Source organism: Theobroma cacao, chromosome 8, assembly GCF_053813885.1.
Source record: "Theobroma cacao isolate CCN51 chromosome 8, ASM5381388v1, whole genome shotgun sequence".
NCBI classification, from domain to species: Eukaryota; Viridiplantae; Streptophyta; class Magnoliopsida; order Malvales; family Malvaceae; genus Theobroma; species Theobroma cacao.
This window is the reverse complement of record NC_142646.1, coordinates 8,028,294-8,170,951: the sequence shown is the minus strand read 5'-3', so window position 1 is coordinate 8,170,951 and position 142,658 is coordinate 8,028,294. Positions and strand designations below refer to the sequence as shown.

The window sequence follows — 142,658 nt, the reverse complement described above, 5'->3', positions numbered from 1 at the left end:
TTTTACTTTGCTGCAGTGCTTGGGTATGGAAATTTAAACCCTCATAATTTGCAGGTGCCTGAGCAAAGAAGATATTCACATTTTGCAGTCATTCATAGTTTCACTTAGTTCCTAAGCTACCACATTAGTTGCCATTTAAAATAAAAATAACAATAGCATACAGAACTATTTTCTAGTTAAGTTCAATTTGCTTAGATCTCTTTCTAAAGGCAAAATATCCTGTAAAACCCTACAACTCATGCACAATACATAAGCGGGACAATGTAACGGTCAAACAGATATACCTCCGTAGCAACATCACGAGGTGAATGTTTAAATTCCATTGAATCAGGAATGAACCTCAAATCAAGCACATTTGATGACCTTTCAAACTCAGCTCCATCACAAGCTTTGTACAAGTAATCTGCTGTTGCACTCGAATCGCATTCTACTACTGCATAGTAGTATCTGGAAGGACAATAAATAATGAATATAAATAAAAAGAAAGGAACAACATCATTTCCAAACATACACATGTTCATTTGAAGAGATATAAATTACCTTGAAGCTAAACAAACCAAAGCAACCAACACCTAACGTAGAAATATAGCTTAAAAAAATATTGTCCAGATTGCACATGTCAATGTTCCAACAATTCATTGGTCAACAAGTGTCACAACAAATAATCAAAAAACGGTAAAAGAAATAAGGAGAGAAAACAGATAACATAGAAACAGTAAAAATGACAATGAAAGGTAATCACCTTAGCCTACTTCTCTCATATGCACGCAATTTCTCATTATCAATTTCATCATCACCAACTTCATCATTTTCCTCATTTTCATCATCAAACAGCCCTACTGGTCCATGAATTTCTTCCTCTTTCATACGCCGAAGTCCAAACTCGGATGGATAAACAGCCACTGACATAATTTGTCCATCTTTAGGGAGAAATGAGCTTAACATTACATACAAGTCAACAGCCTAAGTATCGAAAAGGGCATAAAATAGTCAGAAGTCAAGCTAAATTTTGGTCATTTTTGCTCACAAATTACAACCCTGTATAGCATAACTGATCATAACAAATATGAGAAGATGTAATTCATGGATATGGCTCAGCTCTATAATATCTTATACCATAAAAACTCTACTACAATTTTAAATTTCTAGATTTCACCAACAGTAAAGAATATAGACGTGAGAACTGAGAACCCATATTGAGTTCAGAAAGCAGCATAATCGATTCTTAATACAAAGGTCACAAAAGTTGCAATGCCCAAGATACTTGCATGACAACCAAAGGCTAACATATTGAGCAATCTTTTCCCCATAAAAAGTATTGCGTGCCCTTTGGTTTCGATGTTGACTCAAAAAGAACAAGGAAACACCATAATAGGAAGACAAATTCTTTTGATGGAAGTATCTTAATTGATCTAAGTTCATGGAGTTTTTTTTTTTTAAATTCTCTTTTAGTCAACTTTTTAATTGAATGAAATCAACTGAAACAGGTATCATTCATATCATGAGAAATCATATTTAAATTACAACTAATTGTAGAAAACAATTCAATATAAATATGGCATCCATTGAATGGAAATATGACATATCTTTAATTGGATCTATCCTTTGCTATACAACCTCACCCTCTCCCTCCATTGACTTCAACAATGACATGATGAATTAAATTGACGTACATTGCATATGAATGCAGGTACCATGATATACAAAAACTTATTGCATAAACAGGACAAATTGCCAAGAACATTCTTTCTGTCAGAGAAACTCTAATTTCACATGACGCTTTAGGTTTGTGGCAACCCAAAAATATACTTTTGCATTCAAATAAATAACTTGAAGGCAAAATTTTAATACCTATTAATTGGAATACTATATCAACTCAAAATATTTCATTGGCCATCACCATTTAGAGAACAATTTAAGGGTTTAATAGTGGCTAGAAACATCTATTGATTGGTGTTATATGCACAATTTGACCCATTGCACTATTATTTTGCTTTTAACAAAAAGAAGAGAAATGATATAATTCAATTGTAAACTCCAACAACATACCTTAACATGCCTCCAATCCATATTAACAACAGCAAGCCTGCGGGTTTCCTTTTCAATCATTGGGACATTTTCTTCCTGGGACGTAATCAGTAAAAACAATTTAAAAATTGCAGTAAAATCCATGAACAACAAGCACTAGTAGCGTATGACAAAGCTTTTAGAAGCTTATGAAAGAGTTGAACTTTGCAAAGTAGATATTATAAAGCTCAAAATTCTGCTTCTTCAACTCTTCAGTAACACTTTTTCACTTTTGTCCTTTTAACTAGAAAACACAAACTACTAAGATTAACACTAATATAAAAACTAAAATGAAGGTATTAAAGATCAAATAGATTCAATATCATGATTCATTTCCTTGTACCTATTTCGAAAGCAACCAAATGAACAAATTAAATGCAATAAATCAATCAATTCAAACCAAAATATCATAAACAAAGATTGGAAAACACTACCTGCATTTCTGGCTCTCCATCCTCGTAAATTATATCAATATCTTCCTCTTCAGTAGTGGAACCAGATTCTGATCCCTCCTCCTCTTCTGACTCCCCATCACTGTCCCTTTCCGAAATTTCACTGCTCTCACTCTCCTCATCAACCTCCTCGCTATCATCCCCTCCACTTAAGACATCTTTTTTTCTCTTCTCTTCTTCTTTGTCTTCGAGATGATAATAATGGCGAAGAGAGCTCTGTGAGTTTTCCTTCTTAGGCTTCCCTCGCTTATCCAAAGGAGCTGAAGATGAAGAAAATCTCTTGTCACTGAACATCCGATTAAAACGGGAGTCGATGACAACCTTCGTCTTGTGCTTTGGAACCTTCTGAAACCGAGGGTCAGAGTGCAGGGACGCAAATCGAGCATCCGTGATGATCTTGCCACTGCCACTTCCATTTTTTTTGCTGTTGCTACCTTGCGGCGAGAGTATAGAATCAGGTTTGTTCTTGTTCCTTGTCTTACTCTTGGCCTTCTGGCCTTTGTTTTTAGATCCCATGGATAATTCTATTTCTAGGGTTGCTCCACTCACTGCTGCTCTACAAATAAAGGATTTAAATAAAAACTTTAAAAAAAAAAAAATCAGATATGATTGCCCCCAGACCCAAACATAACATTATATCCATAGCTTAATTCAGAAAAAAGCTTAACATAACTTAATTCCCTTCCAAGTTTCAATCAAGAAAAAGAATCATCAGGTGGCATTTAAGTAGTTGAAGTGGGGAACCAAGACACCTCACCTGAGGAAAATGCAAGACTAGGACCGGAACAAGCCGAAACGAAAAGAAACGAAGAATAAATTCCTCTTCTGAAAATGTAACAGAATTCTGACTTGACTATAAAATTTAAACAAATGCAATCTTCTAATTCACGAAAGAGTATGTCTAGCTCTACCGATATACAATCAACGGCTAACCTTCTGCTTAGTAATTCCCCCACTTCCCTCTTTTCAATCTCTTTAAAACGTTGTCGATATACCCAACAACCGCATGAATACTTTCAGTGCTAAAATTCACACACATGCAACATTAATTCAAACCAAAATCTCAGTTTAGGGTGTTCATAAAGATTGCAGTAAAGCACAACGCGCAAAATGCTGCAGATTTGGCACTTCCTTTCACAATAAATACTGAAAATGCATATTACTGTTTCTAAATTCTTGTACATTAAATTTTTTTGATTAAACTATTTACATTCACTAACAGTATAGTTAGAATTCACAACTGATCAGCCAGCTCAAAACAACCACGCAGTCTTAACCCAAAACTTTTAACTATATCTTAATCTCGTATAACTGATAGAAAATTGTCAAAATGCTCAAAGATCACTAGTTTGCTCTCCTGATATCCCCAAAGAATAACTCTAAACAATCAATCAATCAATCAATTGACAAATGCATTTAATATTGCCTGCGAACAAAAGGAGCAAGAACAACAACTACCCATCTAACATCCGCCTTCGGAAAAGGAATTTTCAAATAAACAACGATTAACTCAATCAGATAACTATCATCAAATTAATTTATAAAGATGAACTTTCCTTTGAACCTTTAAATATAAACGAAAAATACAGAGAAATAATAAGGAGAAAATAAACAAGGGGACCTACCGGATCGGCAACCTTCAATGGCAAAGAAGTTGAACAGAAGAACGGACCGGTCGGCCTCTAGGGCTTTGTTTCTTTACCTTTTTCCTTTTTCTCCGCTGTTGTTCAATGAAAACCGAGTGGGTCGGATCCTGATGCAGCTCAAAGAAAAGGAAGGGGTGGCCACCTATTCGGCCTGTATTCAGCGATATTTAGTTTTCATACGCCCAGGTCTCAAAACAAGAACCACATGGACCTCAAGTGGGTTTGACAAATAAAAATAAATAATTTAATATTAACACAACGTAAAATAAAAATATTACATTACTACACTTGAATATTGTCATGATGATTTTAATAACCAATTGGAACATTTAGAAAATAATGTGTTAAAAAATATTCTACATTATTAAAAAAACTTAAATATTTTATAATTCTATTCAATGAAATTCTTATATTTTTATTTTGAATCAAATTAACTCTTAACTCTAATAGTTGATAGTCAAAATACCGTTTTTCAATTTTTATATTAACGTGGTGCTAACATGAATGATGAAAATATCACATGATCATATCACAGTATCATATTAGTGTATTATATCATTATTTATTATGACATATCAACATGTCGCATCAAACATTACGTGATTTAAAATGAAAACTAATATTTTGACTAATAATAATTAATTAACTATTAATCATAATGATGTATTTAGCTCGAAATAAAAGTATATTGATTGAAAGTAATAAAAAGAATAAGAATCTGTTTGTTTTGGTTAAAAATGTTTTCTAGAAACAATTTTCAGCATTCAATGGTATTTGGTAACCTAAAAACATTTTCACTTTATAAAAGATTTTACGAGTCAATGGAAAAAAGGCATGTTGACCTCGGAAATTGTTTTACATCTTCAAGCAACGTAAAACAATTTCCTCCCAATTGAAAAAATAAAAGCTTCTTGCCCTAAGTCCCTTCTTTACCATTTTTTCCTTCACCCTCGACTTCTTCCATTGGTGATGTGATTAGCAACTTTTTTCTTCTCTCAATAGCCAAGTATGTTCTGTTTTCCTTCCTCCTTCAGTTCTGGAAATAAATCTCTCATTTCTTTACTCTTTTTCTTATATAATCAAATTTATCTATATATCTTTTTCAAAAGCCAATTCATGAAGCGTAAAGTGGTTGGTGCCGGTGGGGTGTGTTGGTGTGGTTCACCTTGAAAAGATGGACAAACAAATTTGAAGTTAAAGCCTGACCGAGTGATGCACTCAACTGAGGACTCCAGGGAAATAGGAAAAATTGGAAAAGGAAAAAGGTCGGCTATTATATTGCCTAATGAAATTTAAAAGAAGAAAAAAAACAAGTGTAATGCAAAATTTGGGTTGTTATCTTTTTGGTGTGACGGCCCGTCTGAGAAATAAAACTTCTAACTGGTTTCATTGAATTTTGGACATATTATGACTCTACCGTCTACGCATATATGTTAATATTATCTAAAAAACTAGGATGATACCCGTAGCTACGCTATGGAAAATGTCATAAGAAATATAGATTATGTTGTATTAGATTTCAATTTGATACATTCAAAAGATAAATTGTTTGTAGAGAAAAAGATAAATTGATATTAACTGCAAATAGTTATTTGTTTTGATTTCAATCATTAGAAAGTTGGTAAAGGATAAATTTATTTTAGTAGCATATATAGTATTAACAGTTTCTTAAGTAAAAAAGACAATAAAATAATCGAAAGGAAACACCATAAACAAATCAAATTGTCAAAAAAAATGTTCCTATTTTTATCAAACAAAATGATCACACTATTAGACGATTGTGAGATATGTTTTTTTCTCATTTGTTTGGTTTTTGTTATTGTGCTACTTCTGCTAGACCTGTTGTATACGAAAAGATAAAATTTGTTTAGCATCTAATTTTGATAGGCTTTTAAGTTGAATTAATAAAAGATTTGTAAAGTAATGTAATTAACATACATGATTTTTTATTTTTCGCTGGTGGTTCTTCTAGCATTAAGTCCTCCGTTGTTAAGATAGAAGTAATATTTCTAATCATACCTTTTTTTGCCACAACAGTAGCAGAATCTGAATCGCTAGGCAAAACAATTAAGGTAGATATCATGTTATGATTTACATCTTTAATTTACTAATTTATGAAAAGTTATACATCTTTAATATTTATAACGCGCAAGAAATCATACTATCCACGCCAACACAACAGCCATAGACTAACACATAAAAATAGCTCAAAATCAAAGAGATGTAATCATCAAAATAACTGCATTCCATCTATGAAGAAAACAAAAGTAAAAAGCAGTTTCTAACTCAAAACTACATCTCTGGCCATCTTTAATTCTAGTATTATAAATTACTTTTTCCTTTTTCTTCTATTTATAAATTATTTCTATTGTTTTATACATGTTAGTACTGCAAGTTTCTTAGTTTCATTCCTTCGCCACTGTTTGCTGAGTTAACAGAGGAAGAACTTAAGAAGGTTGCAAGGGAAGAGATAATCAAAATAGTGGGATCTTTTTTTTTATTATTCTCATTTTATAGTGGTACTAAGAAGTTATTTATTATGAGAGAATACAACCATGTCAAGTGTCTACACAATGTCCAAGATAAGTTGGAATCACATGTATTCTTAACTGTTTCTTTGTTAGTACTTAGAATTTGCAAATTGATAGTATTACTAAAAAGTTCAGAATTATTACTTTTTCAAGTATAATTATAATTTTACCATTAAGTTTTAATTACGAAGGCTCTTCTTTGACATGATTAAGCTGGAAGATTACTATAGACTAACACATAAATATAGCTGAAAATCAAGGAGATCTAATCATCAAAATAACTGCATTCCATCTATGAAGAAAATAAAAGTAAAAGGCCAACGAGGATTGGAAGCTAAGTGATTAAGAATTATACCTACCAAAAACTAAAGGAAGCTATAACAGAAATCAGTTGGGTGAAGGAAAAGCCTGCGAAAAAGAGAGCATTGGCCTTAAAAGTGTAATGTTTTTAAATCTCACATAAAGAATTTATAAGAAAACACAATTTATTCTTGCCAAATGAAGTAATTTTTAAATAAAATCTTTTGAGTAGTAATTTATTCAATCAAGAACTCACAAATTATCATAACAAATTCAAAACATATATTTTATGTGAAAAAAGCTAGGAAGATATCTTTTCATTTAAACATGCATAAAATACCTTAACATTAATATTATATTCTTCATACATAGAGATAAATAAAACGAATAAGGGATTAATTTTTTAGATGCTAACTCAAACCATTTAACTAATTGAAAGTCTTACTATTTATGGTGTATGTCAAAGGCTAGTGTCGAAATCCCATTTTTATATAAATATTAACTTTTTTTTAGAGGTGGAGGTGGGAGGGCATATAATTAAAGAACAATTGACTCTTTACTCAGCTAACAATTACAGGTAATTGCAAAAGAAAAAGTATATAAACTGCAGATAAAGTGAAAGCTAGCTAGCACAAAACATCATCCACACAAAACTATTTTCAATTAAACTAATCTTATTATATAAAATAACAATCAATATTCAAGTTTAACCTAATCAAAACAATAAGATATCAAATAATGTAATGGTCATCCAATAATTGGTCAATTGAAGCCAATCGCAACAACATGAAGAGAGAGCTACTTTTATATATAGTAATATATTTTCTATTGTATAACCTTCAATAAACAATATTAAACAATCTAATCTATCTCGCGTAGTTATCGAAAGTAGCAAAATCATGCATAAAGCAAACAATGAAGCAAAACATCCCATACAAATTTGTGTATAGATAAGAAACAAATAATAAACGATACCCAATTGTAAATATTCAAATAATCTATGCACACAACTAAAAAACCCTTAACAGTAGCTTGAATAACCTGTACAAATAAAAAGAACATTATAACAATGAAACATAAATTTGAAAATATTTACAGTAGCTTTAAGAATAACAAAAACATATAAAATCAAAAAAGAATGCCATATATTAAACATAGAAATGCTAAAAATTGCAAAAGAATTCTAAAACAAATAATATCATAGCTTTTCAAAAAAAAATATCATACAAATAATAAACTGAAAATCCTAAACAAAAAAATATCAAAATGTGCCTCATTTACAACATATGAAAACAAAACATATGAGAACATAAATAAATCAAATCAACCAAATCCTAAACCGAAAATCATAAACAAATAAATACTAACTTAAACCCCATTTTTAACACACACAAAAAAAAAATAAAACAAAAAAAATAAAAATAAAAAACTGTAAACATATCGATACAGATTGTAAACCCAAACCACTAAACCAAGAATAACAAAATAAATCAGAGTAAAAAATAATAATATGACTGTACAATAAAGACAAAAACAAAATAGAGTACTAAAAACTCAGAACCTGAGTACTACTACTATTTCAATAACTATAAACATATCAATACAAATCATAAACCCAAACCACTAAACCAAGAATAACAAAATAAATCAAAGTAAAAAACAAAAATACCATGATCTATACAATAAGTGCAAAGAACAAAACAAAGTACCAAAAAAAATAAAAAAAATAAAAGAATAATGGGTTTCGTGCATGCCCAAAACAGACAAGGCATGTATTTGAGTTTAATTGACAAACTTAAATAAATAAGTGCAACTCCCACCTCATAATTCTTTGCAATTGGTCCTACAAAATTATTGAACTGAATTTCGTAAATAGACTAACAAATAAAAATAGCTTAAAAATAAAAGAGATCTAATTATCACATTACGAACTTTTTATCATCTTGCAATAAGCTCATTTAAGCCCACCCTTAGAACTAATGCTATTCTATATGTGCTCAGCTTTGTGTAAAACGTGATCCTATTTTGAAATTTGAGATTTTCTTTGTTTTATTATAACTATACAATGATAATCCTCAACTTTTATTTTAGTGATAACTTCCTAGAAAGTGTTATGGCTTGCTTGTACTACATTTATTACTTGCAACTAATAATGGGCAATCACATGCCTGACTTACATCAAATCATTTGTGATTCAAGTCAACAGTTTCTGTAAAGCCCGAACTTATAAAATACTATTCATGACATACATGTGATGATAGCATGATTGCATGCTAGGAGAGTCCCGAAAAATTTACAAAAGTCGGTATTGTACCTAGAGGTACAACAAAGTTTATTTAATCCTCGAACTAGATCAAATAGGAATTTTAAGGTGAGATTAAGAGTTTCACAGTTTATGGATGACTTAAAATGGTAATTTGGAGTTTGAGGATCAATTTGGAGTCAAATCGGAATTTTCACTAACTAGGGGCAAAATGGTCATTTGCCACCTGAAGACAAAATGAGAATTTTAGAAAAGATTTTTTTGACCCCATTTGACTTATTGGAGTACAATTTGACTTATTGAAGTATGATTTGAGGTTTAGAAGTGAAAAATTTTAATTTCGGTATAATTTGGAGTATAGGGGTAAAATGGTAATTTTGCCACCTTAGGGGCAAAATTGTAATTTTCCACCACCAGGATATTTTTTCCAGCACATGGTCTTCCTTTGTCTTCATCTTTGACCCTTGACTAAACATGTGGTGGAGATAAAATGTTTAAATTTTTAAAATTTTAAAAACGGGCCAATGACATGATGCCATGTGTCATGCCTTTATTAATTTATTATTTTCCTTTTTAAAAGGCACAAAATCAGCCCATCTTCCACTCCATGGCTGGCCAAACCAGCAAGAAGAGAGAGAAAACAAAAACAAAACCCTAGAGAGAGAAAATCAAAGAAAAAGTGTGAATTTTCAAGGAAATTAAGTGAAAAAGGTGAGTTTTTTCTATTAAGTTTGAGTTTTCTTATTCCCAAGCATTTCTCTTTATTTTCCATGATTAAATTACATGTTTTCATGATGAATTCAATTCTGAAAAAATGGGTTAGGAGAGAGAAAGTTGTTGGATTTATTTGATTTTAATTTATGTTAGTGTTTTTAGTTAGTTTAGCATATTTAGAAACAAAACAACAAGAAAAGAATTTATTTTCTCCCCCAACCATTAATGGCTGAATTTACCATGTAGTGAGTGAGGATGAGTTTGATTTTATTCTAGGAGAATTGGTTAAGGAATGATGAATTATGAGCCTAGAAAAATAATGGAAATTTTCGGAGCAAAAATACGAATTTTTACCCACTAGGGGTATTTTCGTAATTTGCTATTGGGACTGATAATTTGCACCACACTGAGGGACATTAAGTTAATTTGGGTGCAATTGAGGTATAGAAACTGAAAAGAATTAAATTGGAGTTTAAACGGACCCGTTAGGAATTTAATCGGGTGATAAGATGAATTAGGCCAATACCGGGTTTAGATAGTTACCAGTGCATTTTTGTATTCCATATCATGCATTGGTAATCTAAATTAGTTTAATTTTGATTTAGTACCAACTTGGTGAAACTCTCGATTTTGTATTGTGTCAAGGTGGTGAGTCCTCCGATAAAAGCAAGAAAATTGCATCCGAGGACCAGTAGACAGAGTGCTTCGAAAGTCTGCATTCTAGACATAGTGAGTAAACTTACTGTCATTTTAATTATCTAGGGTGGTTTTTAGATGCTTTCATGAATTCTATGGAAAAAGGAATTTAAAAAGATAAATTTTCATGTTTTATGAATAAATGAGTTTCAATGAAATTAAATTATAAATTGTTTTGAAATTAATAGTGATTTTGAAAAATAGAGTACACGGAGACTGTTAATTGTGGCAATTTGATTGTTTAAATTAACTGACTTATGATAAATTGAGCATGATTGGCTAGTTGGCAATTGTATTGAAATGCGAATTGTTTGGTTACCTTGAAAAACTACGAATTAAAAAAATTGCCATATCATGTTATTGAGTTTTATTATATGGTGGATTATATATTAATTAATCACTGCAGTAGGGGGTTTCTGTGGACCAGCTTTTTAGAGGGGTACGGTAAACCCCATTATATTCTTACCTCGAACGGAGAGGCGCGTAGGGTATCTCCTGGGGTAAAGTTTAGGGTTCACTTCACGCTAAACCACCACGTAAGGGGGAACTCAGCTAACGCCAAGGAACGGCTATGTTTTTAAAACAAAAACATGATTTATGTGAAATGTGAATTTTAATAGCCTTGGCGATCTCGGTAGGATGCCTCGGCCAAGGTGTCCCCGAGAATGGATTTATGGCACAAGCCTAGATTTTTATGAGATTCATAAGCCTCTTTACGTGTTTTGAACAAAATGTGTTCTAATGCTATAACCTAGTTTATGATGATTTACTTTATTGTCTCCATGTACTCAACTCTAGATGTTTATGATGATGTTTGTTTACTCATTGGGATTTTATAATCTCACCACCCTCATTTTCACCCATTTCAGGTTCAATATAGACTGTAGATAGCTGATCTCATCGAGGACTACAGTGGGATCTGCATTTTCCAAACCGTAGGTTCACAGTCCTCTTTACTTTTGTTTATTCGGGGGCACTCTTGTTATTGTAAATTAAATTAAATATTTTGGCTTACTGTATTTAAGTATGTATAAATTTATTTAGCTTTTACGTTATAAAAATTATTCACGTATAACTCTATAAATATTGTTTTATAAGAAAATAGAATATTTTACTTAATATTTCTTTTATTTTCTTATTATATTCAAATAACCATAATTTCATTTTAAATGAAGATTTTAGACTTTTAAACTCATTTTGAATATGAATTGTGTGTTTTGTACTTGTATATTACGTTTTAGCCAGTTTTAAAATTTTTGAGAAAAATGACCAAAATACCCTTGTGAGACGAAAAATTAATATTTTATTTGTTTAAAGTTGGAAACAGCTTAAAATATTTTAGAACACGATATTTGACAATGGTTGCTCACAAGGGAACAAAGAAACTGATAGTAAAGCCTTACGGGGTTTCGGGTTGACATTTCGGGCAATAAGTGTCTACCGGGACACCGCGACGATTGTCACGGGCTCGAGGGGAGTACCGGGTCGTGACAATTCGATTGGTATCAGAGCTTTTGGTTTTCAAGATCAAAGTTTTTAGTTTTAAAGTTGTTTTAAAAATTTACAATATCAGTGTGGCCCCGGATTAAGTTAAGTTAGGTTAGATTGAATAGAATGCATGCATTTGCATATAGAGCCTAAGGTTACCTAAACTTGCTCGTATTTTTTTTTTATAGATTATAATGCCTCCTCGACGCGGACGCCCACCTCTCACTAGATCGGTTGGGAGGGGAAGAGGTCGTTCCCAACGTCATCAGCCAGATACAGTAGAGGAGGAATCAGCTGCATCTACCATTCGGGCAGCACCTGCTGCTGAGCAGGCCGATAGTCCTCCACATCCTTCATCTCCTCAGCCACCTACTGGTATTCCCGCCATGCCTACTGAGGCAGCACAGGCATTGGTAGCTTTCTTTGCAGCAATAGCTGGTCAAGCTCAAACTGCTCAAGTTCCACCTGTAGTGCCTCAAGCTACTCCTTTAGTTCCACCACCAATACAGGATGTATCCATTTCCAAGAAGCTGAAGGAGGCTAGGCAATTGGGTTGTGTATCTTTCACTGGTGAGTTGGATGCCACTGTGGCAAAGGACTGGATTAATCAGGTGTCCGAGACTCTCTCTGATATGGGATTAGATGATGACATGAAGCTGATGGTGGCTACGAGATTATTAGAGAAGAGGGCTCGTACTTGGTGGAATTCGGTGAAGTCCCGTTCCGCTACTCCTCAGACATGGTCCGATTTTCTCAGGGAATTCGATGGTCAGTATTTCACTTATTTCCTTCAAAAAGAAAAGAAGAGAGAATTTTTGAGTTTGAAACAGGAAAATCTAACTGTAGAGGAGTACGAGACTCGTTTTAATGAGTTGATGTTATATGTGTCGGATCTGGTGAAATCTGAGCAAGATCAGGCCAGCTATTTCGAGGAAGGGCTCCGTAATGAGATCAGAGAGCGAATGACAGTGATTGGTAGGGAGCCACATAAGGAGGTGGTACAGATGGCTTTACGGGCTGAGAAGCTAGCAACTGAGAATAGAAGGATTCGGACTGAGTTTGCAAAAAGGAGGAATCTTGGTATGTCTTCTAGTCAGTCAATAAAAAGAGGCAAGGACTCAGCGACTTCAGGGAGCACTACTTCTGTTTCCGTGACATCTCCTCGACTTCCATTTCCACCATCACAGCAGAGACCTTCGAGGTTTAGCAGATCTGCTATGACTGGTTCTGGGAAGAGTCTTGGAGGTTCTGACAGATGCAGAAATTGTGAGAATTATCATAGTGGGCTATGTAGAGGGCCAACAAGATGTTTCCAATGTGGACAGACGGGTCACATTAGGAGTAATTGCCCACAGTTAGGACGAGCCACCGTAGCTGCATCATCTCCACCAGCTCGCACAGATATACAGAGGAGAGATTCTTTTGGGTACCACCAAGACAAGGAGTAGCCATACGGTCTGGTGTGGAGAGTAATACCCCGTCACATCCACCTTCGATACCACAGACTCGTACCGCGACAAGAGTTTTTGCTGTGACAGAAGATGAGGCACGAGTCCGACCTGGAGCAGTGACAGGTACTATGTCTTTATTTGATAAAGATGCTTATGTTTTGATAGATTCTGGCTCAGATAGATCTTATGTGAGTACGACATTTGCATCAATTACTGATAGAAACCCGTCACCATTAGAGGAAGAAATTGTAGTGCATACCCCTCTAGGAGAACAGTTGATTAGAAATACTTGTTATAGAGACTGTGGGGTAAGGGTAGGTGAGGAAGAATTTATGGGTGACTTAATTCCTCTAGAGATCTTGGATTTTGATTTAATATTAGGTATGGACTGGTTAACTGCACATCGGGCGAACGTGGATTGTTTCCGAAAAGAAGTTGTTCTTCGGAATTCGGAGGGAGCAGAGATTGTGTTTGTAGGGGAACGTCGAGTATTACCATCTTGTGTAATCTCGGCCATCAAAGCTTCAAAATTAGTGCAAAAAGGGTATCCGACTTATTTGACATACGTGATCGATACTTCAAAGGGGGAACCTAAGTTAGAGGATGTCCCAATAGTAAGTGAGTTTCCTGATGTATTTCCTGATGATTTACCGGGAATACCTCCTAATCGAGAGCTTGAGTTCCCTATTGATTTACTTTCGGGTACCGCACCTATTTCTATTCCTCCATATAGAATGGCTCCAGCAGAGTTGAAGGAACTGAAAGCCCATTTGCAAGATTTGGTGGATAAAGGTTTCATTCGCCCTAGCATTTCTCCTTGGGGAGCACCAGTCCTATTTGTAAAGAAGAAGGATGGCACTCTTCGATTGTGTATCGATTACCGTCAGCTGAACCGAGTGACCATCAAGAATAAATACCCTTTTACCCCGGATAGATGATCTTTTTGATCAATTACGAGGTGCTATGGTATTCTCTAAGATTGATTTGAGATTTGGGTACTATCAGTTGAGGATTAAGGAGCAGGATGTACCTAAGACTGCCTTCAGGACGCGTTATGGGCATTATGAGTTTCTGGTGATGCCGTTTGGTTTGACTAATGCCCCGGCAGTTTTTATGGATCTTATGAACAGGGTGTTCCATCCATACTTGGATAAGTTTGTGATAGTATTCATCGATGACATCTTGGTTTATTCGAAGAATGATGATGAACATGCTGCCCATTTGCGCATTGTGTTGCAAACTTTGCGCGAGAGACAACTCTATGCCAAGTTCTCTAAATGTGAATTCTGGTTGAAGGAAGTGGTTTTCTTAGGACATGTGGTGTCCGGAGCTGGAATTTATGTCGATCCCAAGAAGATTGAGGCAATCTTGCAATGGGAGCAACCGAGAACGGTAACTGAGATTCGTAGTTTCCTTGGCTTAACCGGTTATTACCGGAGATTTGTTCAGGGATTTTCTTTGATAGCAGCTCCTCTGACTCGTTTGACTCGTAAAGGAGTTAAGTATGAGTGTGATGATGTTTGTGAGAATCGATTTCAGGAGCTAAAGAACCGGTTAACCTTCGCTCCCGTTTTAACACTTCCTGTTAGTGGAAAAGAATTTGTGGTATACAGCGATGCATCTAAGTTGGGATTAGGATGTGTGTTGATGCAGGATGAGAAAGTAATAGCTTATGCTTCCCGACAGTTGAAGAAGCACGAGACGAATTACCCTACTCATGACTTGGAGTTAGCAGCAGTAGTATTCGCATTGAAGATTTAGAGACATTATTTATATGGTGAGCGTTGTCGGATTTTTTCTGATCATAAAAGTTTGAAATATTTGCTCACCCAGAAAGAGCTTAACTTGAGACAGAGACGATGGTTGGAGTTGATTAAGGATTATGACTTAGTGATTGATTATCATCCGGGAAAAGCAAATGTTGTAGCGGATGCTTTAAGTCGTAAATCCTCATCGTCGTTAGCAACACTTCGGAGTTCTTATTTTCCGATGTTACTTGAGATGAAATCTCTAGGGATTTAGTTGAATAATGGTGAGGATGGAACCCTACTTGCTAGTTTCGTCGTGAGACCTTCATTGTTGAATCAGATCAGAGAATTGCAGAAATCTGATGATTGGTTGAAACAGGAAGTTCAAAAGCTGCAAGATGGAGAAGCTAGTGAGTTTAGACTCAGCGATGATGGTACTTTGATGCTTAGAGACCGAATTTGTGTCCCTAAGGATGATCAGTTGAGACGAGCTATTTTGGAGGAAGTTCATTCTTCCGCCTACGCTTTACATCCCGGAAGCACCAAGATGTATCGAACTATTAAAGAAAGTTATTGGTGGCCGGGTATGAAACGAGACATAGCAGAGTTTGTAGCGAAATGTCTCACATGGCAACAGATCAAGGCGGAGCATCAAAAACCGTCAGGTACTCTTCAACCTTTACCGATTCCTGAATGGAAGTGGGAACATGTGACTATGGACTTTGTATTGGGTTTGCCGCGGACACAAAGTGGGAAGGATGCTATTTGAGTGATTGTGGATAGATTGACTAAGTCCGCCCATTTCTTGGCTATCCATAGCACGTATTCTATTGAGAGGCTGGCAAGACTTTATATAGATGAGATTGTGAGATTACACGGAGTCCCAATTTCTATTGTGTCAGATTGAGACCCTCGATTTACTTCTCGATTTTGGCCAAAATTTCAGGAAGCTCTTGGAACTAAATTGAGATTTAGTACTGCCTTTCATCCACAGACAGATGGTCAATCTGAGAGAACTATTCAGACCTTGGAGGATATGTTACGGGCTTGTGTCATTGACTTTATCGGGAGTTGGGACAGACACTTGCCATTGGTGGAGTTTGCTTATAATAACAGTTTTCAGTCTAGTATTGGGATGGCACCATACGAGGCTTTGTATGGAAGGAAATGCCGAACTCCGCTCTGTTGGGATGAAGTAGGTGAGAGGAAATTGGTGAATGTGGAATTGATTGATTTGACAAACGATAAGGTCAAAGTTATCCGAGAGCGATTAAAGACAGCTCAAGATAGGCAGAAGAATTATTCGGATAAACGAAGGAAAGATTTGGAGTTTGAAGTCGACGATAAAGTTTTTCTTAAGGTTTCTCCTCGGAAAGGTAATAATTTGAAATTTTCAAGTATTAAATCTTATTTGATTATACTATTGTGATAATTTGTGGTATTTATTTGATGATGAAAGGTGTGATTCGATTCGCGAAGAGGGGAAAGCTCAATCCAAGATACATTGGACCTTTTCGTATCATTGAAAGGATTGGGCCAGTGGCTTACAGACTTGAATTACCCCCAGAGTTAGATCGAATTCATAATGTCTTCCATGTCTCGATGTTGAAAAAGTATGTTCCCGATCCCTCTCATATTTTAGAGACACCTCCCATTGAGTTGCATGAGGATTTGAAGTTCGAGGTGCAGCCTGTTCGTATTCTAGATTGAAAGGATCGAGTGCTAAGGAACAAGAGCATTCCAATGCTGAAAGTATTGTGGAAGAATGCTCGAATGGAGGAGATGACGTGGGAAGTCGAGAGCCAGATGAGAAACCAATATCCACATCTTTTATTCGAATCAGGTAAGTGAAATTTTGAGGTCAAAATTTTATTTTAAGGGGGGTAGTGCTGTAAAGCCCGACCTTATAAAATACTATTCATGACATACATGTGATGATAGCATGATTGCATGCTAGGAGAGTCTCGAAAAATTTACAAAAGTCGATATTGTACCTAGAGGTACAACAAAGTTTATTTAATCCTCGAACTAGATCAAATAGGAATTTTAAGGTGAGATTAAGAGTTTCACAGTTTATGGATGACTTAAAATGGTAATTTGGAGTTTTAAATAACCATAATTTCGTTTTAAATGAAGATTTTAGACTTTTAAACTCATTTCGAATATGAATTGTGTGTTTTGTACTTGTATATTACGTTTTAGCCAGTTTTAAAATTTTTGAGAAAAATGACCAAAATACCTTTATGAGACGAAAAATTAATATTTTATTTGTTTAAAGTTGGAAACAGCTTAAAATATTTTAGAACACGATATTTGACAATGGTTGCTCACAAGGGAACAAAGAAACTGATAGTAAAGCCTTGCGAGGTTTCGGGTTGACATTCCGGGCAATAAGTGTCTAACGGGACACCGCGGCGATTGTCACGGGCTCGAGGGGAGTATCGGGTCGTGACAGTTTCTAACTTAAAACTACATCTCTGGCCATCTTTAATTTTGGTATTAGAAATAGCTTTTTCCTTTTTCTTCTATTTAGAAGTTATTTCCATTGCTTTATGCATAGAAGACCGAATTTCCCCATAACCATTTTAGATTTTTTTCTTGAATCCCCCATTTACAATTACTTTGTGCTAAAAGTTGAACCGATAAAGCTAACAACTTAAGCATCTTGTTATTCTAATTTTCCTACCTCTACATTCAAATGCAATCAGCTATAATAATAATAATAATAATAATAATAATCATAATAATAATAAACAGCTTTAGAGTTTTGAAGAGATCAAAGAAGATTGAACCAAGTTCATTATTCCACCACAACAATAAAACCAACTTAAATTATTGCCCTAATCCAACTCTAGTACCATATCATTATAGCATCACCTCCATTTTTTAGGCTCTGAGGCCGAATAACACTATCAAATATAGTACATTACTACACTAATAAACTCAACCGTTTAGTTCAGAACGATAAACTGCCGATTCACAAACACAATCATCTAGGATAAAACTGACGCATTGTAGAATTGATTTACTACATGCAAATCTTTTTCTTTTTTCAAGAATTTTTGGAATGTGATTTACTAAAATAAGCTTAAACCAACAACAAACAACAAAATCAAATTTCAAATCAAATCCAATAATCAAAATTGAAAAAAAGAGATAAAAATTGAAGTATGTAAAAAAGAATAACAAATAAAATTTACTTGCGGTAGCAGAAGAGATGCCAGTGGATTGTAACTGATCAACAACTTTATTAGCTTCTTTAGCATTCGCTGCTGCACATAGAATTTTGAACAAAAAAATTAATATATAAAAACCAAAAAGATCGGTTTTAACGGTGGTGATTAAAGGGCGTTTACTTTGAAGGAGATCCAGGTAAAGGTCGGGTGTGTTTTGGAACAACCAGGGTTTGCATTTATTGAATTCAGAACTGAATTCGCAATACTCAGCTGACAATCCGCAGACTTGACAGTAAGCCAAGGGTTTTCCCCTTCCAATCTTTTTTTAAGGGTAAGGGCGGAGCTCTGAAAAAGATCTTTGAAGGAAAAGCCTGCGAAAAAGAGAGAATTGGCCTGAGTGAATAAGCCAGACAATGGAAAAAGAGAGAGAAATGAGGTATTATCGGAGGAAAGAGAGTCCCGCACGATAGGGGAGGAAACAAAAGATGACCGGCTGGCAGAAGAGAGGCTAACGATAATTGGGAGGCTGATCGTCAAAAGCAAAGATAACAAAACAACAAAATGAGTAGGGATGTCAACGGGGCACTCTACCCGGTTACACCGGGTAAGGGTACTCCATAAAAGGGTTCGGGTAGAGTTTGGGTAGTGATTTCACTACCCGAATCGGGTTCGGGTATCACCCCTTAGGTCCCTGTTACCCGAACTAGATTACTATTTATAAATATTTTATTATTATTTTAATAATTAAATTAAAAATTTACAATTTCTATCAACTTTACAAGCAATTTTTTTGGTTAAAAACTAACAAATATATGAAAAGTATGGTTACTCTAACTATTAATATGATGACATTAATATATTTAAATTAAAAAATATTAGATTGTTAATTATGTTTAAATAATTTGAATATTATATCATATTATAAAGGAATATAATTACTATTATATATGTACTTTTAATATACATATATTTACTTTCTATTTTGTGTTAACATTACAAAAATTATGACTTATAAAATTATTAATTATAATATATACCATTATTTATATAATCTTGTAATATATATACTTAAAGAAAGCTTTTGATATTAGAATAGTTTTAAAACCTAAATATTTTTTTTTAATTTCATGAAATTAAGAACAAATCCTTATAATTAATTAAATTAATTCATGAAACTATTATTATTAATTAACTTGTAATATCCTTTAATATATATAGTTTATATATTGTGTTAATTTATAAGAAATATAATTACTATTTTATATATGAAAATATTTTTTATGTATGCGTGTGTGTGTGTATATATATATATATATATGTACTTTAAATATAAATATATTTACTTTTTATTTTGTATTAGCATTGCAAAAATTATAACTCATAAAATTATTAATTACAGTATATATACCTTTATTTATATAAACTTATAACATATAAATTTAAAGAGAAGTTATGAGGTTAGAAAAGTTAATTGGGTAATTGGGTACCCATGAAGAAGATTTTAATAATTTTTTTATTTAATCAGGTATTTAAACGGATTAAGGTAATTATAGGGTAGTAGGAATGTATTAGAGTTAGGGTTAGAATAGTAATTTTTAAATTATTCGGGTAGTTAATAGGGTTAGGATAGTTAATTTTTAATAGGGTTAGGGTTCGGCTATCTCGAAATTATAAGGTACCCGACCCGTTGACATTCCTAAAAATGAGAAGCTCAACAATAACAGAGCAACCGATTGAAGGGTAAAAAAAAAAAATATCCTTAGTAGATAATCAGGAATGTAAAAGGTCTAACATCAATACGACGTCGTTTTGAAGAGTAAAAGTCAAAAAAAAAAAAATATTAGGAGGGGCTCTATGTCACGACCCGGAACTCCTATCGGGCCCGTAACAACCGTCGCGATGTTTCGATAAGCACTCATTACCCCGAATACCGATCGAAACCCCGCAAGGCTTAGCATCAACTTCCGCATCTCCCCGGTGAGCGACAGTTATTAAAACTCGCATTTCAAGAAATCATAAGTTATTTCCAACTCAAAACAATAAAATATTATTTTCTAGCTCACAGGGGTATTTTCGTCATTTTTTTTAAATTTCGAAATCCATAAAAATGTAATATGTAAGTGGAAACACATATTTCATGATTTAAATTAAATTTTGAAGTCTAAAACATTCGTTTAAAGTAAAATTATAGCTATTTGAATATAATAAAAATATTAAAAAAATATTCTATTTTCTTAAAATACAATATTTTCAAAGTCTTCATAAAATAACTTTTGTAGCGTAAGAGTAAAATAAATTTATTCATATAGTAATAAAGATAATTAAAGTTTGAAATTTCGTTTACAGTGACACGTGAGCCCCCAACTAACCAAGAAGGTGTAGAGCTACGAACCCTTACTTCCTATGATGCAACTCCGAGATTAATTCTTGTCTTAATCAACTATCAACAAACTGTCCTGAGCTTGTAAAATGGATAGGAAGAGGGGTGAGATTATGATTACATAATTTCAATGAGTAAACAATTACCATCAAAAGCATCTAAAGTCGAGTAGATGGAGACAATATAAAAACGTTATATCTCAATAATGTTCATAACACAAAATTCGTTTCAATCTATACCAAACAATTTCTTTTTATCAAAATTTCCCGACTTATGAATTTCTTAAACTTGGCCCCTACCAGAATCATTCTCGCGGGTACCTTCGTCAAGGTATCCTAGTGAGACCGCCAAGGCTGTTCAATGACCCATACCTATAAACATGTTTTCACATCTGACACACAGCTGTTCCTTGGTATTGGCTGAGTCTCACTCTCACGTGGTGGCCCGAACGTGAGGTGCACTCAAATCATACCTCAAGAGATACTTCACCCAACATTTCCCCCTAGAGGTAAATATATAATTGAGTTACCGTGCTCCTCTCATAGGCAGTTCACGGAAACCCCCACCACTGCAGTGACCGTTTAATATACCATCAGACCCATAAAATTTTCAGTAGTATAATATGGCGAATAAAATTTAATCCAGTCTACCGAGACCAATCCAAAACTGTTCATATATTTCATGCCAACCCCAAAAATTTAGCCATCATACTACCATAGTGTCATAAGCCCCAATTTCAATAACATATAAAATCATAAATTTCAACACAACCTCCATATACTCAATTTTTTCAAAACAATATTTGATTTCAAAACCAGTATAAATCTCATTTTTATTAAAAAAAATATTTTAATTGAAAAACATAATATTTAATAATTTAAGCTCACCATTCAATAAAAGCATCAAACAAGTATAATAACTCTAGATATTTAAGATGATAAGTTGTCCACTCACAGTTCTAGGAGTCGATGTACTCCTAATCCCAGTCTTCAAGCACAATTTTTATACTTTTACCAGTGTAATTTGCTCACCACCTATCCACAATTTACAATACATAATTCACCACATTAATGCTTGACTATTATAAAATCAATTCAGGCTCGGTGTATATGCATGATATGACATGCAACTTATCCGACTGCAGCTTAAATGCGATGCTGACCTAATTCGGCCTATTATCTCCAATTTAACTCCAAATCAATTCTTCTCACTTTCTACACTCCAATTATTCTTAAATTACCTTAGTGATTGTGAATGAGATTCAATTTATCAGTTCCGATAGCAAATTACGAAAATACCCCTAGTGGGTAAAAATTCGTATTTTTGCTCCGAAAATTCTCATTATTTTTCTAGACTCATAATTCATCATTATTCATCATAATTCCTCAAATAAACATCAAGATCATCAGTCAATATTCCCCTAGAAAATTCAGCCAATAATGGTAATGGAGGAAAATAAATTCTTTTCTTATTGTTTTGTTCCTAAATATGCTAAACTAACTTAAAACACTAACATAACTTAAAATGAAATTAATCTAACAACTTTCTCTCTCTAAACCCATATGATCAGATTTGAATCCATCATCAAAACACATAATTTAACCATGGAAAATAAGGAGAAATGTATGGAAATGATAAATCTTAAGCTAAGCTTAAAAAATCATACATTTAAACACTTGATTCCTTGAAAAATCACACTTTTTCTTTGAATTTTCTCACTCTAGGGTTTGTTCTTATTTCTCTCTCTCTCCTGCTGGTTTTGGCTGACCATCCCAATGAAGAATTCTGAAATTTTCAAGTCTTTTAATAGGCTTAATAAAATATTATTATTTTATTTACCTTTTGAATATTTTATTATTTTATTTTTTTCTAGCCATCTTTTTTACTTTCTTTTTCTACCACTCAATCCTCTTCACTTATCCATGTCTTCCATGAAATTTCTAGACTTTTCCAAAGTTTTGGTGGAGTAAATTTTTAAAATTACACTTTTGCCCCCGTAAAGTGAAAAATTACATTTTTACCCCAAAAACTGAAAAATTGCCCATAGACATATTTTTCATCCCTTATACTCATACCATTCTCCAATTTGTCAAATGCGATCTAAATTCTCTTGAAATCTCAAAATTTATCCGCGAGTGAAAAAATTACAAATTTGCCCCTAGATAGTGAAAATTTCGGTTTGACTCCGAATTGAACCTCGAACTCCTAATTACCATTTTGAGTCATCTCTGAACTGTGAAACTCTTAATTTCACCTTAAAATTCCTATTTGAACTAGTTCGAGGCTTAATCGACTTAATGGTACTATTAGGGGCAATATCGTCTTTTAACGATTTCTCGAACTTCCTAAATATACAAACATTCTATCGAGCATGTGAATGACATTATAATTATTTTACAAAGCAGAGTTTGACACTCTAATTGAATGACACTTGTCATTCAATTAAAGACTCAATTGAAAGAAATTGAATAGTAATCAAATCATCTTACTTTTATATATAGTATAGATGTGTGTATATATATATATGTAATTTAAATATAAATATATTACTTTTTATTTTGTATTAACATTGCAAAAATTATAACTCATAAAATTATTAATTACAGTATATATACCTTTATTTATATAAACTTATAACATATAAATTTAAAGAGAAGTTATGAGGTTAGAAAAGTTAATTGAGTAATTGGGTACCCATGAAGAAGATTTTAATAATTTTTTTTATTTAATCGGTTATTTAAACGGGTTAGGATAATTATAGGGTAGTAGGAATGTATTAGAGTTAGGGTTAGAATAGTAATTTTCAAATTATTCAGGTAATTAATAAGGTTAGGATAGTTAATTTTTAATAGGGTTAGGGTTCGACTATCTCGAAATTATAAGGTACCCGACCCGTTGACATCCCTAAAAATGAGAAGCTCAACAATAACAGAGCAATCGATTGAAGGGTAAAAAAAAAATATCCTTAATAGACAATCAGGAATGTAAAAGGTCTAACATCAATACGACGTCGTTTTGAAAAGTAAAAGTCAAAAAAAATATATTAAGAGGGGCTCTAATTGAATGACACTTGTCATTCAATTAGAGACTCAATTGAAAGAAATTGAATAGTAATCAAATCATCTTACTTTTATATATAGTATAGATATTATTAGAATACACATTTGATTCAACAATAAAACTATTTTCTTATTCAATATGTTAAATTCAAATTCTTTTTTTTTAAATAAAAAATGTATCCCCAATATCATGACAAATGCATTATAGTGAATGATATATATATATATAAAGCTAATTTAAGTCATAATCTACCACTTTTTTAAAAGTATTCATATTCTAACAATAATTAACTAACAAATAATATTGTAATATAATTTTAATTAATTATTATAGTTTAATTAGTTAATAATATTGTGTTATAACTCTAATTAGATAATTTGTACAATTATCTTAATAAAAATTATTTCAATCCAAATAGATATTTTTGCAACTAGTAAAAGTCTTCTTTACCAACTTAACAAACCAATGCCGAGTATATGAAAAAAATGAAGTTTTGTTTAAATGACAAGGAAGAGATCTAAAATCATTAGGTCTCAAGTCCAAATCTCGTCGTGTGTAGAGTTGGTCATTAATTTATTTAGTTTATTAACTAGTTTTTTATAGTGAAAGTAATATTAATATTATATTTATTGAAAATAGTATATTTGTAATATAATTTCAAGTATGATTATCATTAAAAAAAATAAGATGAAGGAAGATATTGTTGCAAAAAAAAAAGGGAAGATATTAATGTACAAAAAAAAAAGAGGAAAATGAGGGAAGATTCTAAATGACTTATCACTTTATATAGTGTAATTATTACTAGTATTTACTAGTTTTAAAAAAAATTAGTAGGCAAAAACGATAAAATGAGCAAAAATCTGATCATCTGAAGAAGAGGAAGAAGAAAGGAAGGATGAGCCTCCTCCAGCAACCAGAACACATTCAACATATATTCAGGAGCGCCTAAGGAACAATAACGGATGCATTTCCTTTAAACGCAGGCAGCAATGTAATCAACTTCACCAATCCATCACTAACCCAGTTCGCAAAAGGATTTAACACTGTTAAGAGTTTAATTGATTCTAATAAAAAGATAAAGACTTATATAATAGGTCTACTTAAGTACATGAATTTCTAATTTAACTACTATACTAAGATAAGTTAAGGGTGAAGATTATAAATGCTAATAGTTATACATCGCAAAAACTATAATTTTTCATCACATTTAATTTTGCTTTGAAATTTTAAACCATAAGATTTTAATCGCAAAATTTCAAATTGTAATTTTTCATCATAAATGCAGTGCTAATTTATACCTTAATCAGTAACAACTAGACATGCACATGCTCGGGTTGAGCTTATTGGACCACCCTTTTTAAAGTCAAGTACGAGTCTGGCACGACCTACCCATATAATTATTATTTATATTAAATTAATTAAATATTATTTTATTTGACTATATTTTAAATATTTTAAGTATATTTTAGACTTAAAATTAAATAAAATATATATTATTTATTAATAAAAAATATAATCAAGTAGAGCTGAACCGAGGGACTTGAAAATCTATATTTAAACCCGAACTAAAGTCAAGTTGGGTTTGTTTCCTACTTCTCAATTCAAAAATGGTTTTTGTGTTGGCAAAATAAACATATTTTAAAAACAATTGTTTAGAATAGTGTGTATAATCGTATCTATACAAAAGAGAACAGCACGCTAGAATTGATGCCACTTTTTAGTCATTTATTAAATTTTAATCAATTATGATTTTACTTCTATGGTTTAATTTTATTTTATTTTATAATTACTTTCTAAAATTTACAAAGTAAATAATAAAAATTAATTATTTAACACAAAAATATAATAAATTTATAGTCAAATGAACACATAATAGTTTATTAGTTTACGTTGCATTTGAAATTTAAATTTAGTTTTAAGATTTTTTATTTCGAAATCTTATGTTTGTATGAATTTAGAATTTAATATTCAAATTCCTTTTTCCTTTTTCGCATTTCGTCGCTCCGATAATAGACCATTTTTATTAAAAATAAAACATAATCTTGGCTCTTGGGGATCTCATCGAAGTGTCTGTGTTGTACGGAGCAGGAACAAAACGCAGCGCTTCCAAGCGGAGCGACGTCGTTCAAGTTTAAGCAGTGCCAGCTAGTACAAGTACTTAAGATTATCAATCACGAATGCGAAAGGCAATTGGTTGGTTTTCATTTTATACCTTTTCTCCCCCAATTTTCCAGAAGTGATTTTCGTGTTGGCGAAAATGGAAGCATTGGGCGGTAATGGCGCCTTTTGGGGGTGGAACCTTCCAGATATAAGAAGCAAGAAGAAGCGGTTTCAATCAAAGTCGAAGTCCTCAGATTCAACGGCGGAGGCAACCGGCGCTGGCGGTTATCGTTTACCGTTGAAGCAAGCTGTGACGGCCGCCTCACTCGCTCTAACGGGTGACACTATTGCCCAACTCAGCGACCGCTGGAGAAAACAAAAACAGTCCCTCTCTGGTTCCAGTGATACAAGTAAGGTCAGTTCCTCTCTAAATTTTGGTACTTACGCGTCTGGATTTTTTTCCCTTGGTGGTGAACTTTCATATTTTTTGGATTGGTAGATTTAGCATTTTATGTTATTGAGGCTTGGTGATTGTTAATGTTTCTAGTCATGGTTTTTTGAATTCAAAGTTTTGCTCTGTTTGGCTGCTAAGAAAAATGTTGGGAAGTATTGTCTGGGTTCAATCAACATTTGAAATCAGGGGGAATCGAATTTTCATGCCCATTAAACTTATAATCATTGCAATCTTTGAGGGAAACTGTATCAGTAAAGTTGTTTGAATCGCCTGGTTTGTCATCCATATGTGTGTCGACTAATGAAGTATATCAATGAAATGTAGTTGTTATGATGAGTTTTAGGGAGTGGGTTGGTATTAGTGCCAAAGATATTGGTGACAGAGTATGCTGGCAGCAGCCTAAAGGTGTTTAGAAAGCATGCAGCATGCTGAGGTTCTAATGCCTAAGCCTTAATTGGGCACTTGTCCTTTTGTGGTTAATTTTAAGTATTAAATTTATATTTCTTTACTTTTTGTTTGAAAATTATATTTCTTTATGTTGAAGTTGCAGGTTCTTATTTTATTCTCAGTTTTCTTGAGTTTAATTGTTAGGTATCTTCATAATTTTATAAATTTCTGGAAATTGTAGATTTTGAGTCTAGGATCTTCCTCTGGGTTTTCTTAATGCTACTGGGTTTTGTTTTAAGTTATCTGTAAATATTTGTTAAATTCCTTACTCAACCAGGGATGCTAGGAGTCTATATAAATCAATGGACTTTTTCTATTGAGATATATATTATTATCAAATAATTTCTAGCATTATTGCTCTTGTGATTGTATGATGCAACTTGGATGTGACTTCTAAGGAACCCTAAGTGTGAAGCTTGGAGATTTCTTCTCTTCTTCTTTTTTAGGTTACTTGATTTATTCTGTTTTCCTCAAGAACTCAGATCAGAAAATTGACTTAAACCGTAATTATTAGCTGCCCTACATCAACTGGAGTTGAGACGTTAGCCCATTTGTCTAAACTTAGGTGTTGTTTGATAAAATGAAAAAATTTAATAAAAAGAATCAAATACTGAATTTATAGTTTTGAAAATTTTAAGTATTGAACTTTTAATGTATAAATCGTTTGATCATCTACTGAAAACTTATATATTAAATAGATTTTTTTTTATATTTTTCTAAGCATTTTACATCTGTAAAAGGTAAAATGAAAAATAAATAGTTGAAAAGGAAAAAAAATGATGTTAATGTAATTGAATGACAATTTTTTTCTTAAATAAGAATGGCTGAATACATTAAGTAGATTTAACTACTTAATATTTTCCGCACTTTTTCATTGAAAATTTTCTATTTAAGTTGGTTCTAAAATGAGTTATCAATTGCATTAAAAAAAATTAAATCATTGACAATTTTCATTTTCAATGGTTTATCAAAGACACCCATAGTTTTGGTACTGGTAGGTGACAATGTGTGGCAGTTTAGATGATTAGTTTCAATTTCAATGGAATGACTGGCTTGAGGTATTTAGCAGCCTTGGTGATTTGGACTTTAGATGGCTCAGATTGCTGAAAGTGGATCTACCTACTGTGTTCCAAACTGTTAGGAATGTTGTTTTGGAGCATTGGACTGCATATTCATGTGACATCCTATAATTGGGATGGAGTGGGGGTGGGGGAGTATTGATTGCATTTATCACCAATGAATCATCTTCTCTTTGTGTGTGTGTGTTTGTGTGTGTGTGTGTGTGTGTGTGTGTGTCTGTGTGTGTGTGTGTGTATTTGTGTTTTTTTTTTTTAATTTTCTTATTTTTGACAAAACTCGTGCATCTTGTTAAGATGCTTGTCTATTATAATGACTTGAGTATTGCCAGTGCATTTGACAGTTTTAATTTGTATTTTAACATAATGTCCATCTTAGGATATCATGTCAAGCGTTGTTTCACACCATGATTGGCTTCGTGCCTTGCGTATGACTTCTTATGGGTTTCTTTTCTATGGCCCTGGTTCATATGCATGGTATAAGTGTCTGGATCATTATTTGCCACATCAGACAGCACAAAACCTAATGCTGAAGGTACATTTCTTTCGATTTTATTGTTTAGCTTTCATATGGATTTAAAGGTTAGAAAGCAACTCGATTAGGACAAAACGTTATGATATTTAGTTCTTGCAGGTTTTATTAAACCAGATAGTGCTTGGTCCATGTGTGATTGCTGTTGTCTTTGCATGGAACAATTTATGGCTAGGGAAGCTCTCACAGCTCCCAAATAAATATCAGAAGGATGCTCTCCCAACACTATTTTATGGTAAAACCTCTTTTGAAGCAAAATGCGTATTGGCCTGATAAAAATATCTTGGTTCCGTGTAATTTGATTTTATCTTTGATTCTTATGCAGGATTTAGGTTTTGGATCCCTGTCAGTGTGTTGAACTTTTGGTAAATCTGTCTTTATTAGTATTATCTATTTATTCTGGTTGGCACTGAATCATGATGGGAGAAATTTGTTTAGTATGTGAACAACTCCAATGTCGAAACAAGAAGTTTTGATTTTCATATTTCTTATGCTATTTTATTTTACAATTCGCTTTTAGATCGTGGATTGTTGGGATATTGAGTTATTGGAATTTGATTTTCGCCTTCTTTGTTTTCTCTCTTCTTTTCAACCTCTAATTCTGATTCCCCATTTCTTCCTCTTTTCTGCATATTTCTGTGTTTCTTTCCCTCTAACCTATTTCTTTCTCTTTCATCTTACCTGTGTTCTATTGACTTCTTATTAATCTTATGTTTTCATTGGTTGTTTTGACATTCCATTTTTGATAATATGTCTTTGGCGCAAACCCCAAACATTGTCTGAAAATAGCTAGTGCCTAGTTGTTAATTGATTGGGTGCTTTTGTTGTGTTATTTTAACATGCTTGTGCAATCTATATTTGATGGGTGGACAGGGTGGTCCCTCTTCAAGCCCGTGTAGCTTTCATGTCAACAGGATCCATTTTTTGGAACTTTTTCTTGTCATCAACCATGAGCAAGTAGATTCAACCGCACCAAGGATTGATAAATTATGTGATCAGCTGATGAGATTCAAGCCTGAGGTATTTTTTATTTCTGCTTCCAGTTTACTTGCATTGAGCTTATTGGTATTCCATGGTTTACTTCTATTTTTGTTTATATGATAACTTATTGCTAACCTGAAATCTGGCAGAATTTTAGTCAAACGAGATGTGGGGAATAGAAGTCATAATTTTTGCCATCACTTCGAAATGTGACTTTGTTCACAGATTGCCTTGCATGTCTGAGATATCGAAGTAGTATGAATTTATCTACTTAGCAAATACAAAACTGAAGATACTTAATTTGTTGTGAACACAGAATCATGTGATTTAATGGCAATTTTGTGCCTTTGCTGTTATGCCTCTCTTGTTCTTAATATTATTTTTTTCTTTAAATGTTTCTTGAGAATGGATTACTCTGATTTCAGCATTGAAAATGAAATTTTGTCACTATTCATCTCATAGAACTGGAAATGATTTTAATTGTTTTAGGTATTGTTCAGATTAATCTCATATGTTTTATTTTGCTACATTTGAATGAGTCTTAAGGGGAAGGAGGGATTTGAACTTGTTTCATCGTAAATGTTTTATGACAAATTCTGCTGAAAAGACCAGATTCTGCTGAACAAGGGCATAGGTTTGCAACTAATATTGTTAATGATGTTATACTGTTCTGTTCTGCCTTTCTAATAATTTTAGTTGTTTAAGAATTGACACTGAAATTTCTAAGAATCTTTTCCATACCTACGTGGCTTTATTTATCAAAAATTGCCTTCATCATTGCTTTTTTGCTATCACACGAGAAGAATTCCATATCACCAATGATGCTAACCATACCTCACTTGCCTTACCTGAAGTATGGAAATTAAAATTATACATGCCCCGACATGTATCAGAAACCAATTCAAATCACGCCACTGGATGACTTAAAGATCACGTGCCTATGGATAGGCATATGAATATCTTTCCTTTAGATACTTAATGTATCATTGCTTTATGGAGAACCTGGTTGATTTTTGCGAAGCAAAAGCCATTTCTCTGACTGAGAGGGCATGCTAAAGGTTTGATATAGACCCTGTTCTAAATTTTCACGGTAGAGTTATAATTGGGATATATTAAGATGTTATTTGGATGAGCTTTTTGTTTTTCCTTTATTAATATTCCGCGAACTGTTGATTTATTTAGTGTTTTTTGTACTTCATCATATGTGTCCGACTCTTGAATCTGAGTCAATTAAAATTTGGGAGTAAAAGGTGCCCATGAAAGCTTTGATACCAATTAGCGAAAAAACATTGATTTCTGGTTAGTATTATAGACAAGATTTGGATATCTATACCGCTATATTAAAAGAAGCCCCGAAGGTCTTCTTAGAAGTAGACAAATGGCAGCTTTTATGTTAGACAAGTGGCACCCTTTTATGTATCTTTTATTTGTATGTCTGGAAATTTTCTTGTCATCTCGGCAGGATAGGACAATCAGCAATGCGATCCGGATCATTAGTTTTGGTGCCAAAGAAAACTAATTAACGAGTCTAGAGAGTTGTAATAGACCATGAATTTCCTTCAAAAAATTGAAGGTGGATCATATAAGATTTTGAGGAAAAAAACACTGTAAAAGCTGCAAATGCGTTTTGGGGGACTAGGCAGAAATTGGATAAAACAGTTGGGAATCAAGAATTGTTGAAAGACTTTGGCCTTTTCAGAACTTTCCTTAGGATTAACCCACCCCATTATTTAGGTGAAATAAAGTTCAAAATTAACTAATAAGTACGTGCAGCGCAAATAAAGGCAACTTCTTACATATTCTTACACGTGCATATAATTTCATCTCTCTATGCATAAATGAAGGTAATGTGAAGGACTTCTTAATTACTTGTCCAACCTACCCTCCTAAGATTCGTTCTGTGGGTTAGAATGTTGAAAGCTCATAAAAATACTATTGCATAGTAGAAGATAAGGGGTATATTAATGAGCATAACTAAATGAGTCTATAAATAAACTAACAAATTTTATTGAAAATGGAGAAAAACTACAAGGTTTAATTCTCTTTTCATATGCAGAAAAGCAAATTACATGGAAATTAAACGAAACGAGAAAAAGATGAGCATCAAAGATACATAGTGACTAAGATTTTATGAAAGGCTTACTCACTGGGAGCTTCAGTGAGCAATGAGCTCTCCCAATTCTTTCAAGGAGAATGGCTTGGAAAGTGGAGGCCATCGAGTTGTGAGTGCGGAAGAAATATTTTGCATGGTTGGTCGATACTGTGGATTAGCATGCAAACATGCAAATGCTAGTTGTACAGTAGAGACCACACCTTTTGCAACTCGACTACTTGGAGATCGGAGGCGTTGGTCTACCACATCACTCAGCAATGTATGGCGTGTGATCGGCAATGATGTCGAGGATGACGCCAATGATGATGATGACGATGAAAACAGAGCTGAGATGAGATCACCAGGATGATTGCCTCTCATTATCTCAAGTGTTAGCACGCCAAATCTGTAGACGTCACATTTCTCATTCACTTTCGTTGTGTAAGCTAGCTCTACAAAAACATTGGTCACATATTGTTTTGAAAATATTGGTTAAAACTGTATCATGTAATTACATTTTTAGCTTCTTTTTTATTAGCAAAATAATAACTCTCTTAAACATGAAGATTTTTAAAGAATGATTCTCATTAAAAAAAAATTATGTGTATAAATCAATTATACATATAAAGGGAATTGGAGAGAAAGATGCATACTGGGAGCCATATATCCCAAAGTTCCTGCAACTGCAAGGGAGGTTAAGCTGGAAGAATTAGGCTTTAAAAATTTGGCCGTGCCAAAATTAGAGACATGAGCTTCAAATTTTGAATCCAGGAGAATGTTGTTGCTAGAAATGTCGCAGTGAATTATGGGAGGTGAGCAATCATGGTGCATATAGGACAGAGCATTAGCCACCCCTTACACAACATTCAGCCTCTTGACCCAATCCAATTCCATTGCTTGTTTCTCATCGTTTAATATCACTCTCAAGCTTTCCTTTTCAATGAACTCATAAACCAAGAAAGAGTATTTTGCATGGGGACAAAAACCGTATAGCCTCACAATATTTCGATGTCGTATATTTGTCAGGGCAACAACCTCACTTTCAAAAGCATTCACATTGGTCAACTCACCATCTTCTGAGAGATGAAGCTTTTTCACAGCAACCACCTGACCTGACGACAGTATAGCTTTGTAAACGTGTCCACGTCCCCCTGTCCCAATGCAATAATTGGAATTGAATTCATCCGTTGCCTCGATGATATCTTGATAGAATTTTTTTCCAAAATCGCCTGATATACCAAAAATTTGCTCGCAGTACTTCTCCTCTGATGTCTTATTTTTACTTTTACATCTTTGGCATAGGGCAAAAAGGCCTATGATCAAGATAAGCAACAAAAGTAGGCTACACAAAAGGGGTATTATGATCCAAATGACACCTTTTTCGCTTGAAATAGGAACACATGCCTTCAAACATTTAGTGTTGCCGCACAGCCCTTTATTACTTTGAAGTGTAAAACATGAAGCCTCACGAAAAGCTTTGATGTTTGGAATAGGACCTTCCAATTGATTGAAGGACACATTTACAGTTGTCAAGCCTGACAAACTATTTTCAAAAGTTGATGGAATGGAACCAAAGAGCATGTTGTGCGAAAGATTTATGGTTTCCAACTTTAGCCAGTTCCCAAGTTGTAGTGGTATCTTTCCCGTTAACAAATTTTGACTGAGATCAATATTTTCTAGAGAATGTAAATCACCAATTTCTAAAGGAATGGCTCCAACAAACCTGTTCAGCCTCAGATTCAAGAATTGAAGTTTTAAACAGTTTCCAATCTCCTTCGAAAGTGATCCACTTAAATTATTTGCTGCTAGATTCAACGTTTGATGTTCATGTAACATTCCAATTATTAGAGGGATACTGCTCGATAGTTGGTTACCTTGTAGTGACAGATCCATCAATGATGTCAAACTACCCAACTCTTTTGGAATCTCTCCAGTTAGATAATTGAAAGAAATGTCAAGCCTCTGTAATTGAGTCATCATCCCAAGAGCAACTGGAATCTCACCAGAAATATTATTGTTGGAGATTTTCATGTTTGTCAAATTACGACACTCCCCCCATTTCCATGACAATTCACCATAGAATTGATTATTACTCAAATCAATATAATTCAAGTTGGGGTATATGCCAAAATCTTCAGTTATATTTCCGGTGAATTGATTTCCATCGAGTCTGAATCTGTATAAACCGGTGCAATTCTTTAAAGTTTCGGGGATTCGACTAATGAAATTGTTGTGTGCTACACTGAACTTGGTAAGCAACCCACCTAGGCAGATATTGTGTGGTAAAGAACCAACAAATTTATTGTCTGATAACTGTAGAGATTTCAAATTTCTTAGTTCGTTTAGCTCCTAAGGTATTGTACCCGACAAACTGTTGTTGATAAGAATAAGATAAAACAAATTACTCAAATTTTCTAATGAAGCAGGGATTGGACCTGTGAAACTGTTTTGAGACAAGTCGAGGTCAGAAAGAGATCTTAACAACCCAATTTTTTTAGGAATGGAACCAGAGAGTTTGTTGTTGTAAAGGTAAAGAAAGGATAAGTTTAGCAAATTTTCTATTGGAGTTGGGATTGGACCTATGAAATTGTTGTCAGACAATTCGAGATCAGAAAGAGATCTTAATAACCCAATTTCTTTATGAATGGAACTAGAGAGTTTGTTGTTGTTAAAGTAAAGAATGGATAAGTGTAGACACTATAAAAAAGGAAAATCATAATAAATTTTATTAATTAAAAATAAATGAAAAAAAAACTGGAAAGGAAAGAGAGGTACGATTGGCACCGAGCAAGGGGGAGGAAGCAATCAAAAAAAAAACCAAAAAAAGAGCAATCAAAGAATTCCTAGCTTCCTAACAGCCACAACCACAAGATCCTCAACCAAAAATACCACAAAAATATAGAAAATATATACAAAAACACATAACGCATGAGGGATGAGAGGAGGATTTTGATGGGTTTTGGAGAGCTGGCATTGAGAAGTTGGGTTTTGGGTCTCGCCGCCGGCGAAAGGAAGTAGCGGGGGAGTGGATTTTTTTGGTGGGTCGATCGACGGTGGGCGAAGCAAAGAAGTTTGGGATCCGGGTTGATCGCTAGTGAGCGAAGCAAGGATGTTTGGGAGCTGGGTCCACCGTCGATGAGTGAACCAAGGCAGTAGGAGAAGAGAGAGGGAGGAAGCTGATCTCGGGTGGTGGTTGGTGAAGAAAGAGTGAGAAGAGAAGAGCCGACGTCGGTGAGAGAGAAAAGAGGAGAAAAGTGATTATTTTTAGAGAGAGAAGAGAGAATCCGGCGGGTAAAGAGAGAATGTGAGAGGAGAAAATGAAAAGAAAAGAAAAAAAAGAGATTTAAATAGTTAGGGTTGGTGTATGTGAAACGACGTCATTTTGGGCATTTGGAGGCTACTGGACTAGGAACCAGACAGTGGGCTTTGAAAGGCAGACTAGTTGGGCCAAGCCGATCGTGTTGGGCTACTGTTAACCCACTGAAGGCATACACTTATTTTTTGTTTTGATTTTGTGGTTGTGCTTGGCAATGGAAATTAAAAAAAATTATTAGAAAATAAATTTTTTTTAAAAAAATAGATGAGGATAAAATAGGATGTTTAATGATATAAAAAAAATGAATGATGAATGAATGAATGATGATAAAAAATGAGAGTAGATAAAAAAATATAAGAGTATATATATATATATATATTTGATTATATAATAAATAATAATAAAATCTGGTGAAATAGTTATTTAACTATAAAAATAGGTCCAAGCATAAAATATATAGAGAAATAAATAAACATTTAATTATTAAAAAGATTAATAGATTTATTTAAGTAGTAAGTATAGGAAAAGTAAACATTGAATGGTAGAAATAGATTTATTTAGATTAATAATATATGCACATATTTGGATTTAGAATATTGTTTAGAAAAAATATAAGTGTGGGAAAGGATGAAATGTGGAATATATTCATAAGATACATAGTTATGTCAATGTATATAGAAACCATAGGAATGAGAATAAATTAGGAAGAATTAGAGTTAAAATGTAATGAAACAAAAATATGAAAATATTAAAAAAAGGGGGGCTTTATATAAAATGGAGAGGGATATAGATGAAGAGAGAATGAAATTAGGATAAGTTAAGAATTATCAACAAAATTGTTTAATTTAATACCGATGATGGGATGATTGGTCGGGATGCGAGAAGTCGCAATCCCAAGCCAATTTGCTCTAGGTTCGGAATCCGAATCAAGGCTCTACCAGTACGATAGGAGGGCTTCGATTTCAAGATCTCGAAATTTTTAATAAGTAAAGAATTTGACTATACAAAAATTACTCAATAAAAATAATAAATAAATAATAATAGATAAAAAAATAATAATAATTCGAATATATAGTAAATAATTAATTTGTGAAAATGCAATATGCATGACATTAAATAAATAGAAAAATAAAAAAAATAAATAATAATGAAAATCTAAGACAACAACTAATTTAAAATTAAGCATTAAATGGAATCATAAACAATTTATCTAATTATAAAAGGAAAATATAAGAGTAACCTCGAATAAAAAAAGTAAAGTATAAAAAATAATAATTAGAAATCAAATAGAAAATATGATAATAAAAAATAAAATAATAAAAATAATAATTAAATAATAAAAATGATAAAAAAAAAAGATAATTGCATTAGCGTAGCATATATGTATGTTACATCATCCATATCATTGCATATAAATATTTTTGTTTTCGAGTTTAAGCCTCGATGATGGGATCTTCCGAGGATCTTGCGAAGGCGAGTATTCATCGAAAAGTTCTCTAGGTGAAAAGGTGTCCTCGGGTCCCACCAGTATGATGGGAGGGCTCGAGAAACATCTTTAATAAAAGCTTTTGCCCGAATTAGGTTCATATTCACGAAAATATTATTTTTAAATAAAAACGTACGATAACCCCAATGACGGGATTTATTGTCGAATTTGCGAAGGTGAATTTCTCGAATAATTCCCTAGGTGAGAGAATACCCCAGATCCCACTAGTATGATGGGCGAATCCTGGAGAATATCCTCGATAAAAGGCTATTTGTCCGACATTTTTTTATCTCACTACATGCATTTCATCTTTCCTCACATTTGTATTCCATTTTAGGTTAAATAGGAGATAAAATAGGAGAATAATAACTAAGAAAATATAATGAACTTAAAAATTAAAGCCTAATAGGATAATCCAAGAATGGTACCGTTCATGGAATGGGCGTCTTGGGGGTGCTAATCCTTCCCCAGGCGTAACCGTACTCCCGAGCCTAGATCTAGAAAATCGTAGACCAGTTCAAGGTTCTCTTCGGCGGACTTAAAATTAATTTAAGGCTTTGTCGATTAGAATCGAGTCAATAGGTGGCCAATCGAACCTAATAAAAAAAGATTAGTGGCGACTCCTAGTTTTTAGAGTTTTCACTCGCGTTTGGCAGTCGGGTTTCCGGACCCGCACGTTATGACAGCTGGCAACTCCACTGGGGACTTCTGAGAGTCGAACCATTAAATAATAATAGGTTATCCAAGGCTTTAAATAATTCGATGTTTCCTTAGTGTTGATGATTTGTTCTGCATATTTTGTTTAGTGCATTTGTTTATTTCGCATTTGTTACTTTATTGCTTTTAATAATTGTGGGGATTTAGGATAGAGGGATGTGAGAATGTTACTCCGAACTCGATGTTTTCTTTCACACACACAACATATTTTGCATTCATGCATAAACCCTCCACCCGAGTTATGTTCTTTTTAGGAGGGAGTTTAGTAGCTACGCTCTCGCGAGGTGATAACCTCCGCACGGGCTAGTGAAGACTCCCACTCAAATCGAACCTAGTCCGTTTGAAGCCTGTAATGGGTGAGGATCGGGGTGCTTTACTAGTTCACGTGGACGACAATAAGGAACGATTTGGGAACCTTTAGCTCCGTTTGTAACCCAAACTCAACATATAGAATACCGAGAGCAACTTAACCCTAGGTAAGGCCATATCCGTGAGAGTATACCCTGTAAATAGGTACACATGAAGGAATTTCTTTCACTCCCTCTATTTTAATTTTTGCCACGAGATAATAAAGTATCGTGGAGTAGACAGTAATACCCATGATATTGCTTATTATTCTCTCATTATTTTTAACACTCCATTTTTTTTTTTACCATACTAACTTAAGTTTATTTTGCTTATCATGTGCATGTTACATGTTCATTTGCATGCATCGTAATTGCATATAGGAGAAATATTGGCTACACAACATCCAACCTAAGAGATCCTGGTTACATCCATGGCATCGTCATCAGTAGGTCCACTCAACATATACAAAAATGACTATGAGATAGAGTTACAGATGGGGCAGATTCAACAAGAAAAAGGAGACTGTTTGACCCAAGGACATATCCCAACTTTACCAGAGAGAGTTCACTTGGACCTTCAGCAAAATGACTTCACAGAGATGATAGAAATTTGGGAACAATGGAGATGTGCTCATCGAGATAATTTTCAGAGCAAGTATGGACACATTGCATAGCTTCTATATGTACCTGTTGATGACCAGATGCTTCGAGCCATCGTCCAGTTTTGGGATCCTTCATACAGTTGCTTTGTCTTTAACAAGGTAGACATGACCCCTACCATAGAAGAGTACTCCTCTCTACTCCAGATAGATCACATGCAGCCTGACAAGATCTATTAGAGAACCCAAAAGACGGGACACCGGCGAAAGTTGGCCAAGTTACTAGGAATGACTACGGTAGAAGTAGATCAGCACTTGAAGAAGAAAGGAGACACAAAATGCCTTCCGTGGAGTTTCTTGAACGGATATATTAGAAAACACATGGAGGATGAACAAGGTCTTCTAACTTTCGTGATGGCAATCTATGGATTAATGGTCTTCCCAAAGGTTCTAGGTCATGTGGAGGTATCAGTCATAGACTTCTTCGATCAGGTGACAATGAGCATCAATCCGGCCCCATCCATCTTAGCTGAAACCTTCAAATCCTTGAATTTCTGTCGACGCAAAGGTGAGGGACTATTCATCAGATGTGCCAAACTCTTAACCATATGGATCAAAAGCCATTTCAAATGCAAAGAGAGCAAATTTCGAAAGCTTTATCTGTCTGTGAGTTGCCCTATCCTTGAGTTTTATGAAAGTGAATGGCTCGACTGCAAGTGGAAAGAAGAGTGGGTCGTGAGGTTCCAGAGGTTAATGAGCGTTGAAGTGACTTGAAAAGCTCCATGGATGCCGCAAATGCAAGTAATGTATAAATGCGGGGACAAGCCATGGGTGCCGCTGATGGGACCATGGGGAGCCATTAGCTATGCACGGATAATGGTACGGAGACAGTTCAGATCTGAGCAATTCATGCCCATGACTCACCAGCTCAACCAGTTAGAGTTTACATATAGAGAGCTAGAAACGCTAAAGAAAATTGAGAAAATTGCACAAGATTGGAAGAAAACGTGCCGAGTGGATCAAGGGAGGGTTACCGATGAAGTCACCATAGGATATGATACTTGGCACGACCAAAGGGTGAAAAATGTCGTATGCCCCCTGAGAAATCCATCAAAACATCCCATAAACCCAGAACCTCAAGATATCCTGCTAGAGAGTGAGGTGACAAGAAAGAGACTTGAAAAGGAGATGATGAATATGAAGCGGAGACATGAGGATGAGCTAGAAGAAGTGAAGAAAGAAACGGCAAGAAAGGTATGGATGGCTTTGGAAGAGCAGGATGAGTGGTAAAGTAAGTTTGAGGAAGTGAACGTGGCAAATTCTTCTTTGATAGCCAGAATGCAAGAACTCCAAAGTGTCAACAATGCTTTGCAGCACTAGGTACGAAGACAAGAACAAACTATCCAAGAGTTGAGAAATGATTGCGGCTTGATGAAAACTGCCATGGAGGGCTACAAGGCACAGTATGAAGCAGTAAGGCAAGAGTATTTCCAAATAAGGGAAAGAAATGATTTGCGCACACAAAGCCTTCAAAGGAAAAAAGCTGAAATGCGATGGATACTGAGACAGATGAGAGAAGTGACATTTAGAGCGCGAGTAATGGCAGACAAGACCGAAGAACTCAGGCAAGAGATTCTTTCAAGGGATGAATTGAGTGAGCGGTTGATCGATCACCTCAGGATGGTTAGGGACCAATATGACAAAGTTGGTTTTTCCTTTTGGTAGTTATGTAATGGTTTTAGATAAAGATGTAATCGGATACTTCAATTCTATGGATGTGGATTTTCTTATAGTAAATGTTGGATGGCCAATATTTTTCCTATTCTTTTCAAACACATTTCACTTGCATCATAGTTGCATGATTCATATAAATAATAACAAATGACAATGCATTCATCAACATAAAATTCTAACTTATCCATTTGGCCCATAAAGAATAAAATTCCAGAGAAACGAACTCTACACAAATACAACACAAGAGCTCGCTCTAAGATCATGGGGGACAAACACTCGGAGAGAATGGACAAGATCGAGAAGAAGTAAGAAGAGATTATGGGTCAGTTGTCAAAGATTTTGGAGTTGATGTCGACAAATAAAGGGAAGAGAGTGGCGAGGAGTTTTGGTGCACCAAAAGATATTCAACAGACAGAAGTTGCAATTAGGATAAGATAAATGTTTAATTTAATACCGATGATGGGATGATTGGTCGGGACGCGAGAAGTTGCAATTATGGGCCAATTTACCTTAGGTTCGGAATCCGAATCAAGGCTCCACCAGTACGATGGGAGGGCCTCGATTTCAAGATCCCAAAATTTTTAATAAGTAAAGAATTTGACTATACAAAAATTACTCAAAAAAATAATAAATAAATAATAATAGATAAAAAAATGATGATAAAAATAATAATAATAATAATTCGAATATATAGTAAATAATTAATTTGTGAAAATGCAATATACATGACATTAATAAATAAATAGAAAAATAAAAAAATAAAATAATAATAATAAAAATCTAAGACAACAACTAATTTAAAATTAAGCATTAAATGGAATCATAAACAATTTATCTAATTATTAAAGGAAAATATAAGAGTAACCTCGAATAAAAAACATAAAGTAAAAAAAATAATAATTAGAAATAAAATAGAAAATATGATAATAAAAAATAAAATAAAATGAAAATAATAATTAAATAATAAAAAATGACAAAAAAATAGATAATTGCATTAGCATAGCATATATATATGTTACATCATGCATATCATTACATATAAATATTTTTGTTTTCGAGCTCCGGTGATGGGATCTTCCGAGAATCTTGCGAAGACAGGTATTCCTCGAAAAGTTCTCTAGGTGAAAAGGTATCCCCGAGTCCCACCAGTATGATGGGAGGGCTCGAGAAACATCTTTAATAAAAGGTTTTTGCCCGAATTAGGTTCATATTCACGAAAATATTATTTTTAAATAAAAACGTACGATAACCCGGATGACGAGATTTATACGTCAAATTTGCGAAGGTGAATTTCTCGAATAATTTCCTAGGTGAGAGAATACCCAAGATCCCACCAGTATGATGGACGGATCCTGGAGAATATCCTCAATAAAAGGTTATTTGTCCGACATTTTTTATCTCACGACATGCATTTCATCTTCCCTCACATTTGCATTCCATTTTAGGTTAAATATGAGATAAAATAAGAGAATAATAACTAAGAAAATAAAGTGAACTTAAAAATTAAAGCCTAATAGGATAATCCAAGAATGGTACCGTTCATGGAATGGGCGTCTCGGGGGTGCTGATCCTTCCCCGGGTGTAACCGTACTCCCGAGCCTAGATCTAGAAAATCGTAGACCAGTTCAAGGTTATCTTCGACGGACTTAAAATTAATTTAAGGCTTCGTCGATTAGAATCGAGTCAATAGGTGACCAATCGCACCTAGTAAAAAAAGATTGGTGGTGACTTCTAGTTTTTAGAGTTTTCACTCGCGTCTGGCGGTCGGGTTCCCGGACCCGTACGTTACGATAATAAGTTTATCAAATTTCCTATTGATGTTGGGATTAGACTTGTGAGATTATTATAAGACAATTTAAGATTAGAAAGAAATCTTAACATTCCAATTTCTTCAAGAATTGATCCAGAAAGTATGTTAATGTGAAGGTGAAGAGGGATTAAGTTTACCAAATTTCCTATTGAAGTTGGGATTGGACCAGTAAATTTGTTTTCAGACAAATCAAGGTAAGAAAGAGATCTCAGCAATCCAATTTCTTGGGGAATGGAACTAGAGAGTTTGTTATTGTAAAGGTAAAAAACAGATAAGTTTGTCAAATTTCCCATTGAAGTTGGGATTGGACCTGTGAAATTGTTGTTGGACAATTCAAGGTCAGAAAGAGATCTTAACAACCCAATTTCTTTGGGAATGGAATTAGAGAGTTTGTTGTTGTAAAGGGAAAGAAAGGATAAGTTTAGAAAATTTCCTATTGAAGCTGGGATTGGACCTATAAAATTGTTTTCAGACAATTCGAGGTCAAAAAGAGATCTTAACAACCCAGTTTCTTTGGAAATGGAACCTGAGAGTTTGTTGTTGTTAAGGTAAGGAATGGATAAGTTTATCAAATTTCCTATTGATGTTGGGATTGGACCTATGAAATTGTTGTAAGATAATTTAAGGTTAGAAAGAGATCTTAACATGCCAATTTCTTGAGGAATGGATCTGGAAAGTACGTTAATGTGAAAGTGAAGAAGGGTTAAGTTTACCAAATTTTCTATTGAAGCTGGGATTGGACCTGTAAATTTGTTTTTAGACAAATCAAGGTAAGAAAGAGATCTTAGCAATCCAATTTCTGGGGGAATGGAACTAGAGAGTTTGTTGCTGTAAAGGTAAAAAACAGATAAATTTGTCAAATTTCTTACTGAAGCTGGGATTGGACTTGTGAAATTGTTGTTAGATAGTACAAGCTTAGAAAGAGATATTAAGAACCTAATTTTTTGGGGAATGAGACTAGAGAGTTTGTTGTTGTGAAGGTAAAGAACGGATAAGTTTGTCAAATTTCCTATTGAAGCTGGGATTAGACCTGTGAAATTGTTGTGAGATACTTCGAGGTCAGAAAGAGATTTTAATAACCCGATTTCTTGAGGAATAGAACCAGAGAGTTTATTGTTGTGAAGGTAAAAAATGGATAAGTTTGTCAAATTTCCTATTGAAGCTGGGATTGGACCTGTGAAATTGTTGTGAGATAATTCAAGGTCGGAAAAAGATCTTAATAACCCGATTTCTTGAGGAATGGAACTAGAGAGTTCGTTATTGTGAAGGTAAAGAACGGATAAGCTTATCAAATTTCTTATTGAAGTTGGGATTGGACCTGTGAAACTGTTGTGAGACAAAAAAAGGTCAACAAGAGATCTTAACAATCCAATTTCTCGAAGAATGGAACCAAAGTATTTATTGTTGTAAAGGTAAAGAACAAATAGATTTATCAAATTTCCTATCGAATGAATACTTCCATAAAGTGAGTTATTGCTAAGATCAGTATGAGTAAGGTTGGGAAACACGGAGAAGTTTAAACCTTCAAACTTGCCTTTCAAACCTGAAGAGGAAAGGTTTAGATGAGTGATGCTCCCAAACGAACCACAACGTATCTTTGCCCAAGTGCAAGGCCTGGTTCCAACCCAAGAAGACAAGGTGGATTGACTTTCCTTGTCAAGACTAGCCTTCTATAGTGGAAGTGCCTTTACTTCTGTCACTCTTACAGGAGCTGTAGCAGATATTGAAGAAGCAGTAGAAGCAATGAAGTGGAAAGAAGAAACTAAAACAAGGTTGAGGAAGAACAGGACTTTAAGTGGCAAGGGCATCGTAACTCTTATGAGATTTTGTTGATATGGGCTGTTTATTGGCGGATGAACAATCAAACATTTATAAATAGATTTTTTTTTGGCTGGAAGGCATTGAGAATAATTGATAGAATCTTTAAATTGACATTTTCAAATATGGGCTGTCCATGGAATAGTACGTAGCTACTTCTTTGCACCTACTTTGTAAACCTTTAAATCAAAAACTTTCTACAACGCTTAAAAGTTAGAGATATATTAATGTGTGTTCTTGTTCAATGTTTGGTTAAAACATGTATACATATTCAATTGTTTGTTTTCCACTTTCCCTGAATTTGGTATCATAAAATTGTATGATCCGCTGAAACTATATAATTCTAGGTAAGTTAAAAGACTATTTACTTTTCATTTCCAATTGTCTTTCTCCGCTTTCTTCTAGGAACCGATCATGTTATTCTTTAGTACTGATACACACTTCTTTTTATCAATTTATGGGTTTTGATTTTCAAAATTAATTTTTATTTGATTTTTTTAAAGAGATGACTACAACAAAATTGGGATTTAATTACACTTTTTAGTTAACATATCTTTTTGTGTAATGAAATTTTAAAAATGTAGCTATTTAATTTTATAGTTTCATTTTTTTCCACATTTAGTAACAATGTAAAAATGTGTCGTTTTTACTAGTGTATGCAATCTCTATAATTATATTTTATTTATAATGCTATTAAAAATTTATATAGTATAGTCAAATCTACAAAAGTATTGTAAAAAGTATAAAAAAGTGTTATTAAAAATATTTTTAATGACGCATTTTGAAAATATATTGTCTTAAGTCAAATTTATTGTAGTGAGAGAATCTAACAAACTTAACCTAAAAAAACTTTATCTAAGTTTGTCCATATTTTGAAGATATCACGTGGAAACTTTCTCACTAATTATCTTTTATTTTTGTTTATTTCTTTCCCTGCTAAAACTGCTTTATATTTCATACAATTTGATTTCAACTGCAAAGAAATATTGAACAATTACTTATTTCCTAATAGAAGACTCGACTTAAGGGTCTATTTCTCACTATATATGTTTTTTTTTATCATTTAAGAGACACAAGAAAATGGGACCGTTTCCATGCTTATGAGTTATTTTCGATCATTATCATCAAAAATTAAAATAGGCCAAATGAATTGAAAGAGGTTAATTTTACAAAATCATCTTGACCAGCTGGCTGTTATATATATGTTCAGGATGGATAAGTTACATTTTTTTAATTTTAAATTAAAAGAATTAGAGTTATGTGCACTTTTCTGAACCAATTTCAAGATAAACCAAACCCTTAATTTAAGAAAAAAAGGAGAAGCTAAAATAGTTAGAACTGGTTGACCATATACTATGTGGGTATAGCTGAGGGTAGAATGGAAAAGACCAAAATTGCATAATGAGAAATGGATCAAGTAAAGAAAGAAAAATAAAAAGGAAAACAAAGTTGAAAAAATAGTAAAACTTTTTTACTGCAAAAAGAATTTTGATTTCAGATTTGAATTTTAAATTCCCAAAATTAGAAAAAAAATGTATATACAAATGGAATTCAAATGAAATGCAAATGAAGTGAGAGAGAAAAAAGTTTTAGATTTGTAAGAAAGAGAAGACAAAGGAAGGTATTAATAATTACGGAAAAATGAAGGTCAATTGATGAAAGCATGTATTTACCCAAATATTACATGGAGAAGACTTGGGCTCTAAAGTCTTCGATTGTGATTGTAGTTAGACGACAACCGCATTTATAAGATAATTAATAGGACAAGATAATTTGATGGAACATCATGATCATACGATACATGCATTGTCTAAAATATACATAAATCTCCATCATTGTTATTGACTTATTATTCGTAAACTCATGTATCAAATTAAAGGGATTAACCCCATTCTTGGTACGCATAACTTACTCAATTAATCTCTTTTTCCCGACTAGACTTGGAACCATGGATCCAACAATTGCCCTCACCGTAACATTCTGCATGAGAATTGTGATGTGATCCTCTTTCAAGACCTTAATATATATATATATATATATATATATATATATATATATATATATTGACCAGTTGTTGTTGGAAGAAAGGAGAGTTAAATGCTCATCTGCTCATGTTATTTCATTTTCGCAATTGTCTTCTGTCATTTCCGAAGACTTGACTTTGTCTAATAAAGAACAAGAAGAAATAAAAATTATTAAAAAAATAATAATTTAATTATGATTAATTTTTATGACTTTTTTCTATTTTATAATTTAAACATCCAACTTGTTTTTCCTTTTTTTTCATATTTCCTAATTAATTTGTTTTTTGTAAGAGAATAAGAGAATGGAAGGAATTAAAAAAAAAACAACAGCAATAATTGTATTTGGGAATTTGCTCCATTTCACGCTCAGCAAATTTAAATAAATGCAAAGGAAGCCAAAATAAACATTCATTCAATTAAAATTATGTTATGAATAAATATGTGAATGTCTATTATATTATGACTTAAGAAGTGCATACTAAGTCAAATAGCCTAAAAGGCAAGATACAAGAAATGTAATATGATTTGAACTCTTAGATAGAATTAGATTAAGACTATGATTCAAGGGGTTGTTAGCCTATAAATAGACCCCTTCACTTCATTTGTAAATATACACTTCATTAAGATCTCTTTTCTCCCCTAAATATTTTCTTTCTTCTCTTTAATTATTCTTTCAAGTTATTTTTATTTGTTCTTTTAAGATTTATTTCATAACACGTTATCAACACGATCCTCTCTGATCTCTCAAGTTTTGGAATTATTTTGTTTTCATCATCTTCAAGCTTCAAAAGGATTTCAACGATTCGGTTTTGATTTATAGTTTTAGCAAATCAGGTAAGTGTTGCTATTATTTTGTTTTCATCATCTCCAAGCTTTAAAAGAATTTCAATGGTTGATCTTTAATTGTTTTGGTTGTAATAAATCAAGTAAGTGACTTGATATCTCCTTAATATTTTCATTATCTAAAAATCAACTTCAATATGAATTTTACTATCATATAGTATATATTATATTCTATCCTTTGATTGGAAAGTGAATTTACTATTATATAACTATTAATAAAAAATCATAATGTTCATTCCCTGAAGTGAATGTGACAAATGAGCTAGTAATAACAAAAATTATAAATTTGTCCATTCCCTGAAGTGAATGCGACATCATTTAATAATTATGGTCATGGTCATAAATCTATCTTCATGAATCTATCTATTCTCTGAAGTGAATGCCACATCATTTAATAATTATGATAATGGATATAGAAAAATTTGTTATAATAATTTACACTATCACTATTTTAATTCTAATTATAATTTTACCACCAGAAGTGGATAATAATTTTACCATCAGAATCTAAGAATAATTTTACCATCAGAAGTGGATGGATAATTTTACTATTAGAATCTAAGGATAATTTTGTCACTAGAAGTGGATGGATAATTTTGCCACCAAAAGTAGATGGATAATTTTATCACTAGAAGTGGATGAATACCGTAACCCACTACTCACCAGAAATGAATAACTCATCAAAAAGTAGATGAATACTTTCAACCCACCAAAAGTGGATGAATAATGAAAACACAAAAATGAAAAGAAAAAAAAAAGAGGAATATAGAAAACATATTGTCATTGATGTGGCATAAAAGACCATTGGTTACGTACCTATTGTACATCTTGAATTGTATCAAGCATCACCGAAAACTACAACATCTTGTGATGATTCTAATCATGGCCAAGTTGATATAGCACATCAAGATATTTATCCACCCTGAAAGAGGAATTGATTATATGATTGGTAACGAAAATATTCATGGTTGATTTTCTTGTCCTGTAGAAGGAATTGATCATTTAATTAGTAATGAGAATATCCGAGAATGAACTTAATAGTAATTGGTATGTTTTAGTATAACTATATTATGAAGATGCTTTAATATGTTCTTATTATATTTAAAGGATATGTTCTTATTCTGTGTTTTAATTATATATTTAATGTTATTTCATTTTAACTTGTAAATTTCTTATTGTATATATTTTATTTGAAAAAAAAATATGGATATTCATATTGTTAGATCGAAGATCTATGATGTAAATATATGTCTAGTAGACATTGCTATAACACACACTATATTGAAAGACAAGAAATATTTTTCTTCCTTGACAACAAAAAAAAGTCAATGTCAATTCAATATCTGGTAGTATAAGATTAATTGAAAGCTCCAGAAGAGCTAATATTTTACTACCTTAAGGATGTATTATTTTCTATTAAGTCTCAAAGACATTTATTAAGTTTTAAAGATATTCGTCTGAATAGATATCATATTGAGACAACAAATGAAAGAGACACTTAATACCTCTATATTGTAATTATCTCAAGTAGAAAGTGTGTGCTGAAAAAAAATTACTTGCTTTGCTCTTAGAATTAAACTATACAAATATTAGAATAATTGAAACTCATAGTAAACCAGAAGTTTACTAATGATTTTAATGTTTGGCATGACCAGTTAGACCATCCCGGATCAACAATGATGCAAAAATGATTGAAAATTTATATGATCATTCATTGAAAAATCAGAAGATTTTTCAATCTAATGAATTTTATATGCTGCTTGCTTTGAAGGTAAATAAATTATAAGGCTACCACCAACTAAAATTGGGACTGAATTCCCTACATTTTTGAATAATATTTAAGGTTATATGTGGATTCATACATCCATCTTGTGAACCATTTAGATATTTTATGGTTTTAATCGATGCATCAACTAGATGGTCACATGTGTGCTTATTATAGCTTATAATTTGGCATTTGCAACCATTCATTTGCAAGCACATTTTCTTGGTTATGTAATCAAGATTATTTGTCTTGATAATGTTGGTGGATATACATCTCAAGCCTTTAATATTGCATATTAATTGAAATAACTATTGAACAACTTGCTGCTTATGTTTATACACAAATGGTTTAGCAGAATTATTTAAACACTTTCAACTGATTGCAAGCTTATGAAATTCAAACTTTCAATGTTGACTTGGGGGCATGCCATTTTGGATACAGTAGCATTTGTATGCATCAGGCTAAATGAGTTATTATAAATTCTCCCTATACAATTGGTTTATGGTTAGGAACTAATTATTTCCCATCTAAGAATTTTTCGGATGTGCGGTATATGTTTCATTTGCTCCACCACAACACACAAAGATGGGTCTTCAAAGGAGGTTAGGAATATATGTTGGATACAAATCTCCATTTGTAATTAAATATTTAGAATTATCAATAGGAGATTTGTTCATGACAAAGTTTGTCAATTGTTATTTTGATGAAACAATTTTTCCAACATTAAGGGGAGAAAATAAGCAGCTGAAAGAGGAAATTTCTTAAAGTAAATTATCATTATCTAGTTTGATCTTTACACAAAGCAATATGAACTTGAAGTTCAAAAGATAATTATTTTGTAAAATATTATAAATCAGTTGCCAGACGTATTTATTAACCTAAAGGGAATAACTAAATCTTATATACCAGCTGCAAATGCTCCTATTAGCATTGATGTCCCTGTAGGATAAGGCACACCAGAAGCGTGGAAACCAATCGGCTCCAAAGATAAAATCCTCGAAAAGAAAAGGTGCAAATATTTAAGATGGTCAGAAAGAGGAAGTAGAAGTAGAAACTCTAGAAGAGACCCCTAACATAATTGAGAAAAATCTCAAAAGAAATTCAGGTACCTGAAATCATTGAAAATGAAGAGATCTCAATCAATTATGTCATGATGGGAAAAGATGAACTTGGTAAATAAACGTCGATGATATTTTGTATATAATATAGAACACACTATTATAAAAGAAAAACGAGGATCTTGAACTTATATAAATGATTGGCCAATGTGAAAAGACGCAATCAAAGTGGAATTGAATTCAATTGTAAAACATGAAGTTTTTGGACCTGTAGTCCGTACGCCAAATGGTGTAAAACCAGTAGGATATAAATGGGTGTTTGTGCGAAAACAAAATGAGAAAGATGAGATTATGAGATATAAAGCACGGCTTGTCACACAAGGTTTTCTTTAAAGATCTAGTATTGAAGATGAAGAGATATTCTTTGTGGTGGATACAATTACAATTCTATATTAACTAATCTGGCAATATATGAGAAAATTAAAATGTGGCTAATGAGTGTAGCTACAGCCTATTCATATGATTTATTTGATATCAATATCTATTTGAAAATCTTTGAAGGATTTAAGTTGCCTAAAACATAAAATTTGAATTCTCAAGAAATTTACTCGATTAAATTAAATAAATTTTTATATAAATTAAAACAATCCAGACACATGTGATATAATCGTTTTAATGCATATTTGTTTAGAGAAGGCTGAAGAAATAATCCCAAATGAAAAACCATAAGAATCCTCAACAACCGAACCAAGCCGACTCAAAACAAAATGCAAAAGCTAAAACTAAAATCTTGAAGCCAGACACGAGATGAAAAAAAAATCTAGAAGTGATCGGGAACCTGAAGAAACGCAAGAAGACAATAAGGATATAAGTCGTAAGAATAAAAGAACAAAATTCTAATACACCCTAAACCAATAGCAAATAAAACCCAATCAAAAAAAGAAAAAGAAAAAGAAAAAAGCAAACAAAAACCCAAGACTAAGCCCAGACAAGAGAAAACAAAACCCAACACAATAAAAGCTAAAGTTCCAAAACCAAACAAGAGCTTGAAAGTCCAAACCCCATCGACTCTAAGCTAAACAGTACATGGGTGAAGCATATACACTACGAAAATGTGTCACACACAAATGGCTCGATGTCAAGCTAAGAGCCCTTTGGGGCTTTTTTTAAAATATAAATACAAATGGTCAGGTATCAAGCTAGGAACCCTTTGAACTTTCTTTAAATATAGTTATAGATGGGCTTTTGCTTATAATTTGGTTGGGTCTGTCTTTCCATTCGCTATCCTACTTCTAATTTTTGTATTATTGCAGACAGATTATGTGATATTTCTTTGAAGATTTATCATTGCGAAAAAAAGCAAGAAAAAACCAACACAAAAGCGTGTTGAATGAGTTCGATTCAAACGAGGACTTGCCTATGGAATATTTGGGCTCGGCATGGACGAAACGATGACATAGACAAATACTTTGTCTATATTTTTCTTCATGTCCCAAACGTCTCTATCTTAAAATAAAAAAAAATTGGGAAGTCAATGTCTATGAATTTATTTATTATACATATATACCCATTTAAAAATAATTTTACTAGTATAATTCAGATTAACAACATGACAAATCTTTTATTTAATTGATGAAGTATGTGGCAATGAAATTTTAAAGAAAAATAAAACACAGGAAGCAAAAAAGTAGAATACAATTTTTGCTCAAAAATTGTATGAGATGAAATAATTATAAAATTGTACATCCTTTTAAAGGAAAAGTGTGTATTTGGTTTAAATATTAATATATTGAGAATTTCCAAACCAAAATGGACGGATTCAAAATGTGTACATTGACTCAGTTTAAATTACGAGGAAAGCTGGGGAAAAGTCCAATCCAATTTCCTATATCCTTCTCATCACCAGCCAATCTCTTCCGTCTCTCTGTTTTCTCTTCTCCCTTCTTCATCCTTATCTCCCTCCCTGCAGCTCAAAAAAATCCATAGAAAAAGTAGTGGAAAACTTAAACATCATGGATCGAGAGCAAGAAGAGATGCAATTTCTTGGGTTCGTTGGCATCTACAAGGAATCCTACAACGTCATCTTTGCCTGGAGAAAAGTCTTCAGCAAGATCGCTTTAGCTTTAATCCTTCCTCTAACTTTCATCTACCTAGCTCGTATTGAAGTATCGAACCTCTTCTTCAGGAAAATCATCCACAACGAAATAGAACTCGACCATACCCGATCAGGCACTCCCAAATACAAGAAACTATCTGACGTTATCTCCGACGAATGGGCATACTTTTGGCTTTTCAAGGCGGCCTACTTCACTTTGTTTTTCATCTTTTCCCTTCTTTCAACCGCTGCAGTTGTTTACACCATCGCTTGCATATATACAGGTCGGGAACTCACGTTTAGGAAAGTCATGAGCGTTGTCCCAAAGGTTTGGAAGAGGCTGATGGTTACTTTCTTGTCTATTTTTGTTGCCATGTTTTTCTATCACGTTGTGTTTGTGTTCATCGTTGTTGTTTGGGCACTTTCAATCGGAGCAAGCAACGTGGGTTTTGCGGTGTTTGTTATTTTAATAATCTTGTACTTGGGGGGTCTTTTGTATTTGACCATTATCTGGCACTTGGCTAGCGTTGTCTCTGTTTTGGAAGAGGCCTACGGGTTCCAGGCCATGGTCAAGGGCAAAAACCTGATCGAGGGAAAGCTATGGGTGGCGGTAGTCATTTTTTTCAAGCTCAGTGTCTCCCTCTTCATCATCCAGATTGCCTTCCAGAATCTGGTTGTGCATGGAAGCACGTTTGGCGTGGTTAGCAGGGTTGCCTATGCAATCATTTGTTTCTTGTTGCTTTGCAAGTTGATTCTCTTCGGATTAGTCATCCAGACGGTGATCTACTTCGTCTGCAAATCTTACCACCATGAAAACATCGACAAATCTGCCCTGTCAGATCACCTGGAAGTTTACCTAGGAGAGTATGTTCCTTTGAAGGCCAAGGATGTTCAGCTAGAGCAGTACCATGTTTGATCGACTTGACTTGGAAGTCAATCAATAAATTAGAAATAATGGATGCATGTACTAGTTGTCTTTCAAATCCAGAGTTGTAATTGATCAAATGGTGTTTTTGTACCTAATCAACATGTAGTATGAAAGTAATTAATCAATTTCATGGGTGCTCATTACCTCCCATTCTTGTCTTATTTTTAATTAATTTTCATTGGACTTGAACCCTGTTAAAAGATACGGCAGTTTATTTATTATTTAGGTCACTGGAAAAGACATATCCTTTTCTGGAATTTCTGGTCCAGTGAGAGGACTTTGAGAAGGTTACAACAACAGTAGTCTGTCAAATACATTAACAAACATATAATGGGAGTTTTATTAAAAGGTGCTCGACTGCTCTTACCCCTGCCAATCAATATCAGGCTTTGCGCAAGAGCAACAAATTAATAATAATAAATGAATTACAATTTAATAGCTTGACATCCACATTGGATATTTAATAAAAATATCAAGCATGATGCTATCTGGTATGGTTGAACAAAAGTAGGTCGGACCAATTATATAATTGAATTGAATATAATTTGAGTAAAATAAATTGATCCGATTGATCTATTAAATTTATTGGTTTAAAAAGGTTTAGTTCAATTGATTTATTTAGTCATTTTTCGATTTTAAAATTTTTGAACCAAATCAATTAAAAAAATCAAATTAATATATACAATATTTTATTCATTTATCTTGAATGTTAAAACTTAAAAGTTAAAACTTTAAAATGTTAATTTGATAGCTCATGTGAAAGTACATAATTATGTGAGTGAAAGCACAAATATTATATTTTTTTTATATTTGAATTATTTGTATATATTATAATTATAGATGAATTTTATAAATTTTACTTTTGTAACCAGTTAAATTAATTTGATGGTTATAATTATGAATGGAGTTTATAATTATACATTATTTGATCTAAAATTGAATCGATTGAACCAATTTGATGTTTAATTGATTCAATATAATCAATTTTAATTAATTTTTTAAAATATTTGATTTATTTAGTCCTTAGTTATAGCATAGGGCACTAATCCAACCAATCAATTATTCACCCTTATTACCTAGAAAGAACACCGTATTGTTGTCTTGAACCAAAAGATGTCTGAAACCAAACAGGTCGATTAATGTCTGGACCTTGAGAGATCAATCGAGTTACACGTGGCTATAACTATTACCAACCGAGGCAGCTTAAAAGACGGGAGTAAACAAAAAGAGTACTCCACAGTGCACCGAATCAAATCCGAAACTGCTGGAGCAAGTAATCGGTTCGGTTGGAAGAAAAAGAAACGGCTTATGATATACTAGTTTCTTATTGACCGAAGAGGGAAGAAGACTTTAGACCTTACCTTCTTACACTTTCTCCGCTTTGCTTCTCTCAAAACAATCTCCAGATCCAAATTCAATCTTACTATTATCGTTGAAGAGATTTGAATAGATGGAGTCATCGTCGACGAGTCAACCTGAGTTTGACTACTTGTTTAAGTTGTTATTGATAGGGGATTCGGGTGTGGGGAAGAGTACCTTGCTCTTGAGTTTCACTTCCGATACCTTCGAGGACCTCTCTCCTACCATCGGTAGCCTTATCCATTTCCCTATCTCGTTTTGCCTACAATTTCATTAGAGCTTTTTTTGGGTTAACTTGTTTTGTACACTGAAAATTTCTTGGCAGGGGTGGATTTTAAGGTGAAACACGTCACTCTTGGAGGTAAAAAGCTGAAGCTCGCGATTTGGGACACTGGTAAATACTGTCTTTTTCCAGAATATTTTAACTTAAATCAATTCTAAAATGATGTTTTGGTTTCCTGTTCCATTGTCTGTTTTGGGTTGGTGATGTTAATATCTGAAGAAATGTGTTACTCAAACGTAGTATTGACATTGGAATTGGGTTTCTAGACATATTGTTTGGGACCAAAAAATGCAATACCAATATGAGTGTAGAGCTGTTAGCCCGTAAGTTTTTGATTTAAAACGTTTTAGTTTTTTGAAATTTCATGTTCCCGAAGCCCATTACAATGCCAAACTAAGCTTTAGATAATTACAGTGCAGATAGTAGTAGAAATGGAGTCGAAAAGGTAAAAATTTTCCTTTTATATTGAGTTTATAGAGTAAATTCAATGTTGTTAGATAGTGATATTGCTGGAACTTGCTCAAGTGAAACTTGCTAAAGTGAATATGGTTTCTGCATATTTACAATAACTCTCTGGTCACTGTCGGTTGCAAAATTTGAATCAAATGTACATTTTATGATGAATTATTCATAAAAGAACTCTCTCTCTCTCTCTCTCTCTTCTTGGTTAACACCCGCATTCAAGTGTGAGGATAGGATGTTTGCAAAATTTGGCCTTTTCATGAATGCTAAAAGTTGTTTTGCATAAAATGAGTTGAAAAAATAAATTATTTTATCGTTTCTTCACTTTTTGCAGCTGGACAGGAAAGATTTAGAACACTAACTAGTTCATATTACAGAGGAGCACAAGGGATAATAATGGGTATGACTTCATTCATTTCTTGCTACTTTTATCAACTTCTATGGTTCAGTTATTGTTATATTTTTACCTGTGATGTGAAAACGATAGTTATGTATACATGTTGATCCATCAGATCTTGCCGTAAGAATTTATATTATCCATGAATTTATTTCCTTATTTCTCTTCTTGTGTTTTTTTTTTAATTTTTAATTTGTAATCATGCTTTTGATGTTTGTAGTTCTATTTTGTTTATTAAATCTCATAATAATGAGGCATTCTAGGGTCATACTTTCTGTATCTTACTTGAGAGGACTGATGGAATGAACCTCACAAGCTGTGATAGATTGGGTTACATTTGATGTCAGCCCAAGAGACATTCATTTTAAACAGTGTTCTCAACCTAGAATATTCTGGTCCAGTTCCAAATTTTATTTGCAGGGTTCATTTTTTGTGACATTAGGCTAGGTTGGACTAGATAGGGTTGAAAAGAATATGTTTGACGTTGTTGAGGAAGACATGGTAGATAATGGATGCTGCTTTGAAAAGTCTCAGAATTTGGTGTACATTGATTTTCTCTCCATTTTATTTTTTGCATTTTTCCTACTTTTAGTTCTGCAAAAGACATGTCTTCTTTTATAAATTTTTTGGCCTTTGAAGGATAGAAATAAAATGAAATAGAATTGAATATATAGTGTTAAGAGGTGTGTAGCATTTGGAGTAACAGCTGATAGGTTGTGCTAAAGGATTCCTTGTAGGTATAATCATGACATGCATTTCAATCAATATTATGCTCAAAATATTAGGTTGGTTTAGTTTGGCTTCCCAAAGCTTCCACCAAGTGTTAACTCTTTGCTTTGAAAATTTAGAGCAAGTGTTGCAATGTGCTAGATGGCCTCAGGTTGGGTAAGTTAGGCCTCAAACTTGAGAGGTGCTGGGTGTTCTGATATATTTGAAAAGCTGTGTCAATTTAGCCCAACATTGGCTAAACATTTTGGTAGCAAAGTGAGGGTTATATTGCTTGGTGCAATCAGAAACAGCATCAGTCCATCATTGGTATTTCACAATCGATGTGTAAGTGTAACTGCTGTCTTACATAATCAGAACATAGATGAATTTAACTCCTGAAGAAAATTTACATAAAGTTGTCCTTCTGTTGATTGATTAAGGGAGGGACTCCTTGTTTGGATATACTTGAATACTCATCTGGTTTATTTATCTCTTTTTCTGGGGTCTTAGAGATTCCTTATATGATGCTAGTTATTATGTTCGTATTTGTACAGTGTACGATGTGACACGGCGAGACACATTCACAAATCTTTCTGACATATGGGCTAAAGAAATTGATCTGTACTCAACAAATCAGGACTGCATCAAGATGCTTGTTGGCAATAAAGTTGATAAGGTATAATATGAAAAGTTGTTATGTCCTTTAATTTTATTAAGGTTGTTTGTTTTTTTGTTCAGTATTGCTCTGTCCCATGGGCCTATTGATATAACTGGTGCTGTTCTTGATTGTTTTCTTAATATTTATGCCATATGATCACTTGTCAAAAAATAAGTTTGTCCCCATTTATTTTTTAAACCCATATCTACACCATCATTTACAGGAAAGTGAAAGAGTTGTCAGCAAAAAAGAGGGCATTGACTTTGCTAGGGAATATGGATGCCTTTACATTGAGTGTAGTGCAAAAACGCGAGTCAACGTGGAACAATGCTTTGAGGAGCTTGTCTTAAAGGTGATTGAAATTTTAGTGTCTTACATCTTATTTTGATTGTTGTATTGAGGAAACTACTATGCTATCCAACTAAAATATAACTTTGAGGAAAAAGGCAAGAAGTTAACACTGTGAAGTGTAATCGTTTAAATATTATTCCTCTACAATGTTCTAGTTTTGGTTCCTCAATACTAGTCATTGGTCTTCAGTCACAACTCACAAGCACTATCTCATTAAAATATTAAATATACTGGTATTTTTGAGTAGTTACAGTATTACAGTCGAGCTTTGTGTATTATCCTAGCATTGCTACATATGTAAGTAGCAATATTACTAGAACCTTTTTATCCTAACATGGATGGGAGAATGGTTATGATTTTAAGTGCATGGACAAGCTGGTTATTTATTTGCTTAATTAATTGGTTGTTGGGATGCATTGTCCAGCAGTATTTACAGCCATGGAATTCCATTTTTGTTTGATTTGCTGCAAAATACTATTGCCAACTTGATATTAAACATCAGAAGGCTTCCTTCTGCTTCATTCAGTGAATATATTTGCATGCTTCTGGTCCGATTGACAATTCTGCAATCATGAAGAATCTGCAAAAGTTTTACCATAATTTTGGTATATTATCATGTCCAAACTTGAAAGGCATAATTTCAGGCCTCTAAGTGGATCTTCTCCTCCCAAATATTTAGTTGGTGGCAGGCATTTAAGCATGCTGTTTCCAAATTACTTCAACATCAACTGGGCATTTACAAGCATGCAAATGCATGCTCATACATGTAGACATGCTTGCTTAGTTTGGTTAACATGGTAATTAATGTTGGATTTGCAGATATTGGAAACACCAAGTCTCTTGGCTGAGGGTTCATCTGGAGTGAAAAAGAACATCTTTAAACAGAATCCTCCTCAAAATGGTGCTTCAGCCAGTAGTTGTTGCTCATAGTGATCTATCATTAACATGATGCAACTCTCTTCAGGTTGCAGTTTGTTTCCTTTATAGCTTTACCATGTTAATTTTGGCTTGTTCATGTGGGGTCAGTCTTTGACCATGAACTGTGCATTAATCTTGAATATCTAGTATTGAAAGTGATGATGTTCCTGCTAATATCTTTTTCTCCTGTTTCTGCTTTGCATTTGTTGTGGTTCATATTATACCACCCCGACCCATGGATCTGAAATTTGTGAAAGAGAAAGCAATAAATAAAAGCAAAGAAATCACAGGGATGATAGATTACAAAGTTTCCTCAAAACCATTATTCAGATGTGGGGAAGCATGTTGGACAGTATTCAGGGAAAAGGTGTGTGTTGGACAGCCCTAATTGATTCTAAAGCATACATCAAAATGGGAGGGCTTTAATGAGATGCCAGGGAGAGCACATGCGTGTTGCATATAAAACAAAAGAATGTATGATCCAAGGAACTATATTCTGTAGAGAGGCAAGCAAGGACCCCTGTTTAATCTCCCATTTTACCAGGAAAGGTGGGTTCAAACTACATATGCACGTAGTGTTAAAAGTGAGAGTAAGAAGGGACATTTATTTTCATTTTTCAAAGCATTAAGTCAACAGCTGATAAGACAATTAAGTATGAATGCGCAAGGGGAGGCAATACCAATAGTAAGCAAAACTGCCAATCTCGGTTGTCGCTGCACATTAACTAAGGATCTGATGAAACACTTCGACTTTGTTTCCTCCTCTATTCTAATACCATTTAACAACTCTCCTCTCTAAAGGCCCTTAATAACATATCCAATTAGATCCTCATTCTCAAAATAATAAAATAATACGTCCTATAAGATTGTTTTTAAAACTCGCTTACCCCACACTAAATTTCATGAATATACACGTCAAAAGAAATTACGAACCTTTGCACAAAAATCTATTTTTCATTATTTTACCGATTTGTAAGGAAATTGGAAAAGAGAAGGGAGAAGGCAACATCTGATCCAATTCCCACCCAAGGATGGAAATGCTATTATTGTTGTTGTATGGAAAGTTGGGCCTTAATAGATTTGTTTGTTTTGAAATTAAACATTTTTAAGATTTATGCTTATTTAAAAAATAAAAAATTGATTTTAAATGTAAAATTTTTTTAAGGGTAAGAAGGCGTAAGATATTTTTCAAAGAACAACAAAAATATTTTTATATTCAGTTTATGGGTATAAATTTGATGAGTATTAATAGTTAAGTTAAAATATTAAAAAAATATTAATATTTAATTTTAAAAATTTAATTTAAAATATTATTATTTGAATTATACAACACTATTAAAATTAAAAAATATATTTTTTCAATGAAATCATTTAATGCAATTGAATTTCTTATTTATAAATGTAATAAATCTTACTAATAATAATAATAAAAATATTTCAATGATCATTTGATTAATATATATTTATTATAAGTTTAAATTTTACTAATAATTATAATAAAAAATATTTGTTTTAACACTTAAATAACCCCATCATAATAATAAATATTTTTATCCGAACAATAAAAAAATATTTTTGATAATTTATTTAAATAATAAAAAAATTATTAAAATTTTCTCTAAAATATTTTACATAAAAAAATTTTTATCCTAAGAATTATTTTTCGGTTAATGTGGACCCCAGTATTGCTCACAAAACCAAACTCTTTTCTGTGGGTAAAGTAAAGGCTTAAGGCCATCATCCCCCACCTCTCTCTCTTGCTTTCCTCCCAATACGCGGCACCCTGAGTTTGAAGCTGAAACAGAAATCATAATAATAATAATAATAATAATAAAAGATCGTTTTTGAAAAGGTTGTAAGGAAATTTTGTTACGTGTCTTTTTATCCTAATAGCAACCTGACGGACCCATTCGCCGCCTCTACCTCCTCCTTTTCTCCGCCAGGTGGGGATGCCGAGGCTGAGGCTCTTCCTCTTTCTCCACCAGCTGACGCACCGCAACTCCTACCTTCTACCTTTGAACCACCACCACAGCAACCGCCTCAGTCAGACCTTATGATATCCTCTAGGAACCCCGACGCCCTCTTTAGCGGTGGCGGCATCAGGTTCTCCCATTTCCCTTTTCTTTTTCTTTCTAGTTTCTACTAAGTAATCTTTTAATGTTAGCAGATAGAGGAGTATCACTTACTAAAATAATATATATATATATATATATATTTTTTTTTTTCTTTTGTATTGGATGATCAATTTAGAAGAAAGAAAAAATATTAGACATAATTTGTCTGCAAAAGTGGTGAATTATTCTAATTTTCTTTTTGTTAATTCCAAGATATATACTTATCATATAATTATAATTTTAAGTAACTCATGTTTGGTATAGTCTTTCGTGCTAAGGGTTATAATATTTTTCAATTTGCAGAAATGACTTTTTATCAATTTCAATGTACAAGTACAGTTCAGGGACCTTTATTATTTCAAATGGGGAATTTCTGTTCATATGGCTCTGCAAATGATGCACTTGCTGGCAATAATTTTATGCTAGATACTACTCTCACCAAGCATTTTATCTGAGTTAATTGTGTTATGCACTTTGCCCTTTTAATTGTTAAGTAAAATAGTTATAGCCTTTTTAATACATCAACTGGTTTTAGTTCAGTCAATCTAGCTGTGGTGGGATGTTTCTTAGTGTGTGGGACTTAAGATCCGGGAGGAGTGCATAATGATTTTGTATTTAATCTTGTATCCTAAGAAATAGGATTTAGCTGATTGGCTTTTAATGTGTATGAATATTTTGCAATGTTATTGTATTACTCTTCCAAATTTGATGGATACACCTGTTTCATGTTGATCGAAAATGGGTTTGTATAAGATCTCAAATTCCAAGCATAAATTAAAATAAAAGGAAGATCCAATTGAATTTGACACTTGGTCTCTGTTGTGGCAAGGTTCTTAAATGGTGAATTGTGTGAATGATCAGATTTAAACTTCTGAAATTTTAAGTGCCTGTTAGTTCTGTGAAATCATATAAGTTACATTTTTTTCTTTGAAATTTTGTGGACAAAACTGTATATGAGAGGCTATTTGATCCTTCAAATGGAATGTTACATGGCAACTAAAATGTTATGGTTCTTTTGCCAGCTTTCTCACTGGAAGTCAAAGTGCTAAATTCAGCTATGGATATTCCAGTTTCAAGGGCAAAAGGGCTTCAATGGAGGATTTCTACGAAACAAGGATATCTGAAGTTGATGGTCAGATGGTTGCCTTTTTTGGTGTTTTTGATGGTATGTCCCCACTTCTATGCCATTATTGCTAATGCGTTACATTGTTGTCTTCACATTATTCTTTACAAGCTACTATATTTTATGGTTTCAAATGCTGGTGCATGTGGTGGTTTATTATTGATTTGCTTTCATATTTTTCCCCTCTGATATAGGTCATGGAGGTTCAAGAACTGCCGAGTATCTTAAAAACAACCTTTTCAAGAATTTGAGCACACATCCTGATTTTATGAAGGACACAAAGACAGCTATATGTATGAAGTTGAAGTTTTCACTTTATTATATGCTGGGGAATTCCTTGATCTTGTTTGTTTAGACATGTGGAAACATATATGTATATTTTTGTGTTATGCCAATGGATGTATATTTCTTTGTGGATATTCAGTAGAACAAGCTTTTGATTGCAGTTGAAGCATTTAAACAAACTGATGAGGATTACCTCAATGAAGAGAAAGACCAGCAAAAAGATGCTGGTTCAACCGCGTCAACTGCTGTATTATTGGGTGACCGGCTGCTTGTTGCAAATGTTGGCGATTCTAGAGTGGTTGCCTGTATGGCTGGATCAGGTTGCTGTCTTTTCTGCTAAGGCTGGGACTTGTTAGGATCATTTAGTCTAAGAATTGTTATGGTTAAATATTCAGACTTAAAAGGAATGTAACAAATGAAATGAGAATAAAAATTAATTAGTTCTGTGGCTCATATACCATCAAGTAATAGCTTGATGGTTGTTACATGTTAGAGATGCTATTATCCTGTTAGCTACTGAGACGCTTTGAAGGCTTTGGCTTGAACTATTTCTCCACCATTTGAAAGTACAAATATATGACGTCTGGATTTTACCTTACTGTATAAGCTTGAGAATATATGACAAAAACTTGAATTCTGTGGTTTTTAAACATTGGTTGAGTATATTTGTGCTTTCTGCAGCTGTCCCTCTGTCTACTGATCACAAGCCTGATAGATCTGATGAACGCCAAAGGATTGAAGAGGCTGGAGGTTTCATCATTTGGGCAGGTAAATACACCTTTTTGCAGTCATTCATTCCCACATCTTTTCTATCAGATTGCATTCTCTGTATGCTTGTACTGTCATGCTGATGCATTTTCTTGGTTTCAATGTAGTCCTCTATGGACTAAAGGTTTTCATTGTGTAACTTAAGAATTTTCTTGTTCGGGTTATGAATTTGTTTTGCACTTCATTGCATTAAACTAGTATAGATTTCAGTGAACTGCTTTAGTATTTTCTGCATAATTGGACTGAAATTTGTGTTGAAGATTTTCCTGATGTGATTCAAAACTATTTTAGGGACCTGGCGTGTTGGTGGCGTTCTTGCTGTTTCTCGTGCATTTGGCGATAAACTGCTTAAACCTTATGTAGTTGCTGAGCCTGAAATTCAGGTGGTGTTCAGGTTTACATAATCTGAAAGTTTGTATTTTTCTTTCAGTCAATTAAGTTTGGTGTGAAAAAATGTGGCAACAGGTGCAACTCGAGGCAACTGAACCAATTATTAGTTTTCAACTGCTAAAGTTTCCTTTGTCTGCTGAGAAAGCATTCTCTCTCTCTCTCTCTCTTTTAATTGGAATCATAGCAAACTTTTCATCTAAAAGTACTTAGTATTGTTTACCTTACCAATGCTCAGGAAGAAGAAATTGGTGGTGTAGATTTCATAATCATTGCAAGTGATGGGCTTTGGAATGTCATATCTAATAAGGTGAGCATTTTTACAACATTTATTTCTTTTTCTAAACAAAAGAAACATAGAGAAACTTTGTATTGATTTTTTTGGTTGTATTTAGCATTCCATAGTGCAACATCCATAGAGAGGCCTTATTTCTCAGTAGTTGTAAATTGGTAATTAACTTTTATGGAATCTAATCACCTTGATGTGTTCTCTTACTTGCAGGATGCTGTGGCCTTAGTGCAGGACGTAACAGATGCAGAAGCTGCAGCTAGAAAACTTATAAAAGAAGCTTATGCACGAGGGAGCTCGGACAACATTACCTGTGTTGTTGTCCGGTTTGACAGCTCGTGAACTTATTGAGGTTGTAATTTATCTGTAAATGATCACATCTCTATCTTGCTCTCCAGACGAAGCACTTTTATTATCAGTATTCTTTGTGTCTCAGGCGTTGAAGACTATTGCATGCAACAGAAGCAAGAAAATAGGAGTTTCTATGGATGCAAAATTGAGCTCCCTTCGGACATTGTGGTAGTTGACTAGTGCAAGAGATTCCGAATCATTGGTTATTGAGTGTTGTATGTGTTTGACACTTGGTTTGTTATAATTACCTAGCAATCAGCTCATGTAAAATTACTGATGTAGCTTTGAGACATTTGGAGGCTTCGATACAAGCCCTAGATAATCAAATTGTTTTCTCCATATTTCAATCTTTATTTCTTGCCCCCCCCCCACCTTTTTTTTTTTCAAAGTGCCATATAAGCAACCACATCAAATTTAGGTATAACCATTTTCGCACTTTGCTTTGGTGAAATTGTTAGTGAGAATTTCCAACAGCTTAGTTGAGTTGGATTGGATTTTGAGCATATATAGTGGAATGGATTGTTTGAACAGAGTGAAATTTTTGTGACCAGGTCTGGTTGTGGATCAAGAAGAAGAGGAAGGTTAGGCAGAAAAGTCATTGTTGAGGGAGATTTCAATCAACCTCTCATGAAATGATTACTGTTTGGAATGCCCATTTAGTTGAGACAGTGTCCTATCGATGGAATAAGGGAAACCGGATTAGTTGATTCATTCCTTCGACTAAATATATCATTAATAGTTTTGAAAAAGTAGAGAAAAAGCAGTTTTTTTACACAATTCTTGACACTGAAATCGCCTGTCTTACTTTTACTTTTTGCCAATACTTGTGTTTGTTCTTCAATTTAATAAATGTTATCAATGTACCAAAAAGACAAAGAATTAAATAAATACGACACCAGTGTTAAAATAAAAAATTGTATTGTAATGCTTTTAATCCATTTCTAAGGCCCATGAACCTTTCAGGGCCGACTTTAGACCCAAAATCTGGAGACAGAAAACCCCTCACTGCACGTTTGGTACAGGGAATAGCTAAGCTATTCCCTGTCTATTTTCAAAGGAATAGCTTACCTCTGTTTGGTATGGTAATATCACAAAGAATAACTATTACTTAGTAATAGCTATTCTCTCAAAAGAGGTAAAACTCAGGCTTAGTTAAACCCGAGGCTCCCCATGGTTTTTGCTATTCCGTGACCATGGGAATAGCTTTGAATTATGATATGACTAAAATGCCCCTTACTGTTTATAAATATTACAACCCTAGACCTATATATATATATTTTTTCTCATTTTCTCATTTTCTTTCTCTCTCTTCCCCCATTCTTTCCTCTCTTATTCTCTCTCTAAGTGGCATCAACGCCGGAGATGATGTTAGCGGCGGCGGCGACGGCAGCGAAAGCGGCGGCGGCGACGGCAGCGAAAGCGACGGCGACTGCGACGGAAGCGGCTGTGACGGCGATTTTATGACCGAATATGGTCGGACCAGGTTACGCCGGAGATTTGGCCAGATCTGGCACTCAACGGCCAGATCTGGCAGCGGGAAGCACTGGATCTGGTGCTTCCCGACCAGATCCCACGGTTGGATCTGGCACTCCACAGCCAGATCTAGCCGCGGGGAAGCACCGATCTGGCGCCGTAGTGGCCAGATCTGGCCACAGGGTGCGCCAGATCGGCGTTTTGTTACACCGGTCGCCTTTCCGGCGACCGGCTCATGAAAAAGAAAAAAAGAAAAAGGGAAAAAATAAAATAAAAGAATAAATTATTTATAAAATTTAAAATATTAATATTTTGTATATAATTTAAACATTATTAATATTAATATAATTAAAATATTAAATATTAATATTTAAACTATTAATGTTTTATTTATTAAATTATTAATATATTAAATTTTTAATGAATATAAAAATAAAAATTATTAATATTTTTAATAATAATAATATTAAATTATAAATAAAATATTATTAATTAAAATATTAGTAATTAAATTATATTAAAATATTTATATTTAAATTATTAATTATTAATATTTTAATTAATTATAAATTATTAATATTTAAAAAATAAAATAAAAATAATTAAATATAATAAAGGGTATTTTTGTCTTTTTATTTTCTATTCCTTTCCTATTCTAAAGCTATTGTTACCAACCAAACACTGTAATAAGTCATAATAATTATTCCTACTCTATTCCATTCATCATACCAAATTATATAATACTTATTCTATTCTATTCCCACCTTATTCTATTCCCACGTAATAACTATTCTATTCCATTCCTATCTATTCCACGAACCAAACGTGCCATCAGGGTTTTAGGCCATTGTTAGAAGCAAGTTTTAGTCGGAACTGCCAGCAGAACCAAGAAGCCGACTCTGCCCGTCCGCCGCTTCCTGCTCTTCCTCTCTGTTTGTTACTCCACGAAACATTTTCCTGGAAAAGAAAAACGATAGCAGCAGGCATAGATGGCTGCGCAAAAGGAGCTTCTGGTAAGCTCCAAAGCGGAGCTTAAACGGAAACAAAAAGAAAAGAAAAAGGCCAAATCAGGCGGATTCGAGTCGCTGAACCTAAGCCCTAATGTCTACAGAGGAATCAAGCGGAAGGGGTACAAAGTCCCTACTCCAATTCAGCGCAAGACCATGCCGCTTATTCTCGCTGGAAACGATGTCGTTGCCATGGCACGGACAGGCTCGGGGAAAACGGCGGCTTTTTTGGTGCCGATGCTGGAGAAGCTGAAGCAGCACGTGCCTCAGGGCGGTGTCCGAGCCCTTATTTTGTCTCCAACTAGAGATTTGGCCTTGCAGACATTGAAGTTCACCAAGGAATTAGGAAAATTTACAGGTTTTTTTTTTAATTTAAAATTTTTCATGAAGTGATTTTTTAACGTTAGTTTTGCATTACTCATAATTTATTTGTTAAATTATTGAATAATTAAAAGGTTGGAAAATTTTGTGAATATCTAAATGCATGGTTTTTTTAGCTTTACAGTAGTAAGAGTAATAACCAGACAGAACCTTAGCTTCTTCCCGTTAAAATTGATTAGGTTGCTTTGTGTTGAGTTTGAGAGACTACTAAGGGTTGTAAAACGTAAAGAAAATTCAATAAAATAGCATTAATGATAGAAAAAAAAAATCCTAAGATGACACCCACATTATCTTAAACTGATTGCAATATTGCTAAGTTTTTATAACTGACTAAGAATTTGTTTTTGATTGGCCTGCCATCGTTAATGCCAACTTATCAAAAGCTGTTGTCTTTGTTGTAGATCTTTGTATTAGTTTGCTTGTTGGCGGTGATAGCATGGAAAACCAGTTTGAAGAGTTAGCACAGAACCCTGATATTATTATTGCTACTCCTGGTAGACTGATGCACCATCTAACAGAAGTTGACGATATGTCACTTCGTACAGTGGAATATGTGGTCTTTGATGAAGCAGATTCTCTCTTTGGCATGGGTTTTGCTGAACAATTGAATAAAATCCTTACCCAGCTTAGTGAAAACCGTCAGACCTTGCTCTTTAGTGCAACATTACCGAGTGCCCTTGCTGAGTTTGCTAAGGCTGGTCTGCGAGACCCTCAGCTTGTGCGGCTTGATTTGGAAACCAAGATTAGCCCTGACCTAAAGCTTATGTTTTTCACCTTACGCCAGGAAGAAAAACATGCAGCATTGTTGTATTTGGTAAGGGACCATATCAGTTCTGATCAGCAAACTTTGATATTTGTTTCTACAAAACATCATGTGGAGTTCCTTAATATTTTGTTTAGAGAAGAGGGTATCGAGCCTTCTGTATGTTATGGTGATATGGATCAAGATGCTCGGAAAATTAATATATCAAAATTCAGATCTAGAAAAACTATGTTGCTTGTTGTGACAGATGTTGCAGCTAGGGGTATCGACATACCATTACTTGATAATGTCATCAACTGGGACTTCCCTCCAAAACCCAAAATTTTTGTTCATCGAGTGGGACGAGCAGCAAGGGCAGGTCGGACTGGTACTGCATTTTCCTTCGTGACATCTGAGGATTTTCCATACCTTCTAGATCTGCATCTATTTCTCTCAAGACCAATCAGGGCTGCACCTACTGAGGAGGAGGTTTTGCAGGGTATGGATGGAGTAATGAATAAAATTGATCAAGCAATTGCAAATGGAGAAACTGTTTATGGGCGTTTCCCTCAAAAAATTATTGATCTTGTTTCAGATAGGGTTAGGGAAATGATTGATTCATCTGCAGAACTGAATAATCTGCAAAAAACCTGTACAAATGCTTTTCGCTTGTATTCAAAGACTAAACCTTTACCTGCACGGGAGTCCATTAAAAGAGCAAAGGATTTGCCTCGTGAAGGGTTGCATCCAATCTTCAAAAACATTCTGGAAGGAGGTGAATTGGTGGCACTTGCATTTTCTGAACGCTTGAAGGCTTTCAGGTAATTGATATAACAGCCTTTCATCTGCAATATATTTGTGCTTAATGTTTAAGTTCTCTGTCACTTTGGGCTTTTGTGTGTTTTCCCTTTTCACTTTTAATTTGTAAGATTCTGAAGCTGCAAAATTTTAACTCTACAATTACTGATTTACACCAGACCCAAGCAGACCATTTTGGAAGCTGAAGGTGAAGCTGCTAAATCAAAGCATTCGCAGGTAACTCTGCAATTTTTATTTGTGGCGTTTTCTTTCTATTGTCATTGAGTACTTTCTTAGTACATTAGTTGCCTTTTTTGCTTTTGGCTCCTACCTAGTCTGAGTCCTCTGCCTTTTCTTTCTTTCTTGCATTAGTTCAAGCTAGTGTCCTAGACAATTATGCCGCACTCCTTGTCAATTTTTCACTGACCTGAATGTGCAATCTGTAGTCTGAGATGGGCACTTACATGAATGCATCAAGGCATATAATCAGAGCTTAAAAGATCTTTCCAACCTAAATATTATGAATTTTTGTCCATTCTGTATCTTTTATGCTTTAGTCTCTAAAATGTTGTATTAGATTAATACGCTGAGAATATGGTGAAGCATTCCTGTCCTCTATTTTCTGCACACTATCATGTTGAAAAACCACAATGGTTTGCATTGTGTTTGGTTTAAATTGGTCAAAGTTGACCAATAGCAGATGAGATATGCCAAAACCAGTGAAAAAGACCTGAGGATCATAATGATGAAAATGAAGTAGAATTTGGTGCAAAGTTTATTTGGAAAACTTATACAGGATATTAAGGAGCCAAGTAGCGACAATTGCTTGTTCTTAGTGATTAAAAGAACTTTTGCATGCCAAAAGAGAGGGATCCCTTCAAACCTAAACTGGAAACTTTCTCATTATGTTTAATTGAATTGTTTGCATTCCTATTATTGAATTTCTAGACATCCCCATGAAGGAAAGTCGTAGAATGTTGAGGCAATCCTTTCCCTCATTTGGGGACATGATTTCTTTCTGCCAAGTCTTCCAACCTAATTGCACAATGAATCTCATAAGATTTGGAGTTGGTCATGGCATTGCCATATTTGCAATGTGGTTTTCTACTTGTTCCTCTCCCCGGGCCAAATGTTCTTTCCTCACTTTTATAAAGCAATGCAATAATTTCTTGACGGTCACATGAACTATTTGTGCTATATGATGTGAATTTTTTTCCTTTACCTTTGTGTATATCTTCCAAATATCTTTTTTATTTTTATATGTTTTCTTCATAATATTCAAAATGCTGCTTCTTCCCTCATTTAATATATTACATTGGAATTACGGCTTAATTGTAGGGTTCCTCAAGTCAGTGGGTCGATGTGATGAAGAAGAAGAGAGCTATACATGAGGAGATAATTAATTTGGTTCATAAGCAGCGCTCTAGCAATCATGTGGACAAGGTTAGTTTGGTGTTTGCAAAATGATGGTTGCATAACATTATACTTATTGAGTATTTGCTACCCACCCCACACACAAACTACACTTCTGATACCTTTATAGAATTCGTATCTGGTGTATAATTTTTCTGGCTCATTGCTAGACCTTTTAGTCATTTTTGGAATTATTTCAATAGTATGATCATTTTTGTGATCTATTTTCAAATTTCATGGTTGTTTTAAGAGGTCCTGAATCATGGTTTTGGAGAAAAAGGTTGACTTAGACCTATTGTAGTTACAGACATGGTTGATTATAAATGGTTTGAGCTTTTCTTTCAATGTTTTTATTGGAAATTAATTTTTTCAGTTTTTATTATGTCTCATTTTGTCTGTTCCTTGCTATTTAAGTTCATATTTAATAGTTGCAGGAAGGTCAATCTGAAGTTACTGCTTCGAAGATAAAGGAGATAAAAGGTTTTTTTCCTTTCCAGTTTTTAATTTATTCCTTCTAATTAGAGCTCTCTTTCTCTTTCCAACTGAATACCATGTGTTCATAGAGTGTTTATTTTATTTATTATCTATTTATATGGAGTGGAAGGGTGAAGAGGGTAACAGGAACTACATCTTATGATTGGAATGGTTGAGCTCATAAGAAATATTCTATGATCTTATGACACAGGTTTGTTGGCCAAATGTGAGATCCCTTTTCAAGTGGGGTAAAAGGAAACCAACACTTAACCAATGAGTAAAAGTCAGTAACAAATAGTTAAACAAAAATACATGTAACTAACTGTGTTTGTCCTAACAATTATATTTATAAATTAATAAATGATAGGTCTTCTCAGAGAATTTACTCTTTTCTGTTTCGTTCGAGATAAAAAGTTTTTATTCTCTTTTGTATATTTTAGAAGCTCGCGGTTCTAAAAGAAAGGCAACAAACTTCAAGGATGAGGAGTATTATATAAGTTCTGTGCCAACAAATCATGTACGTTACATTCATATCTTCCAACAGAAATTCTTTTCAATTGTGGTCTCAGATTGCCAATAATATACTATTGCTGGTTGTATTTCTAATGTGAACTTTGAGTTTTGTTTTAACGTGTGAAATCTGCTAACTAGTTTGTGTGCATATTGCTATCACTTTCAGCATATGGAGGCTGGTCTCTCAGTAAGAAGTAATGAAGGGTTTGGATCAAATAGGTAAAGTTCATATCCTGATATTTTCTTAGCTCATTTTGCATGTTGGTTCTTCCCCCTATCCTTGTGAGGAGTTGGTGATGTACAAATTTAAATTTCCTGGAAGAGATTGGATGGATGCAAGTATTTTGATGCTAGAGAATGCTTCATTATAAGTCATTAAGTTTATCATGCCATCTAAATTCCTTGTATAGTTGATGTCTTTTTGAGTCTTATCTGACCTCATTCTGTGTCTCACTTTATATCTGGTAATCACATTTACATTTGCATATGTTGCAGTGGAAGAAGATTCTGCTTTAATCAAGATGTGCATCTATGCTCTTACGCAGTATGAGAAAACAAAAATTAATAAAAAATTACTGTTTAAATTTGAAACATTATGCATGTACTTTGGGACTTAATTCTCCTGTCTGCAATGGTTGCACATATACTAAAATAATTTTTGTATTTGCAGGTTGGATTCTGCTGTCCTGGATCTTGTTGCTGATGATGGTGAAGGTTTGCAGAAACAAAAATCCAGATTTCATTGGGATAAGGTGCTTGGAGCAATTTGAATACTGATCTTTTTTAAGCTATATAAACTACTTTTTTTGGTTTTTAATTCAAGTCATACGAACCTTTTATGTGCAGAGGAGTAAAAAGTATGTCAAATTGAATAACAGTGAACGTGTTACAGCTAGTGGGAAGGTAATTTTTATTGTTGATTCTATTTGTGCCTGTCTTTCTGGATGATCACTTCCCTTTAGTTTCAACTTTCAAGCTTGTTGCTTTAAGATACGTTGGATGCCATCTCAACCATAGCCAGTGAACAATTCTGTTGCTATATTGAGCTAATGGCAATGCTCATTCTGTCATTCAAATACATCCCTGGCATTTTGGCTTCAGTCTCTGATGACTTTATTGACTGCTTTTATACCCATTGGTCATTTTGGTGCATGTGGCAGCAAATTTTTTTCTACCTTTCAATTATAAATAAGTTATTCTTGATGCTATTGATATTGTGTCATATATGTTAAGCAAGGTCTTCCAGGTAGTAAACAATGCTACTTTGATGGCTTAGACCTATAGTTGTAACTGATCTTATCAACTAGCTTTCCAATGAATCTATGCCAGGTCTTTCTCGTCCTTCACAAAAGAACATTGAGAGTTGTGAGATAACTTTATTGGGATTGTCTATAATTATTGTCAGGATGAAGGTGTAGTTTATTGATGAGGGTTTTTAATGATTCATGCAAAGATGGTGGACTAGCTCAGTAACTAACCTGGTGGTTTGGGACCTCTCACATTACTTTCTGTTGTTTGCAGGTTAAGACGGAGAGTGGTGCAAAAGTAAAAGCTCAGAAAACAGGAATATACAAGAAGTGGAAAGAACGATCTCACAGAAAAGTATCTCTCAAAGGAACAAGTAATGGAGAGAATCCTGAGACAGCAAACTCATCAGGTAGGGCCCTGATTCCCCTTTTTTTCCCCTGTTCTTTTTCTTGGATACTGATGTGCTCCAATTTATTACTACTATATGTCCCAGATTAGTTCCTTGTAGCCATATGCAACATACACTTGATAGTGGATTTGATTTTTTCTTTGGTTCTACATCTCTTCTGTTTTTAGCCACGTGCTTAAATCTTTCTATCTGCTCTTTGCAAACTAATTCAGCTTCTGCTCATTTTTAAATTGTTTCTGCATTGGCCATAATGTTTGTGGCACCTTATCCAAGTTTTCTTTTTTTAGCTGCTTAACTGGACTATTACATCATTCTCCCAACATGATACTAGCTGTTAATATGGGACTTTCTCAGTTATCAAATTTGCACTGTAGGTAGAAAAATAAACATGCACAGTGCTTTTACAAACAGTTGGATGGTTGAACAAGTAACATTGTACTTTCTATGGAATGATAATAGTGCCAAATCTGTCATTACATTTATCACTTTCCATTTCTCAAAATTGAATGTTGCCTGTAATGGCAGTTAGCCATCCCTCTTTGTGTTGTCTGCAACTGTGATACTTGTTTATAATGCTGCTAGTCTTGTGATGATAGAATGAATCTATTATTTATTTGGGCAAACAATATCATGCAGGAGACTATCGATTACGAGGTAATGCTAGAAAGTTTAGAGGGAACAAGAAATCACAGCACTCTGTGCCTAATGCTCATGTGCGTTCAGAAATTAAAGATCTTGAACAGGTGCGAAAGGAAAGGCAGAAAAAGGCAAGTAAGATATCATTAATGAAGGGCAAAGGCAACAAGAACAAAGGTAAAAAATCTGGTAGGAGTGGTAAAAGAGGAAAGTCCAAGTAGCAGAAGCTTGTGAGATTCAATTGCCAAGACATCATTGCAGAGTCACTGAGAGCAGATGACATATGATATTGGTGGTCACTAGCAAAAAGTTTTGAGCTTCCAACAATTGTTTTAATGGCACAACGGATGCTCATTCTCTTTTATTATATCCAGTTATATGGGCTGTGTTTATATATATGCCACACAAGGCTTTTTTCCCTCTTCAAGTAAGGGCATGTTCATCCTCTGTACCTTCTTCTCACATAAATGGCATTGTTTGGTTCATTTGTAAGTGCTGGAATGACTATTTTTGGAGAAACTGGGAAATGGTTATTACCGACTATTTCACCAGAGCTCGAATAGCCAAAAAAATTTGGTAGACAAAATTACTTTTAATCATTTTGTAAAATTATTACTTTCATATAATTATTCAACTCTAGCATGTAAAACTCTTTGTTTTACTCGTCTTATTCTCTCTCTAAGTGGTGTAGCTGCACAACTGAATTAACAAGTACTCCTTGTTTTTCGCTCAGAGTTCGTTCCTTCCTAGTAATCTAAGTGGCCAAAACTTGTGGAAAAGCTTTAGCATGATCCAGCAATATGATTTATCTTCGTTCATAAACTGAATCGCTGGCCAACTTCCACATCTTGAAAGAAAGGATGAAGAGATTGAAGTTGGAATTTTAAAATTAATAAATACTTGTATTTGTTTGGGTCTTGAGTAGCCAATCTTTTGTCATCTTAAATTGCCCTCTTTTCTATTTTTTTTTCTTGCTTTTAAAAATATATTGTTGATGGCATGCACATTTGACACAATTTACATTTTTCCTGCTAATAGCAATAGTTTGAGGTCTCTCTATTAAAAAAAAAAAATTCTCTAAACTATTTAGGGAAATTCAAATAAACTTTTATATTTTTTTTTGCGTTTAAATTTGTGTATTTTTATTTTGAATTAAATAAGTTTTTATATTTTTATTTTGAGTTAAATAAGTCTTTATGATTAATTATTGATTTAATTAAAATATCATTTATCATTGTATATCACGTGACGCTGACATAACATATTAACATATAATAATTGATTATAATATGACATGTGGACTGATCATAATTGATAATGATGTGACATGGTAATTTGGCACGATAATATAATCATGTGATATTTTTCACATTACACATTAATGCCATGTTAGTGCCATTTGAATATAAAATGCCATATAGATATAAAATGATAAGTGGTATTTTTACTAATGACAATTAGTCAATCATTAATTATAAAAACTTATTTAATCTTAAATAAAAGTATAGGAGTTTGTTTGAACGCAATGAAAGAATAAAAATTTATTTGAATTTTCTTAAATAGTTTGTGAGTTTTTTGAACATCATGCCTAAATTGAAAATGTTTAATATTTGAAATGCAAATTAGTAAAATTTAGTTTTTGCATAAGAATATTCTTAAAAGGATAAAAAAATCCCTATCATAGCCATTTGAATGCTTTTTTGATTTCAAATTTCAATTGCTTGCGTGCAAAGTTGGCATGAAATTCTAGATGTAGGAATGCTAGGACAATGCCGAAAACACTTGATTCATTTAATGAACATGGTTTATATATGTAACGACCCAAACTCAACCACTGGCCCAACAACTTTTTGGACTTAAACCACATGGCCTTCAAAAGCTTAAGTTCAAGTTGCTAGTAGTGATGAGTTTGGATTGTTATATAGATCTTAACAATCACATTCACATCAGATGTGGGATGTTGGGCATCACAATTTTAAAATACTTTTTTTTTTATAATTGAGGGAGAGGGGATTCGAACGTTACTCTTTAAGCAAGGGGATCATGCACTAACCAATGAGCCAAATGCTCGGATTTGAGTGGGTGAGATTGTGATATCCAAAATCTCACATCTGATGTGAATAAGATTGTTAAGACCTATATAACAATCCAAACCCACAATTACTAGTAACTTGAGCTTAAACTTTGGAGGGCCACATGGTTGGGTTTGGGTCGTTACAATATATATTCTTTTTGGATTCCAAATCCTCTGTCCACATTTTTTGTCCCAACCCTCACAAATTGTCCAATGTTTATATTTTAGGTTAAATTATGTAATTAGTCTCTATATTACACAAAAAGTATAAATTTAGTCTCTATATAATAATTTGTATGAATTGGGACATGACACTTTGATCAAGCTGACATGGCACTAATAGAGATGATGTGCCATAACGTTGACATGGCAAAATGTTTACCTGGTAAAAAAAATGCTAACTCTCCACATGAGTTTAACAAAGAAATTATAAAAAACATCCTACCCCTAAATTAAAAACTAAATGAGATTAACAAAAATACGATTAAGAACTTAAAAAACCGATTAAGAGAGAGAAAAAAAACTTCAGTCGAAAAGAGAGAATCAACTAGTTTTGAATTTGGAATTGAAAGTAGGAAAATAATGGGTTTTCTTTCTTTGTTCTTCTTTGCAGAACAGGCTTCATCTCTCCTTTCTTTCCATACCAATAGAATGAAAGATAAATAAGGTAGAAGTATCGAATGGAGAACTTATTCCACAAGGTAAACTGAAGGACAATGCCAGCAACAAATCTCCAAGGTAATTAAAGTGTCGTGCAATTCCCTAATAACCACAAGCGAGTAGTTTTCCCCCAGTAACCTTTGGAGGCTTACACTATATAAGTGTAAAGTGTCGTGCAATTCCCTAATAACCACAAGCGAGTAGCTTTCCCCCAATAACCTTTGGAGGTTTACACTATATAAGTGCTTCAAGATTCATTTTGAATATATCCTTTTGCTTATTGGCTCCTTTAAATACAATATAATTGATCAGAAATACAAAGTAATTTGCTATTACAGCAGCTATTGTTAGCTACACTTTGTTATTCAAAAGCTACCAAACTTGGATGCTAAATGTGAAAGGAATCCACACTAGATCTCCAAAGACCAACATGAAGCCCACTCTCTCAGCAATTATGTCCCAAGTGGAGGTCATGTACTCCTCATGAACAAAATAGTCTAGGATGTATAACAAAAAAAATTAAATTAAGCATGCCTAAAATTCTGCACCAAAAGAAAAAGAAAGAAAAAAAAGTACTCAAGAACACAAATCTGGATAAAAGAATAAATTAATACATTAAAAAAATTACGTTTTTGGATACTATAAAAGAGAAGCTTTTGAGGCATGGAGTTTTCCTTTGAATTGTTCTTTGCATAGCTTGAGCAAAAATGGCACCTGTATACATGAAGCCCCAAGAACACAAATCCCATACACAAACGTAAACCTAGAGATAATCAGCCAATAGAATACCTTCCAAATTTGCTATAAATGCCAAGAACACATTTATAACCGCAATGCAAATCTTTTGGGTTTCCTTTCTATCAGTATGGATTACTTAGGGAAGGAGTTTGAGATTTATGTTTGAATTACTCATAGAAAGGGAAAACCTGTATGAGATTTCTCCCCAAAAGATGAGCCACGTCAATATTGTGCCATCTCAATATTATGCCACATCATCTCTATTAGTGTCATGTCAACTTGGTTAAAATGTCACGTTATACTTAATGGTCAAATTTAACAATGTTAGAGTTAGGGACTGAAATTAACAAATTGATAAAGTATAAGGACTAAATTCACACAAATTATTATACAGGGACTAAATTTATACTTTTTGTATAATAAAGGGACTAGTTGCATAATTTAATCCTATATTTTATTATTGAGTCTTATTTGAGTTTAATTTTTCCCATCCTTTTCTCTTTTACTCTAAATAATCACCTAAGCTAATTGTCAAATATTGTTCTTGAAAACTTTCAAATGTATAATAAGAAAATTTTTTTAACATGACTTAAACTCAAACTCTCAAAATTTCCAAAATTAATAGTCAATTCCAACATTGTTATGATATATAATTAGATTATCACCTACAATAAGTCAAACTACGTCAAATTAAATTTCATTCAACTTCGTTTCTTACCCATAAAGGCAACTTTCAAACTCCATTCACAACCCAAAACATAAGTTTTAACAAACCATTTGATTAAAAAACTGAACCAAAGAACTTATACAATCTTAAAGCTAAAAGCTTAAATCATTCATAATTGTAATCTCTCCTTTCTTTTCTCTTTTTTAGAAAACTTATCTAAGATTAATTATTCAAGGAATCCAAAATCATATAGAATAACATCTTTTATGGCGACTACGATGGTCCAAACACAACAAGAACAGCAAAAGCAGTGCTAGCAATAGTGGTTGGGTTGTGGGTGTTAGAGAATGTGGAAAGTTTAGTGGTTGGGAAGGAAGGGTTAGTAGTGGTGCTTGGGGTGGCACTGCCATTTGTGGCTACTATGGATGGTGGGTATTGGGTACCCTATTTGTCTTGGTGGGGAGAAAGAAAAGAATGGAGAGACTAGAGAGAAATAGGAAAAAAAATGATAAAAGAGAAAAAAATAGAAACCAATATTAACTTAATAATTGAAAAATAGACGTGGAAATTTGTGAGAATTGGGACTTGAAATGGAGTAGAAAATAGGGACAGAGGATTTGTGGAGAGGTGGAATGGAAATTTCCTATCCCGTCTTTGTGCTCTTTATTTATGCCCTGTCGTTTTTGTCACATAGAAAAATACAAAAAAACCAAAAGAATCACATTTCCTTGATATCTTTATGGTTTGCCTTTTCTCATTTTACTATGTATTTAACAAAAAAAAAAAAAACACAAGTAAAATGCTTGGATTAAGAATAAAAAAATGAACCATTGAATTTTTTTTGAAAAGAAAAATAACAAAAAAGTAACATCAATTGATTAAATGTCAAATTCTCTCTCTCAGGCGACAACTTCCTCTCTCGTACATCTTCAACCCAAGTTTCGGCCAATGGACAGTAGCTGGATCCTCTTGAAAAATCATCGGCAATGATGCCTCCACCTGTTTCCCCTAAGGTGATCAAAAAAATCCTTCTTGGCCACCATTACTAATGAAAAAATGCCAATCATCCCTATCAATCGTGAGCTTGAACGTTATAAAAATAAACCAATAGTTGTTTTCTTTTCTGGAGAAATCGAAGAGTTATCATAACCTTTCAAGTTTTCTATCATTGGGAAGTTTATAAGCATGCCAAAATGGGAGGTTATTCAACAAGTTTTCAAGGGCATTGGTCTTTTTGGTGCGTATAACATTCGGTGGTTTAACTACAAACATATACTTATTAACTTATTGAATGAGTATGAATATGATTTCAAGAGGATCTGGGGCTACCAAGCATGGTTCATAGCCAATCAAAAGATGGAGGTTTTTAAATGGAGCCTTGATTTGAATCCAGAAAAAACGCCATCTATTGTGCTTGTGTGGATCTCTTTCCCAAACCTAAAACTGCATCTGTTTGAGAAGTCGATGCTTTTAGCAATTGCCAAATCAATTGAAAATCTCTTATATGTCAATGAATCTCCAGCCAATGGAACCAAACCGAGCATGGCAAGGGTTTATGTAGAGTATGATTGTTTTAATCCGCTTGTGGACTCCATTTGAATTCGGGATTTATGATAGACAATCGAGCCTTAATACTGGTGGTTATACGCAGAAGGTTGAGTTCTCCAAAATCCCAAAATACGGCACTCATTCCTCTCACATTGGTCATAATATTTCTAGTTGTTTGGTTCTCGGCAAAAAGCCTAATAAATCTAGAAAATCGAAGGTTTCAGGACCTTCCACTGTGCCACAACAGAATCTGGAATCAAGAGTAGTTTATTGAAAATCCTGATGAGAAAAAAAGAAACTGCAACTCGACATGATGAGAAAAAAAAAGAAACACAGGTGATTGTTGATCAAAAGATTGCCATGCAGTGGAAACAAATAGAAAAAGGCAGTAAAAGTGGGGGCAAAAAATTCTAAAGGTGTAGAAATTATTTACAATGATGCACATAAAATTCCTTTGCTGAAAACAACTAATAAATTTCATGCTATTGCCATTGATGTAAGAGATGAGAAAATGAAGAATAAGTAAGTTAACATATAGAAATCATTGAAAGTCAAGAAAGAAAAAATTTAGGATTTTTTCGATGCATCGAGTGATACTAGAATGCATGAAGATGCTGTTAATACCTTCTCTAATATTGTTCATGATTTATCAGTTGAAGAAAAATTAAAATGTGTAGAAAATAATGCACAAAACATGACTGTGGGGAAAATAAAGAAAGGGAAAAGAAAATATGTCGATTCCCAAGAGAAAGATAATATATTAAAATCTAGGATTATGGATTCATTCAACACTTCATCTGATACCAGCTTGTCTTGTTATTTATTTTTCTTGGGTGGTTTTACTAACCTAGAATACAAAGCTATAATCTCCATCGAGTTGCTTGTATAAATACCTAACTTAATCAGTTCACTATATGTCTATAGCAATTAATTAAATTAAGTTCATTAAGTAAGTGTCATAATGTGGCTATGTATGGGAATTGGTGTACGTGTACTCAAATCACAAATCAGATCACCTAAGTAACATGAACATACACTATTCAAGCCTTAGTCCAATCTAAAATCTCTCTGTCGAGTCTCAATTAGATTCATAAATCAGTTAATTATTGGCCAAGCAATCAAAAGCATTAAGAACATATTTGAATAAAGCAAACCTACACCCATTTATGATAAATAAATGAGAAACTAATACTCAAACTACATATAGAAATCTACCACAATCCTAGAAAGATAATTTAGCTCATAATAACTAATAAAAACAACATCTAAAGAAATTTAGCCATAAATCCAAGTCAAAGAAAATAAAAGAAACACAAAAGTAGAAAAAGAAACTAAGTGTTGAAGCTTTGCAATCTCAATTCTCTCTCAATTTCTCTTTGTTTTCTTGCTTTGTTCTTGGCTCCAAATCTCCATAATAGTTTATTGTTGCCTCCCCTTAAAACCTTTGAAAAAAGGTCTTTTAAATAGGCTCCAAGTAATCTAATTTCCAAAATCTCATCAACTTTTTTTTTTGGGAAAATTGCCTAGCACTGTGGCACCATTTCTCTAGTGCTGCAACTTTGAGCTCTCAGAAAAATTGTAGGGTGAGCTTCATTCCACCAACGCTACAGCCTTGTTCTCCCAGCACTATGGCGATCTATCAATTTCAATCGTGATTTTCACCCTGATCTGCTCTGAACTAGGCAAAGTGATAAACATGAAAGTTTTATCCCTATCTTTAAGCTTTCCAATGGATCAAAATCACATCAATTGAACTTCGAAATTGAAAGATAAGCTCCAAATACTGCATCATGTTCAGTCCATGCATACTAGTGCAATGCTTCTAATCAGACAAATATTTTGACCATGATCCAATCTGAACTGGGAAAAGTGGTCAACATAAAACTTGTAGTTCTTTCTCTTACAAGACTAGTGGTCTAAGAATCACTTCATTGGAGTTCTTTATACAGAGATATGATCAAAATATCACAACATATACGAATAAAGTGATCACTATACTTGTATGGATTTTCATCAAATGAGCCTTTTTCATCAAATTTCCTACAAAAGCAATAAGAGAAATTAAAAATACTACTCTTAAAGTAATTTAAAACAAAATAACTGAAATTAACTACTCAACATGTAATCAAACTTAAACTAGAAAAACACCTAAAATGCTACGATTCAAACCTAAAATCTCAAAGATCTAACTATTTAAGCCCTCAAAATGTGTCAAAATAACTCTATATAATAGAGTTATCATAATGTCCTCGACCAACGCCAACAGCCACAGTGTCACCCATCTTCTGTAGTCTTATTCGAATAAATATTATTCACGAGCAAGACAAGAGCCACCTTTGTTGTGTCTCGTGCTTGTTAAAGGTTGCTATCTCGAAACCTATTAAGCATTTGCTGCAGATTCAAATTATCTTCCCCTTTTCGATCTTTATCGTGAATTCCTTTTGGGATAACCTCATAGGGACGTGAGAAAACATCAGTCATAAGGCCAAACTTCAATCTCGTCACAAGGCAGAACTCACGCTTGGAAAAGCGCGCCTTGGATTTGCCTATGAAAAACCATAACTCATGCTCCATTATGCCATTTTTAGTGATTCTATGCACCATGATGTTATGTAGAAGATCGATGTAGAAGAAGCCTTGTGGATATATGTTCAGCAGCATACCGAAGCATGTATCCTTCACTACATTGTACTCCGTTGCTTGGTGGACCGTGTTGATTTTGAACTATAGGTGTGATCATTATAAATGGGTGTTAACAGCATCGTTGAAGGCCCACTTGTCCCTCGAAACAACAAACGACGCTTTAAGGTTCTCGTACTCCATCTACAACAAAAAACATTTATGCACATGTAAGCTACATGCCATGAACAATAAACCCAAAGAAGCAACATGCCATTTACAAAAAAATATGTTGTTACACATTATGTAGAACAACTTAAATGTTATTACACACCATGTGTAATAATTAAGTAAGTTAGTATATGCCAAGCCCAAAAAATCTTTGGTTGCTACAAGCCATGCTTAAAAATTATTAGTTGTTACATGTTATGCCTAGTAACTAAGTTCTTACATGCCATGACTAAAACCTTAAGTTGTTATACGACAAACAATTTAAACAAATAACGAGACGTAAAAAAAGGAATTCAAACAATGACCCCCTATTTAGCCAAACAATCAGAAATGTTGTTTCCAGATCCATGATGAAGCAACAACATCAACAACAACCCATTAAAAACACAAAAAAAAAAAATCACCATTGACTAACTTACCTTTTTACGTAGGTACAAACTTGTTACAGTGATTGATTACTTTGCTTTAAACTTGTTTGAACACTTTGCTAACTTTGAGAATAAGGAATAAATCAAATGATCTTTGCTTGCGCTCTCAATGTACCTGCCGTTTGGGAATGAGGAATGAATCAAATGACGAATAAAATTGATGCCTCTTCCTTAGCCAAGTAATAAAAAATGATGTTTCCAGACCCATGATGAAGAAGCAAAATCAACAACAACCCACTAAAAAACATAAAAAAAAAAATTCACCATTGATTGACTTACCTCTTTACGTAGGTACGAACTTGCTATTGTGATTGATTACTTTGCTCTGAACTTGTTTGAACACTCTGTTAGCTTTTGGAATGAGGAATGAATCAAACAATCTCAACTTTCTACTCTCAGTTTACCTAGCATTTGGGAATGAGGAATAAATCAAATGACAAATAAAATCAACACTATTTAAAATACCTGGCATTGATATATTTGGCATGGAGTATGAAACGATTTCATTAAGGGCATTTTTGTCTCAAAATACATGGCGTGTCACATTTTCTTAACATGACATGTAACAATATTTTTTTTAACATAACGTGTAACAACAATTTATTCAAAATGGCATGTAGTAAAATTTTTTGAACATGGCGTGTAACAACAATATTTTTCTAGTATGGTATGTATCAACATTTTTTAACATGACGTGTAATAATATTTATTTTCCAAAATGGCGTATAATAATATTTTTTGAGCATGACGTGTAACAACAATATTTTTCAACATGATGTGTAACAATATTTTTTCAACATGGAGTATAATAATATTTTTTCCAAAATGACATGTAATAATATTTTTTTTAACATGGTGTGTAAAAATAACATTTTTTTAACATGACGTGAAACAAATTGTTTTCAACATAGCATGTAGCAAAATATAAGTAGTATTAATTAATAGGATGTAGCTAACATAAAGATTTATTCACATTTACGATCAAACCAAGCTTTAAAATGTGAAAGATAAAGGATATCAGACCATTTCAATTTGGCATATCTTTAATTCCCTTGGCACAGTCAGTAATTTATTGTGAATCTCATATTTCTCTCCCACATTCATGGTTATATGTATTCTAAGCTTTTACAAAACTCTTGCATTCTTTAGGCAATACTTATCCGTTTTCATTTGACCACCAAATGAATAAATTTCAATCACCTTGAGGTGAGATAAGAGACAAGAAAGTACCTTTTCAGGTTGATGCCAGAATAGATCTCCAAAATATTCTTGAACCCAAAAAGATAAAGGAAATCGTAAAAGCTTGGAACTTTACAAATGTGTAGAATAACTGTTAGATATATTTTAATTCATTCATTATGAATGATAAGAGTCTCCAAATTAATTGAACATTCAAGCAACTTAATCAGTCCAATGTTATGCCATTAATTCCTCCTTTTAATATCTATATAGACCAAGTTGTGAAACACATGTACTTGTTTCTTGCATAAACCTAAAGCCTAAAAATACGGTAATAATAATAAAAAGGCAATGCTAGATTATAAATTGCAAAAAAATTATAAATTCAAGATATTATACTACTTAAAAACACAAATCCATCAAGCAAAAATTTACAAGCATCCTTTTCAGGTCTATTTTGAAACAATCAATTATGGGATATTTGTACCAACTATATTTTAAAATGTAGTATTAACAAGTAAAACTCAGTGAACTTACCCGCAGTAAACTATCATTGAAATGAAGTGATCAAACATTACTAATTCCATTAAATAAATTACTTGCAACATCAACATTGACCACATTTGGAAATGCATACCTTAGATCACTCATATTATCTTTGACAATAGAATGTAAGTTTACTAATGAATACTTGTTTAATAAAATACCAGCATATTTGAAGTAGAGAAAACTTGGGGCATCAGTGAGAAAATGAAAAGGTTGATATGAAATATCACCACAATGATGTAAATTCAATCACTTGAGAGAAGGTTTACAAATATTTAACTATATTAGACTTTTGTATTGACCATAAAAGCGCATCAATAACTCTTCAAGCACAAAGAAACTAAACAAAAGCCTTCGAATTGAATTATCATTGACAAAGTCTACATCACTAAGATGGAAAGTCTTCAGACTTAGAATGCAAACGTGAGTAAGAATGGTCATAACAATAGTAGTATAAACATGTAGTTTCAATTTCACAAGTGTCTTATTTATAATGAGACTTGGAGGTAGCATACCACTAAAATCATCTCTAATAGACATCAGTAAATAAAGTTCTTGAACATTTCACCGTAAGAAAAAATATATCCACCCAAAAAGTCTATAAGCATCAAGATCTTCATATTATGTATGAAAATTGATATGAAATTTCTTAATACATTCCACATTATGGAACAACAACACTCTGTCCACAAATTTTATGAACCTATTTGGAGGGTGTGCCTTATTAGAAAAATCAAGAATAGAAACTGAGGAAGAAAGAAACCTCCACCTACTTGATAAAATGGAGGTGCAGACTACATCTTTTGTGAAAAGCATGGACAAGATGTCAAATAGATTTGAATTCAGCAAACCATTGAGTTTGTCAATGTTGTTGTTGCCTTCAAGATGTTGAACAGTGGTTTGGGTGCACTTGAGGCTAGTGGCCATTTGAGGACTTCAATTTTTAAGTGTTTTAGATGAAACTCAAGCAGTAGAAATGATCACAGAGGTTTGAAATAGCTTTTAATCAAATCAATTCAGGCCCTCAACTCAAATAAATTCAAGAATTTGAAATTTCTAAACCTAAGGTTTCATAAGAGATTTTCTTCGATTTTTAAACGAAACAGGTGTTATGGATAGGGAAAATTGCATTTTGATTTATGTTGGATGACTTCTACACTTGCATGCCTACATTCATCATAGTTTGGTTTAATTTTTGTTTTCAATATAGCTGTATGATTGGTCACTTGTTAATATAGCTATTTTTGAAATGGGCTTATGAGATTGACCATTTCTCACAATTTCCTCTTAATGTAGCTATAGGTTGAAAAAAAAAATGTTATTGCTACACACAACGCCTACATTACTAAATGTAGCTACCACACACCATACCAACAAATATAGTTTTTACACGCCATACTAAGTTATTGACACTATTATTACATATCGTGTGTAAATATAAATTGTTAACATGACGTGCCTACAAATTGAGTTGTTATGTGTTACGGCTACATTACCAAATGTTGCTACATGTCATGCCAACAAATAAAGTTGTTACACTCTATGCGTAACAACTGACAGATACGTCTGCATGTACATGAGGTTGATTGAAAGCATCATAGCAAGCAGCATTTGTGTTCATTCTTGTATAAATAACTATGTAATTTAACATGTAAATGAAGTAATTTGTAAGTCATTTTAAAAGTACAGCACAATTATATGAATCCCGAAACACTCATATTTTAGTGAATTCTAGTTCTCCCGTATCATTTTTGACATAAAACCTAAACTCTGTTCTCACTTAGCCAATTCCATTAAGATAAAACTAGCAATAGGAGAAATGAAGATAAATCATTAGACATGTGTCCATTTTTGCTACATTGTATTAGTTACTATGTTAATGGCGATGTTGAAGGCTCACTTATCCCTCAGAACAACAAGTGAAGCTTTAAGGTTCTCGTACTATTTGAAATCCATCTACAACAGAAAATAGTAATGCATAAGTAAGTTACACACAATGAACAGTTAACCAAGAAAAGCTACACGCCATTTATAAAAAAATAAATATTGTTACATGCCAAGTTTATAAATTCTTAATTGCTATACGCAATGTCCAATGACTAAGTTGTTCCACGCCATACTTATAATTCCTAAAATGATACATGAAAAGCCTAAAATTCATTAATTGCTACACACCTTATTCATGAACTTAGGGACATCCCCTGAGTTGTTACATGCACCATGCCCATTTTCTCTCAATATGTTACAGGTCATGTTAACGACATTCGACCCAAATGGGCATGGCTTGTAACATTTATGGGGATTTTAACAACTTCAAATAGCACCATGCAACAACATAATCAACAAATATGACTACTATTATAAAAAAAACCCACTCCAAAAACACATAATACTATGAACAAGTTTGAATTAAAAGCAAGCATTGTAACCCCATTTACACAAAAGTAGCATTCAAAAATCAAAACCCACTAAAACACAGAACAAAAAATTCAAGATTCACTGACTAATTACCTCTTTACGCAGTTATGATCTTGTTTGCTATGAGTAATTACTTTGCTCGAAATTTATTCGAACACTTTGCTAGCTTTGAGAATGAAGAATAAATCAGATGATCATTAATATACTATGCGTTTAGGGTTTAGAAAATAAAAGGGGAGAGGAAAAATCTTCTTGTGTAATATGATGAAGTTTTTTTCAAAATGTCACGTAGCAAATTGTGGGAGAATTATTTTCAAAAGCAGGCACGTGAATGAGGAGTGATTTTGTCTCAAAATATTTTCTCTTAACTAAAAACAGTTAAAATTATGGGGATGGTTATTTTAAAAAATTTATTCTCTCTTTCCCACTTTCTCTCCTAGAATCTCCATAAGTTTGGCCAAGTTTACCTGCTTTTCCCAAATAATTTGAAGCCGTTATATGTTGAAAAAGAAAGAAGGGCATAAAGGTTGAGGCATGCGGGTAGAATTTGCTACAAAGAATCTTCGGATGTCAAAAGAGTTGAACACATACATGGATATACTTTTCCCCATCACCCCACATAAGGGCAAATGACACTGCAGCACTGCCCCATGAGTTCGTAATCAACAATGCCTACAAGTTGTTACCTAAAGGTTATTCAGGTTAATCTTGTTTCAAATGTCAAAAGAATTTTAATTCTCGTACTGTACCTATTTATGCTGGTGTATGACAACAGCATGAAAATTCAGAATCTGCAACAATGATGAATCACCATGTTATGGAAATCAATCAACATAGACCTTTTAATCCTAATATTTCCTGCTCATGGTAGTATTCTAATACAGTTGTCATACTCAAGGTCCATCCCGTATACAGTTTCTGAGTCCAATAGCAGATCATCAGAACTCTGATATGTGAGGGGAGATTCACTCATTGGTGGTCCAAGAGAAGCGCAGCACCCTGGGCAGACAAACAATGGCGGCACAGCCTCGGAATCCTCTATACCACAGCAGCGAGTGTGCTGCCACACCTCACAAATGTCACATGATACCATCCTCTCCCCATCATCATCCTGAGCCCCGCATTCACATCTCACTATCCAATTATCGGCACCACCTTCATGCCTAAGATTACTGTCTAAATCTATTCCACTCCCACTGACCAGAATTTTTGCACCTGACTCAAGTGCTCCAAACAGCACATCTCTATCGTCCATTTCGCCCAGGTCCACAATATCTGTCACCACAAGTTTATCCATAATACAATAAGTATCCCTCAGTGCCTTCTCAACTGCTTGTTTTAGGTCTAAGACCGTGGCATGGAGTGGAACCGTGACAAGTTCACCAGCTGGTGATTTCTTTGTTAATATATTCTCTGCACCAAACAAATTGGGCATGACTTGGCAAAAGAATCTCAACAACTGGTCATCTTCATCCCTAAATGGCCGTTCCTTCACAAAATGTTTGCTATCTAGAACTGCCTGAGTTGCTAGTTCCAGAAATTCTGATTCTGGATAATCCAACAGTACATTATTATACAAATACACCACATCATCATAAACATCAGTTCCCGGGACTAGAGCAGGCAACGCATCCGGTAGAGGTTTATGATGTATTTCCAGTTCTGCTTCTGGTGCCTTAAACCCATTGTCTATATCGTCAATCGTGTATTCTAATATCCGAGATGTGTTAATTGCACGGCGGACAATGTGACATCCAACAATTACATTGTTCATTGATTTCAAAACATAATCCAGCAAACCTGTGTCACCAATATGCATCCGAGCTGCATCTCTTAGATCTTGCCTTGTCATCCCACCATGACAGAACTCAGATTTATGTTCCTTCAAAGCATCTACAATGACCTCTGCTGCATATTCTAGCCTTTTTGCAGGCCATCTGCTATCCATATGAGCTATGACACTAGTAAATCTTTTGCACTTCGAGGATTTTTCCTTCGAGGTGGCCTTCTTGGGGAGGGATATTCTGATGAAATTTCTCTGTGAAGAAGCTGAAGGAGCAGTTATAGCTGTAACGGATTTCTTCTGCACAGCACTACGGGATTTGATAGTAAGCATAAACTTGAAAAGATCCCTTATTGTAACCAACTGGCTCTCACTTAGAACTCTATAATGCTGAATTATGCACTTGATTTGTCTGCACTGCTCTCTGTCACTGAAATCTTGATTGATTTTGTCTAGTTCTGAGGAGCTGAGAATTTCAATTGCTCTACCATAGTTTTTCTCTGAAACGCCATAGCTTCCCCGGCAAAACTTGTAACCCCATCTACCAAACCATGTATGTCCATAGGCAACCCCATGGAGCAAACGTAGATCCATACCATGCTTCTTTGACACATCCTCCACTGAGATTTTCCTGAAAAATGAAAGAACGGTGAAGAATTAAAATTTACTAAATGTTTACTGGCTAACTTGAATTAATGAGTTAGGGAGGTTTACCGTGCTCTGAGAATTTCACAAATACGATCCCAAAGATCCATGATTTCTCTGCCACAGAGATACTTAGAACCACCTTCGATTCCATTGATGCACAGCAGATGACCAAATCCATTACAGTGAATCAACCCATGCAAGAGATGGGAATGGATGTTTAATACACCATCCTCTAGAGGCTTATTCCAGTCTCGATCATTTGGTATTACTACGTGATACTTCCTTTTTGAAACAAAATGATTGCTCCAGCCTAAAAGAACACAATATCATGAAAAAAATCAGTTTTATTAATAGGAGGATTAATAATTGGGCAGACAAAAAATTATCATATGCAGGAAGACTGCAACTGATTGAATCAGTAATATTTAGCATCCAAAATTTCTGCTGCAACAACTTCAGCTTCAAGCAAAGCTTGCACTTTGAGCAGTTCTGGGCTATTTACTGTTAAGCAGAGTCTTTTGGTTGGAGGAAAATTTACGAGGCTTAGAGATATTGCCAGAACTCTTATTTAGCATTCCACCGGAGATGGTAAGGATACTTTCTTATGGCATGACAACTGGCGTCCACATGGTCCCTTGAATTTATAACACTCTAAAGTTGCAGGAGCAATACAAAATGGAGATTGGCATTGGCCCCAAACAAGATACAATGATTTAGTTGAATTCAAAGTTAAAAATTATAACATTATTGATCACTACCTATGCCAGAGGAAAAATATTCAGAAATTTGGCTGCCATCAAATTTTTGGAAATACAAAAATGCAGACAATAGGAAGTAGGAACTTCCCAAGGAAAAACTCCAAAGCAGGTGTAGGTTGATTGGCATAAGTTGGTGTGGGTTCAATTGTATATTCTCAGACATGCCCTTGTAGCCTGCATGTCAATTTTATATAGACTAACTACATTCAATGATCAGAAAACTGAGGGATTTCATGTTACTAGCACTTGTTTGCTCTCCAATAATTCTGAGGAAACAAGAGATTATCTTTTCTTCCATTGTTCTTATGCAAAGCTAGTGTAGAATTTCCAGTAAAAAAGGCAGTTGATGGTTTGGATTCTGAAAGTTTTCCGAATGATGGAAGTTTTGCTTCTATGGAAGGAAAGAAATTACAAGACACATGGGAAAACTCCTCAAATTATTGATGCTAAATTGGCATACTCATAAGTCTAAGAAGTTATCATTATCAGTCTGCAAAAAATGTCACCAACAAGCCCCTGTACGGGTAATGCTCCTCTGACAGCAATGAGAACAGGAATCATCTTAGCAAAGCTAGTCTTTGTTATTTTTCATAATTAATTAATTTCTTTTATATAGTTGCTCTATTCTTGGTAAACGGTTCTTGTTTACTACAAAATTCCAGCTTTCTTGGAATAAATCGAAATTGCAACTATCCTAAAGAAAGATAAACAAGAAAGAAAGTCCGGGAAAACCCCAACTACCAGAATCCCATGACAGACACAAGGAAAGCCCCACTTGGGAAAAGAAAACTTGAAAAAGAAAAACAAATGAGAGAGGCAAACCTGTACATCTGCAGTGATCACAAAAAGGGTTTGAAGAGAGCTTAACGTCCTCTTTAATGGTGTAAAGAGGGACAACACTGCTCTTATTCTCGTGAACCAGAAGGGTACACCAAATGGGCATTCCATTGACGCAGTAATCTTCAGGCTCAGCACATTGTTTAAGGAAAAAGCGAATGTTATCTCGGAATGGACCGGTGGGGTTTATGGGGCAACCAGGTTCAGCAAATGAGCGTAATCCGAATAGCTTTGGCCTCCTCTTTCTTTTCCTGCAGGTTTCTATGATTGGGATCGACATTGTTGAAGCAAAGGCTTTGGGGTTTTCTGTCTCTTCTTCTTCTTTTGACTAAGATTTTGATTATAAGAAGCAGGGAGAAAACAGAGAGTTTTCCAGTTCTTGGGGGGTTTTTGCTAGTAACTGACCGAAGTTTACAGTTAGTTCGTTAAGACGGGGCTTTTCCGCGCTCAAATTTTGAGTTGAGTTCGATTTTAGCTTGAGAAAGGAGGATTGGGATAGGGAAGCAAATTTACTTGGATATTTTAGGCCCAATTGGCCTGTGAGTTGGACTACACTTCAAGCTCACTCCAAGTACCCAAACCCCACCTTCTGTTTTTTTTTTTTTTTTTTTTTCCAATGAAAAGAAGTGTCATTTATTTTATTAAAATATAAAAAATTTTAAATAATAATAATAATAATAATTAAAGAGTGTGAAAAATAAAGGTTGTCTTATTTGTACATATCATTATTTTTGTCTCTCTTTCTTTTTCGGATTTTCAACAATTTAACCAAGTTTAATCTCCATTTTGTCTACAAATTATCGTGAATAAGTCCATAAAAATAACGTTTCAATTGTTTATTATTTCTTATCTCTTCATCCCAAAAGAAAATTACCAAAAAAAAAAAAAGAAAAGATTGTTACGCAAAAGAAAAAATTTGAAAATTAACAGATTAATTTTCATAAAGAAAAAGAACCGAAAGTATTATTTTTTACTGTGAAAAGAAAATAGAATTATTTAAATAAATAAATAAAAGAACCAAAAGATATAAAAAATTGTATTCACCAATTTTGCCTTAGAGTTGAGCAGCGTTGTGCAAAGCTCTGTTCTTGTGTTTTTTTTCTTCTGTGAGACAACTCCGAATCTTTAAAATGGGAAGACCTTTTTACGCCAAAACTCCATTTCAAAACTGGTCGGTTCCAGCCCTCTTAGCTCAAATTTTCGCCGCAGCCAAACAGAAAATTAGCACAGCCAGAGTTTCCACTCTTCGGGTTAATATATTGAATATGCCTTAATCTTCCATTTTGCGCCTTCGTGATTTCTTAAATTCAATGTTGGATGCGTTTTTTTTTTCTGTTGTTGTTTGTTGATTGATTCCAATCTTTACTTTGTGTAAACTTCTTGTTCACTACTATTTTGGAACTTTGTTGAATGTAGAGAAGGATTTCTTTGAGCAATTATTCACTATTTTGTTTTCACCGCATTTGATCATAATACTTTTACGAAAGAAGTAAGTTTCAAGTTTGTTATTATATATTCCCTTGATTTCAAATTGGACCATCACCAGCAGACAAAAATATGAATTGATTATACGTTGTAATGTGTGAATATAGGAATTCTACTTGATTATGTTGGAGAAATCTATTTAGATTTAGTAATAATATATTTGGTTATTTCCTTTATTTTTCTCTTACTAACTGTAGATTTTGTTAAATGTCAAAACAAGTTATTCGTGTATATTCTGGAATATTTCTTGTTTCTGTCAATTTAAACCTTCAGCACATTGGGTTTAATATGTGCAACTGGCAGTCATAACATCCTGCTGCTAACTGACCCTTCTGTACTGTACAGTGAGGAAATGCACAGGCCGATACGTAAAACTAATATTCTACATTATGATAGTAATTCCAATGGTTCTGGTATACGGAACTTTCATTATGCAAATTGTGAAAATTTTTCTGCCCGTGCTTTATTCCTTAGTAGGAGCAACTTGTCCATATGATTTTTCCAATTTTTTTTTCATCTTGCCATATGGTATAGGGCCATGGGCCAAACTCAATGACAGGATATATCGTTTTATGTTTTTATGCCATGACAAATTGATGAGCTGGTGAAACAATTTAGTGGCTGAAAAATAATGCGTGGTCATGATTTTTTGCCAGCTAACATTCTACTTTACATTACATGCGAAAGATGTTTTGCACTTGGTTCTATTGTTAGTTTTAATCGTATTAATTTTCTCTTTCAGTCTCTTTGAAGACAGATAAATTTCAGCCTGCATAAAACTCTATTCACTGTATTTGCTTAGCTATCTAATTATTTTACACCATGTTAGCACCCTCTTAGTATACAAATGAGAGCCACCTTAAGAAGCAAATTAAACTGGCGTCAGGCTATTATTATCAGTTTGTCTTAAAGCATATCATTGGTATTCATTCTTTATCTATGAAGCTATTGGTTATGCATTGTATGTGCATTTGTGGTGTGACTAAGAGCTAATGTATCTAGTATGAAGCTCAAGCATAGTATTCCTTGCATTAGAATATAATTAATATAATTATTCTTCTTTTGGTAAATATGAATATAATTATTCATATAAAGAAAGAGATACACTCAGATTATTTGAGCAATGGGTAAGAGTGAATGCACTGCTAGATTTCCGTTGGTTTTGTAAGAGCCAATGCATTGTTAGCACTTTACTTTTCTGTTATTTAACCTCGAATATGTCACCAACATTCAGTATAAAATGTCCATTGAGTAGCACATTACCTTTCAGTCTCGATGTGCAGCTCTCATTTAGTAGTAGTATTTAAATGTGCTTCATATTCTCAAGCCATTATCAAGCGTCAAGGTTTCTTCAATTCTGATATTGTTTTCTGCTGATGTATGTTCACTTAGCGTTCATATTTGAATCTTTTCGTTTCTCCTGTTAGTTTTTTAGTAGTTTTATACATGTTCTATTTTGTATGAAAAAATTTTAGTTCTGAACAGTAGTTTCTTAGTTTTAGGTCAGGCTCATCTTGATATAAACACAGAGAGAAAGTATAAGTTAGATGAGGTAATGGGTGATTTAAATTTCAAATCATTTCTTCTGGTTACATATGATACAGTCTGATGCTTTTGATATTTCTAATTTAATTTTTTTTCTATCTTCTTTATTGTTTTATTAATATTCTTTTTCTTAGACATTGATATAAACACTGAAGTGCCTACCTTAGAATTTTTATGTTCTCTTTCTTTCAGAATCACCCTATGAACCGTAGACCCATTTCATATAAGGCTGCTGAATGTGGATAAACACCTTACATCTCCCACGCCAGCAGATTGTGCTTATGTACCCAGGAAATGTCAATTATGATTATCTGGCGGGACAAAGGAGAAGATGAGGAGGAAGAGGAAGATGACACGGACAAAGATGCTAATGAGTATTGATCAAATCAGTTATCTACCAACATAGTTTTGCTTGGTATGTCAATGACCTTTGACTACCCCACCAACATAGCTTGAATTATATGCATTTTCTTGTTAAAGTTTTATGACAAATTTCCTTCTGTGACAGCTATCTGGAAGTTCAGTGTTGATATACCATCCATTTCTTTTGCTCTGTTTTTTCTTGATCATTTAACACACATACTCAAATAAATATGTATGCATAAGTTCACATGAGTCATCGGGATTATATTTGCCAAATACTGCTGTGCATGCTTTAAATATTGAAAGCCCACGAATCAGTCCCCTTCATGCTCTTGTTCCACCCATTAGCCCATCTCTGATAAGAAAACAGGGGATACCTGATTGACTAGTGTATCAAAATCACCCATCTGAGCCATTACTGGTCTGTACAATCCGTTGTCATTCCTATTCAATCAAAGATTTTAAACCATACCCAAGAGCTAAGGCCTGGCATTAAAATGCAAGCCCTGCTAGTGACTTAGCAATGTAATATACTCATAAGACTGAAAGAAAGCATGCAATTTTGCAGTTTTCCCCCTCTTTTAAAGTTTAATTTTCATGGTACTGGCTTTGGCATTTCATTCTTCCAGTATTGCCCCTGAGAATGAACTCTTCTGTTAGGATAATTTGTTAAAGTAAAAGTTAGTTGATCTAGTAGTTTAAGAGTGGTGTGGAAAGTTTTGCTTTTACTCATTTATTTTGGAATAAATAAAGATTTTGAAAGAGAATAGCATTTTTGGGGTGGAGTGCGCATAATGTTTTTGAAAAACTACTTTCATAGTTAACTTTCCTGGCCAAGCTGTATAACCTGGCACTGTTTTTAAAAGCTTTGATAGCTGAAACCTATTTTAAAAGTTGCTAGTTGGTAATCCAGTGAATAAAGTCGAAGTTTCAGTCTGAAGATCATCTTTCCATCTTTCAAGTAGAAAGAACAAAAATATGTAGAGTAGAGTTAAGACCCAGGAATATGATACAAAGTTATGAATACTACTTGATTTTTCTAGCAGTCCTAACTCCATGTAAAAATTTTGTTTTCACCTGAAATATCTTGATTACCCTCTGGCTAATCAGCTAACAAACTAGATGGAATCTTGAACATCATGCTGTGATGGTAGCACATATGATATTGCTGAAGTCAAAATCAATTTAGTGGTTATTAAAGAAGCTATGTATAGTACTAAAGAACAGGCTGGTTATGGCAGCCCTGTGTACTTGGTAATTTGTCAGCATTCAACTTTTTGCAGATAAAATAGTTCTTTCAAATCCTTAGGTTTAATGCTACTCTTTCTTCTTTCTTTCTTTTTTCTGCCCCTACTTCTGTATGGAAATTTATTAGTGTTCTCTTTGCAGTTGTGTTTTGTCTTTGATTAGTTGTGGAAGTCACAAATGGACATATCTTTTCTGTATTTCAACAGAATAAAGGCTTGGCACAGCCATAAATTTGGCTTGGGTGAGAAGGAAAATCAACAGGGCTTCAGAGATTGTGGTGGGGGTACAAAGTATGAAATGATGCCGGAATGGGGTTAAGCTTCGCTGCCCATTGATTTATCAAACCAATTCTACAACAACATCAATAAGCATGGGATTGAAATGACTATCTTCTACCTGCATGCTACATGAGAAACTCAACAATATTAACACCGTAATCCCTGATGTTCCTGGAAGGTTGCCCCATAATTCACAACTTTGACAATTGGTTGATTCCTTCAATTTCCTTCTTATGGATATGAACCTTGTGCTGATATTGACATCACATCCATTGGCAGAGTTTATGCTGGTTGGTGATGAAAGTAGATTCTGTCTTGATGCGACTGGGGTTGGAAATTTCAATTTATTTTAGCAGAACAAAGAAGGAATGAATGGATCATATGGAGTTTCAAGATTTCATATCAATTTGAGTCAATATGTCCTGGATACACATGTACGAGCTAGAAGTTTAGAATCATGACATTAGTGTAGTTTTAACTCTTGGTTAACATCTAGTGCAACATGCTTCTTGCAGAATTTAATTCATATACCTCTTATTCTTATCCCTCTTAAACTTTGATCAAGTTGACCTATCTGTTCTTAAAGTATTCATTTTGGTGCTTGCAATTAAGTTATGATGCCTTGTCATCACACAAATCCTTTTATTTTATTTTGAAGAACTTGGGATCCACATTGTTTGGATTATTCTTAAAAGTGGAAGCAGCAAAGATATACTAAATCTTGTCATTTCCTTTTGATTTTTTCAGGTATAGGCTTGGAAAACTACAAAGTAAATGCAGTGGTACATAGCAACTGTAAGAAGGCTTGCAATAATCATCATTACATTTGGTGAAAGAACATAGCTCAGTGTCATAGTTTCTAATGGGATATAATCAGGAGAATTGTTGAATTTGATGAGGATCGTTACTTGATCCTGTTTAAATTTCTCCAAAGCCAGTGACTATTGAAATTTATATGGAGGTTCAAGGACAGATAATACTGCTATAACTTGTAGGTTGTCCTTACAATACTATCAAGAAATACTGCTATAACTTGTAGGTTGTCCTTACAATACTATCAAGAACTTTTCTTTGTAATTAGCATGCAAGAGACAATGGAGGACAAGCACCATCCTCAATGATTATAGGAGAAACCTGTGGTGCCGGAATACGGTGTGAATTTGAGTTCAAGAGCAGCAATGCTACCTGTGGTACCAAAAAGAAAGCAATGCCTGACTAAAGAAATGAAACCAATAAAGAGAATCTGGGAAAAAGTTTGATCAAATTAAATGTCTCAAGATTCAACTTGGGCAACTAAATTGAAGTCAGAGAGGATGATGACAAAGTTGAGGATGACAAACAGGAAAAGAAGAAAAGGATTCTGAAGAGGTTGAAAAGGAGAAAATGCAAGGATATTTAAAAAACAAAAAAAACTGAAATGAGAAAATTCCTCAGTTAGATGTAGAATCAACAAAATAATGTTCTAATGGTTACGTCAGATGGGGCAAGGGGTAAAGAATTAGTTTATAAAACATCTTGGGGCAGCTTTTTACGGATTTTGAAGATCCAGTTTGTGTGGGTGGTTTTGCTGATCAAAATAGTGGACTGGAATAGGTTTTGATGAGAATATGCATGAACTTTGAGATGCGAGAAAATGTTCTGAATGGACTGATGCTGTGAGGTTTTTCAGGCTGTTTTAGGCATCACTTCGTGTGAAAGGGAGGATTCTTCTATTGAAAGACGCCTGGTGTTTTGTGCATGATGTTGGAGACATTGTGGTTGCTGAAATCTGATTGTGGGTATATCACCATGGACAGCTAATTCTCTCAAGGATAAGATCAACAGGGAAAAGAGCAGTTGAGAGAAAACCTAAAGGATTATTGTAAAAGCTTGCAGAGATTACAGACTGTGAAGCAGAGATACTATAATGAAAACAGGTATGATACAATATGAATATTAATTATGAAATGATGTTCAAATTTTATTTATTATCTATGTTCTATTTGGTTCTGGCCAGGTCAAGCCTAATACTGAGTCCTGAATGACTTAAAAAAAATTAAATGCAACTCAAAAGCAGCATGATGATTAGCACAACTCTGTCAAAATCCCAACATGTGGAACCATGTCTAAATCCCAACATGCCATTAAGACTAAACCGATATGTAGGTAATACATTGTCACATAAAAATGTAAGTAATACACTTATAAATTTGTAGGTACATATATACATTTTTTTTTTTGAAAAGCACATATATGCATATGTGCAACCAAATATATTTTTTCTTATATTGTTTTTAACTCAGTTTGCTCGCAAATATAGCAAACTCTTGTGAGGGAAGTGTGCTGCATGTATTTTCTATAGATCCAAGACATTTTAGGCAATATCTGGCTGCAACTGCTTTGAGAAGCACACTTCATCATCTAACTTGTTGCAGGAAGACCATTATTAAGGCTGATTTCCTGATTTGCAGGCATTACTTTACTCAATGGGTGTGGATGTAGCACCAAACTGCTGATGTTTAGAGTAGTCATTATGCGCCACACCAACAGAAACCTATCCAATGCAATTGGTGCAGAAAGCAAAGCTGATCAAGTTTATCATTCAATTCTCAACTGCCTGAAGGGTTTCAAGCTTGATGCAATAAGCAGGTTCTCATGATGTTTTCTATTCACATCAACATGATGGAGCAAGTTTCTTTGACTTTTATGTTAGAAAGTATAATTACCATGTTCTTTTGTGGTCTCCCACAATCTAAAGCGAATGAGTATGGATGATGGGGGAATCTGTACTATTTTGGTTTCTCCAATTATTTCTGAATGGTAGACAATTAAGAAGGATCCTAATAACTTTCAACATTGACAGAAGTAAACTGATGTAAGCATTAGTTTCATTTAGGGTCAATTACAGGCAAGTATATGTGATGATACTAGGGAAGGCGATTGAGAAATTATACTCAATTTGATGCAGAAATTCAAAACAGTACACCCAACTATGCCAGGTCCTTTAAGAACAGAACAACCTAGAAAACAAGTAGCCATGGCAGCCCTGAAGGGTATCAAGTAAAGGGGCTGTTTGGCACGCATCCTCAACGGGACGGTCCATCCATTTCTTGGACATAGCTTCAGCAACAGAAGCAATCTGATGCTGCAACACAGAAGCACCCAAAGGTCCGACTAAATTCAACCTTGTTGCAGCTGAAATAACATCTCGCATAGTCACATACATGTAAGCTCTTTGACTGGTTCCACTGTCCATCCCCACAAGTCCACAAATAAGCCCAAACACGGGAGCATGGTGGAAAGGAACAACCCCAGAACCAACAGAAACATCTCTCATCGATTTAAGTGATGGAACGTCAGTAAAGGCAGCAGCGGCCACTCTCATGAGGGCGGATCCTTGTGAAACTGATGCCTTTCGACCAACTTCATTTGTTAAAGTTGCATCTAAGATTCTGTTAAGATTCTGCCAGTTATCTAAAGTTGGATTCAGAGTTGTGGAGTAAACAAAGGGGAGGAGTAAACTCCCAGTGTTGTCTAACAATTGAATAATGAAAGTTTTGAGATCATCAGGGCCTGAGACCAAACGTGCCTGAATGGCTGCCTCAAGACCAAAAGAATGAGCAAACCCACCTGTTGGGAGAATAGAATCCAGGAGCTGCCATTGGCTCCACTGCAGAGCAGAGCCTATAGAAACATTTCTCTTTCTTTTTTTGTCCGTTTCAACCAAATCTGGCTCCATAGCGAATTAATATTGATTGCTTTCTCTTTCTGGACTTGTGGGAATCTTTATTCTGAAGGAAAGAGAGGATGAATTGAGGGGCACGCTTGGTCACTCATTTCGTAATTTATTTATTTTCTCTGCAATGTTCCCTTCACCCAAGTGATTAAACACGTAAAAAAAACAAAAACAAAAAAAAAGGGCCATCCATGCCTTTGATGGGGAAAAGCCGTTGCCCTTTATTCGTTGAACATGTCGACAACACAATCGTAGCAGCCTCTCTTTTTCCTGCTCCGTCCAGCAAAGCAAAGACTGTTTTTTTAATGGGCTAAAAACGTGGGTTCCAAATCAAGCCCAACCAGCACGCCACATGGGCCCACCAAGAAGAGAGGCCCACTGAAAGCTCAGACTCAGCCCACCGACAGCTCTGATAACTTCAAAGCAATCCAAAAATATATTTAAAAAGCCTTTTCATATGATAAGCGCCACTACATTGGCAGTTAAAATACTGCTTTGCTCCCGGGAAAAAGCAGTTCCCATGTATTAGTTTAATACTGTGGAAGAACTGGAAAGGCAAGAGAAGCTCGTGGCCCTTAGAAACTTGGCCACCCTCTTTCACACGCACTTTTTTTTTTTTTTTGCCATCTTCTCTCTTTTTCTCTTCTCTTAACAGTTAATTTCCCAAGCTTTTGCAGCTCTGTCCTCCGAGTAGCTGGGGCTCCCTACTCTCCATTGAGACAAAGATCAACAAAAATGGTGAAGGAAACTGAGTATTATGATGTTCTTGGTGTTAGTCCATCAGCTTCCGAGGAGGAGATTCGGAAAGCTTATTATCTTAAGGTTTGGAACTTTTGGATACTTTGTTTTTGGTTGGTTGGTTTATGTTTTCAATGGTTCTAAGGTTGTTATTTAGTAGATAGTTACAGTTTCAACAAGGATATTCTCATGTTCTTAATCATTATGTTATTCCATAATTTATATTCTATAGTATTTCTCACTAGAACAAGCATTAGCGTCTTTAGGATGATCAGATAGAAGAATCAAGGAATAAATTGCTTTCTAATGTATTTATTGAATCTTGATCCTTGATGATCATATGCACTCTCTTCTCTCTTTTTCTCCTTTCTTCCTTTTTCTTTTTCCTTTTTTTTTAAACATATTTTGAAGCTAGATCGTGATGGGCTAGTAGAATAAGTTGCTTGTTAATCTAAGGGCCTATGTGGGAGACGAAGAGGGGTAGTTAATGGAGGATTCCATATTGAAGGTCATTGAAATTCTGATTGTTAGATGTTGATAGGACCTCATAGGTTTTAAGGGTGCAGCTGCTCTTTCACGTCCTTTTAATTTCTTTTTCCTCCCTAAACACAGAATTGACATTACTATTTAGTAGCCAAGAATATTAAAGCAAGATGCCATTATTGGTACAGGCAAGGCAAGTTCATCCAGACAAAAATCCAAATGATCCTCACGCTGCTGAGAGATTTCAGGTAAGGTTGCTTATCTTAGTTTCTTGTCCACAAAAGGAGTTTTACACTATACACCCACTTGACGAAAGGGTGGGTTAATGCATTGATAATCTTCATTTCTCTAGGTATTAGGTGAAGCTTATCAGGTTCTGAGTGATCCCGTCCAAAGAGACACATATGATCGAAATGGGAAATACAGCATATCTAGGTATGCAATCACATTTGCGGTTGATCATGCATGTTTTTAGGCTTTGTTACCTTCTGGTTCATTGTGTGACAGTTAGGATCATCTGAAAATTAATAATAAGTTTTCAGTTTCTGATTCTTAACGACGAAGCTATCATGCCAACTGGCTCAATATGCAACCTGGAATTTGCACAGTTGCTCACTATGGGCATTTAGAAATTCGTTACTTTTACTTAAGTCTAGGCATACAGTTTCAGCCCATGGTTGTGGTTGCATGCACTTGAAGAAATTGAATGCTACCCTATCTTAAAATTTTATTTGTTCACTTATTTGAGCTTTATTAGGCAGGTGTATGCATTCTTCAAATTAATATGTTAGCAAGTAAGAGCAGTCATGACCAGCTTCTTACATCATTTTGTCTGATGGTAACTTTACATTTAGTTGACAGTTGTGATGAGAGATTGGTTACCAAATTATATTAGAGCAGTGCTAGAAGTAAAAATTAGTTTAACTTGATATAAATTGTTTTTTTTCTTTTTTTTTTTTTTTTGGCTACAGAAAGCACTGAAAAGATAATCAAAATGGAACACTCTGCAATGTTATAAACCAAAATTTCTTTTTTTCAGAAGGCCTGCGTTCTATCTTGATGGCTGACTAATAGTAACAGTCAACAGATTGAGTTCTGGACAGCAAAAATAATGCTTAGTCTATGACTAAGTTTACTATTTTTAGCTTTACTTTCAATGGTTGCATAATCATATTTAGAACTTCATTTTTCTTGTCTTTAACTTTATCTACTCCTTGGTTCTTAATAGCAAGAAGTTAGCCTTGTGACTATTTTAACTTGAGCATCGAAGTAACTTCTATTCTTTCTGAAGGATGTTCAAGCCTCCTAATAATTTAAGCCTTTTGATTGTCAGGGAAACCATGCTTGACCCAACAGCGGTCTTTGCTCTTCTCTTTGGAAGTGAATTATTTGAGGACTACATAGGACATCTTGCTGTTGCATCAATGGCTTCTTCGGAACTAGCCAGTGAAACAGACACTTCTGAAAAACTGCATGATAAGTTGAAGGCAAGTACACTCCCAAGTTAATTAATTCCTGAACTGTTGTTCGGGGGAAATGGATGGTCAGTTCCTATGATACATCGAATCAGATGAATGTGTGGCAACTGGCAACATCAATTTTAATTCTTCCTTGACATGTTTATATCTTTATATTGATAAGTTGCTTGCATAGTAGCAGTTCTAGTCTATAATAAGAGTAGTACTCAGCTCTTAAACAATGGACTTATTCTGTCCTTCGGAAAGGAAAGGGCTTACCTGATTTTCGAACCAGGAAATGGTTAGAACTCCTTTGAGATAAGTTTTGATTTATTGAAGCAACATATTTGTAAATGATGTCCTGTTTTTGATCAAGGTCTTGCCCCAACTTCTGAATCTTTAACTCAAGGAACAGAAATGTTTACACTGATATGGTCACTTGTAAATTCTGAAACATAAATTTAATGTCACAAACAGAAACATTTTTATGATAACGAGGCTAACTGTTTCCTGTAGTACATCTGAACAGAGATTTTGTGAATCCTGCCTGATGGTTGACATGATCAAAACTGATTCCACTTCTTAGTCTTTTGGAATAATGAGGTCTTGGTTAGTTTCTTATAACACATTTTGTCCTATCTATAACAGCACTTTTGTGTGCAACATTTCATGCAGGCTGTCCAGAAAGAGAGAGAAGAAAAGCTAGCAAGATCACTGAAAGATTTTCTTAACCAATATGTCCGAGGTGACAAAGATGGATTCTTACAGCGTGCAGAATCTGAAGCCAGACGGCTGTCTGACACTGGTAAAAAACTGAGTTAATTATGGCAAATTTAGGTTCCTTTATACATAATATTTGACATGTACCGTTGATGAAAGGCATATGTCGTACCAAGTAAGTGTTAAAATGCTGATTTGTGTGTCTACTATTCTTTTCCAAAGCAAAATTTGATGTTTGTTGAATTTACAGCTATTGGAGTTGATATCTTACACACTATTGGCTACATATACTCAAGACAAGCTGCCCAAGAGCTTGGAAAGAAAGCAATTTATCTAGGTGTGCCTTTCTTGGCCGAGTGGGTTCGCCACAAGGGACATTTCTGGAAGTCACAGATTACTGCGGCAAAAGGCAAGTTTAAATCTATAAATTAACACCCACTCCAATTTTCCTACAACTATTCAAACTCAGTGACACTGATATGTGTAGAAATGAACTCCAGGTGCTTTTCAGCTACTGCAACTTCAAGAAGATATGCGCCGGCAATTTAAAAAGGATGGTAGTGGACCTGAAAATGATGTCGAATCACACGTACGGTTAAACAAAGAAACTTTGGTGAGCTCATTATGGAAATTGAATGTGGTGGATATTGAAGTAACCCTCGTTCATGTGTGCCAAATGGTGAGTTTCTCAAGTGATTCCTGTTTCGTAGGATAGTCATTCATATCATAGAGCAGGTGTCTTTTCTATCTCTAGTTCGTTTAGAGGCTGGGAATTTGGTTAAGGCTTTTGTTGAAGTTGCCTGTCTTATTATTATAAATTATGGGTTCTCTTATATTTCTAAAAGTCGGTTTACAGGTGTTGCGGGAAAATAATGTCAAGAAGGAGGAACTCAAAGCTAGAGCTCTGGCTCTGAAAGTTCTTGGGAAGATATTCCAGGTGCAAAATTCATTAAATTGGCTAAAGAGACCAAGTTTGAATTTTTATCTAATATGACTCTAATTTGATATTCCATTATTTTATTTGTATGCTTATCGAAGCTAAATGTCTAGATATTAAACATTTACTGTACTGACTAATTTGGTTGAGCTCAAACTGAAGAAGAAGAAGAAGAAGAAAGTGGAAAGGGAGGCAAAGCCTAGATGTTTATGGGGTTTCAATTGTCATATGCCTGTTTTCTTTCCTTTTTTTGGGTTCTCTTCCTGGCAGGAGAAACGTTTCATTTGTTTATATAACAGATTAGTAGCTTGGGACGATGGTTGGAAGCCTAACATATGTGCCAAGAATGCACAACATGAAAGTAGTCAGTCATGATCTATCATTTGGAACAAGTCAAAGGAGATTTATGCATTGGAATGTTATTTCATCAGGAACAACGAGCTCAAAATGGTGGAACATCAAGGAGGAAAAATGTGGCTGAAATAGATGCTTATGATGATGATGATGATGGAAGCAGTTCCGACAGCAGCAGTGAAGAGGAGTCGCCCAGAGCGCTTTCATACCGAACTCCTTTTCTCACCCAGGCATGTTCCAAACTCTTCACAAGAAATATTATATAAAATGAATATGAAAGCTTATTCTTTTTTTAAGTTTGACACATGCATGCTGAATTATATTTATGGATGATTATCATTGGTGTAAAATTTTAGGTAATAATCTTTCTTAATAGGAATTTTACAGATCCATTTAATTGACACTTTTGATATCCATTTTGATATTTATGGGTGATCACTTATCTGGCAGGGTATTGGGAGACTCTTCAGATGCCTCTGTAACCCAGCATTTGATGTGGATGATGATGAAATTGTATTCAAAAGCAAATGATTGGACGAATGTAAATTTGCAGACACTTTGTTGCAATACTATAACCCTTGCTGATGCCTCTCAACTTTGTTCTTCATTTCCCCCGGAAATTTATCCTCAAAAAAACAAAAAAAGAAGACGACGAAGAAGAAACTAAGAAAAAGAATACACTCTGGCTCTGCCAGCACCTTTCAATAGTTTGGGATTTCTTTTTTATAGACTACAAAAGGTATGTATGTATGCTTGTGTTGTTATGCATGTCAGAGGCTTTGGACTCAAAGAGATGATGGGGAAAAAGAATTGTAGGGCCCTCGGGTTTTGTCCTCCCTTGAATATTCGATAAAGCTAGGCTAATGGTAGGAGGAATCAAGATCTAACATTCACCCAAAAATAAAAAGCATACCTTACCAAGTATGTTAGTGCTGGGAATCAAAGTCCACAAAAAGTTGCTCTCCACAACCTGTCACAAACCTAATCATGCTTACTTTGTTGCACTGCCGTCTGCCGTGCAGCTGAAGCTGAACCCACCTTGGACGATGCTATGAAACAGTGCTTCCAATTGAATTCAATTTTCTCAGCTGTCTAAATTAAAACCCACTCTTGCTGTAGGAAATCCATCCAATCATTTTCTGTGGCACAAGCCGCACTGCTCTTGCTGATTCATGGCCCACGCGTTAAGACCCAGAAAGAAAGAAAAAAAAATTGTTGGCATGGAGCTGCCAAGGTAGTCCTGACTTGATGCCTCTGCATCCGAGATTCTGATGATGCCTCTTTGACTGTGTTAGTGGGCAGTGGCGCCTTTTCCTGCTCTGCTTTCTGCACAGATTCCAACGTCAACCAAGCAAATCCTAGTAGATGGGGAGGTTACACTGTATTTCGTTCCTAGTTACAGCAAAAATGCGATATGCAAATTAAATGAATGGTTCTGAAATAATTAGTAGTACTGGTACTAAAACTAATATTCATAATATATATTCCCTGTATTGGATACAGAAGGGAGGCATCCCATTGCATCATATCTCTAGGTTCAAAAAGATAGATCCAGGACAGAAATGGACACTGTCAGGTTTGATGGTTTATGAATCATATTATGATTAAGGCTTAGGGAACACAAAACCAACCTAAATAGTTCACCCAGTAGCAAAATGAAAATTTGTTTATCTTCTGCAGTGTTGAACTTGGGAGGCAGCTAAGTCCATGGGTTTTAATGTCCATCCAGCATGTTATAACACCCATTAATAATACGCTGTACTTATGACAATACATGCATAGAAAACGCTTTAGGGTTTCTTTTTTCTTTTATAGAAAGTACACATGCATGAGTTGGAACAAGTTTCTAACAGAATTTATTGTTGTTCTCAACTTCAATTAAAGTTCAACTTCCCTCGTTAAACCAGAAGCAATGTAAACAGAAACTTTAACCAGCAAAGTTCGGCTTCCAAAAGCCAAATGCCGCAAAATTCACAATTCATAAGTGCAGATATTACAAGTCCAAAGTGTACTCAGTCCATGATGTCCGACGAGATAACAAACATATACTTCTCAACACAATCCTATACACAGGGAAATCTCGTGTCTCTAAGCCCTTACATAAGTACATTTACTTACAATATCAACATTAACCTCCCCTTCAATGAGCTGTATGGGGAATACTGTTCATCGTGCAATGTGCTTGGACAGCACAAACACAATGCACAGACGTTAAATTCAAGCAGCCACTCATAACAAGGGAATGCCTTCCAGAGCAGGTGTGAAGAGCAGGGAATGTATCGCATAATGCCTGAACAGCTGAAGGAGTAAGTGCAGTACACTGGCTTATATTGAGACTTCTAAGACCTTCTTCATCATATCTACCCTTCATGGATTGCCACATTGAAGGCTTGTTCTTCACTCGGCTGTGAGCCAGTGAGTACATTGCCCTGTCTGTGATGTTACGACAGTAGTAGAGACCGAGTGACCTCAAATGGAGACACTCATTTGCCAAAGCAATCACACTATCATCTGCAATAAAATTGTAAAAGGCATCAGTCTGCATCTTCAAAACGTGCCATAGTTTCCTTCCATTCTGAATTTTGAAAATAGTAAACACGCTTAGTTATTGAATCAACAAATAATGCATCTGATACTGTCATAAGCCATGAATAATTATTCACAAGTAAGGTCCTCTCTTTCAGATGTCCGTAAAACTTAGTCAAGCGATTAGTTTCTAATTTTACAAATTTTAGAAAAATAATTGTTCCATATCTACCAAGATATCAAATTTTTTAAAAACATATAAGTGAAGTGTTCTTGGAAGACAGAACATCAACCTGCTTCATACGCTAGAAGTAATGATAAAAGTTTCTTAATAGGTAGCCCACTCTGCTAACAACTTTTGCCTATTTTCCAAATTGGACCATCTTAAGAAAAAGTATAGAGAAGGCGACTTAAAGTCAATAAATTGATGGTACGCATACTTAAATTTGATTGCATAATTTTATAGATGGGTTATAGGCTACTGTTGGTACTAGATGCTGCCCATTCACTAGATTGCATCATTGCAGCTATATCCCCTCTCAAGGCATAGAAGGCTATACACAGAAGCAAACTTGGGATATCAAGAAATATATTTTCAAAAGGGAGATGAATTTGGCTAGAGTGTTAGAACTTAGAACCAAAAATAATATCTTGAATTTCAAGGTTATAGCAATAACTTACACTACCTTATGAAATACCAAATAATCACTCAATGCAAGGAATACCTGTTATGAGGACACATCCACACAAATCCAAGCATCTGAGATCAGGGCATCCATATGCAAGACTCATCACTCCTAGATCACCAACATTCTCACACCATCCCAGATTTAAAGATTGCAACATGTTGCAGTTTCGTCCAATAGCCTGCACATATAATTTACACAAATAGATTCAAGCACTTCATTTTTAATCAGCAAGTAAACAATAACTGGTCATAATACTGTTCATACCTGCAATGCACGGTCAGTTGCAGCCTTAACACATCCACAAAGATTTAATATTTTCAGTTTTCGACAAAAATTAGTCAAATATTCAACAGCTTCATCACTGAAAGACAGGCAGCCGCTAATGTTAAGTTTTGTAAGGTTAGGACAACCATGGGCCAATGCATACAATGAGCGATCACTAAGCTTGAAACTTTTGCTGAGGTCCAAGTCCTGCAGATCGTGACAAAAATTTGCAATAGTCTCAACAGCATTGTCTTCAAGCTGTGGGTTCTCTTGGCGCAGTATCAGAGTTTGCAATTTGGTGAATTTAGGAGCAAGAGATAGAACCAAATTGTTCATGTTCTTTCTGCACCTGAAGCAATATTTAATACAACCAAGTTATTAGCAAGTACGATATTGAGGAACAAAGACACAAAGAACAAGTTTACTACCAAAGATAAAGGCCAAAATCAAGGAATTAATGGATAAGATATGAAAGCAAATGGGGCATATGCCATTAGCTAAAAGACTTCAAATTGGAAAATAGTTGACCAAAAAAGATGGAAAAGAAGTTTATTAAGATGCATCCAGTAGAGGGAAAAAAGTAAAACTACTTCAATCACAACAACAAACCTGAGCGCAGTTAAGCATAATATAAAGTTTTTTCTGCGCAATAAGTTAGATTTCAGATTTGCAAGATCTCTCCATCTGAAACAAGTTTTACCTATCAATATTAAGATTACATGTTTTTAATGTACCGTAATATATAAGTATCAGACGGGGCAAAAATCAAAAGAACAAAAATACTACTATAAGCATGAATATACACAAATGGATATAACAAGGGAACTGATCAACCCAAGTGGAGACATGCTTCTGCTTCAATGTATCATTTATTTATCCTACCTACTCAGAAACAAAAATACTAGGCATAGGTATTACAACATCAGAGAAAGCTGCAAGTATCTTTCAAAATCAACCATACACGATACTCAACATTCATAAAATATATGGAATGGCCAATACGTTGCTTGTAAACTTGTACCCTTTATGAAGGTTCCACAAAATCAAAAGCATAAGCAAATTAAATAACCAAGGGTATGTGACTTCATGCTATGAAGGTTAAATTTGACCAGGATAGACCACTCTGGAGGTCCACTTTTACAGTGTTTCAAATTATGCAAGTTTGATAGTCAATCACAATTCCCACAAAGTGATGAGTGCAAGAATCACAGGCTAACTGAACATGGAACTGTACCAGATTAACCAACCAAACTTGTGACAAAGAATGGAAACCTTAAGAGTACTTAAAAATAGAGACTGAAGCAACAGTTGATTCAATTTGAATGACTCTAGCAGTGTGGATCAATTCAGTATCTTGAGCACTTAAAAGGAGAATGGTTTAGGCCCTATCAGTTGGAGAGACTAGCAATTAAAAAAATTCACACTTCCTTAAGTTTGGACTGATGTATATGAACTGTATCTAGAATTGATATTATGGATAGAGAGCACCAATGCAGTCATCAAAGATATAGCTTCACGAAGAAGGTGTGGATTAAAGCCACAGTACTAAGAAGATTCTACCCCCTTAAAGCTATAATCGAACTGCAAATGACAAATCAATTATCTCAGAAGGTCAGACAAACGAATCCATAGGCCGGCTGAAACATATCCAAAACTAGGAAAAGGATTTACCTTAGAGCAAGAGATAAACACAGAACCAGAAATGACTTGCTTTATGTGATCTTAACTTAGCTCCCTGTTATATTCAAAACTCTTGTTCACACAAACAAGAAAAATCATATTCATTATCCTAAGTCTTAGCAGTAAAAAGGTTTTAAGAGAAACATAATATTGTTTGCTTCTGCCAGTATTAATTAGATATATCAGAAAGAAAGGACTTTACAGACAGTAAAATTAGTCAGTCGTTCTAATCTTATAACTATTAGAGAGGTGATAACAATTAACCTGCACATCAAGCAAAACATACACATGAAAAAATTATTGGCAAGAACAAAGAAAAGCACAAGTATTGATACTTTTATAAGAGTAAATGGTGGAGAGGGTATATACCATGAGAGACAGAGTTGGGTGAGGCCCAAGCAAATGGCATCCCTCCACCCACTACAAACACCAGATGCAACAATCGCAGTCCGATCATCGACTAGAGAAACAATTCTCAACAGCAGCTCCATGGGAATATCTTTCCACTCTGTGATCACCATACCCTCCATCTTAACTCCCTCACCACTATTTCCAGCAGCAACCATCATCAGCTTCTCAAAGCACAAGTTCAAGTCTTCACTACCCACCTTCGCTTCAGCTATCATCTCACTCTCTTTTTTCCCACCACCGCCTTTACACAAATGTATATGTATTTGTTTTGGGATAGATAATATTTCCCTTGGTCCTATAATCCAAAATAAAGAAGAAAAAAGTTAGAATGGATTAAAAACCAACAAAAAAAGAAGACCTTGAATTTAGTGAACAGAGCCTAGTAAAAGGGCAAGTGTCTAAAAGCAAAAAAACCCATGCGTCAAAACCTGAAGAAACTTGCAGACATGAAACAGGGGACCCCAAAAAACAAAACACAAAGTCCTGAAATTTTTGGACATTTTAAATACCCCAAATTAAAGTTTTACCTTCCTTTCGAGCAGAGAAACAAAAAGATACCCTTTTTTGGGGTTTAATTGATATCCTTTTTTTATTTAAAAAAAATGGGATATCAGCTTGCAATCCATAAAAAGAAATTGCAGAAGAAATGATCAGTAACAAGGAAACTATAACAATCCCATTTATTCGATTGTAAACTTAACATTCCTATCTAAAAATAACAACTTCATGACTTCAAAAAACACGATTTTTATTGTAAAAGATTAAAGTTTAACCCACCTCAAAATTAGCAGCTCAATTCATCCAACAAAAAAGAAAAGGATAAAACAACATTAACCAAGAGATAATTCCCAATAAAATAATTTAATAAAAAAAAAAGAAAGAAATAAATGAAGACTAAGATTATCATCATACCTCTACGGTAGTTTCCTTGCTCTTCTGCTATGGTTTGCTCCAAATTTATCTGGTGCTTGTCTCTGAAAGACCAAGAGGCAAAGACGAGTTTATTAAGACAGGGAAAAGAGAGGGAGAAACGTACGGGGAAGAGATTTGGAGACGTTTAACGTGTCACGTGTCAGAAATCGACAAGTGATGTGACATAAAAAGGAGTGGGACCTATGCACGACCCAATAGATTTCCGATGATCGAACACTGATCATCTCTATTCATAACGAAAGGAATCAAGTCAAAAAGAGAGTTTCAAGAAAACAAATTAGTATAACTTTGATTAATGAAATTAAAAAAAGAATTTTGATAAATAAAAAAAGGTTGGGAGAGTTTGAGGTTAATGTAGAAAGTTCGTTTTTTTGTTTAAAACCAAAGCCGCACCGAACAGCAATCAACAATAACAAGTGTACTTCTTTGCTTTTTTTATCCCTAATTTCAAGGTTCAATTTCACGTAATTCTATAAGAATTAAAAATAAAATTTTTTAAAAAAATATAAAAAATTAAATATTTTTTTCTTTTATTAATTTTAAAAATTATTATTATATAATTTAAAAAAAAATAAAAAAAAATTAAGAGGAGGTACCACCAGAGCTGGTGCTGTGTCCCTCTATTGATACGGTGCTCCCTTAATTTCTTTTATAAAAAATATATAATAATAATTTTTAAAATTATTAAAAGATAAAATTATCTTTTTAATATTATTATATCATTAAATTAATAAAAACATTAACAATTGATTAACTACTAGACTTATATATTCAGTGAAAGATATTTTTTTAAAATAAAGTGTTAATTTTAAAAATTAATGAATTTATCTGAAATTTCGATTAAAATTTAGGAGATCTTTTCTTTATTTATGGAGTGTGGCATTAGCAAAATTAAATAAAGGCATATTATAGTGGGACATTTTTATACAACATTTTGAAAATTTCTAATGAATATTGAAAATTTCTAAAGTTGAACTTAGATGCATGGGTGATGGTGGGGTCCCATTAATTGGTGCAAGTCCACATGTGTGGAATTTATGGGCATGTGAATGTGAAATATATTAATGATAAAATAAATTGTTGTTGTGATGTTTTTTGTTTTTAAAATGAGTTTCTATCGAAATTATTGTGTTGGAAATGATCAAATTTGAAACCAAACAAGTGTTAGTTAGAAAAAAAAATTTATTTATGTTGTAATATATCAATTTTATATATAAGTGCTTTTTTCGTTTAATATTGTTTAAGATCCTTAAGTTAAAAATATTCTTCAAAGTCATTATGTCTCTTTTATTTTTTTTTCAATTTTCTAAACAAGAAATAAAAATATATGGAATTATTTTATTGGTATAATAAAATGTATTTCATTAAAAAAAAGTAACAATCCTATTGTAATCTCGCTAATATAACTTTTTTTTTTTAGCATTTTAGCCCTTTGTTTTTAATTTTTTAACAATTGAAGGAGTAATAAATTTAATACTGTTGTGAAATATAACCTAAAATAATATCTATGATTTTTCATTAATAGTTCGTTATTTTTTACTTATTATAAAAATAGATATCATACAAAATCAATATCATATGTTCAATTCAAAATATCTTATACAAAATATCATAGAATCAAAGATAGATTTACATATGTTGAGCAAAATCATAATTGAAATTCAACAAAAAAAATTAAATATTGAGAAAATCATATTCCAAATTGGAACAAAGATATAATATATAATTATATATGTTTTCACGCTCAACCTGATTTAATAAATTAAGGGATAAAATATGATAAATATTATATGATAGCAAAATTCTTATTAAGGTTGATTTTTACAAAATGAAAACATAAAAAAAAAAAATCAAGTCAATTCCTTAATTTGCTAAAACAAAAAAACAAAGACTAACTATTTAAATCCTTTTAAAACTTGAAGAAATGGAACTTCGACTTTAAGATAATGATGACAACTAAATGATACTAAAACTTGAAAGATAAAGAATTGTGTTGATAACATATTGTGAGAGAATTGTATTGATAACGTGTTTTGAAATTTAACCTAAAAAAAATCTATGAGAGAAAAGTATTAATAAAGTAAGAATATCTCATTTAAGATTATATATTTACAAATGAAGTAAGCGGCCTATTTATAAGTTAATAACTTTTATCTAGATAGAATTTACAAGATAAGGATAATGTTAAGAGATTTGATTTGGATGTATTAAATTCAAATTTTAATCTAATCTAATTTACAACCAAATTTAAATATATATAATTAAATATAAGAGTTCAAATCAAATTAAACTCTTATGTCTGACCTATTGGGCTAATTGGGTCTGTTTCGACTGTCTGACCTAGTTTGAACTCTTGAATTGTGAAATAATAAACATTCACACATATATTCTTAATTATATTAATTTAAAAGAAATAACAAAAAAACTCTCCATTTAAAAGAAATAACAAATTTTAGGATAAGTGAATAATAATTTAAAAGAAATACTTTTCCATTATTTGATTCTATTATAATAAAATTATAAATAACAAAAAAACTCGAGAAAAAAAAATAAAATAATTAATGAAAAAATTTATTAACATTTTATTAATAGTCGGTCATTGACAATAAATTCGAATTGCAATTATCCTTATTCTTATTGTGATTAAGTAATTTATCTAAAAATAATAAGACAAAGATTAGTTTAGCAAAATATTAATGTGGGTAATTTGTTAAAAGGCAAGAATGATTGAGTCAAAGTATATGCCTGACTATTGAGTTTGGACAATGAATTTTACTTTAGCAATATATGGTGGGGCCCTAATCTAAATCATGCTCTCTTGCTGGATATGCATTTCGGATCTTTGTTAAAACTTGACTCACTCTTTTTATTTGTTTTTCTTTGCTTTTATTTTCTTTTATATATATTTATATATCAAATCATGCAATCTTCCACCACAACCTGTGCCTTTTCAATCCAACATTGAACCATCTCCATATCCAAACACCCCACGAGAGCTGCTTATGAATTTGAGACTCAATTCTGTCTAGGTGCATTCTCTCCATGCATGGGGTTTGATGTGGAACATCAAATGGGAGGGAGCATGATTGATTCTACACTATCGCATTACTCACTCTCCGTTCTAGTGTTTCAATTTGCTAAAATTGTGGACAGAATTGCAACTTTTCAAAACTAGTGTGGACTAATTTATGCTTGAATTTAATTCAATTAATTTTTATATTTTTTGGTTTTATCAAAGTTAAATAACTTTATGTCGATGAACCGATCATTGCTTAATTGTGTGTTATTGGTTTCATTGAATATGATTATAAATTTCTTTAAACACCAATCCCGAGATAAAACGAGAGAGACATGATTGACATTTGACACCATTGCATTGCATTGCGTTGCATTGCTTTTCGATCTGAGGTTGTATTAAGAAATGACAAAACGGCAAACATCCAAAACGAATTGATCCTTTCATACCGACCAAATTTCTTTTTCTCTTTTCTCATTATAGATTGATTACTGCTCCAATTAGTTTCCTTCTTGATTTCATATAAATGGTTCAGTTTTATTCTACGGGGGTTTCTTGAACATTTTAAAAAGATTATTGAAGAAAGGGCAAGTTGATCAAATAACCAATCAAGTCTTAATTGTTTCATAAATTTGATTATAAATGTGGACAAAATCCAGAAACTTTTTCTATTTTACAACCCAAGGATCGGTCTACATATATATATATATTATAATCAGTGATCAAATTAGGATTTCATGTTTAGAAGGTAAAGAAAATGTCTATAAAATAATCATACTAGAAATTCAATATTTGATAAAAACATGTAGTAATTTAGATGGAAAAAATTCATATGAGAATTACACAAATAACTCTAACTACGTAATAACTACAAAATAAAGATATTTTTTAACAAATATTGTATACTAAGATTGGGCATCTTTAATTAAGCTTGGTTGTCATTCATAGAGTTGAAGGCATCTATCATTAAATCAATGTCAAAGCCTCGAATGATTTCCTTTTCAATGAAAATGATCAACAGATTTTTTAAAAAGTCATCTCAAAATTCCATCATAAGTTTCATTCTTAACGAGTTTCATAGCAGAAAATGCACGCTCTGATGTTACAATGGAAACTAAAAGAGTCAAGACAAGCTAGATCAATTTGTCAATAAGGATGTAAACTTTTGATATTCCCCTTTTTTTTAATACTTGATATAGCTTAAAAAGTGTAAATACAATTTTCAAAGCCTAATTTTGAAGAATGTCAACCTTGAATAGATCCAATTGATAGCTATATGCATTTTATGATGCTCAGTAAAGTCATCAGGATAATATTTATTTGCAAGGTTGCAAATACTTTCAACATCAAACAATTTGAAATCATTCTGAGCGCCAAAAGTGAGTAACTCCACAACATTCTTATTAAATCTAGAATCCAATTCTCGCAATAGTGAGTCAATAGTAGCCAAAAACAAGTTAACTCGACAATGGTGCTAAATTGTGGCATGATCTCTTTGAAGACGATTTTTACCTAATTTATATATAGTTCTCATGTCAGGAATCTCAATTTCATATTTCTCACAAAACTTCTTCACTGGCATGAGCAAAGGTTCCCATCCATTTTCTTCTCTCAATTGTTGGAGACGCTTTGTCACGACCCGGAACCTCCCTCAGGCCCATGACAATCGCCGTGACGTCCCGATTGACACTCATTATCCGAAATGCCAACCGAAACCCCGCAAGGCTTACATATCAGTTTCTTTCCTTTTCTGTGAGCAATCATTGTTAAATATCGAGTTTTTAGAGAATATATACTATTTTAGATCAAAAACAATCAAAATAAAATTTTTGCCACACAGGGGTATTTTGGTCATTTTTTTCTCAAAAATTTCGAAACTGGCTAAAACGTAATATACAAGTACAAAACACATAATTCATATTCAAAATGAGTTTAAAAGTCTAAAATCTTCATTTAAAACGAAATTACGGTTATTTCAATATAATAAGAAAATAAAAAAAATATTAAGAAAAATATTCTATTTTCTTATAAAACAATATTTATAGAGTTATACGTGAATAATTTTTTTATAGCGTAAAAGCTAAATAAATTTATACATACTGAAATACAGTAAGTCAAAATATTTAATTTAATTTACAATAACAAGAGGGCCCCCGAATAAACAAAAGTAAAGAGGACTGTGAACCTACGGTTTGGAAAATGCAGATCCAATGGTAGTCCTCGATGAGATCAGCTATCTACAGTCTATACTGAACCTGAAATGGGTGGAAAGGAGGGTGGTGAGATTATAAAATCCCAATGAGTAAACAGACATTATCATAAATATCTAAAGGCGAGTAAAATGGAGGCAAGTTTAAACAACAAATTTCAACCAATTTCATAATGTTTTCAATTTGTTTCTTAAACCATAAAATATTTGTAATTTACCAAAACAGTTGTTAAGGCTTATGTCTTTTATTAAAACAAGGCTCAAGCCAAAACTAATTCTCGGGGATACCTTGGCCGAGGCATCTAACCGAGTCCGCCAAGGGTGTTAAAATATTCACACGTGAAACATATTTTTATTTTTAAAACCAGCCGTTCCTTGGCGTTGGCCGAGTTACACATTCACGTGGGGGTTCGACGTGAAGTGAGCTCTAATACTACCCCGGGAGTTACCCTCCTCGCCTCTACAACCGGAGTAACTATATAACTGGGTTTACCGTGCCCCTCTAATAGGCAGTCAACGGAAACCCGTCACTGCAGTGACTAACCCACCAATTTTAATAAAATTTCGACAGTATAACGTGACTTTTATTTATTTATCCAGCCTGCATAGTAAAAACAACTTACATAAATTTTCCAATGCATTCACAAAATATAGCCACATATACTCATTTCTCATATGCCATTCCTAGGAAAATATATATTTTTCAAGTCAATTTGCAGCCTCCAATTACTCAATTTCATAATCAATACAATATATTTTTATTTGTCACATTTATTCCTAAAACATTAAAAATCCCGTTTTAATCTCGTTCTCATTTCATAAAGTACATAAAGGGCATTTAAAAATAAACTCTAGATAATTTACAATAATAATAAGTTTACTCACTATTTGTACAAACTAAAAGCTTTCTAAGCACCCCGATCACTACTCGTCGGGTACGACTTCTTTGCCTTTTTCGGAAGGCTCTCCTCCTAGACACATTACAAAAATTTACACAATTCATCACATTGATGCTAAATCACTATATAATTAACTTAAATCCTATACTAATGCATGGTATGGAATGCAATAGCCTAAACCGGCTTAAACGCGGTATTAACCTATTTTTGGCACTTTACCCAATAAATTGCTAACGCGCTCCATTTTAGCTCTAAATCATCCCATTCTCTCTCCAACATTTCTAACCATTAAATATCAGCCAATAATCTTCTAAAAACAACAAAATCAGCTCACTCCCTTCCTTGGAAAATTCGGCCAAAAATGGGACATTAACTCGGTTAATTTTCTATTTTGTTTTTCTATCACGTTTAATCGTTTTTCATCATTTTCTCTTCATTTTCCTTAGAATAAAATCAATTCATCATCATTGTACAGCATTGAGCATCCAGCCAAGAGTGGGTATTGTGAAAATTTAATGATTTCTTGCCCAATTTAATTTCTAAACACATTTAACTAACTAAAACTATCAATTTAACTAAAAATCAAAACCTAAAAATTTCAATTTCTCTCCCCTAGAATTTCGTCCAGACCTTGATATCACTTTTTGATCTCTCTCCTCAAGCATGCTAAATGGAAATAAAGGCATAGGAAATGTAGAAATCAAGCTAAAATGGAAAAATCTTACCGTTAGACGCGTGAACGGTCGAAAACCGCGAATTTCCCTTTGAATTTTCTTGTTTCTCTTTGGTTTTTCTTTTTTTCTTCCTTTCCTCTCTATTTCCTCTCTTGTTCTTCCTTATGGCCGGCCAGCACTTAAAATTTGGGTTTAAATGGGCTGACTTTTCATTAAAATAATATTATATCATTAAAAAATGCCACATGTCACTTTCCCATTGGCCCATTTTTAAAATTTCATCCATTTGTTTCCAAATTTTCACCATACACTTGTCTCATATATTCATAGCTTAGATAAAATTCTCAGACTCATCCAAAGTCTCGGTGGTGTAATTTTTGAAATTTACACTTTTGCCCTCGTAAAAGTCAAAAATTACATTTTTGCCCCAAAAATTGAAAAATTGCCCATAGACATATTTTTCATCCCTTATACTCATACCATTCTCTAATTTGTCAAATTTGATCTAAATTCTCTCAAAATCTCAAAATTTGTCCTTGGGTGGCAACATTACGATTTTGCCCCTACACTCCAAAAATCACCAGAATTAAACTTTTTCACTTCCTATCATTAAATTATACTCCAAATAGTTAATCTTGGTCAAAAATTTCACTCCATGATCAAATTATTATCTTAAGTGACAAAATGACGATTTTACCCTTGAATATCAAAATTTCTAATTTTACCCCAAATGAACCCTCGAACTCCGAACAATCATTTTTAGTCATTCCTGGATTATAAAATATTAAATTTCATCCTACAATTCCTATTTGAACTAGTTCGAGGTTAAATCAATTTAAGTGTACCGTTAAGTACAATATCATGTTTCGTCTATTCTTAGGTGTTTTTCTAGCGTAATAACATGTTATTCAATGCATGTATGTCATGACATGTATTTATAGGGTCGGGTTTTACACGCTTTTTAGTGATAAAAATTGAATTACATTTAGTATGTCTTGAAACTTAAGCTGTAAAGGTTTTGAGAGGTCATTTATATCTCTAATAACTCCCATGCAAGATAAACACAAATTCAAATTACATGTTGGCATGTTATAAAAATTGTAAAATAAGAGACAAAATTATAAAATTATTGTAAGGATAAAATTATAAATTTTGAAAAAATAAGGATATGTTTTTAAATTAATATAAGGGAAAATTATAAAATTTCAAAAAATTAAAGTATGTTATAAAAAATTTTGGGAGCGAGGGCCCCTTATCACTATCCACGATCCTATAACTAGTCTAGTTTGATAGAGGGCTCAGACTAACAACACACACTTGTGTCACACAATGCCTAGGAGCACAAATTGAGCCTAAGGTGACATCACTTGGGGGCCATCGACAACTAGTATCGGACCACCATTGATTGGGGGTTTCCTAACGCCTTACACACCTGCAGACCTGAAGGCCATGAGCCATTAGATCGCACTTCATTAGGCCATAGATACAATGTGCCACCCAATCTCGCAGGATTTTATGGGTTGAACACAAGGAAGATTTACACAGAGAGCTCGCATAAAAAGAGTTTGATTAAGGTTAAAAGTGTATAGATATCTCTATATTATTTTATATTACTTGCATTATGACTTTAGGCTAATGGTGTTTTACTTAGGATAGAACATTTATTTTATTTAAATCTCTTATTAACTATTCTAATTCTACTAAACAACTAGAAGTAGAGTTGTTTTAGGATTGAGAAAAGTTTTATTGTAAATAGCACCTTTAGGCATTAGGGAAAGGTAATAGAGTAAAATTGTCAAGTAGTCATATTCAAGTATTCTAGCAATTTAGGTTATTTGCTTAGAATTTTAGATATTTGTTTTTCTTTTAGGTATAACATAATTATTTTCCCTCAAACTCTTTTCTTCAAGTTTAGTTATTTTTGCTTCCGCATTATTCACAAATATATAAGGTTAGGCTTGCTTAGTCTTTTTAAACACAAATCTAAGCATTACATAGATCTTGGCTAAAAATTCCAAACTTGTAACAAGTAGTATCAGATTTAAGAAAAATGTGATATTAGAGCTAGGTTAGGCAAGACAAGTCCCACATTTTCAAGAAAAAGATGGTATCAAAGCTAGGAAAAAATTCAAGTAGAGTGATACGTTTGACAAACCCAACTGTGTTTGGGAAAGCTATGGTTGACAAAGCTAAGAATATTTGAAAAAGTCCTAAGTTTTAGAGAAAATCAATTTAAGGTAAAATTCTAATCCCTAAGCGTGAATAGGGAAATAGAAATTTATTTTGAATCGAAGTCATTGAAAAATTAGTAAAAGAGGGACGAGTTTTGAAAAGGACATGACATCAATTAGTGACCAAACCACATCACGCTTGAATGCCTTGGTTCAAGATAGTATGAGCATTGCAAACATGGAAACTGTGCACACACATGCCGCACAATGGTACGAGTCTGAGGACATTTTGCAAGCACTGGATAATCACATATCTCACCATGAGATGATTATCAACTAGGAGTTGTGGAGCAACTTCAAATATTTCGAAGATAGCATTGCTTAGCTAAAGTCCAATAACGATAAACTTCACAAGGAATGGCATAACACGATGAACAACTTAAATCACCACGATGTGAGGCTAGATGAATTGCTAGTAGCTATTTTACAGCAACAATGACAATTAACAGAAATTGTTAGAGGTCTTGATTAAAGAGTTGCACATGTAGTTGACAAATACTAAAACGTTGCACAACGTGACTTCCAGACTAAGTAATTTGAATAAAGAAGCTTTAACACTAGATCAACAGTCCAAGTCTCAAGTTCAAACCCTTTATGTCTTATGTGTGCCATAATTAGAGGCACTATACAAATGGGAGCTGTGTACTTGGACATTACAAGCTAGTCGCGACCTAGATATCCACATAGTAGAACACATCTCGACTTGGAAGTTTTTTCAAGACAACCAATTGGGGGTTGCCACAAATGAACCCATGACACTTGTAGAGAACTCGTTGAAAACTTGTGGTGGAGAAAGACAACAAGGCAATGAAGGCATTGCTTAGACCGAGTGTAAGAGAATGTCACTGTTTGCAATATTATAACTAGTCTAGCTCGATGAAGGGCTTGGATCAGCAACACACATTTGTGCCATACAATGCCTCGGGGCATAAATTAGGCTTGAGGCGACATCACTTGGGAGCTTATCAATAATCGACATCGAGCCACCATCGATTGAGGGTCTCTAAACACCCCCCCACACGTGCAGACCCGAGGAACATAAGCCATTGGACCATACTTCATTAGGCCATAAATACGCCATGCCACTTAATCTCGTAGGATTGTGGATCAAGCACAAGAAGGTCGCACGCAAAGAAAATTTACACAGAAAGCCCAACTACAAGAGGACTCCTCGGATAACAAAAGTTTGATTAAGGATAAAATTCTTATGTATAGATATCTACATATTATTTTAGGTCAAAATACTTGAAAAGTCTCTAAACTCATACATTTGTTCAATTTAGTCTATGTACTCCAATTTGAAGCAATGTAGTCCTTCGATTTTGAGAATTACTCTAATTTAATCTTTTTTTTTAATGACATCTAATTTAATCGTTAAATAAGATGATGTTAGTACTGACGTGGCACATTTTCGCTGACGTGGTAGCGTGGGTAGATGGCATGCTAATGTGGTACTGCCACGTCACCTTAACATGGCAGTGCCATGTCACCTTTTGAGTTCGAGTTATTGATGTTGCATTACCACGTCAGCATGCCAAAGTGACATGGTAGTGCCACGTCATTCTCTTATCCAAAATATTATGGGCTTTTGTTGAGGTTTGAACTTTAGAATTGCCACGTCAGCATATTAAAGTGACATGGTAGTGTCATGTCATTATCTTCTTCTCCAAAATAATATGTGCTTTTATTAAGGTTTGAACCTTGGACCTCTAACAAATACATAAAAGTACTTATCATGATGTATAAGCCCTTGCTTCTAATAATTTATTACTTTTGTTTTTTTCTCTTTATTTTTTTTATTTTTTTCCTAAAGCTACATCATTTTGGAACCTTCTTATATTATCAAAAACCCTAGTTATAAAAGCATTTTTTTTCATTTTTTCATTCTTTTCTTTCTCTATCTTTTTTTTCTTTCTCTCCTATAGCTAGGGTTTTTGAGGGTGTAAGATGGCTCTAAAACAACATAATTATAAGAAAGAAATAAAAAACAAAAGTAATAAATTATTAGAAGTAATGGTTTAGGTATAATGGTAAGCACTTTGGTGTATTTGCTAGATGTCTTGGGTTCGAATCCCAACAAAAACACATAAATTTTTGAAGAAAAAGAGAATGATGTGGCACTATCACGTCAACACGTTAGGGTGACGTGACACTAATACTTCAGCATGTTATGGTGACATGGCAGTATGTCATTTACCCATATTACCACGTTAGTGAAAATATGTTATGTCAACATTGACTCATCTTATTTAACAGCTAAATTGGATGTCATCTTATTTAACAGCTAAATTGGATGTCATTAGGGAGATGCACAAAATTGGAGCAATTCCAAAATCGAGAGATTAAATTGTTTCAAATTAGAGTATGCGACTAAATTGAACAAAATGCATGAGTACAAGGACTTCTTAGGTATTTTGACTTATTTTATTTTACTTGCAATAAGACTTTAAGCTAGTGGTGTTGTACTTAGAATAGAACATTTATTTTATTTAAATCTCTTGTTAACTAATCTAGTTCTACTAGACAACCAGAAGTAGAATTGTTTTAGGATTAAGAAAAACTATATTATAAATAGCACTTTTAAGCATTAGGTAAAGGTAATAGATTCAAATTGCTAAGTAGTCATATTTAAGTATTTTAGCAATTTAGGTTATTTGCTTAGAATATTAAGTATTTGTTTTTCTCTTAGGAATAATATAATTATTTTTTCTAAAGAATTTTCTTCAAGTTTAATTATTTTCACTTCCACATTATTCGTAAATATTTAAGATTAGGCTTGCTTAGTCTTTCTATACACAAATCTAAGCGCTGCATGGATATTGGCTAAAGATTTTAAGCTTGTGACAAGTCATATTAGAGCTAGGTTAAGTAAGAAGAGCCTCGTCTTTCTAAGGAAAAAGTGATATCAGAGCTAGGTTTGACAAGGTGAGCGTCATCTTTTCAAGGGAAAGGTGGTTTTAAAGCTGTGAAAGATTCAGGTGGAGTGATAGATTAGTCAAACCCAAGTGTGTTTAGGAAAGTTAGGGTTGGCAAAACCAAGAATATTTAGGGAAACCTTAGGTTTCATAGAAAGTCGATTTAAGGTAAAATTCCAAACCTTAAGGTGCCAATAAGGAAATGGAAATTTATTTTGAATCAAAGTCATAAGGAAAGTTAGTAAAAGAAAGAACAGTTTTGAAAAAGAGACGACATCAATTGGTAACCAGACCATGTCACGCTTGAACACCTTAGTTCAAGATAGTATGAGCATTGGAATCATGGAAACTAGACACATACATATCGCCTAGAGTTACGAATCTAAAGACATTTTGCAAGCACTGGATAATTGTGTATTTCGCCTTGAGATGATTATCAACCACAAGGTGTGGAGCAACTTCGAATATGTTGAAGACAACATCGATAAGCTGGAGTCCAATAATGATTAGCTTCGCAAGGAATGGCACAACACAGTGAATAACTTAATTCGCCGTAATATGAGGCTAGATGAACTGATGGTAGCAATGTAGTAGCAGCAATGGCAATTAACAAAGGTTGTTAAAAGTCTCAAACAGAAAGTTGTACATGTAGCTGACAAATACCAAGAAACCGCACAACGTGACTTCCAGACTAGACAATTTGAACAACGGAGCCTTGACACTGGATTCATGGCTCAAGTCTCAAGTTCAAACCCCTTGTGTCTTATGTGTGCTATAAATGGAGGCATTGTGTACATAAGAGCTGTGTATTTGGACGTCACAGGCCAACCGCATAAGGCAATAAGGACACATAATATAACACATCCCAACTTGGAAGTGTTCTCGAGACAGCCAATGGGAAGTTGCCTCAAACAAACCCATGACACTTGTGGGGAGCCCATTGAAGACTTGTGGTAGAGAAAGTCGACAAGGCAATAAGGGCGTTGCCTAAATCGAGTGTGGGAGAATGTCATGGTTTGTAATCTCGTGATAGTCCAGCTCAATGGAAGGCTTGAACCAGTAGCACACATTTGTGCTGCACAATGCCCATGGGCACATATTGGGCTTAGGGTGACATCACTTAGGGACCCATTGACAACAAGAATTGGGCCATCATCAATTAAGGGTTTCCAGATGCCCTACCAACGTGTAGACTTGAGGACTACACTTCATTAGGCCGTAGATACGTTATGTCACCTAATCCACAGGATTGTGAGCTGAACGTAAGAAGGCCGTACGCAAGGAAGATTTACATAAGGAGCCTAACTATAAGAAGACTAGTCACATAGAAGGAGTTTGAGTAAGGCTAGAATTATTGTGTATAGATATCTACATATTGTTTTATTCTACTTGCACTAAGACTATATATTAGAGGTGTTTTTTCTAGGGATATAACATTTATTTTATTTAATTATAAAATAGGAATGTGTATATTCTTTTATTAATAAATGTAATTATAAGAATTAGAAATCACCATGATTATAGGGATTGAGAATCATCATAATTATAGGATTTTATTTTCTTTATTCTTTTCCTATTTTAGAGATGTTTAGGCTGTATATATAAATGATGTATTATGAATGAAATGTGTGGAGTTTTCTCTTCCTAAATAACATGGTATCAGAGTTGTTTTGGCATATCTGTTTCTTTTGAAACAGAGTTCTTAGTTTCTCTTTTACACACCGCTTTTAGTTTTTGGTTCTGTTTCACACACCGGCCATCTGTCAAAGATTCAATCCGGTCTTTTCTTTTGGTCTTCACGTCGGAAGGTTTCAACAAGATAGTTTGGTATTCTTGTTGGGTTTTGTTATTGGGTTTTCAAAATGATAGAGTCTATGCCAGAGGAAAAATCAATGATAGTGGCTGATGTGATTCTTGTGATGACAAAGATCATAGAGCATAAACTTAATGGTTTCAATTATTTATATTGGAGCAAGACAGTTTAGGTCTATTTAAGAAGCATTGATAAAGATGATCATATTACTAATAATCCTCCCACTGATAATACAAGGCAAACATGGATGAGGGAAGACGCACGATTGTTTCTACAGATTCGGAATTCTATTAATGGTGAAATTATTAACCTAACTAATCATTGTGAGTTTGTTAAAGAGTTGATGGATTATTTAGATTTTTTATATTTTGGTAAAGAGAATATCTCTCGTATTTGTGAGGTATGTAAAGCATTTTATCATGCAGAGAAATAAGATAGATATCTCACAGCCTATTTTATGAATTTTAAAAGAATTTATGAGGAGCATAATGTTCTATTACCTTTTAGTCCTGATGTGAAAGTTTAATAGGCTCAATAGGAGCAAACGACGGTTATGAGTTTTATTGTAGGTTTCCCTTTAGAGCTCGAGACTGTCAAATCTCATATTTTTTCTGGTTTCAAGATCTTCTCTTTGCATGACACCTTTACGAGAGTACTTCATACAAAAAACTCTAGCTTCACATTGGCTCAAGCTAATAACAGTGCTTTTATAAGTCATCAGAATAATAGAAGTGGCAACCGAGGAAGGGGAACAGGCAATCGTAACTGAGATATTGATAGTCGTAGTCAAGAGTCAAGAGAAATTGTGTGCTATTATTATCATGAGTCAGGCCATACAAAGTGTTTTTGTAAGAAACTCCAAAATAAGTCTCAGCGAGCTCAATCAGCAAATGTTGCAGCTTTTAATACTTCATCTTCTGATAAGACTATTTTAGTTTCTGCATATGAGTTTGCTCAATTCTCTCAGTACCAGGAATCATTAAATTCCACAACTTCTCATATCACAACTGTCGTTGAGTCAGGTAACTCCACTACATGTCTTATTTCCTCATCATCCAAATGGGTCATTGATTCGGTGCCTCAGATTATATTACAGGTAATTCGAATCTATTTTCCACTTTCCAATCACATACAACCTCCTCTAATGTTACTTTAGCAGATGGATGAACCTCTTGTATTCTTGGTTCTTGAACTATTAATCCGACCTCATCAATTTCATTGTCCAATGTCTTAAATCGACCTAAGTTTTCTTTTAATCTAATCTTTGTTGGTAAACTCACTCGTGCCTTGAATTGTTGTATCTCATTCTTTCTCGATTTTTGTCTATTTCAAGATCTTACAATGAAACGGATTATTGGTAGAGGTCATGAGTCTGGAGGTCTCTACTACCTTGACACACAGGTGCCGAGATCCATTGCTTGTTCAAGTGTATTGACCCCTTTTGAGGTGCATTGTCAGTTGCGACATCCTTTTCTATCTTCCTTAAAAAAATTATGTTCTTAATTTCAAAATGTATCTTCGTTGGATTATGAGTCATGTCAGTTTGCCAAACATCATCGTCTCCCTTCAGTGTCTAGAGTCAATAAATGGGTTATGTCCCGTTTTAAGTTAGTCCATTATGATGTTTGGGGTCCTTGTCCTATTGTGTCTAAATCTGGTTTCAAATACTTTGTTACTTTTGTTGATGACTATTCTCGTGTCACTTGGCTATACTAAATGAAAAATCATTCTGAGTTATTCTCTATTTTTTATGCATTTTGTGCTAAAATAAAAACACAATTTAATGTTTCTATGTGCACATTGCGAAGTGATAATGCCAAAGAATATTTTTTCGATAAATTTTAGTCCTATATGATTCAAAATGGCATTCTCCATCAATCTTCTTGTATTGATACACCCTTTCAAAATGGAGTTGCCAAAAGAAAAAATAGACATCTCCTTGAGGTAGCTTGAGCACTTCTTTTTCAAATGAAAGTTCCTAAATAGTTTTGGGCTGATGTTGTCTCCACAACTTGTTTTTTGATTAATCGGATGCCTTCCTCTGTCCTTCATGGTGATATTCCCTATGTTGTCCTTTTTCCTTCCAAGTCTTTATTTCCTATTGAACTTTGGATATTTGGTAATGCATGTTTTGTTCATGATGTTTGTCCCTAGGTCACCAAATTAGATCCAAAATCTTTCAAGTATGTTTTCCTTGGGTATTCTTGTCTTTAGAAAGGTTACAGATGTTATTCTCTTACTCTGAACTAATATCTTATCTCCGCAGATGTCACTTTCCTTGAAAATACTCCGTTCTTTTCTTCATTTTCTAGTTATGATGGTCAGGGGGAAGAAGATGATCTACTAGTTTATATTGTAACCCATCTTGTCAGTACCATAGATATTTTTGCACCTGATCCTACACTTGCTCGGCCACTTATTATCCATGTCTATTCTAGATGACTAGAGGCTCAGACCACATGCCCTTTACCAGTACCTTTGCCGTCAGATCCAGTCTCCAATGATCATGATCCTAGTCTCCATCTCCCCAATACTTTTCGCAAAGGTAAACGTCAATGTACTTACCCTATTTCATCTTTTGTTTCTTGATCACTTGTCTTCTTCTTCTAGTTCGTTTGTTGCATCCTTGGATTCTGTTTCAATTCTTAAAATTGTTCATGAAGCCTTGTCCCATCTTGGCTGGCATGCTGCTATGGTAGAGGAGATGGTGGCTTTAGATGGTAATGGTACTTGGGATTTGGTAGATTTGCCAGTTGGGAAGAAAGCTATTGGGTGCAAATGGGTGTTTGCTGTAAAGGTAAATCCTGATGGATCAATGGCTCGCCTTAAAGCCCGTCTTGTTGCTAAAGGATATGCCCAGACTTGTGGTGTTGATTATTCTAATACTTTCTCTCCAATAGCTAAACTTACCTATATTCGTTTATTCATCTCTATGGTGGCTACCTATGATTGGCCTTTACATCAATTAGATATCAAGAATGCTTTTTTACATGGTGACCTCCAAGAGGAAGTGTATATGGAGCAACCACCTGGGTTTATTGCTCAGGGGGAGTATAGGAAAGTCTGTCATCTTCAAAAATCCTTGTATGGCCTGAAACAAAGCCTTCATGCTTGGTTTGGCAAAGTCAGTGAGGCAGTTCAGGAGTTTGGGATGAAGAAGAGTAAGTGTGATTACTCAGTGTTTTATAAACAGTTTGAGGTAGGCATAATCTTACTAGTAGTGTATGTTGATGATATTGTCATTATTAGGAGTGACATTGCAAATATTTCATCTCTCAAATCCTTTCTTCATGCCCAGTTTCAGATAAAAGATTTGGGGTTGTTGAAGTATTTTTTGGGTGTTGAGGTGACAAGGAGTAAGAAAAGAATATTCTTGTCTCAAAGAAAATATGTTCTTGACTTGTTGACTGAGATAGGAAAATTGGGTGCTAAGCCATGTAATGCGCCAATGACTCTTAATTTGCAACTCACAAAAGAAGATGGTGAATTGTTTGAAGACCTTGAAAAGTATAGAAAGCTGGTTGAAAAATTGAATTATCTTACAGTGACCCTTCTTGATATTGCATACTCTGTTAGTGTTGTAAGTCAGTTTATGTCTGCTCCAACAATCAACCATTGGGCAGCTTTGGAACAAATCCTATGTTATTTGAAGGAGGCTCCAAGATGTGGTCTATTTTATGAAAATCATGGACACACTAATATTGAATGTTTTTCAGATGCACATTGGGCAAGTTCCAAGAGTGATAAGAGATCCACTACGGGATATTGTGTTTTTGTTAGAGGAAATCTGCTCTCATGGAAAAGTAAGAAGCAAAATGTAGTATCTGGGTCTAGTGCAGAATCGAAATACAGAGCTATGGCGTAAACTGTGTGTGAGGTAGTATGGATGTATCAACTATTAAGTGAAGCTGGTCTTGAGTCTTTTTTGCTGGCAAAGTTGTGGTGTGATAATCAAGCTGCTCTCCATATTGCCTTAAATCTTGTGTTTCATGAACGAACTAAGCATATTGAAATTGATTGCCATTTTGTTCATGAAAAGATTCAACAGAAGTTCATCTCTACAAGATATGTTAAAACTGAAGACCAACTAGGAGATATCTTCACAAAAGCGTTGAATGGACCTTGAGTTGATTATATTCGTAGCAAGCTGGGCATTATTAACATCTATGCTCCAGCTTGAGGGGGAGTGTTATAGAATAGGAATGTGTATATACTTTTATTAATAAACATAATTATAAGAATTAGAAATCACCATGATTATAGAGATTGAGAATCATCATAATTATAGAGATTTTATGTTTTTTATTTTCTTTATTTTTTTCCTATTTTAGAGATGTTTAGGTTGTATATATAGATGATGTATTATGAATGAAATGTGTGGAGTTTTTTTTTCCTAAATAACATATTTAAAAGACAATAAAAAATATGATTTTTTTTATGATTGGGAAAAGTGATAGTATAAATAGCACCCTTACGCATTAAGAAAAGCTAATAGAGTCAAATTGCCAAATAGTCATATTCAACTATTCTAACAATTTTGGACATTTACTTAGAATTTTAGGTATTTATTTTTCTTTTGAGAATAATATAATTATTTTTCTACTAAAATCTTTTCTTCAAGATTAGTTATTTTCACTTTTACATTATTCGTAAATATTTAAGATTAAACTTGCTTGGTTTTTCTATACACAAGTCTAAACGCCGCGTAGATCTTAACTAAAGATTTCAAATCTGCTTCCCTTTCGCCTCTTATTATAATGAATCTCCACAAATTCTGAATGTGAACTTGGAACATATTACAATAAATTCCCTTAAAAATAAAATAGATTATAGACCTGAGCTTGCAGGCCTTAACTTCAAGCATTGATGAATTTTTGGTATTTTGAGCAGACTTGGTCCATTATTGAGTAAGTTTAATAATGCCAATAGGTGTGCATATAATAGATGCCTATACTATGATAATGTAGGTTCTACTCCTCCCTATCTTGTCGCCTATAGCTATCTTTTTTATTATTATCTGTCACACCAATGTTGCTTTCAAATGTTGATAATTAGTTTAATGACAGGAACCTTGCTTTTCCGGTTGTATATAATTATGCGTGCTTTTAATGATAATTGAATTAATCGTTAGGAAATTGTTTCAATCTTTAAATTAAAATATAAGAGATTACTAGCTTTTGTTTGTTTGTATTTATTTATTTATTGATACAAGGAATGAATTCTTTCATTTGTATGCTTAGTTTATTCAACAGACTGAATCTTTGCTCAAAAGAAAGCCAGAATTATGACAGCTAATACATTTATCATGTGGATTATTCTATGTTGTCTTTTAACTGAAAATAATTAATTGTGGGAACAGTTTGGAAAGTTTGATGATATTATTGACAAGACCAGACCACTTCCGATAAACCGGACAACAGGAAAACGATGCTGTGAACATTCCTTTAGATGTTGTAATTACCAAGGTCTCCCCAATTTCTAATAAGAATATTAATATAGTAGTTAACTTCTTTAATGGGACGTTATTTCCATTCATGGCCACATAGACTGGGATTTTCTTCAATTCGATTAAATCCAACAGCTGTTCCTCACCCGATTTTAACACAAAATAATATATGGAATAAATTCAATTGCAAGTAAACTTTTCTCTTATTATTTGTTTCTTGTGCCTTGCAAATTCCATTCCAAGTCAAATGTATGATAAAGCCATCAAACCAAGCAAGGAAGCATTCAAAGTCAATTTCTTGGTGTGTCCATGGTAAATAAACTATGCGTATAGGAAAATTAAGCTGCCAAAAGACGCAAAATAAGATAAAAAGAAAAGCAAAGAGGCACTTAATTTCCAAAGTCCAATCTTCACAATTTGCAAGCTTTTATTTTTAAACAAAGCAGGGATAACAAGTCCTTCCCATAGTTGGTATGCAACAGCTTGCATTATCCTATACGGTACAGAGTTTGTGTTACAGCCATACATGAACATAAATAACTACTTCCTTTGTTTTTTTCTCAAGCCAAGAACTTTTCCAGCAAGTTCCCAAAAAAGAAGCTTGTTTTGGCCCATCCACTGGTCTCAGCCTCATGTGCTTTGGCACTGGCTGGATCCTTCTTTACATTAAGCATCATTGTGTGTCCGATTTCTTTGCGAAGCGCTTCAATCGTCTTTGTATCTACTGGATTCCCATAAGCATCCCTCACATAGAAAACGTTCACTGCTTGCTCCCCAACTGTTGACACCCCCGCTCTTCTAACCGACAATCCATTCTCTCGGAGAATCCTCGTTACTTCAGACAACAAACCAACTCTATCCTTTGCACAGAGCTCCAGACTTAAACCCTGCATTTATTATACGCATCTTAGATGACAAGAAAGTGGATGTTTCTCATCAGAAACAGAATAGTTTTTGTTTGTTGTCCTAAGGACTTGTCAATGCAAAAAGCAGACATTGTTATTCATCAATCTCATGACTTCTTCTCGTTTCATCAATATGAAGAAATACAACCAACAGTAAATAAAAAGAAAATAGCTTGTTATTTAAAATTAAAAAAGGAGAGTTATTTTCCTCGTATCATTGATCAACTTGTTATGTTTGTTGAATTTTCAAGGCAAACAAAAGAAAATTGAAGTTCATATAAGCTGACTTCTTCAATTAGAGACTTGCATATTCCATGTAAAATTTAGGCACTGCTAAATTTGTAAGCAAAGTGTCAAGGCACACAAATTGCCAGATATGCATTAAAGGGAGAGTAGGAACTAAGGATTACAGTTTATTAAATGGAAGGTTTTATTGGTTAAGCATGAACTAAGGATTATAGTTTATTAAATGGAAGATTTTATTGGTTATGCACCTTTGCCACATCAATTTGCCATCTTCTTTTTCTGATTAATTTTAAAGTTTCTAAAAAGTTTGGTTTTACCCTTCTTGCATCGAACATGCATCTTGCTTGTCCTGACAATCAGTTCCTTTGCAGCAGTTTAATGCTTTAGTTTGCTTCCTGTTCAAACAAACTTTTTTGGTGTTCTATGTATTTCAGTCATTTTTCATTGGTGTAACATCCAAGCAGAAAATAAACTCATGAATTCATAGTTAAAGTTTGACTATCCTTAAAGAATAAGCAGATCATGTTTTTCTCCTTATTATGTATGAAGGAAAAGAACATTCAGCATAACATCTTATGGAAAAAGTTGTGCCTCATACTCTTTATAATGGGAAACAGTTTCAGATAAGCACATACGCAATCATCAATAGCAAAGAAGAGAGTAGTTCCAGGAATTCATCTTGAATACTGACTGTAAAATCTTAAGATGTCACGACCCTAGTTTTTTCATGTTCTAGTAGCAATTCTTGTGATATGCAGCAGCTCCACAGCGGATATGGATGAAACTTAAACTAACCATACGCTAGCAAAAATTTTTTGTAAGCAACGAAAAACCTTTGTTTTCATGAATCATCTCATTTAGCATGGAATTTCTGACTACTAAAAAACATTCTACACACTTGCATTAGAGGAACATCAACAGCTATTTAACAGTTCACATTGAGAATTCAGTGCAGCAGAACCATTTAGAAACAAAAATTTTTAGCTAGAAACCAGAACATGGTCTCTATTTATGCAATAATACTGGATAAACATTAACAGAACATTTCAGCTAGTCACACTACTTACCTCACTTACTCTTCTGTGAATTGCAGCTTCTAGACATTTAATAACCCTTTCTTTCTCACCTTCAGTATCAAGTGTGCAGCCATCCATGTGGCGAATAAAATATTCCTACAATTTGAAAGGCACTATGATCATTTATGCATATTTTAGTCCGTCTTATACAATTTTGAGTTAACAGAGTGATAAAAGGATGGATGTGACTACAGAAAGTTTACAGTGAATGGCTGAGTGCTATGGAAGCATAAGTGGTAACCATTTTAAATGCCATGTCAAGATGGCTGTTTACTTTGATACTCTTTCGATAACCCCAACTTTTCAAAATTTTACTGTCCCAAAACAAATGAACAGCGGATTACAGTTAGGCATTTAACAGACTCCTTATTGCACCCTGCTTTTATAAAGGTCATTATCTTTTAAATCAGACTGGTGCCTTATCAAATGCATATAACTGATTGATAAGTTGTATAAAAATGGAATAAAGGATTTTTTACTCATAAATGTGATGCATATTACAATTTGGCCTTATACACCATCTTTGTTTCCTTCTTTCTTTCTTTTCTTTTTTATGGCAACTTAGAAACAGTGCAAAATGATTTTTCTGAAGGCAGTGCTTGGTTCTTTCCTTTTGAAAGGCTATGACAAATGACTTGCATACCTGTAAAGCATAGGGACCATTCGATGAGATGTTGGCATGAAAAACTACATATTGCATGTCTGTAAGTGTGCAGACAATGTCAAACATCAGCTTAGCTCGATCTTTGCACTGGACACTAACGACTGAGTACCCTTTCTCCTCACAACGCTCAACTGTGATCTTTGGTTTGAAGGAAGGAGGATAGTCAACCTCAGTTGTCACTCCACCACCTTCATAATCCCTATCAGCAAACAGCATTTGGTGAAGCCGCCGATCAATATGTGTGAATCCCATGGAGAAGCTGGTACGAGCCACTTTGTCATCATCCTCACAACCACGCAGGATGTGCTTAAGCTGCTCCTCCATGATAGACAGTCTGTTTGGATCATCCACAGCACGGCTGGTGGGATCGTCATTGACGTACAGCACACATGCTATTCGTCTATTATGTGTCCATACTTCTGCAGCAGCCACATTAAAGTGAAGATTGGCAAGGACAGCAGAGATCTCTGATAAGAGACCAGGCCTGTCCCTCCCAATGAGTTCAATTGCTGTGTGATTACCAACAGAATGCACCCCAACACGTTTGCCAGGGCAATTTTTCATCCCATCTGTGGTGTGGCCCTTAGGTCCTAGAGCCTATTGAAAGAAAAAGTATACATAAGATGCAATACAAGTACAAAAAAAGTGCACTCAACATGACACATGGAGAATAATGACAGGAAACAGTTGCTGAGGTCGTTATTCTTCTTTTTTTTTTTTTAAAGTTTGATGAATTATTATAATCCCTTTTCTGTTTTTATTCGTCTCTAGTAGGAATGATAACAGGTAAGGGACAACTATTTATGAGGAAAGGAGGTGTTATCTAAACACTTCCTTTGTCTTTGAATAAAATGGCGAATGCTGCTCTTCATACTTCAATCCATAATGTTATGAGGGGAAATAAGAGGAAACGCCCACATAGAGCATTTTGGGCAATCCTTACCACTTATTCGTGTACCTGCGAGTTCTGCATTAATCATTACCAAATTGCCAGTACATATAAGTTGGACAAATAAATATATAGAACATGAGAGTGACAACACGAAGGGGCTATGGATGACTAACGCAGCAGTGGGCCTCATGAAGAGGGGAAAGAGAGGGAGAATTCATCATCCAGAAATAGAATGGGTAAGCAAAAGCTTCTGTCACTTGGTTTCCTTACGTATCTGTATGATTGCTGCCCAAATGGAAATTTCAAACTCGACTAGCTAAGCCTTTTTGGGGCAATTTTGGTACAGAAAAGGAGACGTGTTCGAGAAGAAAAGATAGGGCATACCCGCTCTATGTAATCGATGGTTTTTCCATCAGTAATCTGTTTCCCTTGTTGATCAGTGACGTGAAACACTGTTTGCAAAGAACAAAAATGTCAAAACTCACTTAGTATTAGTGAGGGAGAAGGGGAGTGGGGTGGCAGATTATTAGGAGAGGGACATAATTATATTGTCCTGCTATAACCGTATAAATTAATGCTTATCCATAACTGATGTGTTTAGAAGTAAAAACAAGAGTGGAACTGCACTCTGTTCTACTGTTGAGTAAGGATCTTTTGTGGGAAACTTTATTGCAAGCATAATATAGGCACTGAGCTATAAAGCCTAACATAAAAAATCGATAAATAGTAGTATATCGATACCATCCATGAACCATCCGCCATCAGAGGAGACGTAAGCTTTGGTAATAATGAAGTCGAGGTCTGTTAGTATTTGCACAACTTCCAGAAGTATTCCAGGTTTATTCACGCTGTCAACCTAAATGTACATAATGAATTAGCTGTTGGCACTAAGAATGTTAGATAGCTCCCATGTGAATTCAACAGCCAGCGAGGCATAAACTTTATTTGCATTGAATTTTACCTTTACAACAGTACAGTCTCTGCAACTAGTGTTGTCCACAGACACCCTGCTGGAAAAAGTATGAGAATCAAAGAGTTATAAACTATAGAAAGATGTGACCTGCAAAAATGTGCCTAAGTCTCCGATACAATGGCCTGCCCTCTTGTTAAAGAAAAAAGAGAAAAAAACAACTTATACAACCAAAATACATTTCGGTTGCATAAAATTGTCAATGTACATATTTTAACAAAATGTAAATCCCAGGAACTACATTGACTCAACCATCAAGGTAGTTGAATGTAGTTGCTTGTTTTGGAACAAAAATTGATAACTAATATTTAACAAAAGCATATAGAGAAAAAAACGGAACCTTGGAGGATTGATTCTGACACTCAGGTTCTCATACTCAGGATCAAAGTATGGCCAACAAACTTTAGCCATTTAAACCACAGCTTCACAAAAAACCAGATGCGTTTCTTTTTCTGTGTCACAGCAGACAAGCTCAGTACCAGGTGATATACATTAATTATTTAAGGAAAAATCTATCATGCCACCTCCTCCAAAACTAGTATTCAATGTTAAACATGTTGATACAAGATATTATGATTAGTCTATCAGCTAGCAACTGTGAAAATATTCCATATCCCTGTCAAAGAACATTTAGTATATGTTGAAATTTAAGAACAAAGGTGCATTTATTGCCAGCCATTCAACAATGATGGAGGTGAACATCCTGCATGAATTAGCTGATTTTTGGCCAGAAGGATGGATAAGTGACCCTCAAAATCGCAGTTATCTGTCGGCACTTGATATCAAACTAAAAGTTAAGAACAATTGTAATGTCTCAAAACTCTTTTTGAATATGAGAAAAGAAATTGAGAAAGCTTAAGAAGTTCTACATATATCAAACAGAGTGTGTTGTAGGTGCAACTAAAGGAGGTGTAGGCTACAATCATAGACAATATTTTTGATCTTTATCTAAGAGAGGGAGAGAACTACCGTTTCTGAGGAAGACAAGAAAGGCTTCTTGATGATTTAGCTTGCAGTTAAGGTTGCCCAACGTGGAATTCCTTATTGATTGATATCAGGTTCACATTATGGCAGCAAATATCTGTAAGTAAAGGGCGGGAAAATAAATAAATAAAGCCAATACATTGTTATGCCAAACCTAGCGATACAAACGAATTAAAATCTTTATATATTATCATTATAAGGGCCTCTATCTATGTATAGATCATGAAAGATGGCTTAGGACAATGCCTTTTTTCGCCAATTTTTTGCGATATGTTACAAAGACTGAAGCTTTACAAACCTTTATGACTGATAAGAAGTTCAAAATAACAAAGGTGCTTTTTCCATGATTATCCTCCATTGTTTTTTATGTGTCAAAACTTGGCATTCCTAATAATTTTTCATTCCAAGCAAAGGAGATATGTAAAAAATTTAATCCAAGCTATGTAACAAAGTAGCTAATACAGAGGAAAGCTCACTATATGTTTAACTTGAATTGTTACATCAACTCCTACATACAGTAAGGAAATTCTCAAGCTCTGGCTTAGTACGTTCAACTTGATCGATGGTAACACAGGTTGTAACAGTTATCTGAACGTTTATAACTAAGGGTACCTGTAAGATTCAAAACTTGGAATAAGTAACAAGCAAGTGGATTACCGCACTGAATTGGCCTTTATGGTAAGGTATGGAAAAGACAAAGGGATTCAAAGCATCCAACTGCTCTACAAACTACATAACATGATGTAAACCAAAATATCTTTTTCCTTGAAAGAAGCCAAGCCCACAAAGAGTGCATTTTGAATCCCTGTGAAAAAGTAGAATAGTAGGGCCTTTCAATTTTCATTTTTCCCAAAATAATGCACAGCTTTAACATGGTTGCTTTGGTGACACATTTTATGGGGCCCCACAACCACGAGACACTCTATGATCAGAATTAATACTAGCAAGGAAAGGCTAGGAACAAAAGTAGACCAAAACGACTTTGAATTGACACAGGGATTTGATTCTTAATATTTACTTTTTCCCTATCACCCATATCACGACAGTCCATTCTACTGAAACATGACCTCACAATCAGCATCTCCGCCTCCTGATCTAATTCTGTTGTTCCGTTATTGTCATTTACACGTAAAAAATCTTTAGAAACCTCAACTTTAATGGTAAATATTTATCACTCGTCAGTCACCAGTCACCGCCATTGACCTAAAGAGAGAAAAAGAGAAATCAACAATTAATCAGTCAAAGCTTGAAAACTGAAACTGCTGCAAAACCCATCCTACAACATACCAACGAGAGCTGATTTCTATCCAAGTTCTATCAAAAGAAGAAGAAGAAGCCATTAAGTCTCGAAAGAATTCTGCGAATTCTCGGGCGTAATACCACGGGGAAACAAATAATCCAACTTCCAAGTTCCAACAAAGAGAATTGTGTAGAATTTCTTAATTTCAAAAGAAACATGAAAGAATAAATGGAAACCCCAACTAAAAAACCCAACTGTTAAGTAAGATGACTTAACTGGAAAACAGGCAAATATACAATTTTATATATATATATATATATATGGTAATTAAAATAAGAAGTTCATCATGCAGAAAAACCAAAAGAAAATACATATTACACGTAGAGAACAGCTGTCAGGAGACATGCTTATAAGCAAAGATGTAAATTACCTCTGAAAGTCCCTTCAAACGTTTATACAGCTTCTCTGCTTCTTCTTCTTCACATTCTCTCTTGGAAACAGGAGCAAAGAAAGAGGAAGGCTTTGTTCTTTTCTGTGAATGAATGAATGAATCGTTTAAAAGGAGATTTAGTTTTGTATACTATGCTTTTCTACGTCGGAATACCACTTTCACAACACCATGCTTTGATTTGCTTTCTCTTTCTCTGTCTCAAAAAGTTCGATCTTTATTTTCCTGAGGAATGAGAGCAGCTGAGGGGAAAATGGGAGATGGAGTGGCGTTGAGATTTAAATATGGGTTATTGCAACCAATGATTAACATTTAATTGTTTCGTTAATTACTTAGAAATGACGCGGCGACCAAACTTCCTTCTTCTTCTATTTTGTGTCAGGATAGTTTTAAACCCATTCTCAGTTTGTGCGCGTAACCCCTGACTGCTGCTTGTTTTTTTTTTTTTGCCCTGTAGTAAGAAAAAACAAAAAAAATGTTACAGTCTAATCATTGTTGAAAGCCTTGCTGCTTGCTCATATGTGTATATTACTTCTTTTTATTTTTTTAAAATTTTTTTAATATATTGAATTAGTTTTTTAACAATTATTTTTTAAAATCAACAATAAAGAGAAACTTTCAAATTAGCTATAGGAATAAATGTGTTTTCTTCAAAATTTAAGCAGTACACAATAGTTTTCTTTTATCTTATTTATATAGTTAAATTTAAAATTAAATAGATTGATATCAAGTTCAAATTTTTTTAAGTATAAGAGTTGGTTTTGGACACTCAAATATATTATTCTATTCAAATTTATGAGTTATAATCGTATTTTTATCACTTAGTTTAAATTTAAGTAATCTACTTATATCAAACATCGTACATCTTAATATATCTAATTATTTATATTTATTTGTGTTTAAGTAAATTTGATTATTAAAAGATTCTAAAATTTGTAATAGTTCTAATTTTTATTTTAAAATTTTTAAATGATACTAACCAACAAAAAACAAATTTCAAAATGAAATCCAAAACCTAATTGAATAGAATTTATTTTTGTAATCATTTAATTAAAAAATCACTTCTCATACAAATATAGATTTAACCTAAATCAAATCCATCATCTCTCTTCAATTTAAATTTCTTAAATTATCTTTCCCAACTTTAGAAAAAGTGAGATGTGAAGGAAAAAAAATAACTTGTCAAAATTGTGTAGGATTGCTTATTCTAAAATTCTCTAAGCACCACTAATAATTGATGATGAATATTTGAAGAGTGATAAAAATTTATATTCTTAAGAATTTGATTTAATGATAAGTAAATGTATTTTGAATTTAAAAGAATTTATCTAGAATGTTTTATTTTTTCAAAAAATATAAATGTTTAAAAAGAAGAAGAAATGATAAAAAAAAAAACCAAAAATAGGCGCGTTGTAAAAAAGGAGCGTGAAGTGCATCTTGGGGCAATGGGTTGTAGTGCTGCTCTGGGGCTGGCTATTGTCTCTTTGCGTCGGGAAATTACAAAAAAGGACCCTATGCATAAAGAAACTGCCTAAAATTTTCTTTTCGGCTTTGGACATAAACCGTAAAGTTAGGTAGGATAAATTGGGGACCGTTGATTCGCCATTTGGTGCTGCAAAAGAAGGTGATGATGGGATGGTTAGGGTGAATTTAGTTATCGATGAGAATGTCTGTACAAACGGGGCATAAAAACTTGGCGACAATTTTCATTGTTGATTAAAGAATGGTTTACACACAGATGGGATGTAGGGCCCTTCTCCGACTTTAAAGATGACACTATCAAAATGTGGCAAAATGCTCATCCTAAATTAAATCTTTAAACCAAACATATTTACTCTCTCTTATTTTGTTTTAACCTTAGCTACTGTCACATGTTATTTTTTCCTTTTTAAATTTTTAAAAAAATTTAAATCTTACTTTTTTTTAAATAAAAAAGCATACATTTACTGATAAATCAAATGTTTAAATACATTTTACTTATACAATATATGCTTCACTTTTACTGTATATCTTAAACCCATTATTAAATCCTTGGATGGCTTTGATTACACACTATTTTCGACAGGATCAAAGTCATTCAAACAAGTTAGCAGAAAGGGGTTTTGGGTAGTTGAATTACAGTTATGGTGCAAAGAAATGGATAAGCAATGAGAGGTGCAGGCGTGGGCTAATGAATCGTGCTTTTCCATTTAATTGGAACCAAGAGAAACCGAATCCAATTCCGACTTTTTAAATTCATTGAGAACCTAAACGTCACTGCATTTTCACAATTTCATAGGTTTCTAAAACTACACCTTTTGTCTTTGTGAAGGAATCGGGATCACATGCTCCCCTCCCCCCCCCCTTTTTCATTTTGTGTTTTTTAATCAGAACTTGATGCTTTTATTTTCTCAGTTCAAATTGAAAACCCACACTTGTTGTGTTTTGGTTGAAATTAATTAGCTTTTGGGCATCATTCCCCACTCTCAACTTTGCTAACCCCTTTTCTTAATTAGTGATTAATGATTTCCGGAGAATCATCCCCAAGGAGGTAGTAGGGAATAGTTTGGAATCATTTGGTAATAGCAATCAAATATTGAAACCTAATCAAGCATTTGTGTGCAGTAGCAGCGGGAAGGGGTCTAGTACTTCTTGACACATGGGTGCAATCTCTGTGTCATGCTCCTACATTTTAATACAACAAAGTTGATGCAATAAAATAGGAGAAATATGTTTCTACAAGGATGCATATGCAAATGCAAGTGCATGATGCCCACATTTCTTGCAACTTGGAACTATTTTGGAAGGAATATTTTTCCACAAGTTTGACCCTTGTAATTAACCATCAAATCATAATGGAATTCAATTAACCTCACTTTTTTTTTTTTATTTTCTTGGGGGGTAAAGTGTAAAACCAAAAAAGAGGCAGTAACAAAAGACAAGTCGTTATCAAGAGAAAGAAAAACAAAGAAAAAGTTGCAATTGTTGATGAGGATTCTAGCTAGGATCCTGCTTTTGCCGGCGAATCTGAGCCATCCACCACATATTTTAAGGACCCCAAGCAACCAATAGATGCGTTGACGCATCTCAGCCCAGCTCTGTTGTCTGTTGCATGCCCAGTCGCTCTCTTCTTAATTTCTCCCTAAAAAGGACAGAAACAGATGATATATGCCATTGACAAATCGTTGTCAATGAAATTTCATCGAGATTCAATCCATCTCAGAATATAAAACAACGTGCAAAGATCGAATGCAGACGAATTTAACTAGATGCCTACTCTAAAGAGGATCATGTTCATTTAATCTAATTTATTTTTTATCTTAGGTTAAACTTGATTTCGATTAAACTTGAACTATAATCAAACAACATATAGAAGGTTTCATAGCACGTAGAGTCATTCCCACAACCTTATGCATCGGTTTCAATTTTGGACAGGTGGCATGCTCTTTAATCTCACAATCCTCCTTAATTTATTTACTCTCCTCCAAAGCTTTTCCAATATCTAGGCTACATTTTTTTTTCTGCGAGCTAGTGCATATATAATCATGACGGGTCACTGTCCACCATTGTTGGGGCACTTTGCTTTACTTTATAGTCCACTAGGAAGGGCCCTGCCTGTTTCAAAAGCTATTACTAAAATGCAAACAAATTAAGAGTAGGGAAATGAATAATCCGTGACAAAAGAAAAAAAAGATGCATAAAGCCTAGACAGTTCAATTGACCTAATGAAAAGAAATCGTACTTCATATTGATGTGACCATCGGTGATGGTGAATGTTGACTTGTGCTTGATTGATTATTAGCAAGAGTCTTTGATTAAAACCAACATTCTTTGTTTTTTTTTTTTCAAAATTTTGTTTTTATTTCTTGGTTGAATGACCGCACTTCCTTTGTCAAATGGGTCAAGAAAACACCCTTTTAGGGAAAGAAAATTTGTGTAGTCATCAAATATAACGATAAAGAATAATTACTTGATCAAGTATTTAGAGAAGTAAGAAAATCATATCTGAGAGTATATTTATAATAAAGTCAAAAGCTTATTTATTGGTCAATAATTTTTTAAATTTTAATGTCAATTTAATTTATATCTCAATCTAAATATACATACTCAAATATAAAAGTTCAAATCAAATTATACTTATATTTGACTTTTTGTGCTGTTAAACTTGATCTAAATTTTTTGAATTATAACATAATACACATTCACATATATATTTGTAACATGTATTTAAATTTTAAAAGAAATATTTTTTTATACATTATTTGAAGAATTGTCAAATGTACAACACGTGTCACTCAAAAATTCTATTAATTGAATTTGAAACTTCTGCTTGAACTCTCATATTTGTTCCTTTACTAAATGAATTAAGCGCTGGTAGGACATTGTTCATTTGTTTTTATTCTTTTTCTTGCTCCCTTCTCTTCTAGTTTGAAACGATGCAGTTTGCAATTCCTCCACTTGAAAGGTTAGTGACTAGCAAATTTGTTGTTAAATATAATTTTAATTTATATTGTAAAAGAAAAATGTAATAATATTTCCTGCCTCCTCTCTTCCTATCAATGATGCGCCAGCATTATCAACATCTATCACAGTAGGCAGCATCAATCAAACAAGGTACTAATTACTTGAAATTTGATATGAAGGACTGATTGGAGACCATAGCATATCATATCTACAAGCAGAGAGGGACCAAAGCAAGTGCTTAGCAGACACTTCCAATGGCTACCGCCTGGGGTCCTTGCACTACTGAAGTCTAGTCTAGTACCAGAGTCACGGGCTTAGTATATATGGAGCAAGCCAAAATGCTAATGATTCCCAGCAAGGCCCACCTTGTGGGAAGCACTGTAGTTTGGTCTAACTTGATGGAGCTACATAGAACACATGTTCGTATCAGCCCTTCAGCCTTATCTTATTATTTCATGTTGGAAATCGCCACAGAGATCATGATAGCCGGCCATGCCATGGTATTAGCCACACAACAAGTTTATTATGCATGAAATGACCCAAGACTTTAAAACCTAGTTGCATGGCAACATGTGATAATCCATTGCCCGGAGTGTCAGATCTGTCACTGTTGATTGTTGCGTTTTTAAACATATCCAGAGGGAAACTTTTCAGAAGAAGAAAGAGAGAATTAGAACTAGAAATTTCAAATTTAAGAAAAAATCTCACACCTTCTGTCGTAACGTGCGGGTCTGAAAATTTTACCGTCAGACGAGAGTAAAAACTCTAAAAATTAGAAATCGTCACTAATCTTTTTTACTAGGTGCGGTTGACCACCTATTGACTCGATTTTAATCGATGAAGCCTTAAATTAATTTTAAACCCACCGAAAAGAACCTTAAACTGGTCTACATTTTTTTATATCTAAGTTCGAAAGTACAGTTATGCCCGAGGAAAGATTAGCACCCCCGGAACCCCCGTTCCATGAACGGTATCATTTTTAGATTATTCTATTAGGCTTTAATTTTTTAAGTTCACTATATTTTCTTAGTTATTATTCCCTTATTTTATCTCCTATTCAACTTAAAATGGAATGCAAATGTGAGGCAAGATGAAATGCATGGTATGAGATGAAAAATGTAAGACGAATAACTTTTTATCGATGATGTTCTCTCGGATCCGTCCATCATACTGGTGGGATCCGGGGCATTCTCTCACCTAAAAATTATCCGAGAAATTCGCCTTCGCAAATTTCACGAATAAATCCCATCATCGGGGCTTAAACTCGAAAACAGAAATATTTATATGTAATGATATGCATGATGCAATATATATATGCTATGCTAATGTAATTGTCTATTTTTTTGTTTTATTATTATTTAATTATTATTTTCATTTTATTTTATTTTTTATTATCATATTTTCTTTTTTATTTCTAATTATTATTTTTTTGTACTTTACATTTTTTATTCTAAGTTACTCTTATATTTTCCTTTTATAATTAGATAAATTGTTTATGATCCCATGTTATTTTAGTGAACAAAAATTTTATTATTATTTTTTATTTTATCTATTTTTATATTATTATTATTATTATATTATTTTTTGTAAGCAATCTTTTATTCAAACCTAATGCCTAAAATCTTATTTTATATATCTATATTTAATTCCTTTTTTTTTCTTTCTTATCTTTGTCTTCACATTTTTTTATAATATTTATTAATTCACAGTTTGTGCCACTTGATATTTTATGCTTAATTTTAAATTAGTTGTTATTTTAAATTTATTTATTTATTTTTTGTTTATTTAATATCATGTATATTGCATTTTTACAAATTTATTATTTATTATATATTTGAATTATCTTTATTTATTATTTTTATGCCTCTTTTTTTTTTATCTATTGTTATTTATTTATTATTTTTATTGAATAACTTTTGTATAGTCGAATTCTTTATTTATTAAAAATTTCGAGATCTTGAAATCGAGACCCTCCCATCGTATTGGTGGAGTCTTGATTCCGATTCCGAACCTAGGGAATATGGGCTCGGGATTGCGACTTCTTGCGTCCCGACAAATCATCCCGTCATCAGTATTAAATTCATTTTTTAGTATTCTTTTCTTAATTAAATATATCCTCACCATAATATCTTATTTATAGATTCTCTTTTTATTTATGTGCATACTTTATTTAGCCTAAAACTTTTACTTATAAACTAAATAATCACCCAAGCTTATATTTATTTTATGTATCTATATATATTTTTCTTTACTTGGATCTAATTTTACTATAAAACATTTAATAGATTTATATGAATAACTTAAACATATTCCTATCATTTTCTAACCATTTACTACATTTATTATTTATTTCATATACGTATATTTAAACTCCCTAAGATCTATTATTTATTATGCTAAAGACTTTCACATTTTTTTTTTCATATATTACATTTTTTCATATATTTCATTTTTCCTATGTATATAATTCAGAAAATAATAACACTATCATGACTAATAAATAAAAAAAACATCATATCTCAACATCAACAGTCCAAGCCCAAATCACTACTTAGTAAGCAGACCCATTACCTATTGGTTTGAGATTAGCCCACTGCTCCAAGTGGATTTAAGATCTGTTGGGCTTTGGTCACCTCCAGTCCAACCTAAGCCCGAATGGCCTGCACCAACCGGCTTCTTTACTTCCTTCCCCTCATTCTCTCTTTAATTTCTCTCTCTAATGGCACCGGTACTCTCCTATCTCTTTAGAACCATAAGATTTTAGACAGCTCCCAAACCGGACCCTTATTATCACCGAAACTGGTGCCGCGGTTCCACCCTTCCCTTTCTTTCTATCACCGACAGTGACCCAACCCTCTCTCTCTCATTCTCCTTTGTCGGCCACCA

The 142,658-nt window shown here is 33.8% G+C and overlaps 12 protein-coding genes and 4 long non-coding RNA genes across 37 annotated transcripts in view; 8 read left to right on the top strand and 8 right to left on the bottom strand.

Annotated features, from left to right (window-relative positions):
* Nucleotides 1-4,325, bottom strand: part of LOC18592485 (pre-rRNA-processing protein esf1-like) — a 7,546-nt gene extending 3,221 nt beyond the window's left edge. For 2 of the 5 annotated variants that reach the window (XM_088809113.1, XM_018126134.2), the window contains exons 1-6: nt 4,145-4,324; nt 2,502-3,070; nt 2,050-2,124; nt 743-963; nt 285-447; nt 1-58 (exon numbers count right to left, since the gene is read on the bottom strand). The exon at nt 1-58 is cut by the window's left edge and continues 71 nt beyond it. In XM_088809113.1, coding sequence (XP_088665239.1) covers nt 1-58; nt 285-447; nt 743-963; nt 2,050-2,124; nt 2,502-3,035 — 1,051 coding nt within the window. In that variant the 5' untranslated portion in view covers nt 3,036-3,070; nt 4,145-4,324. Of the gene's footprint in view, nt 59-284; nt 448-742; nt 964-2,049; nt 2,125-2,501; nt 3,102-4,144 lie in introns of all 5 variants that reach the window. The other 3 variants (XM_088809114.1, XM_088809115.1, XM_018126135.2) reach the window with 3 other exon arrangements.
* Nucleotides 4,326-10,621: 6,296 nt separating this feature from the next.
* LOC148761147 (uncharacterized) lies at nt 10,622-12,482 on the top strand. The gene is made up of 3 exons (XR_016027786.1): nt 10,622-10,702; nt 11,539-11,604; nt 12,346-12,482. It is a non-coding gene; the product is annotated as an uncharacterized LOC148761147 (long non-coding RNA).
* A 13,658-nt stretch (nt 12,483-26,140) lies between these two features.
* LOC18592482 (uncharacterized) lies at nt 26,141-29,918 on the top strand. 3 transcript variants are annotated; one of them, XM_007019246.3, is made up of 6 exons: nt 26,141-26,487; nt 28,429-28,584; nt 28,699-28,816; nt 28,907-28,946; nt 29,455-29,601; nt 29,712-29,918. In XM_007019246.3, exons 1-5 carry the CDS (start codon nt 26,230-26,232, stop codon nt 29,540-29,542), a joined length of 660 nt encoding a protein of 219 aa, XP_007019308.2. In that variant the 5' UTR covers nt 26,141-26,229; the 3' UTR covers nt 29,543-29,601; nt 29,712-29,918. The 3 variants fall into 3 exon arrangements, with proteins under 3 accessions (XP_007019308.2, XP_017981880.1, XP_017981881.1); XM_018126391.2 differs by having other exon boundaries at nt 28,675-28,816; XM_018126392.2 differs by having other exon boundaries at nt 26,142-26,487; nt 28,684-28,816.
* A 1,720-nt stretch (nt 29,919-31,638) lies between these two features.
* On the bottom strand, nt 31,639-43,471 carry LOC108663939 (uncharacterized). The gene is given in 6 exon segments (XM_088809052.1): nt 31,639-32,106; nt 32,308-33,918; nt 34,018-34,265; nt 41,790-42,405; nt 42,550-43,333; nt 43,370-43,471. Coding segments are annotated over 6 exon segments (3,750 nt in total). The 3' UTR covers nt 31,639-31,717.
* Nucleotides 43,472-51,035: 7,564 nt separating this feature from the next.
* LOC18592480 (uncharacterized) lies at nt 51,036-52,344 on the top strand. Its single transcript, XM_007019243.3, has one exon. The coding sequence runs from the start codon at nt 51,184-51,186 to the stop codon at nt 52,180-52,182; it is 999 nt and encodes a 332-aa protein (XP_007019305.3). The 5' UTR covers nt 51,036-51,183; the 3' UTR covers nt 52,183-52,344.
* Nucleotides 52,345-53,444: 1,100 nt separating this feature from the next.
* RAB18 (RAB GTPASE HOMOLOG B18) lies at nt 53,445-57,504 on the top strand. Its single transcript, XM_007019242.3, has 6 exons — nt 53,445-53,783; nt 53,879-53,947; nt 54,633-54,698; nt 55,958-56,079; nt 56,285-56,413; nt 57,232-57,504. Exons 1-6 carry the CDS (start codon nt 53,645-53,647, stop codon nt 57,340-57,342), a joined length of 636 nt encoding a protein of 211 aa, XP_007019304.3. The 5' UTR covers nt 53,445-53,644; the 3' UTR covers nt 57,343-57,504.
* A 1,543-nt stretch (nt 57,505-59,047) lies between these two features.
* LOC18592478 (Protein phosphatase 2C family protein) lies at nt 59,048-62,986 on the top strand. Its single transcript, XM_018126045.2, has 9 exons — nt 59,048-59,433; nt 60,467-60,609; nt 60,762-60,860; nt 61,014-61,172; nt 61,534-61,620; nt 61,912-62,003; nt 62,246-62,317; nt 62,510-62,648; nt 62,733-62,986. Exons 1-8 carry the CDS (start codon nt 59,384-59,386, stop codon nt 62,636-62,638), a joined length of 831 nt encoding a protein of 276 aa, XP_017981534.1. The 5' UTR covers nt 59,048-59,383; the 3' UTR covers nt 62,639-62,648; nt 62,733-62,986.
* A 1,946-nt stretch (nt 62,987-64,932) lies between these two features.
* Nucleotides 64,933-72,233, top strand: LOC18592477 (putative DEAD-box ATP-dependent RNA helicase 29). Of its 2 annotated transcripts, none has more exons than XM_007019234.3 (11): nt 64,933-65,485; nt 65,910-67,071; nt 67,228-67,285; nt 68,387-68,491; nt 68,896-68,941; nt 69,376-69,452; nt 69,615-69,667; nt 70,119-70,200; nt 70,295-70,351; nt 70,970-71,105; nt 71,742-72,233. In XM_007019234.3, the coding sequence occupies exons 1-11, from the start codon at nt 65,110-65,112 to the stop codon at nt 71,960-71,962; spliced, it is 2,373 nt and encodes a 790-aa protein (XP_007019296.3). In that variant the 5' UTR covers nt 64,933-65,109; the 3' UTR covers nt 71,963-72,233. The 2 variants fall into 2 exon arrangements, with proteins under 2 accessions (XP_007019296.3, XP_007019297.3); XM_007019235.3 differs by having other exon boundaries at nt 64,934-65,485; nt 68,890-68,941.
* Nucleotides 72,234-85,711: 13,478 nt separating this feature from the next.
* Nucleotides 85,712-89,155, bottom strand: MMD1 (RING/FYVE/PHD zinc finger superfamily protein). The gene is made up of 3 exons (XM_018125683.2): nt 88,861-89,155; nt 87,347-87,590; nt 85,712-87,263 (listed from the first exon to the last, which is right to left on the bottom strand). The coding sequence occupies exons 1-3, from the start codon at nt 89,153-89,155 to the stop codon at nt 85,712-85,714; spliced, it is 2,091 nt and encodes a 696-aa protein (XP_017981172.2).
* A 780-nt stretch (nt 89,156-89,935) lies between these two features.
* On the top strand, nt 89,936-96,629 carry LOC108663132 (uncharacterized). 4 transcript variants are annotated; one of them, XR_016027964.1, is made up of 7 exons: nt 89,936-90,125; nt 92,098-92,320; nt 93,723-93,972; nt 94,074-94,228; nt 94,542-94,789; nt 94,834-95,710; nt 96,245-96,629. It is a non-coding gene; the product is annotated as an uncharacterized LOC108663132 (long non-coding RNA). The 4 variants fall into 4 exon arrangements; XR_016027962.1 differs by having other exon boundaries at nt 94,542-95,710; XR_016027965.1 differs by having other exon boundaries at nt 93,658-93,972; nt 94,542-95,710.
* Nucleotides 96,630-97,695, bottom strand: UREF (urease accessory protein F). The gene has a single exon (XM_018126283.2). It carries the CDS (start codon nt 97,510-97,512, stop codon nt 96,778-96,780), a length of 735 nt encoding a protein of 244 aa, XP_017981772.2. The 5' UTR covers nt 97,513-97,695; the 3' UTR covers nt 96,630-96,777.
* A 299-nt stretch (nt 97,696-97,994) lies between these two features.
* LOC18592472 (DNAJ heat shock N-terminal domain-containing protein) lies at nt 97,995-102,905 on the top strand. Its single transcript, XM_088808799.1, has 11 exons — nt 97,995-98,064; nt 98,187-98,331; nt 98,919-98,978; nt 99,083-99,165; nt 100,064-100,217; nt 100,863-100,992; nt 101,158-101,316; nt 101,408-101,586; nt 101,764-101,844; nt 102,276-102,428; nt 102,649-102,905. The coding sequence occupies exons 2-11, from the start codon at nt 98,245-98,247 to the stop codon at nt 102,727-102,729; spliced, it is 1,167 nt and encodes a 388-aa protein (XP_088664925.1). The 5' UTR covers nt 97,995-98,064; nt 98,187-98,244; the 3' UTR covers nt 102,730-102,905.
* On the bottom strand, nt 101,175-103,843 carry LOC148761146 (uncharacterized). 2 transcript variants are annotated; one of them, XR_016027806.1, is made up of 2 exons: nt 103,112-103,843; nt 101,175-101,473 (listed from the first exon to the last, which is right to left on the bottom strand). It is a non-coding gene; the product is annotated as an uncharacterized LOC148761146 (long non-coding RNA). The 2 variants fall into 2 exon arrangements; XR_016027807.1 differs by having other exon boundaries at nt 103,117-103,843.
* A 281-nt stretch (nt 103,844-104,124) lies between these two features.
* On the bottom strand, nt 104,125-108,824 carry LOC18592471 (F-box protein SKP2A-like). The gene is made up of 5 exons (XM_007019227.3): nt 108,681-108,824; nt 107,727-108,063; nt 105,678-106,026; nt 105,450-105,591; nt 104,125-104,709 (listed from the first exon to the last, which is right to left on the bottom strand). Exons 2-5 carry the CDS (start codon nt 107,981-107,983, stop codon nt 104,339-104,341), a joined length of 1,119 nt encoding a protein of 372 aa, XP_007019289.3. The 5' UTR covers nt 107,984-108,063; nt 108,681-108,824; the 3' UTR covers nt 104,125-104,338.
* Nucleotides 108,825-113,089: 4,265 nt separating this feature from the next.
* LOC148761145 (uncharacterized) lies at nt 113,090-115,654 on the bottom strand. 2 transcript variants are annotated; one of them, XR_016028060.1, is made up of 3 exons: nt 115,551-115,654; nt 113,907-113,972; nt 113,090-113,467 (listed from the first exon to the last, which is right to left on the bottom strand). It is a non-coding gene; the product is annotated as an uncharacterized LOC148761145 (long non-coding RNA). The 2 variants fall into 2 exon arrangements; XR_016028059.1 differs by lacking the exon at nt 113,090-113,467 and adding an exon at nt 114,812-114,897 and having other exon boundaries at nt 113,869-113,972.
* A 12,624-nt stretch (nt 115,655-128,278) lies between these two features.
* ACR3 (ACT domain repeat 3) lies at nt 128,279-135,648 on the bottom strand. Of its 10 annotated transcripts, none has more exons than XM_088809099.1 (10): nt 135,312-135,639; nt 134,660-134,844; nt 133,627-133,738; nt 132,998-133,109; nt 132,649-132,697; nt 132,429-132,543; nt 132,072-132,139; nt 130,775-131,392; nt 130,123-130,227; nt 128,279-128,791 (listed from the first exon to the last, which is right to left on the bottom strand). In XM_088809099.1, exons 4-10 carry the CDS (start codon nt 133,066-133,068, stop codon nt 128,465-128,467), a joined length of 1,353 nt encoding a protein of 450 aa, XP_088665225.1. In that variant the 5' UTR covers nt 133,069-133,109; nt 133,627-133,738; nt 134,660-134,844; nt 135,312-135,639; the 3' UTR covers nt 128,279-128,464. The 10 variants fall into 10 exon arrangements, with proteins under 10 accessions (XP_088665225.1, XP_017981518.2, XP_088665226.1 ...); XM_018126029.2 differs by lacking the exon at nt 134,660-134,844 and adding an exon at nt 134,118-134,253; XM_088809100.1 differs by lacking the exon at nt 134,660-134,844 and adding an exon at nt 134,158-134,253.
* Between the last annotated feature and the right edge of the window lie 7,010 nt (nt 135,649-142,658).

Excerpts from the sequence above, each read along its gene's own strand:
- LOC18592482 (XM_018126391.2), top strand. The coding sequence starts at position 26,230 with ATGGAAGCATTGGGCGGTAATGGCGCCTTTTGGGGGTGGAACCTTCCA. Across the intron at positions 26,488-28,428 it reads GTTCCAGTGATACAAGTAAG|GATATCATGTCAAGCGTTGT; the intron begins GTCAGTTCCTCT and ends TGTCCATCTTAG. Across the intron at positions 28,947-29,454 it reads GTCAGTGTGTTGAACTTTTG|GGTGGTCCCTCTTCAAGCCC; the intron begins GTAAATCTGTCT and ends ATGGGTGGACAG.
- LOC18592480 (XM_007019243.3), top strand. The coding sequence starts at position 51,184 with ATGGATCGAGAGCAAGAAGAGATGCAATTTCTTGGGTTCGTTGGCATC.
- RAB18 (XM_007019242.3), top strand. The coding sequence starts at position 53,645 with ATGGAGTCATCGTCGACGAGTCAACCTGAGTTTGACTACTTGTTTAAG. Across the intron at positions 53,784-53,878 it reads GGACCTCTCTCCTACCATCG|GGGTGGATTTTAAGGTGAAA; the intron begins GTAGCCTTATCC and ends ATTTCTTGGCAG. Across the intron at positions 56,080-56,284 it reads TTGGCAATAAAGTTGATAAG|GAAAGTGAAAGAGTTGTCAG; the intron begins GTATAATATGAA and ends CATCATTTACAG.
- LOC18592478 (XM_018126045.2), top strand. The coding sequence starts at position 59,384 with ATGATATCCTCTAGGAACCCCGACGCCCTCTTTAGCGGTGGCGGCATC. Across the intron at positions 61,173-61,533 it reads TGCCTGTATGGCTGGATCAG|CTGTCCCTCTGTCTACTGAT; the intron begins GTTGCTGTCTTT and ends TGCTTTCTGCAG. Across the intron at positions 61,621-61,911 it reads AGGTTTCATCATTTGGGCAG|GGACCTGGCGTGTTGGTGGC; the intron begins GTAAATACACCT and ends AAACTATTTTAG.
- LOC18592477 (XM_007019235.3), top strand. The coding sequence starts at position 65,110 with ATGGCTGCGCAAAAGGAGCTTCTGGTAAGCTCCAAAGCGGAGCTTAAA. Across the intron at positions 69,453-69,614 it reads GTTCTGTGCCAACAAATCAT|CATATGGAGGCTGGTCTCTC; the intron begins GTACGTTACATT and ends TATCACTTTCAG. Across the intron at positions 71,106-71,741 it reads TGAGACAGCAAACTCATCAG|GAGACTATCGATTACGAGGT; the intron begins GTAGGGCCCTGA and ends AATATCATGCAG.
- MMD1 (XM_018125683.2), bottom strand. The coding sequence starts at position 89,155 with ATGTCGATCCCAATCATAGAAACCTGCAGGAAAAGAAAGAGGAGGCCA. Across the intron at positions 87,591-88,860 it reads TGATCACTGCAGATGTACAG|GCTGGAGCAATCATTTTGTT; the intron begins GTTTGCCTCTCT and ends GTGTTCTTTTAG. Across the intron at positions 87,264-87,346 it reads TGTGAAATTCTCAGAGCACG|GAAAATCTCAGTGGAGGATG; the intron begins GTAAACCTCCCT and ends TTCATTTTTCAG.
- UREF (XM_018126283.2), bottom strand. The coding sequence starts at position 97,512 with ATGGAGCCAGATTTGGTTGAAACGGACAAAAAAAGAAAGAGAAATGTT.
- LOC18592472 (XM_088808799.1), top strand. The coding sequence starts at position 98,245 with ATGGTGAAGGAAACTGAGTATTATGATGTTCTTGGTGTTAGTCCATCA. Across the intron at positions 99,166-100,063 it reads GGGAAATACAGCATATCTAG|GGAAACCATGCTTGACCCAA; the intron begins GTATGCAATCAC and ends TTTGATTGTCAG. Across the intron at positions 100,993-101,157 it reads CAGACGGCTGTCTGACACTG|CTATTGGAGTTGATATCTTA; the intron begins GTAAAAAACTGA and ends TTGAATTTACAG.
- LOC18592471 (XM_007019227.3), bottom strand. The coding sequence starts at position 107,983 with ATGATAGCTGAAGCGAAGGTGGGTAGTGAAGACTTGAACTTGTGCTTT. Across the intron at positions 105,592-105,677 it reads CAACTGACCGTGCATTGCAG|GCTATTGGACGAAACTGCAA; the intron begins GTATGAACAGTA and ends TTATATGTGCAG. Across the intron at positions 104,710-105,449 it reads TGGATGTGTCCTCATAACAG|ATGATAGTGTGATTGCTTTG; the intron begins GTATTCCTTGCA and ends ATTTTATTGCAG.
- ACR3 (XM_088809099.1), bottom strand. The coding sequence starts at position 133,068 with ATGGCTAAAGTTTGTTGGCCATACTTTGATCCTGAGTATGAGAACCTG. Across the intron at positions 132,544-132,648 it reads GAGACTGTACTGTTGTAAAG|GTTGACAGCGTGAATAAACC; the intron begins GTAAAATTCAAT and ends ATGTACATTTAG. Across the intron at positions 128,792-130,122 it reads TTCACAGAAGAGTAAGTGAG|GGTTTAAGTCTGGAGCTCTG; the intron begins GTAAGTAGTGTG and ends TAATAAATGCAG.